General features: G+C 47.2%; 5 protein-coding genes across 16 annotated transcripts in view; 1 reads left to right on the top strand and 4 right to left on the bottom strand.

The window, feature by feature from the left end:
* The window catches only part of SNAI1 (snail family transcriptional repressor 1), a 6,058-nt gene extending 2,098 nt beyond the window's left edge, over positions 1 to 3,960 (bottom strand). The window contains exons 1-2 of the mRNA XM_028125183.2: positions 3,813 to 3,960; positions 2,658 to 3,185 (exon numbers count right to left, since the gene is read on the bottom strand). Coding sequence (XP_027980984.1) covers positions 2,658 to 3,185; positions 3,813 to 3,894 — 610 coding nt within the window. The 5' untranslated portion in view covers positions 3,895 to 3,960. The remainder of the gene's footprint in view (positions 1 to 2,657; positions 3,186 to 3,812) is intronic.
* A 15,748-nt stretch (positions 3,961 to 19,708) lies between these two features.
* RNF114 (ring finger protein 114) lies at positions 19,709 to 38,266 on the bottom strand. Its single transcript, XM_028125221.2, has 6 exons — positions 38,094 to 38,266; positions 33,839 to 33,989; positions 31,791 to 31,897; positions 31,313 to 31,427; positions 22,996 to 23,103; positions 19,709 to 21,535 (listed from the first exon to the last, which is right to left on the bottom strand). The coding sequence occupies exons 1-6, from the start codon at positions 38,231 to 38,233 to the stop codon at positions 21,470 to 21,472; spliced, it is 687 nt and encodes a 228-aa protein (XP_027981022.1). The 5' UTR covers positions 38,234 to 38,266; the 3' UTR covers positions 19,709 to 21,469.
* Positions 38,267 to 50,591: 12,325 nt separating this feature from the next.
* On the top strand, positions 50,592 to 60,964 carry SPATA2 (spermatogenesis associated 2). Of its 3 annotated transcripts, none has more exons than XM_028125230.1 (3): positions 50,592 to 50,747; positions 56,270 to 56,716; positions 57,624 to 60,964. In XM_028125230.1, exons 2-3 carry the CDS (start codon positions 56,381 to 56,383, stop codon positions 58,848 to 58,850), a joined length of 1,563 nt encoding a protein of 520 aa, XP_027981031.1. In that variant the 5' UTR covers positions 50,592 to 50,747; positions 56,270 to 56,380; the 3' UTR covers positions 58,851 to 60,964. The 3 variants fall into 3 exon arrangements, with proteins under 3 accessions (XP_027981031.1, XP_027981032.1, XP_027981033.1); XM_028125231.1 differs by having other exon boundaries at positions 56,209 to 56,716; XM_028125232.1 differs by having other exon boundaries at positions 56,206 to 56,716.
* Positions 60,965 to 63,446: 2,482 nt separating this feature from the next.
* Positions 63,447 to 64,019, bottom strand: LOC114225543 (interferon lambda-1-like). The gene has a single exon (XM_028125265.1). It carries the CDS (start codon positions 64,017 to 64,019, stop codon positions 63,447 to 63,449), a length of 573 nt encoding a protein of 190 aa, XP_027981066.1.
* Positions 64,020 to 70,257: 6,238 nt separating this feature from the next.
* On the bottom strand, positions 70,258 to 138,585 carry SLC9A8 (solute carrier family 9 member A8). Of its 10 annotated transcripts, none has more exons than XR_003612590.2 (19): positions 138,427 to 138,577; positions 137,955 to 138,002; positions 136,395 to 136,573; positions 131,335 to 131,415; positions 116,582 to 116,640; positions 111,635 to 111,718; positions 106,973 to 107,074; positions 105,846 to 105,925; positions 102,875 to 103,012; positions 100,959 to 101,102; positions 95,590 to 95,728; positions 94,023 to 94,128; positions 86,141 to 86,257; positions 83,555 to 83,637; positions 80,844 to 80,955; positions 77,623 to 77,843; positions 75,290 to 75,436; positions 73,289 to 74,458; positions 70,258 to 71,993 (listed from the first exon to the last, which is right to left on the bottom strand). XR_003612590.2 is itself a non-coding variant. In XM_028125250.2 (18 exons), exons 1-18 carry the CDS (start codon positions 138,450 to 138,452, stop codon positions 74,351 to 74,353), a joined length of 1,974 nt encoding a protein of 657 aa, XP_027981051.1. In that variant the 5' UTR covers positions 138,453 to 138,577; the 3' UTR covers positions 70,258 to 74,350. The 10 variants fall into 10 exon arrangements, 6 of the variants coding, with proteins under 6 accessions (XP_027981051.1, XP_027981052.1, XP_027981053.1 ...); XR_003612589.2 differs by having other exon boundaries at positions 70,258 to 73,402; positions 73,656 to 74,458; XR_003612591.2 differs by having other exon boundaries at positions 73,656 to 74,458.
* Positions 138,586 to 142,517: the final 3,932 nt, after the last annotated feature.

Raw genomic sequence — 142,517 nt, 5'->3', positions numbered from 1 at the left:
TGTCGTGTGTTTGTTTTTTTTCTTTCTTGGGAGTGCATCTCCTAAATAAAAAGTGTGAATAATAACTCATTAAACAAGTACTTATCAAGCTTCCATTCTGTGCCAGGCAATAATACTGAACAGAACACTACTAAAAAAGGAGAATTCTACCCTCCTACTCCCAGCATTATATGCCCCTAGGCCATGGCCTGTTTGTTAAATCCCAGGGATGGAATTCAAGAGCAGGGAATGAATGAATTCCATCCACCTTCTGGGTGCCTGGGGCACTGTGCTGGGCACTGGGAGGGAGGGGTCCAGAAGTCAGATGCCTGAGGCTGACTATGGAGCCATCCATTCAAGGGTTCAGTCTCTTGGGGCAGATATACAAGGAAACCCACCACAGAGAAGGGGGGGAACTTAGCAGGACTAGGGAAGGGATGTCTGAGTTAATTGGCCGCCATAATTGAGCACCCTCTGCATAGTAGGCCTGAAGGGCCTGAGGACTACACTACAAGGTCCAAGTGAGGTCCCTCCTTCACATGCTCCCTTGTGAACTAAGGGTTTACTGTATGCAGATATGGGTAAGGACAAGGAGTCCTATTTTCCCCAGGGTGCAGAAAGCCACTTCCCTCTCACCTCCTCAGCAGAGGTGAAGGAGCCCTGGCTCAGTCTTATGAGCTGTGACTTGGGAAAGTGATTTGCTTCTGTGCCTCAGTTTCCTGATCTGTAAGGTGGGGGTTACGACAGCACCTCCCGCCTGGTTTCTGATTTATTACATTAACCCAGGTGAGGGAAGCCACGGGCAATGCCCCTCCCATACAGCAAGTGCTCAGTGAACGTAACCTGTCATGTATGATCAGACACAAAACGTGAACAAAGGAGGAAGGAGGCCTTACAGGATGTGATGGGGTGGAGGTCTGTGTGTGCAAGCAGCAGACACAGACCTGCACCCCTTGCAGATCCCTCACCCCCGCAGACGTCTTTATGGTGTTCCTGGCGAGTGTGAAATCGGCACCAGGCCGGCGGGGACAAAGGCCGCCGAGGGGGGGCACTGTACATGCGATACTCCCCGGATTAAAGGGGTCTGACACGCTGTGGGCCAGCAGCTGCGGCCCAGAACAGGTGCTGGGCACCACTGGCCCATGCACCTGCTCCACCCCCCCAGCCCCCACCCACTGGGCCCATCATTAAGGCACACAATGGGAGTCAATGAGGATGGTGATGGTGCATTTCAACAGGCTTTTTGTGTCCCAGCCGTGCCTTTACATGAAAATATCCTGATGGGTGGGGAGAGAAGCTGGGGGGCTCAGGGGAGCACCCCCAAGGGTTCTGACTCCTCCAAATAGAGCCCTCTTCAGCTGGGCAATTGCCCAAGACAGAGGCCAGGCAGTTGGACCTTTACATCAGGTCCCTTTAAAATCAGGATTATGTGCGCACAAAGAGAAAAAGGGAGCCATAGTCTGCACGCTGGGGAGGATGCCGGGGACACTCTCTAGGAGTAATGATGATACTCATAATGCCTGCAAAACGCCAAGCCTAACAAACCGCCCCACTGACCCTCACGGCTCAGAGGTCAGCCACTGGGCCAGGAAATGCCAGAACTGAGGTCTCCAACCCAGTCAGCTTGACCCCAAAGCTGATAGCTATAACCCTTGAACCTTCTCCCAAAGTCATTCCCCAAAGAGCAGCTCCAAATATGGTGGCCTCCACCTTTCAAGTTCTGAAAAGACACAGTGGGGACCTTTTCCACATTTCCAGAAAGTTAAGAGAACAGAAGAGGCTCCATCTCACAATTTTCTACACATTTAGTATTATGTTTTTGAAACATCAAGACCTAACTATTTTCTGCTGGCAAGGGTATTCCCAGGTCTGAAGAGGACTGAGTTTATCTACTCCATGGTGGGGGTAGGGAGAGCAGATCTGAGAACCATGATTAACAAATTATTATGAAGCGATTAAGGAGCCGCTGAATCTTGACAGGCAACCTATAAAACGCTATCAGAACCACCCTATAGGATTAAGCTATCATAATCCTGAGGCTCAGACGTTACATCACTTGCCCCAAGGTCACACAGCATGGAAGCAGAGCAAATACCAAAACCATTTCTGTGCACTTATATATGAAGTGGTGGTCCAGGTGCTTTCTTTCATTTAACTGGCGCAGAAACCCCACAAGATGTCCTTATGCTCATTTTACAGATGTGGAAACTGAGGCTCAGAGAGGTGAACCATCGACTCAAGGTTTGAAGTTCTCCAAGCAGGATTCAGAGCCAGGTGGGGGGTCTCACAACATCCTGCCTGTCTGAGGTGGGGGTGGGGATGGGCTGGGGGGAGGGTGGAGTGAGGTGGGCCCCTTCACACCTGGCCCAGCAGCAAGGTGTTGGTTGCACCTCTCCCATACCCAACTCCAACCCATTTGGTGGAGAAATGGAGACTGCAGAGACATAGTTATCTACTTTCGCCCATCTGCTTGGCTGGTGAACGAGTGAATGTTTCTGCCAAACATTTCAGACAGCCAAGCCCCTGAACTAATGAGCCAGAAGTCAGGAGACTCGAGCCCCGGTTTCCACACTCCGGGGGAAAAAAAAAAAAAAAAAAAAATCACAGCAAGCCCAGTCCCCCCTCCAGAGCTGGCAGAGAAGGCAGCAGGGACCGCGGTGGCCCACGGGAACACTCACCGGTGTGGGTCCGGACGTGGCCCTGCAGCAGCCAGGGCCTGGAGAAGGCCTTCCCGCAGGTGCCACAGACGCAGGGCAGCGTGTGGCTTCGGATGTGCATCTTGAGGGCACCCAGGCTGAGGTATTCCTTGTTGCAGTACTTGCAGTTGAAGGCCTTTCGAGTCTGGGAGTCCTTGGCCACGGAGAGCCCGGCCAGCTGCGTGGGCAACTGGCCCAAGCCTGGGAAGGCAGCATAGCCCTCGGCCTCCAAGGAAGAGGCTGAGGTGGAAGAGAAGGACGAAGGAGCCGGTGAGGGGGGGCTGGGGGGCTGGGAGCCTTTCCCACTGTCCTCGTCCGACAGGGAGGTCAGCTCCACGGCCTTGGGGACCTCCTGGGGCAGAAGGGAGGCCCAGCCGATGGGCTGGGCTTGGGGTGCCAGGAGAGAGTCCCAGATGAGCGTGGGCAGAGAGGCCGTGGGGTTGAGGACCTCGGGAGGTGGGATGGCCGCCAGCAGGTGGGCCTGGTCGTAGGGCTGCTGGAAGGTAAACTCTGAGGGGAGACGGAGAAAAGGGCAGGGTCAGGCATTCGGTCGCGCAGTCAGTCAACAAACAGTAGCCTGCTGCGGGCGGGGGCCGCGGGGCCGGCACTCAGTACTTACTGGAGGAATGAACGGATCACGGCCGGGGGGCGGCCCGTCCCGCCCGCCCGGAGCCCCTCCTCACCCGGGCCGCCCGGCTCGCCAGCCTCGGCCTCCTGATCTTACGCGAAGGGCGCCGCCGTCCAGCCCCGACTCGGGGGCGCTCCCCCTGACGCCCCCCCCATCTCCCGGCCCGCGGGCCACCGCCGGCGCCTCCCCTCCTCAGGCGCGTCGCCCCCGCCCCACCTCCGGCCGCGCTCTCCCCCAGAGAAGCCCCCTCGCTTCCCCGCCGTCGGGGCTCGGCCGCCGCGCAGTCTCCTCACGCCAGACCCCCGCCCTCGGACAGCCCTCCCCCAACCGCCCGCATCCACCTGCCCCGGGCTCCTCACGCCCCTCTGCACACTGCCCCGCGCCGGGCCCTTGGGCTCGGTTCCGGGCCCTGGACTTGGCCCCCAAGTCCCCCTCCCCCAAGGTGCCCCCCCACGCGGCCTTCGCCGGTCTCCCCGAAGCCCCCGGGGTCCATCACCCCGTCCACTCACCTGGAGAAGAGTCGTGCAGCTCGCTGTAGTTGGGCCTCCGGCGGGAGCAGGCGGACTTCCTGACGAGAAAAGAGCGCGGCATGGTGGCCGAAGCAGCCGGGGTCGACGGGTCGCGCAGGGGTCGCGAAGTGCTCCACCCGCGAGGCCGAGCCGCTGTGCTGTGAGTGGAGACGGGCCGCCAACTCCTTTAAGTACGCCAGCCGCTGGGTGGGGGAGGGGCCTGTCGAGACCACGCCCCTTTGTCACCTCCGCGCCAATGGAGGCGCGCCTTCGCCAGAGGCCACGCCCCGAGCAGGTGCGCCGGGGGCTGGTGGGGCTAGCGCCGCGTGGCGCTGGGGGCCGGGCGGGGGCCGCTCGGAGGCCCGGCTGCGGGCGCTGCGCGGATTGCCCGCAGCGGACTGCGGGCGGGCGGGCGCGGGGAGCCCCAGGCGAGGCGGGACCCCCTTCGGGACCCCGCACGCCCTTCAGCTCAGCGCTGCACTGTCGTCCGCCTCTGGCGCCCCCTGGCGCCGCGTACCGCGGGTCTGGGCACCTGATGTTCCGAAACCGCCTCCGCCTCGGGCACGGGGAAGGGGGCGGAAATTTCCTCGGTCAGGCTGGCGCCTCGCAAAGAGCGTGGGATTGACGAGGGACGATACACATTTCGGAAGAGGATGCGAGGAAATGAACACCTTCACGTGGCTGCTGGCAGTGTGAAATGCCACAGCCTTTTTGCAAAGCAATCTGGCATCATCTAGCAAAAGGCATCCGTTCCTTCACTTAGCAAATGTTTACTGAGCACCCGCTACGTGCCAGTCACTATTCCCGGAGCTGGGGTAACAGTCCTGAACAAAACACTCGGGGTTTCTAATGAAGGGTAGCTCGCCGTTTGGTGGGGGAGAGAGACGAAGTAAACAGACAATAATTAAGCAAAGGGAAGTGTGCTTTGATGCGGGGGAGGCCACAGGGCACTGTGACAGTCAAGAAGCGGGTCACCTGACAGGGGGTCCGGGGCAACTTCCCAGAGGAAGTGAAGAAATACCGAGGGGAAAGGCCCGAGGTTAGAATCAGTAACTACTTTAGAGTCATTGAGAGCAGCTCCCAGGGATGGGGGTGGGGTGGGCAAGCTGGAGAGGTCAGATCTGCTGGGCCTCCAGGGCCTAGAGGAGTTTGAACTTTGCCCCAAGGACAGTGGGAGCCAAGACAGGATTTTCAGCTGAGAAGGGACCTGTTAGAGTTTGGTTGAGAAAGATCACTCTGGGCAGGTGGGAGAAAAGTAGGAAAGGGAGGGGCTGAGGTGGGTCTTCTCACCTGTCTGGGCGTCAGGAATCCTGTGTCTAAAGTACCTAACTCCAGGCTCCACAGTGCGGGGGCAGGGCACTGACCGATCAAATGTGGGGTGGGCCCAGGGGAGGGACAGCTGGAGCCTCACCCTCAGCTCTGCTGTGAGCCCACCCACTCCAGACAGGGCCGTGCCAGGCCTGGGGTGAGGGTGGGGGCACAGAAATAAATCCATAGGTCCCCTCCAGCGTGTTTCCATCTGTGAAGCAAGGACTATGAAAACCTGTAAGCCCCTACTCACCGCCTAGAATGTGGGCAGGGACAACTGTCTGTTTGCGTCACTAACTTGTGTTCTAGTTGGTGAGTCGAAGTAAGGTGGGGGGAGGTGGGCCATATGCAGTCACTATGAAGAACATCCCCCCCTCCTGTGTCTATTTAGTTTCAAAATGTGATTCTCCACTCGAAGCCAGAGGGAGGAGTAAGACTGTCTCTCTGCTCAAACCCTCCTATGTTCCTGTCTCACCCAGATTAAAAGCCAAAGTCCTCACCACAGCCCTCCACCCAGCTGATCTGACCTATGCTGACCTTGTCTTGAGCCACTCTCCCCACTCTCCAGGCACAATGATCTCCCACCACACGTCTTTGTGTTCCTCCACATCCCAGCCCTTTCCCACCACAGGACCTTGGCACCTGCCAGCCACCACTGCCCCCCATCCCTCTTCCCCCAGATCTTCACCTGGCTGGCTCCTTTTCAGTCTGTTTCATCATTTTCACCAAATGCCTCATTAGTAATGAGAGAAATGTAAATTAAACCACAGCGAGATACCATTTCACACCCATCAAAAGAAAAAAAAAAGCTAAAATTTGGTCAATATCAAGTGTTGATGAGGGTGTAAGGGCAGCAGGACTTTTGTCCCATGCTGAGGAGAGTGTCAAATGGGCACAACCACTTTGAAAAAGTTTGGCATCAGCTAGTAACAGGTGACTCTCCTCCTCCCAGCATTCTACTTCTAGGCCAATCTATTCGAAGGGGTTCTCAGCCCAGACCGCAGATTAGATTCTGCTAGGGAACACCCAAGCCTGGGCCCCACCTCCACAGACATCCTGATTTAATTAGTCTGGGTAGGGGTGGGGGCGGCCTCCGGTCTTAGCATTTTTTAAAACTCTCCAGGTGATTCTAGTGAGCCATCAAAGCTGAGAACTGCTGCCCAGACCTGAACTCAGAAGAAACAGGAGAATAATCACCGAACCCTTGTTCCTAATAGCAAAAATTTGGAAACGACCCAAATGTTTATCAACAGTATCACGGATTAACGATCCATGGTCCAATCCCATAATCTAAGAGTAAGTCCTATCTCCTGGAGATGCCGATAGGTAGAGTCCAGGGGACGATAGTGCTCAGACACCATGGCCTGGGCCTCCCGCTTTCCGTTTTCCTCGTTTGTCAGGCACCTGCGCCTGGGAGGGAGTACAGAGCAGGGGAGGACCCTTTCTCAGATCTGGGCTGTCCCCTCCTTTCCGATTGAATTGCCCCCGCCCTCGTTCCCCTGCCTCCTGGAAGCGGCGGAGACCGCGAGGTGGGGGGATGCGGGCTTCCAACGAGGCTCCGGGGCCACAAACCATTTCTCCGAGGTGCTGCCCCTACGCTGCGTAGCGGGGTGGGGGTGGAGGGGGGAAGGCGACACTTTAGATGCAGTGGTGTCAGGTCCTCCCGGAAGTGGGCGGCCTCTGCGACGGAGCCGCCGACCAGGCGACCGCTCCCCGCCCCACGCCCCGGGGCGCGGTCCTCCGGCGCCCTCTGCTGGCCGAGGTGCTCCCCGAGACCGCTTCTGGGCCGCCCGGTGCGGGGCTGGGCCCACACGCCGGTAAGGGGGTGAAAACTGGTACACCTGCCCTGGAGAACAGTTTGGGACTATGTCATGTGACTAGGAATGGCCTCTGAGAGGAAGATAAATTTGAACATAGGCCTGCATTTTCCACAGGTATCCATCCCCCAACTAAAAGTAAAAACAATAGAGGCGCCTGGGTGGGTCAGCGGGTTAAGCGTCTGCCTTTGGCTCAGGCCATGATGCGGGGTGGTCAGCGTATCGAGCCCCAAAGACGGACTCCCTGCTCAGCGAGGAGGCTGCTTCTCCCTCTCCCTTTGCCCTCCGCCCCCAGCTCGTGCTAGCTCTCTCTCGACTGCGCTCTCAAATAAATCTTAAGAAAAATAAAAATAAAAAAGTAAAAACAATAACTAAAAATGTGACTGACAACCATCCAAAGCAGAAAGTTTCCCTTCATCCCAGATACCCTCCCCGAAGGCAACTATTTTTACCAGTGTCTTTTAGGACCTTCCAGAGATGGTCTTTATAGAAACAAGGCATGTACATATTAGTATGTTATTTATATATTAATATGTATTATATAAATATGTACATGCCTTCTTTATGTACCACAAATGGGAGCCCACATGCCAGCCTACACTTTGCTTTTTCCTTCCAAGTAACAATATTCAGGTCTTGACAATTATTCCGTATCATTACACGCAGCTTCCTTAATCTTTTGCAGGACTACAGATTCTTCCACTGTATGAATTATGCCACAATCACACCATTTATCTAACAAGAGGATTCATGCTGAGCCTTTAGGTTAGATTACAGTTTTTTTGCTACTGTAAACAAGGTGGCAATTTCAATATCTTGTACATACATCTTTGCACTCTGGGTCAAAGGTATGTTATATAAAATGTTGATACATTTGTCCAAATGTCCTCCCAAAAGGTTAAAATAAATTGTACTTCCACCAGCAGGGCGGTGAGGTCCCCTTCTTAAAACCTGGCCCAGGCAGGGTTATTGTCTGACTTTTTTATCTTTGCCCATCTGATAAGGGAAAGTGAGACCTCCTCGTCACAATGTGCATTTCACATGAATGGGGTGGAGCGTTTTTTACATGCTCCAAAGCCATTTCTGTTTCTCCATATTCCAAACTATCCCTTCATGTCCTTTGGTCACAGAGTTGATGAATTTCTCAGTTGCGAAGAGCTCTTTGTATATTAAGCCAACTGGCCCCTGTTGATTAGATCATTAATCAGTGAGCAAATCAATCAAAGAGTTAATCTTGACCAGGAAGAAGACATTGTCTACAGAAAGTTCAAGGAATGAGTCAAGGCTCAACCTCCACCCTTATCCTTCCTTGATTTAAAAAACAAAACCTCTTGAGTGTCTCGCACTTGCCTGAAAGCAATGTTTCAGCCTTGGGCCTGACCCCATAGGCCCTCTGAAGGAGTCAAAAATCACCATCCCTGGATATAAATGGCTTTCAAGGGAGTTTTGGGATCCAAGTCTATTGTGTGTGGCCCAGAGTTGGGGAATCCAAGAGAAGATGCGCGAACCCTTTTCATTCCAATTTGCTGAGCACTTGCTGTGTGCCTGGTCTGTGCAGGAGCCTCACTCATATGGGCATCTTTCCAGCACCCCAAGGTGGTATTCAATGCTCCTACACTCAGGCCAAGGCCCAATCTAGAGACCAGTTAATGCATTACAGTGCAGTCATATCACACACCTGTCAAAAAGGAGAAAGCTCTACATGTGATGGATTCAAGGTACAGGTGCAGAACAGCATGCACCATTTGCCTATAAAGAGGGAGAAATATATAGGTATTTCTTAGAGACACAGAAACCACCTCTGGAGGGAGACACTAGAAACTGGTAATAGTGGTTGTCTCTGAGAAGGGGATCTGGGTGGCTGCCAGGCAGGGTTGGGAGGGAGAGGCTTTACTACATGCCCCATCCCATGTCTGAATTTTTCTATCATGTGTAAGTATTAGCCTCTTTAATTTTAATAGGGTAGCAAAAGTTGCTCATCATAGTACCTAACAGTCCAATCAATGGAATATTTTACAGCTGTCAAAATGTCAAAGCCTATCTGTGTACATAAACCCTCCTTGGCTCCCATCTCTCTTGATAGAAAAAGCCACTCTTTTCACTACACCAGGAGGCTCTGCAGAGTCTGGCCTTTGTGGCCCCTCTGAGCCAAACGAGGTATCACCCACAATACACCGGGCATGGTCCAGCTTCAGTGACTTTGCATGTGACGCTCCCTTTTCCCTGAAATGTTCTCCAAGATGGCCTCCAGGCTCACCCCCTCATCTCTTCAGGGAAGCCTTCTCTGGCACCATTTCATCCCTCACCCCTCTTTCCTCCAGTCTCAGACTCCTTATCCCCCCTCCCTGTTTGACTTTTCTCCCCTGCACTCACCACTACCTGACATAGATTTTGCTGATTGCCCTTTAGACCAGAGGTTGGCAAATACAGCCCGTGGGCCAAATCCAAGCTGAGGTTTGTCTTGGTATGGCGAGAGGGCGCACAAGGGGGGTAGGGGGCAGAAAGAGAGGGAGGAGACGTCCCGCTAAGCAGGGAGCCTGACCCAGGACTCGATTCCAGGACCCTAAGATCATGACCTGAGCCGAAGGCAGATGCTTAACCCACTGAGCCACCCAGGTGCCCCTAAATCTTACATAAAAGTTTATTTAGGTAATCTCTACCCCCAACATGGGGCTTGAACTCAGGACCCTGACAGATCAAGAGTTGCATGCTCTACCGACTGAGCCACCAGGCATCCCTAAATATTACATTTTGTCAATAAAAAAACTTGTGGAAATGTGTTTTCTCTTGTTACAGAATGTCCTCTGTACATTCTGTACAGAATGTACACCCAGGACAGAATGTCTTCACTATTGAGGCTTCCAAAACCTAAATATTAACTCTCCGCTCTACATGGCTCCACCTGGGCAGGAACTGGCTCATTCACTACTGTGACCTGCACACCTCACCAGCACCTGCTTTATAGTAGGTGCCTAATAAATATTAGCTGAATGGATGAATGAACTGCAAGACTTTAAGTGAAAAAAATTCAGGGGTACAGTATATCTAATAGGCTGCCTTTTGTGCAGAAGTAAGTAAGATAATATCCACCGTGTAGGTCCAGACTATCTGTGAAAGGTGACCCAAGAATTTGGTTGCCTCTGAGGAGGGAAATGGACAGGGGTGGATAGGAGGCGTCTTTGCCTCCTAACCTTTTCTGGAGGGTATGAATGTTTTATTTCGGATACACGTGTCACAATTTCAAATAAACTACTTTTTCATGAAAACAAAAAACAAAAAACCACCCAGCCACCAGACTGCCTCTGAGACAGTTTCTTCATCTATTCAATACGGGCAATAAGAAGGGGGAGTTCTGGAACCATCCCGGGGAACCAGGAAGAGGTGATCAGCCTGGTTAAAAGGCAGTTTTCTGAGGCCTCAAGGGTGGCAGGTATATGCGGGCTGAGTGATGCCCTGGAGCCAGACGTCGCTCCACACCTGCCGAGCTGGTGCTCCAGGCCTGTGACAGGTCATCCCTGGGATCTCTCCTAGGTGCAGAGTGTACCCTCCCCCACTAAACTCCCTGTGCATTCACCACCAGGGGCTCACACACACACACACACACACACACACACAATCTTTCAAACTACTCTCTCTCAAACTATCTTGCACACTAATTTGGCCTTGGCAGCCTCGCCCCTTGGACTGAACTGCTATCACCCTGTTATCTCCACCTTTCTGGCAGAAGGCTGAACCTGTCTCTAGGAAAAGCCCCAGGAGCCTCCTCTATGCCCCACCCACACCCACCTTTCACACCTGTAGACCCCTCGGCCTCTCTGAACCTTGCATGTGGGAGATATTGCCAAGCAGGGGAAGTGAATGCAAATGATTTTCTCAAGTCAGAGTCAGCTCTTAGCTGCAGACTCAAAATAAAATCCAAACCCTGCTCATGGCCCCCAAGCTGCTCTATCACCCCGACACTCCCCCTTGCTCATCCAGCCTTGCTGGCCCTCTTTCTGCTCCTCTTCACCCAGGTTCTTTCCCATAGCAGGGCTTTTGCCCTTACTGCTCATCTGCCCAGAACGCCCTCCCCAGCTCTTCCGAGAGCTGGCCTCAGCTCAGGCATCACCTCAGAGACACTAATGTCACCTCACTCCCCCATCTGTCACACTGGCCCATGTGGATTCCACAGCAAGCCCTGAGTGGTAGGCAAGATTATTAGCCCCGTTTTATAGATAAGGAAACTGAGGCTCAGAGGTCAGATACCCCCAAATCACAGTGAGCCACAGAAGGTAGCTGGCCAAGGAGGCTAGGCTATTGTGATAACCCAGCAGGACACAAACAAGGTCTCTGTCCCTGTGGAGCTCACAGGTGAGGGAGGAAGACAGAACAGGCAACTCACCAGCCCCAAGGGACGCAGGGTGAGTCAGCGGACTGAGATCCAAACCGACTGCAGGCTGAGGTCACAGGATGGGCAGGTGAGAGGGGAAGGGAAGTTGAGAGGACATTCAGGCCGCAGTGACCAGTGGCCACCATGATTAAGAAGCCCAGGAGCAGATGAATGTTCCAGGATGTGAGAACAGTTCAGGAAGGCAGACCCCAGGACCCTGCCAGTACTTTTTAAAACCAAAAATGTTTAAGTGGAGTTTAGGAAATCGTGATGTTTTTAATATTTGTATTTATAGTAACACTTTTTTTTAAAAGATTTTATTTATTTGAGAGAGAGAGAGAATGAGAGAGAGAAAGCACGAGAGGGAAGAGGGTCAGAGGGAGAAGCAGACTCCCCGCTGAGCAGGGAGTCCGATGCGGGACTCGATCCCGGGACTCCAGGATCATGACCTGAGCCGAAGGCAGTCGCTTAACCAACTGAGCCACCCAGGCGCCCTATATTAACACTTTAAGACATATACACAAATTACCCCAGAGCACAAAGCTGGGGCCCCACCTAGTTCTACCACCCAGAGTTGTGGGACCTAGACAAGTCCCTTCCCCTCAAATACAACCGCTACCCAGGTCAGGAGCTAAAACCTCCAGAGCTACCTCAGAAGCCCTCCGTGCACACGTGTCTACACACACACTCACCCCTCTATCCCGACTTCACCTTGCTGCTCTCACTGATCTTGGAGACAGGGTTTCCAGATAAAAATACAGATGCCCAATTAAATTAGAATTTCAGATAAAGAACAAATATACTTTTAGTCTAAGACTGTATGGGACAGACTTATTCTTTATCTGAAATTCAGAATTAACTGGGCTTCCTGTATTTTCATTTGCTAAATCTGGCAGCCCTACTTGGAGGCTGGCTCCAAGGGGCACAGCACAATCTATAACCAGCCCCATCAACATGCAATTAGGTTGCTTCTCAAGAACAATGGTCCCACAAAAATCCCTGCATCGAGGACTCTGACCTTACCTACAGCTGTATCTGTAGGGTGTGTTCCAAAAAGTGACTCAGTCACTTCTCTGCTGGGATTCCTGTGGCCAGGCCACTGGGGCCTCTACGCCTCACACAGGCTCCCTCTGTCTCCTCAGGCATGCTTCTTTCTCCCCCGACTCTGCCTGTCTCTGTCTCCCTGTTTCTGCCTCTCTCAACCCTGCTCTATTTGATCCAGAAGCTCTGCATTATAAAACAGACAAGGAGGCAAAATGTATTTGCAAGGATGCTCACTCTGGCACAGTCTAGAACAATCTAAATACCCATTGGTAAGAAGGTATGGTCCATCCTCACCAGGAGCATCACGCAGCCATTAAAATAACACGACACTGACATGGGAAGATGTGGGTGGATACATCTTGGAGTGAAAATGCATGTTATAGACAAGTAGAACATTCGCCCATTTTAAGTTTTAGCCAGAAGTATGGTGACTCAAGGACATGTAAGTATTCCACTATTGACGGGATGGGTTGTCCGGGTGTCTGTGGGGTGGGGTGAATGGTTTCGACTTTCTTCTTTATATTTTTCTGTCCTACATGTCTTTTGTTAACAATAAGCATGATTTTTGACACTGTGCATATCTGCTTTATAATTTTCAATACTGTGCCTATTTCCTGTCCTATCTACATATTTATACACAGGCACCACTTTTTTCTGAACCATTTAAGAATAAGAAACATCATGTCCTTTACTTTTAAACTCCTCTATGCATACCTTTTAAGAACAAGGATATCCCCCTTATGTAACTGTACATACAACTGTCAAAATTGGGAAATCTAACATTGATAAAATACTGTTCCTTATTCCACAGTCCACATTCCAATGTCAGCAACATCCTTTCTGGTAACCCCCACCTATCAGGGCTCCAACAGGAATCATGTAGCATGGCTACCAGCCATCACGCCTCTGTAGGCTCCTTTAATTGGACCTTGACAGGAAAAGTTCTGGCTGTTCTGCAGAATGTCCCTCAATTTGGATGATTTGCCTGATGATTCCTTAGGATTAAAAGTTTTTCTGCTGGGAACCTCAGAAGTGGTGCTGTGTCCTCAGTGCATCCCATCAAGTGACCCATGGTTTGTCCCATTATCAATATTACTACCTTTAATCACTTGGTGAAGGTGTCTGCTAGGTTTCTCCACTACAAAGTCACTAATTTCTCCTTTGTAGATAATTTGTGGGAGATCATTTGAGACCAAACACTTTAGATGACTTTTTTTTAAAGATTTTATTTATTTATTTGACAGAGAGAACACAAGCAGGGGGAGGAGCAGAGGGAGAGGGAGAAGCAGGCTCCCCGCCGAGCAGAGAGCCCGACGTGGGGCTCGATCCCAGGACCCTGAGATCATGACCTGAGTCGAAGGCAGAAGGCAGACGCTTAACCAACTGAGCCACCCAGGCGCCCCTAGATGATTTTTAGAATCAGAAAAGGTATCGCTAAAGTCTTATGACCTCTAAGGACTAAGCTTGTCCACCTGATTCTAAACATCACCTGAGTTGCTGCCCCACCCAAGCTACAAGAGGTTTGTTGTAACACTAGCCTGCCTTACATTATATAGGGATTTCCTAAATTAGCCTAAGGATGCATTTTACCTGAGGTTCTTTCTACAAGATATAGACTCCCAGGCCCCACCCACGCCTACCAATCAGAATCTCCAAGGGAAGGGCCTGAGAATCTATTTTATAGTAAGTGACTCCCAGGTAATTCATGTCTTCAGGCCTAGTTTGGGAAACACCCCACTTAATAATAGCATTTAGTCATCAAACATTTGCAGCTGCTAGCTGCTTAGGAAGTGCCAGGCATTGGGTGGTCTCAGGAAGGGATGAAAAAATGGTCGTAACATTGGTAGCTCATTTATTAAGCATTAAGCACTTACTTTGTCCCAGGCCCTGTACTGTAGCTTTACGTGATTAAACTAGGTTCCCATAACTCTATGAGGAAGACACTTATTAACCCCATTTCACCAATGATAAGGAAACCAAAGCAGAGATCAGAGCTAGCAGTGTGGGTGCTGGGAACAGGGGGCTGTGCAGCGTGCCTGAGACCATGCATCTGATCACACCTCCACGCCGCAACACTACGTCGTTGGGTCCCTGCTTGAGCAAATTACTCCTCTGCGGCCTCCACTTCCTCATCTGTGTAATGAGAATGCTTTTAGAGTCTCTCCTGAAGGGCTCGTTAGGAGGATTCAATGAGATGGACTTTTCCAGAGTAACCTGAGTGCCTGGCTTTGATCACCTTTCAGGAATTAGAGGATTAAATCAAAATTATTTGAGGGTGGGCACTGTGTCAGGAACCAGGGATGAGAAGGATTATCATCATCATTACTCCTGTATTCATAGCGCCCGCTGAGTCCCCGATGGGATGCTCAGCAGACAGGAAGGAAGGTCAAGTGATAAGGAGATGAATACAGGCAAGAAAGCATCCAGGGACCAGATCGAGGGCCTGGGCAGATAAGGCTTCCAGCAGGCAGCGGCCATCTTATCTCACCTGCCAGCCAGAGACTCGCCCCCTCTGCCCAGCAAGGCTCTACTCCTGCACTTCCACTTTGAGGGCCAGCCTTCCTGCGGACAGCGGGGCCAGTCCCAGGCTCTATGAGACACTGCCCCCTTCAGGCTCTCCCCTACCACCACACAAGCCCCTACTTCCGGGCAACAGAAAGGAAGTACCATTGTAAAAGAGCCCCCTTTTACAAAAGTTCCATTTCAATGCTAGGAATATTCATTGAAGGTACTTGGGGCCAGAAGCACACAAGATGGGCACAGTCCTTGCCTTCAAGAGCGTAACTTCTTAGTATGGGAGAACAAGTAACTGCACAAATAATAACTTAATGAGAAGGTGTGAGCTGCCTAGCACATAGCAGATGTTCAGAACATTTATTGTGCTAATACACACTGAGTAGGGTTTACAGACTTAACCAATAAAAATACACAACACCCGGGGCGCCTGGATGGCTTAGTTGGTTGAGCATCTGCCTTCGGCTCAGGTCATGATCCCAGGGTCCTGGGATCGAGCCCCACGTCCAGCTCTCCGCTCAGCAGGGAGCCTGCTTCTCATGCTCCTGCTGTGTCCTCCCTCCCTCTCTCCCCCTCTCTCTCTCCAATAAATAAAATCTTAAAAAAAAAAATTTTACACAACACCCAGTTAAATGTGAATTCCAAACAAGTAACTTTTCAACATGAGTATTCCTGGCATTCATTTCCTGACTTGAGCAAATTATACTTCTGTGAAATATCAGACACATATTTACACTAACAAGTTATTTGTCGTTTGCTTGAAATTAACATTATCTGGGAGTCCTGTATTTTACCCAAATATTGAGCAATGGGGTCACAGAGGTAAATAAGACAAGAATCCTGACCTCAGGGAACTTATGCCATAGTAGGGGTATTTATGGAAGAGTTTAATAAATACCCTGATTAGTACCAGGAACATCAGACATGAAATTCTGATCTAGACATCCAAACCGCAACTAGGAGGCAAAAACAGTGGGGGGAAGTGGCGGGGGGGGGGGGGGCGGGGAATACAGCAGCACCGAATATTCCAGAGGGATGGTGGGAGACAGGACACACCTGAGGTGCAAAAACGCTCATATGATCAGAGCACAGTGAGTGCCAGTGTCAGGAGCTGAAGCTGGAGAGGCAGGTAGGGGCAGAGCACAGGGGGCCTGGAGGGCCATGTCCAGGTGTTGGGGCTTTATCCGAGGGTATCTGGAGCCTTTGAAGGGTTTTAAAGGATATGATCCTTCTGGCTGTTTGGTGGAAGATGCACTGAATGTTGGCTAGAGAACACTGGAGGCCAGAAGGAAAGTTGTGGTGGTAATTCAGGTGAGATTATGGTGGGTTTGAGATGCTGGTGGCAGTAGGCAGTAGGCTATGAGAAAACACAAGTGCATTATATGCGAACTAAAATCAGCACAATAGTGAGAAAATACAAGTGCATTATATGGGAGCTAAAATCAGCACAATAGTGAGAAAATACAAGTGCATTATATGGGAGCTAAAATCAGCACAATTTTGTAATATGGGGTGTTAGGGGGGACAAAAGAGTTAAAGATGATACTCGGGCTAACTCCAGAGCCACTGGAGGGATGGTGTCCTCACCTCCCCTAAAGTGGTGGGAGAAGGACCTAGCATGGGGTGTGGTAGTAAGAGGGCAGATGATGAGTTAGTTTGGGCCATGCAGCACTGAAGATGCCCTTCAGTCATGCAATGGACAGCTCTATGAAGAAGCGGGCTCTGTGGGCCTGGAGCTCCAGAGAGCTGTCTGCTCTAGAACTATGGGTCTGGGCCCATCAGCACGCAGACAGTAAGGAAAGCCAAGGGAAGAGTGGAGAGTGGGGGAGGGAGTCTGCCTGGGGACAGGGTGTGGGGTGAGATGGAGTCTAAGGCAGAGTCTGAAGAACTCCAACAGCTAAGGGAAGGGAACCAGGAGGTGGCAACTGCCAAGGAAAAGGAACGTGGCAAAGAAATAGGAAGAGAAATCAGATGGTGTCCCAGCAGAAAAGCCAGCAGAAGCAACTGTTTCTAAAAAGAGGGGTGGGTCACGAGCACTAAATAGGGTGAAAATGGAAACGGAGGACTAACGTGTCTGCTGGAGTTAGTAACAGGCCTTGTCTTTGGTGAGGGGCAGGGTACAAAGCGTACGTGGGAGCAGTTCAGGGGTAAAGTTGGGAAGTAGCAGAAAGTGAAGCAGTGCGCGAGAACAACCAGTTCAGGACGTCTGGGTATGAACAAGAAGGAGAGCTATGGGCCAGTAGTGGATGGTGGAGGAAACCCAGTCATGTTCAAATGCTGTTTGGGAGAAGAGCCAGTAGGAGACACTCAACTCACAGGAGAGCAAAGTACCAGGGGGAGAAAAGGTCTAGATGATACTGTAAGCCCAGGGACTTTGGGCTTCCGGTTCCCTTATAAAGTGAGAATATTTACTATTTATTAAATGGCTACCATTTATTAATCTCTTACCATGAACACTTAATCAGTTTGTAATTATACACTGGATTAATGTGTGAATCCCCGGTGCCTAGCACAGTGCTGACACATAGCAGGTGCTCAGGAAATACCATGTATGTCTGAGTATGAGGAAATCGTCCTTCTCCGATAAGGAAATTTGAAGAAGTGTTTTTGGCCAAAATGAACGTTAGAGCTTTCACCACTGCAAATGAAACACTCAGATGTCTCATTTTTCCTTGATACATCTAAATCAGACGCAGAGATATTCTGTCTACTCACACATTTTAAGGACTCAGTTGGTCCACATTTTAAGGACTCAGTTGGCATGAAAATAACAAACGTCATCAGAGTAATCTCTTAGTTATGTAAAGCATGCCAGGCACATCCTGGAGTTGAGAGCTGGCACTTTCTCTGTGTGCAACGAGGGAACACGGAAGTCTTATCCCAAGTTCAAAGCACCCATTCCATCCCTGATTCCCCCACAACTGCCGCTCTTGGAGTTTTCCCTCCAATTCAGAAAGGCACCTCTGCCCACCAAATCGTGTAGGCCCCAAACCCTGGTGTCGTTCTCGACCCCTCGTGTTCACACTTCTCTTTTAGAAAACACCTTCAGACAACCGCCACTACTTCGCCGTTCTCCTCTGGACTCCTGCGGCCGCCGCCTTCCTGGTCTCTGCTTCCACCTTCCCCACTGTGGACCCTTCTTCCACATGCAGCCAGAAGATTCCTCTTTAAACCCAGGCCAGGTCTTGTCACTCAGTACCTCCAAAGCGCCCATCTCAGCTGCAGAAAAGCCCCAGATCTGCCCTCCACAGCCTCCGTGCTGACACGCTGCCTCTGGCACGGCCTCATGACAGCCCCGTCACTGCAGTGGCCCAGTGTCACACACACGCTCCCACCTCAGGGCCTCTGAACTGGCTCCCTCCAGGAATGCTCTTCCCCCACCTGGTCAACAGGCTTGTCCCTTATCTCATTCAGGTCTCAGATCAAACGTCACTTTCCTGACCTGTCTTGGATGACAAGGAATTTCAAAGGACAGCCACCGTGTGTAATGTCAGACCTGGAGGAAAGGGAGGCACAAATGGTGACTTCCTGATGTGCAACTAGAGTGCAGGACTTAACTGGAACTTAGCCAAAGGTGGAGGTATGAAGGCGGGGGGCGGGCAGGAGGACTCCTGGATCACCAGCTCGAGCACTCACTGGTAAAGTCCACAGTAAAAGGGAATGACACAGAAGAGGGAGAGGCATGGAGGGAGGAAACTGGAGATGCTGAGTTCAGTCTGGGCTGTAGTAAATCTCGGATTCCCATGGGATTGGGATTGCAATAGCTATGCCCAGGGTAAGTCTAGTAGCTGAGTGCCACACTGAGCGTACACAACGTGGCAGGCGCGCGCCAGGCTTGTGCTGCTTCTTGAATCCCTTATATCCTTAAAAGGCAGCTATGCCTGGAAACGTCCTAGATAAAAGCAATACTTCTACGTTTGTTTTAAATACACGTAATTAAAAATAAGTAGACATCTGAGTAGCTCATTTGCAATGATAAAAGTTCTTATGTCCAGGGGCGCCTGGGTGGCTCAGTTGGTTAAGCGACTGCCTTCGGCTCAGGTCATGGTCCTGGAGTCCCGGGATCGAGTCCCGCATCGGGCTCCCTGCTCAGCGGGGAGCCTGCTTCTCCCTCTGACCCTCCCCCCCTCATGCTCTCTCTCATTCTCTCTTTCAAATAAATAAATAAATAATCTTTAAAAAAAAAAAAGTTCTTATGTCCAATTTGGCCAAAAAATGAATGACTTCCTTATATTCAGGCATACAGGCTATTTACACTAGGCACCTTTTATGTGCCAGCACGGTGCTAGGCACACATTCACCAACTATATAATCATAAACTGACAAGTAAAGGATTAATAAATGGTAGCTATTTAATAAACACTAAACACGTCCTCCTTTATAAAGACACCAGAAGCCAGAAAATTATTCCCATTTCATTGTAGAGAATCAGGTTCAGAAAGGGAAAGTATTTGCCCAAAGTCCCACAGCCAGTGGCAGAATGCAGAGCTTACGCATGCCATGACCTTGGATCTTAATGCACAAAACTTTACTGCAACACCTCAGGGCTGCTGCTAAGTCATCAGAATGGAGCCGAAGCCACGTGTCCCTTGATTCAAGGAGCATGGTCATTTCTCACCTCACCAGAGCTCCCAGCTGTGAGAAGGGAGGGTTGTGTTCATTTTCCAGAGAGGACAAGCTTGGTTAGGCCCAGTTGGTGAAGTGTCAGAGCTAAGATCAGAGTCAGATGGGACTCGTGACAGACAAGCACTTCCCCTTAGAAAGAGCAACAATCTTCTGGAGCCGCCGCAGGCCTAGATTTCAGCAAAAGGTGGTTAATGAAAACAGGCATTACAGCTTGCCAATTGGATAAATTATGAAATTTATTTATATTTCACCATTTAAAAGCCAGAACATAACAAATTTCACTTTCCGGAAAGTCATCTTATTAGAAATACATGAAGTGCACTTAATACAAGGAAATCGGTTTCTTGGTACCACCAGTGAAATGGACACACTCTCATCCGTTCCCTCAAATGAAGGCTTTGTCAAATTTCCCTCCAAACTTAGACCTCTCAATTCAGGAGGTCAGAGTGAACTTTTTCCAGAAACTACAGTGAAGACATGGACCTTAACATTTGGGCCCTCCCAAGCAATATCACATTAGAAAAAATTATTTTGCCCCCAAAGTGCGCTGTCTTTGCTGGTTACCAGGCATCTGCAGCCCCGACTGGCAGAGGGAGAGGCCCCCAAAGCACTACACACAGGCCCAAAGCACGCTGTCACTTGCAACCTCAGCCACTGACCAGAAAAACTTTCCATGCTCAGTGTAGAGAGGTCTGACACAAAAAAGTAAACCTAAAGCCACATGCCTTTTGGTCGATCAGAGGTTCTGCTCCTACATATTAGACCGACAGCTCTTAGCCTTGTATTTATTAATATTCGTGAAACATGGTGAACTTCAAGTTTCTTGAGCTATTAACAAAGCAAGCTTCCAGTAGACAGTTTCCATCAACAAATGCTCACAGGAGACATGTCTGCCTTCTGAACAGTGTGTCTTGTCAAAAAGAGATAGCAGGCTGTGATACTAGATTTCCTATAACCTCTGCTTTAGAAGGCAGGTTTTCACACACTGATTTACATGTGGAAACCATCTGTGATAGAAAAGCAATACTCAGTTTAATCTAAGTTACCAAATAAAAGATAAATTAACTATAGTATCCACTGGGGCCTCTAAACCTCTTCCTTTTCATTTGAGGACTCCTCATGCTTCAAGGACAAGAATGTAAGCAGGCTCCAAATAGAGAGGTAAACACGACTCAGTCATTTGAAAATACGGCATTAGTTTGAAAATCAGAACCAAAAAGTTATGGTCCTCACACTGCTCTTAGCTGACCCTCCTCCCCACTTATGGATAAATGCAGTTTAACTTTCCTAACCTAGAAACACTTACCCTCACTAAAAATATATGGTTACACCTTATCCTAAAAAGGCACCATGCAGGCATTTAAGACTGAACCAGTTAATTCTAAGGGTGTGCAGGAGTAGTAGGAAAATATCATTAATCAAAACTTCCACCATCAGATCATGCTAAACCCAGAACATTCACCCCAACAGGTCTTTTGAAATATTTCCCAGGAGGTAATCCAGCTTTTGGCAGCTGCTGCTAAGGGCCAATGAACAAGAACTTCCAGAGCACAGAAGGAGCTCCATCACCAATCGGATACACACACCTCAGGGACAAGGAGAGAAGATGCTGGTCTCATTTGTGCTATTCATGACCCAGAAAAGGTCCTGGCTGGCTCAGAGGACCTCAAGAGACGAACACTAGATGGGAGGAACAAGTGTGAAACAAGGATAGGTGGAGAAGCTGGGTTCTCTTCCAGAAGAGGAAGCAGAAGCTCCAGAAAGTAGCTGAGGAGCAATCAAAGACCAGACATGTGACAGAATGAACAGTAGGGAAGACCCCAAAGGAAAGGACGGCTCTGACCTGGAGACCTCTTTCTCTGTCAGAAGGGACCCTATCCTAACACCACAGCTCACTTCCAGGTCTGTTGTACATTTAAGGTGTATGAGCCTAACACACAATGGAAGCTCTGGAACAGGAGACGGACAGCAGAGGCTGCTCACTGATCGACGATGGAGCGCTGCAACACCTGAGTCATCATGTCCTCTTCATCAACATCGTAATCCTGTGGGCGAAACACAGACACTCGGCCTCAGCACCAGTTAAAGCCACAAAGCCTCACGGTCAGCAGGAAAAGTGGGGCAGCCCAGGGATGACGGGCTCTAGAGGCGACCGCCCCAGGACCGATCCCGGCTCCAGGGTGAGACGCCAGCCACGTAACTGGGGGCAAACTGCTGGATCTCTCTGTGCCTCTGCTGCCTCATCCTGACAGTGAAAATACTGACGGCTCCCTCACACAGGCACTAGGAGGACCAGAGGGCATCTGCATGGAGAGCGGCACAGACCAAGTGCTCAAACGGGAGTACACTGGAGTCAAACTTGCCTTTTTAATTCAATGAGGCCAAATTATCTACTTGGGTAGAACTTGGGAATCATATTCCTCTTCACAGCACTAACAAAAAGGACAGTTATTTTGAAGTCTGAACCTCAGACACTCTCTTAGACTGAGAATAAATATTCTTATGACAACTTAGGAAAGAGTCATGCTTTTCTTCCCAGGTCCTGAAATACAGCCGTTAAGACTGAATACTACTGAGTGCCTGGGTGGCTTGGTTGGTTAAGCGACTGCCTTCAGCTCAGGTCATGATCCTGGAGTCCCGGGATCGGGTCGCACGTTGGGCTCCCTGCCCGGCGGGCAGTCTGCTTCTCCCTCTGACTCTCTCCCCCTCTCATGTGCTCTCTCATTCTCTCTCTCAAATAAATAAATAAAATCTTAAAAAAAAAAAAGAGAGACTGAATACTACTCTAAAATCCTCATGACGTATATCTATCAACAAACAAACGGTTTACCTGGAGCAGTTGGCCAAATTTATCTATTACTATTATGCCAAAACAACAGTGGGTCCCTTCAAAACCGCTCAGCTCTAGGGAAAGGATACCAACTGGATGAACACCTTTGGCGAGTGGATGTGCTTTCTTTGACCTGAAGTCCTTTAAAAAAATTATGAGATTATTTCCTATGACATTCTGCCTTTCCAGCTTCTTGGGGTTGGGGCAGGTGAAGAGACAGGCAATACTATCCCTGTATCTCCACACGCTAACGATCAACTGGAGCTGATGGCAGCATAACACAGGTCAGATACTGTCCAATTTGCAAATCCTCATGAGGACCACTGCCATTACTTGCCTGGTCCCCATGAGCATTTGAGCTTTGGGATCCTAAGCCAGGTTCTATAACAGGTAAAAACTACACATACCAAAAGAAAGTGGGGAAATTTTTTGGGAAAAAACCAGAAATACGCTTTCACTATGTTTCACTGCACATGACTGGCCAGTTCACCTTCTTAAATACCACACAACAAAGGCTCTGGCCACTCACTGGGTTCACCAGCATGGACCACACAGCTGCTGTTCCAGGGAGCCCATCACATCAGTGACAAAACTCAACAACAGGACCCACAGTTCTCCAGGTAAGAGAAGGGAGTTCCCCCAGGGGAAGGATCAGGGCCCGGGTTCCAGACTCACCACAAAAGTGTCGTAAGAAAACTGGTGCCGGCGCTGGATGTGCTCTATGAAGTTGGCGCTGCGGTAGTTGGGGTCTCCCCAGGGCATTGAGGCACATATCGGGCAAACCTTTCAACAAAGAAGCACGGTCTTAGGCACCTGACATTAAAGCTGACATTAGCCCTCTGTGACCTCTATCTGGCCTCCTTTCCTCCAGGGCAGCTTTCCTGACACACTGGTTTAGGGCCTGGCCACTCCTTCATACGTACATTCATAACCCAGAAAGCACTGTCAGCCTCCTCGGGTCAAATGAGAGATGAGAGTGCATAAAGGCTTCAGCCACCATACCACCCTTTTCTGAACCTTTACTGTGACCAGGATGTGTGTCAGCTCAGTAGGGGCCTAGACTCTGGCTGTCTGACCCAGCACACAAAATGATCCAAAAGCACAAAGAAAACCAAGGAAATGACAGATGAACCATATCCCGAGGAAGTAAAACACAGCCTTCTGTGCTATTTTTACAAAGTCAATGCTCAGATGAGAGGGCTGAGGCTGAAAAGCCCTCATGTAAGAAGTCGATTTGGGCCTTGAAGACTGGGAGGTATTTGGAAGGACAAAGAGAACATGAAAGGGTGCTCCAGAAGACAGGAAGTGGCACAGAGAGGCCAGGGGATAGCAGTATAGGCCTACAATGAGGCAATCAGTCTGGCTAGAATGGAAAATTCATAGATGGACAGAGAGGAGCTGGGCCAGGGGGAGCAGTAGGCCTAAGTGGTCGGCTTGGAAATGGAACCCCACCATTTACAAGGAAGATAGGGCGACAAAAGGGACTGGCAAGAGATCAGTCTGAAATGGTAGCAGACTCCTTGGTAGAAGGAGCCGGCCGGGCTGGCAGCTATAGCTGTGGGGCTGGAAGGTGGGTCGGGTCCAGAGACTGAGAGGTGGTGGCTTCCAATGGGAAGGGCTGAAACATTAACAGTTAAAGACTCTGTAGATGGAGAGGGGACAGAACAGAGCGTCAACAGCTGAAGGAAGAGAGGCTTCAACAGAGACAAAACAACCAGAGGGATTTTGGGAAGCCAAAAAAGGAAAAAAAGAGAAAATGAGGTCATAGTACCAAAACCACAGAGCACTCTAGCACTATCAGATTTATGAGCGCACTTAACCTTTAACCAAGTTAACCCAGGTCTAAGACTTTATCTTATAAACATAGATAAACACAAAGATGTGTTAAAAATTTATAGCTACATCTATGAAAAACCCACAGCGAATATCATTCTCAATGGGGAAAAACTGAGAGCTTTCCCCCTAAGGTCAGAACGCGGCAGGGATGTCCACTCTCACCACTGCTATTCAACACAGTACTAGAAGTCCTAGCCTCAGCCATCAGACAACAAAAAGAAAGAAAAGGCATCCGAATCAGCAAAGAAGTCAAACTCTCACTCTTTGCAGGTAATATGATACTTTATGTTGAAAACCCCAAAGACTCCACCCCAAAACTGCTAGAACTCATACAGGAATTCAGTCAAGTGGCAGGACATAAAACCAATCCACAGAAATCAGTGGCATTTCTATACACCAACAAGACAGAAGAAAGAGAAATTAGGGAGTCAATACCATTTACAATTGCACCCAAAACCATAAGATACCTAAGAATAAATCTAACCAAAGAGGCAAAGAATCTGTACTCAGAAAACTATAGAATACTCAGGAAAGAAATTGAGGAAGACACAAAGAAATGGAAAAACGTTCCATGCTCATGGACTGGAAGAACAAACATTGTGAAAATGTCTATGCTACCTAGCGCAATCTACACATTTAATGCAATCCCTATCAAAATACCATCAACTTTTTTCAAAGAAATGGAACAAATGATCCTAAAATTTGTATGGAAACCAGAAAAGACCCCAAATAGCCAGAGGAATGTTGAAAAAGAAAAGCAAAGCTGGTGGCATCACAATTCCGGACTTCAAGCTCTATTACAAAGCTGTAATCATCAAGACAGTATGGTACTGGCAAAAAACAGACACGTAGATCAATGGAACAGAATCGAGAGCCCAGAAATGGACCCTCAACTCTAATGGTCAACTAATCTTTGACAAAGCAGGAAAGAATGTCCAATGGAAAAAAGACAGTCTCTTCAACAAATGGTGTTGGGAAAATTGGACAGCCACATGCAGAAGAATGAAACTGTACCATTTTCTTACACCACACACAAAAATAGACTCAAAATGGATGAAAGACCTAAAGGTGAGACAGGAATCCATCAAAATCCTTGAGGAGAACACAGGCAGCAGCTTCTTCCTAGAAACATGGCCGAAGGCAAGGGAAGCAAGGGCAAAAATGAACTACTGGGACTTCATCAAGATAAAAAACTTTTGTACAGCAAAGGAAACAGTCAACAAAACCAAAAGACAACTGACAGAATGGGAGAAGATATCTGCAAATGACGTATCAGATAAAGGGCTAGTATCCAAAATCTATAAAGAACTTAGCAAATTGAACACCCAAAGAATAATCCAGTCAAGAAATGGGAAGACATGAACAGACATTTCTGCAAAGAAGACATCCAAATGTCCAAAAGACACATGAAAAAGTGTTCAACATCACTCGGCATCAGAGAAATCCAAATCCAAATCTCAGCCAAGATACCACCTCACACCAGTCAGAATGGCTAAAATTAACAAGTCAGGAAACGACAGATGTTCGCGGGGATGTGGAGAAAGGGGAACCCTCCTACACTGTTGGTGGGAGTGCAAGCTGGTGGAGCCACTCTGGAAAACAGTATGGAGCTTCCTCAAAAAGTTGAAAATAGAGCTGCCCTACGACCCAGCAATTGCACTACTGGGTATTTACCCCAAAGATACAAATGTAGTAATCCGAAGGGGCACCTGCACCCCAATGTTTAGAGCAGCAATGTCCACAATAGCCAAACTATGGAAAGCACCAAGATGTCCAACAACAGATATATGGATACAGAAGATGTGGTATGTAGCTACAATGGAATATTATGCAGCCATCAAAAAAAATCTTGCCATTTGCAATGACGTGGATGGAACTAGAGAGTATTATGCTAAGCGAAATAAGTCAATCAGAGAAAGATTTAAGTATCATATGATCTCACTGATATGAGGAATTTGAGATCAACACAGAGGATCATAGGGGAAGGGAGGAAAAACTGAAACAAGATGAAACCAGAGAGGGAGACAAACTCTTAATCTCAGGAAACAAACTGAGGGTTGCTGGAGTGGTGGGGTGTGGGAGGGATGGGGTGGCTGGGTGATGGACACTGGGGAGGGTATGTGCTATGGTGAGTGCTGTGAATTGTGCAAGACTGATGAATCACAGACCTGTACCTCTGAAACAAATAACACATTATATGTTAAAAAAAAAAAAAGAAGATAGTAGGAAGGGAAAAATGAAGGGGGGAAATCGGAGGGGGAGATGAACCATGAGAAACTATGGACTCTGAGAAACAAACCGAGGGTTTTAGAGGGGAGGGGAGTCGGGGGATGGGTAAGCCCGGTGATGGGTATTAAAGAGGGCACGTACTGCATGGAGCACTGGGTGTTATACGCAAACAATGAATCATGGAACACTACAAAAAAAAATTATGGCTGCATTTTAAAACTTAGCATGCCACATAATTTCCAACCTACAGAAAAGTAGATATTGCTTTGGTGACCCATCCCTTATCCCCAAAACCTAGATTTTAGTTTGGCACACTCATTTTGGCAAAAAAATGAGGCATTTTAAAATAAGACACAATATCTCACCCTTTACTATTTCAGTACAGTCCTCAAAATAGGTACTTCCCTTTACATATCCAATACTACTGTCCCACCTATCAATCAACAATAATTCTTTAGTAGCATTTAATATCCAGTCCTTACTCTAACTTCCTGATATGGTCTGAGACCAACCTTGATGTTCATCAATAAGGGACAGACAAGTAATGGGAAACTGTGAAGCTCATTAAAAAAGCAGATATACATGTCAGATATGGGGCAGATGCCAAGAACACTGATTCAGTGTGTAGAACGTGCTGTCATTTGCATAAAAAGGGGGACATACAAGAATCTCCTAAGGACATCTGAAAACTACAGACGTCTTTGGATTACATGATTGTGTATTTTTCCACACACAGCTGAGCTCTACTGACATGCCAGTGGGCACAACAGAGAACCATTTCTGATGTTCTGATGTTCTGAAGTGAAAACTGGTTTAGGAGCCAGGACACCAGGTTCCAGTACTCGCTCCGCCGCTAACCAGCTCTACAACATAGTCAATCCGCTTAACTTGGATGGCACACAAATTTCTTCATTTACTCCCTTCTAAAAACCGCAGGGCAAGATGGTGGTAGGAAATGAATTCCAGTCTCTACATTTTACTTAACATCCATTATCCTTCTCATAATTACCAAAATAGTTAAGCTTATCTGGCAAACTTTAAAACAGAAAATGCACAGTGGGGGCGGGTGGGTGGTGTTTGTGTGTCTCTGCACACTTGCCTTTTCAATGAATGATCACTTATTAAGAATAACACCTAAAACATCTTGAAGAAAGAGCTGAAACCTTGGCTTTGGGTGTTTTTTACAAAACATAGCTCTTATTTGCCAACTGTGGCCAAAGAATGCACACTGTGAAGCCACTCCGGAATCACAGAAAAATAGCAGGTTCAATGCCCATTTCAGGTTGACATCTGCCTACAGAAAATTTCAATAGTCATCTATATAATAAAGATATAAATGTTAGAAAGACAAATATTAAAATCAAATGGTAAGGCTGTTTATTTTTGAGAATAATCAATTCTGTGAGTGATCTCATGAGGCTGGCAAGCCACCATGGTGTGGTTTACTTTTAGATTGGGTCTATTTCTATTAAACAAAAATGGCAAATGGCAACATAATGCATTTATCATATCCAAACACAGAATAAAATGCAAGAATATAAAGAAATACTGGGAACTAATGGTATAGAAGGGAACCGGAAAACTAGGGGAAGGGGTCAGAGACACACTTTTTACAATGTGAACTGACTACATACAAAGAAAACGTATTTAAAAATTGCAAAGACGGGGGCCCCTGGGTGGCTCAGTCAGTTAAGTGTCTCCTTCGGCTCAGGTCATGATCCCAGAGTCCTGAGATCGAGCCCCGCATCAGGCTCCCTCTCCCTGCTCAGCAGAAGGCCTGCTTCTCCCTCTCCCTCTGCTGCTTCCCCTGCTTGTACATGCACTCTGTCAAATAAATAAATAAAATCTTTTTAAAAAATTGCAAAGAGGTGACAGACAGCAAGGGCTCGAGAAGTCAGCTGGGACCATGGAGAATATGACATCAGCAGGGGTGGAAGCTGAATCTGGAGAGGATAAAGAAAAGGGTTCAAAGAGACAGCAGCAGCTAAAAAATGACAAGCTCGAGGGAAAAGATCAACCGAACACTATCTAGAGAGAGCACAGATCGAATATTCCTCCCACCAACGAGCCAGGGAAGATGGGCATGTCTGAAGGAAAACAAGAGTGAGGCATGGGCAGAGAAACAAAGCTGAGGTAAGAAAAGGCAAGACACAGGACAGGGTAAGCCGCAGGAGCAGAGATAAGTCTTACTTTGGGCTGGGCCCTCTGCTCAGTCCTCTGCATGGGTCTGAGGACTCAGGCAGAGTCAGATTTGGAAAGGAGCCTTTTCCTCAACACAAAATGGAATGATAAGGACAAGAAACAAGGGCTGCAAATTCAAGTGCTCACAGGGACCAGATTAGTAAGGCACATGAGCAAAGGAGGACAGGTGTAAGCCCATCCCATCTAGAGGGGCAGCAACCACTCTAGGCCAGTTGGCTCTTTTTTTTTTTTACTTTATTTTAAAGATTTTTATTTATTTATTAACAGAGATAGAGAGCACAAGTAGGCAGAGTAGCAGGCAGAGAGAGAGGGAGAAGCAGGCTCTCCGCTGAGCAGGGAGCCCAGTGCGGGGCTCGATCTCAGGGTCCTGGGATCATGACCTGAGCTGAAGGCAGACGCTTACGAACTGAGCCACCCAGGCGCCCCATTAATTTTTATTTTTTATTTTATTTTTTAAAGACTTTATTTATTTGACAGAGAGACACAGCGAGAGAGGGAACACAAGCAGGGGCAGTGGGAGAGGGAGAAGCAGGCTTCCCGCTGAGCAGCTCGGAGCCGGATGTGGGACTTAATCCCAGGACCCTGGGACCATGACCCGAGCCGGAGGCAGACGCTTAACGACTGAGCCACCCAGGCGCCCCGTAGGCCAGCTGGCTCTTGCCAGAACTTTCAGTTTCTCAAATGTAGACTATCAAGACTGAGAAATCTTCTGGTTTTTAAAGGTTAAAAGGGAAGTTAAAATGTGTATAGGCCACACATATCCCATGGACCGCCAGTCTGCGACCTCAGAGGTAAATCAGAGGGTTCCTGAGACAGGAGGAAGAGTGAAGAAAGGAATTCACACGTGATACTCTGAACTCAGTTAAAAGCAGGACTCAGTGTTACCTGGAAAGGATGAGTAGGGGTCATGCCAGGAACTTAATGCACAGAGTCCCCAGAACAGCCACCAGGGAGTGCCGAGCAGCAACAGGGCCTGGCTGAAAATGACTTACAATGAGCCACGCGGGCCAAGTTCCCTAGTGAGGGGAGTTGGGAAAAGCGGACAAGAGGGAATTTATCTGTCAAATCTGTCACAGCACAACAGTAAGAGCTTGGGGAGCCCAGGGTAAAAAGTGGCTGTACTGACCAGAATGTGGACTTGCTAAGGAGTTCAATAAAGTCAAGAGAAGATCTAAGGTATTCTCAAACAGGCCGGCTGTATCTTAAAATTTGCAAAAAAAAAAAAAAAAAAAAAAGAATGCCACTAGGCCTAATCCTATTCACAAAAGCTCATTCAAATACTAAAGTCCATGCACCACCTTTTAAGGCAAGGGAGCTGAAGCGTGCCCATAAAACTAGGTATACAGTTCAAAAGAGCAGTCTGAGATGGGAAAACTGAAAGAGAACTACAGAGGAGGTTCTATCAAGACCTAGCCTGTCAATGACATTAAAAGGGAAGGGGGCACCTGGCTGGCTCAGTCAGTGGAGTGCGTGACTCTTTTTTTTTTTTTTTTTTTAAAGATTTTATTTAGAGAGAGAGACAGCGAGAGAGGCAATACAAGCAGGGGGATTGGGAGAGGGAGAAGCAGACTCCCCACCAAGCAGGGAGCCCGATGCAGGGCTCGATCCCAGCACCCTGGGATCATGACCTGAGCCGAAGGCAGATGCTTAACGACTGAGCCACCCAGGCTCCCCGTGGAGTGAGTGACTCCTGATCTCGGGGTTGTGAGTTCAAGCCCCACACTGGGCATACAGCTTATTTGGGGGGGGGCGCGGGAAAAAGGAAAGGGTGATACTGCTGACATGGATCATATCCAAACATTAAACAAAACTACGTGCCATTCTGTGATACTTAAATGTCAAGACTGATAAGCACTTTCCTAGTAATTTCATATACATTCTCTTTCTCCACAACTATAAACTACTCTCAAAAGGAAAATGGTAGCTCTACAGGGGACAAATCTCGTGGACATCAAGGGATCCAAGTGGACATCAAGGGATCCAAGTTAACATTACCAACGACAGCGCCAACAGACATCACATAACCTCAGATGTGTCACCCAGAGGACACACTGCTTATAAAATGAAGAAGAATCAGACAAATGCAAATTGAAGGACATCTTACAAAACAACTGGTCTGTCCTCTTTAAAAATGTCAAGGTAATGTAAGGCAAAGAAAAGCCGAACCCTAGAGCCGTGACAACTACATGTAACACAAAGATCCAGAATTTGGGGGCAGAAGGATATTGCTATGAAGGATATTGCAATTATTAAAATTTCAAGGTATTCCACTTTTTTTTTTTAAAGTAATCTCTCTGGCCAACTTGGGGCTTGAACTCACAACCCTGAGATCAGGAGTCACATGTTCTACCAACTGAGCCAGGCAGGCACCCCTACAATTGTTAAAATTTAAACATGAATTCTCTATTAGATATTAAATTGTGCCAATGTTACATTTCCTGAGTGTGACAAACACAAAAAATGTGATTTTGTAAAAAAATATTCTTCTAAGGAGATACATGCTGAAGTGAGTAGAAGCAAAAAGTCCTATCATCTGTAACTTATTACTGATTAGCAAAAAAGATGTACATATGGAGTATCATTAGGCAAATATGGTAAAATGTTATAAGACTGTGAATCTAGGTAAAGGGTACACAAGGAGCTCACTGTACTAATCCTGTTAATTTTTCTCTAAGTTTGACTTTTTTTCATAAAAAGGAAAACAACAAAACCTAGTTCCTCTTACCACAGATTTGGTATCCGTGCTATGGAATAACTTGCAGTGTTCCACTAGTCCTTCTTGATCAAAGTTCTTCTCGGGACAGTAAGGGCAAGGAAAGGTGTAACGGTTTGGGACATTCCTGGAAGATGAAAGGCAGGAAAAAAGGAAGAAAGCTCTCTGTGAGTACTTTTCCACACTTCAACCACTGTATCCTCCAAAAAAGGAGCAAAGTTCAATGTGTTATGACAGGGATTCTGACAATCACTTCAGAATCAGGTCAACTGTTGAAAATAACTTAACAGCAGAGCTATTACTTGAAGTGAGCAACAGAGTCCTCCACACTCTACCCCAAAAACAAAAACTGACATCAGGTGTAGCCAGATTAACAATTATACCTCCATTTTCCCAAACTCCTACAACTAAACCCTTGAACATGCAAAGTGTCCACTGTCTTCATAGCAAAAGATAACCTCCGCCTGAGGGAGTGTTTTGAGTCATTTACCTTGGCTGAAGGGAGGCATCCTTGGTGGTGGCCTTCACACCTTCCATGATGTAATTCTGGTACTTGGAACAGGTAGCCACGTGTGCCCGGATCTTGGATAGGAAGAACTTGGACAGGAAGAATCAGAGCCCATAAGTTAGTCAGGGCCGACATAGTCCCAAAGCAAGGTCAAGATGAAAACCAGATCTATTATCACCCTGGCAAACAATCTCACCAGACTCCTGGCTATGCTGACGGGGCTGAAAGCATGTTTGTTGCAGGGTTTTTGTTAACACCAAGGCTGATGTCTGACGTGACCAACCCAGGACATCTGCTTCCACTCAAAGTAACTCTTCTAGAGGTTTGCTTTTATTCAAGTTATGCTCTCTGCTCACATACTTCAAACCAGGGAAGGTTTAAGTTTTCTACATAGCATTTAAACTAGTCTCCTCACAGCAAGCCAAGAAGCACGTTTCATTATGTGCAGCAGTAAAAAATAATCATTTAAGTAAAAGAGATAAGACCAGTAATTCTAGTTAAAGTACAGGATGCCAGATTGTGACAAATGATCTTTAAAAAAACCAGAAATCTGAGTTCTATTTCTCCTATAAAATCTAGTCTTTGCAAGATGGAAAGAGAAAGAAAACCTAGAGGAGAGTGCTTCATCGCAGGTGTTCTAAAAGGAAAGAAAAAGTTTAAAGAATGAAGAGGAGAGGTAAAAGGAAGATAAACATTTTTGGAGGTATAGGACACCCGGAAATACAATACAATCATTAATCTTTAAAAATGAAGAAAAATCAGAAGTATAAAAAAAAAAAACCATCATGCATGCATAAAGATAAAGTAATGGGTGATTTCATTTCAATATCCTGAGTTTCGAAATTAAAGGAAACCACAATAAAAAAAAGAAAGCTTCGTTATTTGAACTCCAGCTTACCATAATGTTCTTTTCTGTCTTACCTCCAGCTAAAGAACTTGACTTCAAGTCACCAACCAAAGAGCTCCCAATTAAAAGGGATGGGAAATAGCCCTATTCAGAATGATAACCACTTTGTACCCCTAGTGCTAAATCACTCTGAAAGGAAGGAGATAAGGTATATCCATTCTATGGCCACTGATACTAATGTGTTAAAGTAATGAAACTGACATGTTAGGCTGTTTAGTAAGTCATTAAGTGAAAAAAATTTACAAAATGAGAAAAATCTCTAGAATTAAAGTATACTTCTATTTTGTAAAATTCCTATATCTGTTTATAAAAACCTTACGTCTGTGTTTGTCAAAGGGCAGAAAATGTTTTGCAGCCTTCTAAATTAAATCACTTTTAAAGAGGTAATCTCTGGAGTGGGGAACAAGCTTACATTATTTTGTGTGTTTGTACAGTCCAAAATTAACAAAGTCCTGATTTCAAAACCTATAAGGTTGGGTCTATCTCTTGGAAAGTAAGACAACAGTATTTCTTCTTTATAATTATAATAGATGGTGAAATAAATACACTTGAGTCCAACATGATTATACAAAAGAGCATGGATGCATTTCAAATGTTAGGTATCGCTCTTATAATCACATCATTTCATAATGACCTTTATGTCATGATTCTTCCCTATCAAGTACTAAAAAGTTCAAATACTCTTGATATCCATTATGATACAGATTATATAACATTTCCCCTCAAACTCATGGCAGTAGGTTAACTTTTTTGAGATGCTGATCTCATTTTATGTTAAAAAAAATTAAGAAATAGCATCCTATCATTATATTCTAATGGAAATTATGCATAGTGCTTTGGAAAAGTGGCTCTTTTATAGGGAAAAAACCAGGGTAACTGACTTCTATGGTTTTCAAAGCTACAATATATAACACACTAAACCAACTCAAAAAAAAAAAAAAGGCAAAACCAATACAGTCACTAAAATGAAATGGCACAGCCATTGCCACAGATAACTAGCATGCACACGTGCTGTTAGTCACCTAGTCATGCTCTAACTTGAGAAACAATGTGGCAACAGCTCTGCGTTTTACCCCCTCTCATCAGAGAAAGACACTGACTCTTCCATTTTACTTCCACATACATTTTTATGGCAGCCATGGCAAGAAGTCTCTGTGCTCTCAATCTGCCGCTCGAGCTCCGCGGCTCGGACGCCAGGTGCCAGAGCGCTGCGACACACCCCACAGACAGGCTTCTTCGGCTTCAGACATTCCTGCAGGCATGCAGAGCAAAAGCTAGAACAAGACATACAGAGAACCTGCGTCATGCATCGTGGAGACAAGACAACAAAAATGGATAAACTTTTAAAAAGACATCAATGAATAATGGATTATAAACATATTGTTCCCTGTTCCTGATTCAAATACTGAGTCCTCCCAGACCAGAAAGGGGGTAGGGGGAGTGTCCTGCCAAGAACACACAGGTCCACCAACAGAAACACACACAAACTGTCATGACACATGGTGAAAGGTGTTGTGGCATAATCTGCAAACATTAGCACCTGCCACTGAGGAATCTTGGTGGGGTTTCCTGAACCTCAGCTTCTCCTCTGTGAAATGGAGATGGTAGTAGCTGCCTCTGAGATTACTGGGATGGAATACGTGTAGCAGACCCTCAGCAGACCACAAACAGGAGGTGCTATCCTTAGCGGTGAATATAAAGCTCTATGAGAAGACAAAGATAAGACCACCCAGCTGTGACCCAAGAAGGACGAGGCTGGTAAGACTTCAGAGACAGCATTCACGAAAGAGCCTTAAAAGAAAGAGCTCAGCTGGCAGAGGAATCTAAGAATACTCCAGGCACTTAGACTTAAAAATTCATGAGGCACCTAAGGAAATAAAAGTTTAACACCTTTCCTCATGAACAGTAGGAACCCAGATGTTTAAAGATATCAACAAGGCCAAGTCCGAGTTTTAGAAAAATAGCTGAGGTTATCATGAACAGAGTTGTTGGTTTTCAATTTTTTTTTATTTTTTTAATGTGAGGAAGGACAGGAGCCTTGAAGTAGAAACCAAACAGATGGCTAAGGCAAGGAATTCTGAGGGCCTGAGGCCACAGAGAATTAATTCAGGAAATGATTCAGAGGAGTCAGTAGTACTTGGGAACTTACTGAATTTGGAAAAGGAAAGTCAAAGAAGGCCAAGTTTCTATCCTGAAACCTATGTAGGGAGTGATGCTGAGATATGGTACATAGTGAGAAAGAACAATAAGGCATGAAAACAGCCTGGCTTTATACCCAACCTGACAGGTTTAAGGCAAGATAACAAAACCTGCAAGGAAGAACTCAGGATATATTAATCAAGGCTGACCTGTGCATGTGACAAATTTTTACCATCTCTAAGGATTTTCTTCCTCTTTGTCATAAAGCTAGATGTTAACTGCCACACAAAATAGACCAGGCTGAGAGAAAGTGAGGGGGCCTAGTGATTCACCACTGAGAGCATAGTGGAAAGTAAACAAAATCCCTGTCTTCATGATGCTTATATTCCAAAGTGAAGAAAAACACAAATGTTAATTTCTGATAGTGATTAAGTATAAGAAGAAATAAAACAAGGCAGAGATCAGCCGAGATGGATCATACTGAGCTTCTTTAAGGAGGCAATATTTGAGCTAAGACCTAAAACTATAAGGAGACTGCCACACAGACTGAACACAAAGAGATGATATACCAAGTGCAAAGGCAGAAAGGGAGGCCTTAGGGACCATGATGGGTAGACCACTGGGAGAGGGTAAGTGATTAGGTTGGAGAGGTAGAGGGCCTGTGGGCATCATTTGTTGTAACTCTTCTCAAAGGCGGATCACAAGAGGAACCAAAGAGAGCAGAGGGTCCCAGAGAAACCAAGCCCCGCTGGTAGATAAAAGCAGCTTCAAGCCTTCAAGCACACACCAGGATACAGCTCACTGACCAAATATTCACGAGCCACCTTGTGCCCGAGTCATGCCCAACATGCAAGCCTGCTTTTAAACAGTCCCTGTATCTTGGGCTTGCTTTCAGTTTCCCTTTCCTATTTCACAGGCCTTGATCTAGTTCAGCCTTCTAAGTGCTTCCATCCTTTCTTTCTGTTACAGTGCTATGTAAAAAGTCCCTTCTCTTGGACTCCCAGCCACCTGCCTTTCTCCAGCTATATTCCGCTAAATTGGAGGGACACAGTCATTCAGGGCTTAAAATAAAATTTTATAAAAACTCAATGCCCCACCCAGCCAAAGCTACAATGATGCTGGTTTCCAAGCATAAAAGCAAAAATCTGCCACTAACTAGGCTGAGCAAAAAAGCACTTGGCTGCAGCTAAGGGGGACTTGTGCTGCCCTCACAGAGGTGCATCCATCAGTCTTCAATCAGCATTGAACTGATGAACACGTGGAATTTGTATGGTGAGTACAGAAAAGAGCCAAGGTTTGAAACCCAGTACTTGACCTCTGACCTAGGAAAGGTTCACCTGGCTCAAGGAAACCTCAACTTTTGCTGCTCTTCAGTTGGTAAATTGTGACTGGGTCAAGCCTCTTTATCAATATTAACGGTGAATGAAATCCAATGAATTAACCCCAAATCAGGTAAAGTAGTAAGGAGGGCTGATCCAAGGAAAAGACAACTCAATGAGAACACTATCTAGCCTCCACCACCAATTTCTTAGGTCATCCATCCATTACCTGATCGCTCCCAAACACACCAGTTTGATCCCTATAATACCCTCCCACTGCACACTGAATTTTCACAATAGTCTGAACACTTGTTAGCCTAATTTATCATCAATTCATTGGACTGTAAACTTTGAGGGCAGAATCACCTTGTTTCTTACTGTGGCCCAAGAATCTGGCATATGGTGGCTACAAATATTTTAGTGGGTTGAATATAAGCCTGGAAGATGGATGCTCAGACACTGTGCTGGGCACTGGGGATACAGAGAGGGGCAACACAGATATGGTCACTGCCCTCATGATCCCTAAGTCTGGCTCTCTGCAAGGAAGAAGGAAGCGCCAGAAATGAAGCAGGGAAGTAATTTAAATAGGGATGGTGATAAGGGCGGTAAGTTAATTTGGGGTACCTGTCAGGGGAGGTGCAGATGGGGCAGGAAGAGCTCCACGCTAACTGAACTGCAAGTGGGAACAGCCCAAAGCTAGAAAGAACTTAAGAGTATCCGAAGAAGCAAAGAGCAGTCAGTGTGGCTGGGGAGCCCTTGCCAGGTGCCAAATTATTCTCTGGGCTGGCAAGGAGACACCTGCAGTTCATCTGGGAAGAGTGAGACAATGGTGAGTCTGCCCTATGTGAGCCTCAGTCTCCTCACCTGCAAAATGGCTGTCAACCCTCTTCCCCTGCAGTACTGCTATAGGAGTAAGAATACCTGTGAGGCCCACACGTGCCTGTTGTGTCTACTCTCCATAAAGGTATCCTAAAACCAATGACAAGATGATGCCCAAGAGAAGCACTGAGGGAGACCCCTGAGGAAAAGCTAACCCCCAGCAGCAAGAAGTAGCCACATTTTCTACAGTTCTTTCAACTTAGGTGTCTGTGCGCCTGATGAAGCAAGGTTTAGATTCAAATCCCTCGAACCTCAACTTACACTGCATCTACCCCGGCCCAGGGTCTGTACTGGTCATTTTCACACACATCTCCTTTAGTCGTCATAACCAGTGTATTAGCAACATGCAGGCCCTGGAGGCTTAATTTCAAACAAAATGCAGCAAACCACGTACACAAGTAGGAATGCTAACAAGCGCTATCTGCAACTCCCAACCCTTTCACAGTTAATGGCAGACTGGTGAGATCTTATTATCAAGACTTCCCTTTTGTTCTTTTAGTTAGTTCAGCATTTTTCCAACTTCAGTGCACATTCGAATTACTTGGTAGAGCTGGGTACATGACGCCATACGTACCATACTTCAGGAGCAATGCAGACTATTCAAGGAAGATAGAGGCTGTCCAGGGTCCAAGGGCCGACTTTATTTTTTTAAGTAAACTCTACGCCCAACGTGGGGCTCAAACTGACGACCCCAGGATCAAGAATCACATGCTCTACCGAATGAACCAGCCAGGAGCCCCACCAAGGGCCGACTTGAGACCCTACCTAATCCGCAGCAGGGTGCGACTCCATTATCCCGGGGGAGGAGCCTGACAGGGCGCCTGGAATACAGTAGGCGCTCAACAGACGGCAGGATACTTGGAAGGGAGTAGGGCGGAGAAGAGCGCCCCGCCGGCTTCCACCGGCCTTCAGGAGCCCCGGAGGGCCCCGGGAAGAGAGCCTTTTAGCCCGGTCCTCGCGCTTCCGCCCCAGACCCTCCCCGCCCGGGCCGCACCCCTCCCAATAGGTTTGCCCCCGACCAGACCCCGGCTCGCCACTTACACGTGACCGCAGGGCACTTGAACCGGCTTCTCGTACACCTCTAAACACACGGGACACGTGAAGCGGCCCAGCGGGTCGGCCTCCGCTGCGGGCCCAGCCAGCTGCGAACCACCCTCACGGTCCTGCTGTTGCGCCGCCATCTTGCTGCCGCGCAGAGCAGCGCAACGGCGGCCGAGAAGGAGGAGCCCGGGGGGGCGGGGCCGAGGTAGCGGGCTAGCGCGCGCGCTCGGGGCGGGGCTTGAGGCCAGCCGGGGCGGGGCAAGGACGGGACCCGGGGCCGTGAGGGGCACTCAGGGCGTGGCTTGTGGAAAGGGCACGTGGATGGTGTGGGGCTTGTGGGTGGGCCACGCCTCTTGTCCCCCTCTCTTCTCTCCCTCCCACCCCGCCCCGGACGGATGGGAGGGAGGGTGAGGCCGAGGGAAATCTGGAAAATGTGGAAGTCAGATCCAGACACCTATAGAATTGGAGCAGGCTTTGTGTTTCAGCCACTGTTTCCTCAATTTAAATCATTACTATTACGTAATATTTCATCCCAAATAGAGTTGCCTTTTGTTTAAACTTAGGCAAACAAATTTCATTAAAAAAAATTTCGTTTTAGGCAAACAACTTTTAAAGGGAGATCTATCACTCCCTGAGTTACAAACAGAAAATAATCACTTATTAGGGGAAAAAAATCACTTATTTCTAAGAGCACTGTAAAAATACAATGGAAACAAGACAGCGTTATTAATTCATGCCAGATACTCTTGACACTGAAAAAGGAGATTAGCCATTACTAGAGGTGTTGAAGACCGGCTATTGGCCACAAAGAAGCCAGCCTAGTGAAAGCAGAAGTGGGAGACTGGTGTCCCTCGGTGAGTCACCATACTTAGTGCCGTGTTCACTTGCCTCCTGGCCATGGGTCCCAACTACCGCACTGTAGAGATGGGGAAGCTGAGGTTTCCCGAGGTAGTCTAAACTTCAGTCTCACAAGAAGGCCCCCTGACCTGGAGCCCAGATATTTGGAATGCCCACTTTCTCCACTTTCTACTGCACCAAATTTGGCTCTTGTGGACAGCCCATTTAACAAAAGATACATCTTGTTAAAAGGCAGGCTCTGCTAACAATTCTAACCAGGTATTCTTGACCAGGAAAATCAATGATTAAGCTTCCATCCTGAAAGGCCACAGAGGCCTCACAGTACGGAGTCTACACAGGACAAATAAATCCTGTTTGTTAACCAGGTTAATTGAATGCAGGAGGATTGTATTTAGCTCTCCATGTGGGCATCTTTTCACCATTAAATAACTTGGCATGTATATTCAGCAGCTCAAGGGGTATACATTTTATCGTTTCTTTTTCCTGTTCCTATGGCAAGCACTCATGCATCTGATCTCTTCCCAGCCAAATATGCCCTGTCTCCCCTCCAGGGATGGAGTTGCCTTGGCAGGGGCAGAGGTGTGCCACAGGTATTTATAAGACTTTGTGTTAGCCTTGTAGAGGCTGCCAGACCCTGGGGTGGGAGCAGGGGAGCCCCAGACCCGGGCTTCAGATAGACTGCCTCCAGTTTGGTCTCTTGAAATGAACTTACAGGAGCTTATACACTTAGTTACAGAGTCGAAAGGACAGGATTGAAATATTAATAGTGAACTTTTTTGTGCTTATTGGTCTAAGCATTCTACGTAAATAAATCTTCATTGCCATCTATGACTTCGGCTCTATTATCCCCATTTTACAGCTATGCAAATTGAAGCACAAAGAGATTAAATTAACTTTTTTTTTAATTTGAGATTAAATTAACTTTTAATGGTAATGGAAAATGATAGGATTTGAACACATGTAGTCTGGCTTTGGCACCTGTGCACTTAAGAGTACCTGTGTCTCAGTCACCTGGAAGGTTTCTTAAACCCAATTATAGGAGTCAACCCCCAGAGTTTCTGATGCAGCAGATCAGCGGGGGTACGGCCAAGGATTTGCATTTCTAACAGTATTCTAAGTGAGGCTGATGCTGCTGCACCAGGGGCCATACTTTGAGAAACACTAGCCTATGCCACCCTCCTCCCTCCCCGCTCCATCAATGCTGGACTAGCCTGGATATATTCTATCCCTTCCTGTTTTTGTCTAGGCATTCCCAATGAGAATGTCCCCATTGTCCCTTCACAGCTTGCAAATACATTGCCAGGCCTCATCTCCACACTCAATACTCAGCCACAATCAACCTAATGATATGAGTTAAACAAACGAAACTTTCCTTTCTCAATGTTCTTAAGGAAACTATTTCCCACAACAGTCTCTTCCTCTCCTTTAGCTTTGGTCAGCCTCTCTCAGGCTGCCCACATCATCTAAGATCTGCTGTGAGCCTGGAGTGGGGAATCGATCCTGCTCAAAGGCTTTGCGGACTTGATTTTTACTACCAATGTAGACTCATTCATCCAGGCAACAAAGAGTCCCTGAGGGCCTCCTGGGCACTCCTCACCCACAGAAACCGAGATAATCAACATGTGTTGTTTAGGCCACTAAGTTTGTTGTCATTTATCATGCAGCAACAGACAATACAATCTCCTTAGTGGGCAATTTGCCTATAATTATCTAAATTACGGGAGCATACACTCTTTGATTTATGTTTTCTGATTTCAAGACTTTATTCCTTGGGCCTGGGCCATCCAATTTGTGGTTATTTAAATGTAAATAAATTTAAAGACAAAACTAAAGAGTCAGTTCCTCTGTCTCACTAGCCATATTTCCAGAGCTCAATAGCCACATGGGTATGTACTGGACACTGCAGATACAGAACATCTCCACCACCACAGAAAGTTCTGCTGCTATAGACCTATTCACATGTGTAGCACACAAGCAATTTTGAGCTTTAAATACTTTAAAGCTATTTCAGACCTACCGCTTAGAATTGCACCAAAGTTTTGGACACCTTATAAATTCCAGATACAAATCCTTTGTCAGATATATGCATTGCAAATATTTTTCCCCGTCTGTGGCTTGCCTATTTATCTTCTTAGCTGTGTCTTTTTTTTTTTTAATGCCACATTGTAAAAATTTGTATTATGGGGGCGCCTGGGTGGCTCAGTTGGTTAAACGTCTGCCTTTGGCTCAGGTCATGATCCCAGCGTCCTGGGATCGAGCCCCACATTGCATCGGGCTCGCAGCTCAGCAGGAGCCTGCTTCTCCCTCTCCCTCTGCCTACCTGTCTGCCTACTTGTGATCTCTCTCTGTCAAATAAATTAAATCTTTAAAACATATTTATTATGGAAAATTTTAAACTTATATAAAAGTAGAGCGAATAGAACGATGCACCTATATGTAGCTACTGCCCAGCTTTATGAGTTATCAACTCATGATGTTATGCATTATTTCGAAGCAAATTTAATCATCTTTTGAGGAGCAGAAAATTCTAATTTTGATAAGGTCTAGCCTATCTTTTTCCCCCCTTTTATTGTTAGGGCTTTGTGTTCTAAAAAAATCTTTATCTACCCAAGGTTGCAAAGATATTCTCCAACATGATGCTCATTTAGAAGTTTTGTAGTTTTAGCTTTTATGTTTAGAGTATGATCTATCTTGAATTAATTTTCATGTGCAGTGTGAGGGGTGGATCCAACATTAGCTTTCCCCGGTTGGCTATCCAGTTGTTCCAACACCATCCATTGAAAAGTCCATTCTGTGACCCTAAATTTCACTAAAGAAAAAATTTAGGTAAAATTCACAAATTTTACCCAAAAGATAGGTAAACATATGTCCATAAAAAGATTTGTACAAGAATGCTCGTTGTAGCTTGTACAAGAATGTTCAAATAGACATAACCTGAAAACACTCCAAAACTAAATCAACATGTGAATGGGTAAATTGTGGCATCTTCATACAAAAGAATGCTACTCAGCAATAAAAGGGAACAAACTATTAACATATTAGTACATTATACTTATAATATGGATGAATCCCAAAAACCATATGCTCAGTGAAAGTGGCTGACCCCCAAATTTATATATGATTATACTTACATGAAGTTCCAGACAAAACTAATCATGGTGAAAGAAAGAACAGTGACTGTCTCTGGGTGTAGACTTAACTAGAAAGGACATTGAGGGAAATTTCTGGTGCTTTGGAAATATTCTATATTTAATTAATTAATTAATTAACTTATTATTTTTTAAGATTTTTAAATTTTTATTTATTTGACAGAGAGACAACGAGAGAAGGAAAACAAGCAGGGAGAGAGGGAGAGGGAGAAGCAGGCTTCCCGCCTAGCAGGGAGCCGGATGCGGGGCTTGATCCCAAGACCCTGGGATCATGACCTGAGCCGAAGGGAACCACCCAGGCGCCCCCTTATTTATTTATTTTTTTTAAGTAGGGTCCACGCTGGGCATGGAGGGGCTTGAACTCATGACCCTGAGATCAAGACCTTGAGATCAAGACCTGAGCTGAGATCAAGAGGCTGATGCTTTACCAACTGAGCCACCCAGCCACCCCAAATGTTCTGTATTTTAAAAGAGATGGTGTGTTCATTTGTCAAAACTCATTGAATTGTAACTTGTAAGATCTGTGCATTTCACTGTATGCAAATGATAAATCAAAATAAAAATTAAAAGACAAAAAACTTAATGCATATAAAGAATTTACCACAAAGGCTAGCAAATATTAAACATTTAATAAAAGTTATCTACTATTATTAAAATTTTAAAAGTATGTTCTTCTAAGTAAGGAAAAAAAAACATGTCTATTCAGATATTTACACTTGCCTATTTGTGGCTCCGGCATAATTACATTTAAGATAACACAGCAAAACATCAAACAACAACAACAAATTCCTCAAGCATCCACAACATGAAGACAAACCTCTCTGACTGGTAGATGAGATTAAAAAAAGAAAAAGTACATCCTGATTTGGTAATCCCAGGCAGAGACTCCTGCTCTCATTTGGATCTCTGTATTTTTTTTTTTAAAGATTTTATTTATTTAATTGACAGAGAGAGAGAGAGAGAGAGAGACAGCGTGAGAGGGAACACAAGCAGGGGGAGTGGGAGAGAAAGAAGCAAGCTCCCCGCTGAGCAGGGAGCCCGATGCGGGGCTCGAGCCCAGGATCCTGGGATCACAACCAGGGCCAAAGTCAGTTGCTTTCACCAACTGAGCCATCCGGGCGCCCCTCTCTGTATCTTTTTAAGGAAGCTTTCCCAGGTAGGAGTTCCATTAAAAACAGGTAACAAAATTAATATTATTGGTAAATTGGTAAATGTGAATATGAGTTGTATATTAAATAATAGTATCCTATCAGTATTAAACTTCCTATTTTGATCATTGTTAGGTAGTTATTTAAGAAAATACCTTCATTTTTTATGCAATATACACTGAGGTATTAAAGATAACCTTATTTCCTGTCTGTAACTTACTTTCAAAAAGTTCAACAGGGCAATATAGAGACTGATGAAACAAATATAGCAAAATAGTAACATCCAGGAATGTGGATGAGGGGTGTATACCAAAGTTCATTGTATTATTCTTGTGCCTTTTCTCCAAGTTAAAATTAAAAAAAGTTTAAAATCTTAAAAAAAAAGTTTAAAAAAGCAAGTATCAAAATAAACTGAAGAACATATTCTCAATTGGCCATATCACAAAAATGTGAACTAAGATTTAAAAAATAATAAAATATTTTCAATCACACTCCTCTCACAAAAATATTAATAATATCTTTGGTGAGGGGTGCCTGGGTGGCTCAGTCGTTAAGCGTCTGCCTTCAGCTCAGGTCATGATCCCTGGGCCCTGGGATCAAGCCCTGCATCGGGCTCCCTGCTCTGCGGGAAGCCTGCTTCTCCCTCTCCCACTCCCCCTGCCTGTGTTCCTGCTCTCGCTCTCTCTCTGTCAAATAAATAAATAAAATCTTAAAAAAAAAATCTTTGGTGGGGCGCCTGGCTAGCTCAGTTGTGGAGCATGCGCTCTTGATGTTGGGGTTGTCGGTTCAAGCCCTGTATTGGGTGTGAAGATTACTTAAAAACAAAATCTTTAAAATAATAATAATAATCATATCTTTGTTAGCACAATAAAGTTTTCATATTATTAAGAAATTAGAAAAAGTATTATTTTATATTTAGGTCATTCTTTTTGTAAGTTCTTATTTTGAAGTAATTTTAGACTTACAGAAAAGTTGCAAAAATAGTTTAAAGAACTCCCAGAGACCCCTTCAACCAGATTCCCCAATTTTATCACATTTGCTTTATTGTTCCATTTCTCTCTATATATACACACACACACATACCCACATATGGCTGGTTTTTACATATATTGTACATACATATGCTCTTTTTCTCCAAACATTTGAGAATAAGTTGTAGACATGATGTCCCTATACTTCTGTCAGAGTGTATTTCCTAAGAATAAAGACATTATCGGGCGCCTGGGTGGCTCAGTTGGTTAAGTGACTGCCTTCGGCTCAGGTCATGATCCTGGAGTCCCGGGATCGAGTCCCGCATCGGGCTCCCTGCTCGGCAGGGAGTCTGCTTCTCCCTCTGACCCTCTTCCCTCTCATGCTCTCTATCTCTCATTCTCTCTCTCTCAAATAAATAAATAAAAAAATCTTAAAAAAAAAAGAATAAAGACATTATCTTACAAAACCACAGTATAAATAACAAAAGGAAGGTAACATTGATATAACACTATCTAATCTGTAGACCTTCTTCATATTTAACCAATTGTCTCAATAATCTTTATTTAAATAAAAATAAGTAGTGTTGTTGTTGTTTTTAAGTGTACCCTCACCCCAGTTCAAGGTCCCATCTGGGATAGCACATTACATTTGATTGTCAAGGTTCTTTAAACTCTGTTAATCTGGAATAGTTCATCAGTCTCGCTTTATCTTTTTTTTTTTTTTAAGTAAGCGTTATACCCAACGTGGGGGTTAAACTCATGACCCTGAGATCAAGTCACATGCTCTACCGACTGAGCCAGCTAGGCACCTCAATCTCCCTTTATCTTTCAAGACCTTAATATTTTGAAGGTATAGTAGGCCATACTTTTGAATCTTTGTGTGTCCCATTTCACTGATAAGGAAACTGAGGCCCAGAGAGATTAGATAGCTTGTCCAAAGTCACACAGCTGGAAAGTGGCAGAGCTGGGATCTCAACTCAGGCCTTTTGGCTTCAGTCTACTTTGCCCTCCTGCCTTAGGATTATTGTAGCTATGGAACAAAGACGACCTATTTGTGGTTTTTCCTGGCCTGCTCAAGGAAAGGACAAAGATGGTTGATTCTAGCAAACAGTCCTCTGAGACCCAATACTTTAAGGAACTGGAATAGTAAATACCTGGAGCTCATAAACTCTGGGTTATTGCTCTCAGGAGCAATTTACAATTTATAATTTAGCAATTTACAATCATCCACATGAAGTGCTGGCTGAGTCTTCCACATCCAACCCCATGAGCTATGTCTCCTTGGATCTGGGCTGGGCCAGAAGGATCTCCCAATAAACAGCCTTAAGTCAGTTAAGTTACCTTTGGATTTGTGGGTGGCTCCTGTGGCAGATGCAAAGACTTTGAAGCGACTGGCAAGTTGGGTTTATATTTAAAGGAAAAGAGGGCAAGAAGCTTTTCTTACTGATTGTGAAGAATCCGGATATGCCAGCTTTCGTTTCTAGACATGCTTTCTTTGGGGTTACAAAATTCCCCCAGTCCTGCGTCCGCCAGTGGAGACCTGAATGAATTTTGAGCGGTTTTTTTTTTTTTAAATTTTGAGTTTTGAGAAGCAGATGGAATTCTTAGCCCCCAGCAAATTCATGTTGCACAGCAACAACCTTAATCATGGATAACATTACTTGCAGGCTTACTCCCTTCGAGGTACTGGAACTTCTCAGCGTGAAGTTCTTCCCATGCATTATCCCACTTAATAAAAAAGACTTGGTAATAGATAATGCTTAATGAGCACTCACTATGTCAAGTGCTTACATGGACTATCTCATAACCTGTCTGGAAGTAGGTACCGTTGTTATGTTTCTCATTTCAAAGATGAAGAAACTGAGGCACAGAGAAGTTAAGTCATTTTGTCCAAAGTCATACGCAGGAAGCAGCAAAGTCAAATCTAGGCCTTCTGGTTCCAGAGTCCAGCTTTGTAGAGGGGCTAAGAGAGATTGAGTGGCTTGTCCAACTCATGGGGCCATGAAATGCAGTACCAGGGACTTGAACCCAGGTGTACTGGCTGCAGAGTCATTTCTGTTCCAATGTGCCGTGTTTCTTGGGGCCTTACACGCTGATTTCTTGTGTACCACATCCTTATCTACCAAGCACCAGACACCTGGCCTAGAGAGCAAGGGTTTTAATCACCATTCATCCTGCTCACAGACCTTCACTGGTTCTTAGGTGCTTACAGAGTCAAATCCAGATTCTTCGCCTGACTTGCAAGGTCCTCAGAGACTGGGCAGATCTCCCATCACCCCTACTCAGCTCACCTTGTGCAGTCATCTCTCTAACCAGACAAACTACATGTTGCTTCTCATCCATCCTTAGTGCAGGGGTGAGACCTGGCACCTGGGGCCACATATAGTCCTTGGACACGTTCCTCTGGCAAACACAGTATTTCCTGTTGTTATGTTATGTTATGTTAAGTTTAGAAACCTGTTATGGTTTCTTCCTTTCCCACCCCAAGTATTATAATTCATTACTATCATTACTTATTACTTATTTTGATGTTCAAATTGTTCCAAATTTAGACAATAGGAACCCCTCCAATTTGGCTTTTGTGTCCTCTTGATATGTCCCAACATTCTTTTGGCATATCCTTACTTTCTGGCTCAATAAGATGGTCCAGGCTCATGTTGTAATTTCCCTGCCCCAACCCCGAGAATCAGTCATTTCTCCAAGAAGCTTTGGGGTTTTTTTAGTGGAGGATGGTAGTTAGAAAGCAAGATCTGGGTGCTAGGTGCTTATTGTCAGAGGGGTGTCATTTTTTTGTAGGCTCTCTTAGCAGACAGAACTAGGAAGTATATTTACACATGGTGTTTACAATTGAGGAATTTCACTTAAAAATTGGGACTTCCTTCCTCTTTAGAAATATGAATATCTGATCATGATCAGCAGGGAATTTGGCAAGAATCAGCTGGAACATAGTAAAGTTTTAATAACATTGGTGTCCTCACTAAAGTATATATTGAATGCCTACTGTGAGCCAGGTACTATGCTAGATAACATTACTACTAATATCTGGTACGATATATTATGAGATGGTAGTACTCTAGTACCTAGTTATGCCCACCTTACATGCTTGTAGGCAGTGGAGTTTTAATTTCTGGTCCTTGCTTTTGATTGTTTTCTTCTTTCTAGCTGCAAGGAAAGCTGGACATCCTTATATGTCCAACTCACTCAAAGTCCACCTCAAATGCCACCTCCTCGAGGCTGTTCCCAGTTTGCCCTATTGGCCGTCACTTCTTCATTCTCTAAGCTCTATACCCTTCTAACATTTACCACCTTCTATCCTGAATTATAGGTTTTTAGTTCACCTACTCTTATTAATACTCTCTTTCTGATAAGGAGACTATACACTCCTTGAGGGCAGGGGCTGTATTCATCTTGCTCATAGTATGTCCATTAAATATTAACATCAAACCTGGCATTCAGTGACAATTTCCAACAGAAACAAATACTGTTGAAACTCCTATTTTATGTGGGGTAGTGTATATATGGCAGATAGTGCTGATATAATTGTGAGCAAAACAGATACTGTTATGTCCTCCCAGAGCTTATTGATTATTGGGGGAAAAGATATTAATAAAAATCACATATGTATTGATGGGATGATTTAAAAAACAAATGATAAATGTATTTGCACTATTGTCCCCTGTTGACTTTATACATATACACATACCTTTAGAAAATATATAGTATTGGTTGATGTTTTGTTTTCCATTTCAGGGGATGTCTTTCTGTTTTCATCCCACAATATGTCTCACAGAGTTAAATAGTTTTACATCATCTTTTTAAAATGATATGTAGTAGTCATGAGTATGGATACTTCATTTCCCTATTGTTGGACATTTAGAATGTTTTTCGGTTTTTGCTTTTGCATTACAAACAAGGATGCAACAGTTCTGTCTGTGTAGTTATGCTTGTTTATCTGGTAGATTCCAAGAAATCAAATTGCTGGGTCAGAGAGTTGCTTTTTTCATTTTTTGTTCTAAACACATCTGTATCATTGGAATTCATGCATTATTTTTGTGATAAAAAAGTAAAAAAAAGAAAGGAGGTAGATTTTTTGTGTTGTTGGCTCCTAGGAAGTAGAGGTGCCTAATCATTGTCACATGACTGTTACATAATCTGCTAATCATTATGTAATGAAATCTGAAAAGGATGCTTCTATAATTCCACATCATGAAGCAGAGAAATCTCAGGTCTTCAACTCTGTCTAAAAGATGAGAAACATGGCTCTCTACAGAGACTTTGGGCCCTCTCTGGTATATAATGTCACCGCATCTCAGTGACCAGTATTTCTTACTAGTAAAGCCTCCTTAAAAATCTATTTCCCTTTTGGCTGCCGCAGAACCACAGAGCTGTAAGGGGCTTCTTAACAGTCTCACGCAGTCTTGTAACAGTTTCCAAAGGACAGTTTTGAGTCGTTGCCAAGGCAGAGAGTTCTATGGGACAGTTTTTCGCAGCTGAAATTCCTATAAACACCTTCAATTTGCAGATGATTAAGAGAGGAGCTTAAACCTGCGCTGATAAAGGATGAAGTACACAAAGTGTATGCTTTGAGTGATGCTCAAATAGCAACATATATAGTTATCACTGCAGTTTGAATAGCATGTTACTGGTTCTCCAAATGCTTCCCTGTGTATTATGTCACTGACTCCTCTGAGACAAGACCTGCAGGCTGTAACTGGGGACACTAAGGCTGAGAGAGAGAATCATGCAATCAAGGAACATCTGTTGGGCACATCCTGATCAGACATGTGCAGAGCTCAGGGGAAACACAGATGAGACAGATGAGTAAGGAGTTCCAGGTCTTGGGGGGTGTCAGGCTTAAAATGAATGAATATGTGCATGCGCGCGCACACGGAAAGGAAGAGGTGAGGGGGGGAAAAACATTTACAGTGAGGGAAGAGCATATAGAGGCACGGAGGCCAGAAGGGTAGGAGAGCATGTTGGAGGAAGAGAACATGGCATGGAGTGGGCTCTGAGTCTTTTTTTTAATTAAAGATCTTATTAGAGAGAAAGAGAGAGAGAGAGCACCCAAGAGCTGGGCAGAGGGAGAGGGAGAGAGAGAATCCCAAACAGACTCCGGGTTGAGCACAGAGCTTCCTGCAGGGCTCCATCTCACGACTCTGAGATCAGGACCTGAGGTGAAATCAAGAGTCCTGCGCTTAACTGACTGAGCCACCCAGGTGCCCCACTCTGAGTCTTCAATAAATGTCTAGGGTAAGTTAGAGAGAGAGAGAGAGAGAGAGAGAGAGAGAGAGAGAGAGAGAGAATGATGACCCAATCGCAAATATGCCAGAGAAAGTCTTGGGTATGTGTTAGGCACTTTATAATCAGTAAGAATTCAATGAGTGGTGAACCACAAAAGCTGAGCCCCAGTGAGCTCACGGTTTGGTGGGAGTATAGACAAATCCATGAAGTGAGGTGACAAGCCTCCATGACTGATGCCAGTGTAGACCATGAAGGTAACTCCAGATGTCTGGTGAAAAGTCACAAAACAAGGAGGCGATATTTTGGCTTGGTCTTCCTCAACGCTGGCTTCCATTCAGGGAAGCTGAGGGCAGAGACAGGTCGTCTCCTCTGACTTAGCCAGGTTTTAAAAACAAAACATATTTAGATCTTTACTATATGCCAATTAGTGTAATAAGCATTTTCCATATATTAACTCACTTAATTCTCACATGGATCTGAGCAGGCAGTATTACCAGTATTCCATTTTACAAGTGAAAAAGCTGAGGCTCAGAGAGGTTAGGTAACTTGCCCAAGGTCACGCAGTGACCTTGCCACACAGTAAGTGGCAAAGGCAAAGCTGGGAGCCCCGTTCTTAAAAGACAGCGAGTAACATCAACAGTCCTCACAAGGCTAGATTCCATCTCGCATGATGCTGGGGATCTCACTTGCTCTCTTTAAGCCTCGGCATTTGCGCCTGTAAAATGGAGCGAGGGCTCCAACTGTTAGCTCCTGCTCAGGCGCCGTTGGGAGCGCCGCTCGCGGATCATCTGGACAAGGGACAAGTCCGGGAGGCGGAGGCCGGGGATCACTCAGTCTGCACTCACAGTCCCAGCCTCCGCCGCCCGGCTCCAGACCGGTTGCCATGACAACCCGGCCAGCCACCATCCTGGGGCTGGCGTGCGTCACGTCCGGTCCGTTTGTTTCCGGGTCTAGCCCCAGTTGCGGCGGCGGCCCGCCATGTCCCAGAGCCGGATTCCGCGACTCCTCCGCTCATTCTTCGGCCTCCCGCTTCTTCCTCCACCGCCCACCACCATCCGCCTCTCCCCGGCCCAACGCGCAGCCGCGGCCCGGCCTCTCTTTGGACCCGCCTCCGAAGGACGTCACTTCCTAGCCAAGTGTTTCCGGGTCGCCGCTTGTCCCGGGTTACTGGCTTCGGTGCCCTGCAGCCGGCCGAAGCGACGAGAGCCCAGTCGGGCACGGCTCGGGGAGCGGCCGGGGCTCCTTCTGGATTCTCTCGGCCGGGGCGTCCTCGGAGGCAGTGCCGGGGTGAGTGCGGGGCGGCCGCGGGCGGAAACGGCGTCCGGTGCTTCCCAGGGCAGAGGGGGCGCCCGACTCAGCGGGGCTTGGCCGACCCGGGAGTGGGGTCCCCTCGCAGCCGGCGGGGGCGACGGGCGGCCACGCCTTTTCGGCATCCCGAGGGCGCAGCTCGTCCTCAGGATCCCCACTCCCCCGAGGGCTGCCTTGCAGACTCCTGGGACCGGCCAGGGGTGGCTCCGGGCAGCTCAGGAGGAACACCCCGCCTTCGGCGACTAACCAAGCAGGAGGCCACCCCGACTCCACCGTGAGGCAGTTACCGCGCAGTGGTCCCCAGCCCAGTCTCTGGCAGCAGACCTGGGTTTGTACTCACTGTGTGACCTTGGACAAGTCATTTCATCTTCTGAGCCTCATTTGCCCAATTAGTTAAATGGGAGTGAACGTGCCTGCTAGGGCCGTGGTGGGGATGAAATGAGATGATGCTTGTGAAGCGCTGTCTCTGGCATACAGCAGGCGTCCAGTAAATGATAGCTGCTGTTAATTCATTCACAAACCCGGAAAGGGCCAGAGTTTGGGACTGGGATGTTTTTCACAATTGATATGGCCCTCAGAGGCCGTAGGAATGAGCAGGTTGGGAATAGCAGCCGCCAGCTTCTGTCCCCGGCGGGGAGGGGAAACTGCTTCCTTCAGAGCCCCTCTGAGAGCAGCTGCCAGTAAGGAAACCCGTTTTCAGCACCACTGAGGTTATATTCAGAGGTTTGCAAGGCCTCTCTCTGAATTTCTCTGGAATCTGATTGGGGTCTGGGGACCCTGTGGTGTTTCACAGCCAGTGCAAGGTGCCTTGGATGTGTCTCAGGAACCTCGGATTTGGAATGAGTGCAAAGGAGTGGCGGGTGTGGAGGTGGAGGGGGTTGAACTGCTTGCTCTCCTCTTGCTGCTGTTTGGAGGCTGAGGGAACTCTGAGCTGGCTGAAGCTAGACCAGAGATCTGTAAACCTGTGGACTGGGGCAATGCTGGGACCAAAATAGCTTCTGCCTGTGCAGGGAGGGGCGCCTTCAAATGCTGCTTGGGGACTGTTTCTGCTTGAATGGGCCAGCTGAGGTAAAGCCAAGCTAATGCTTTGCTACTCCCAAATCATTTCAGTTCCTTTCAGTGGGGTTTTAAACAGATACAGCTTTCCTTTGAGATGCTTAAAAAATAATCTTTAGAAAGAGAATAATCCTTAAAAAGCCACCACCTCCCTGACTGTATATATAATATCTCTCTTCATTGACTTGTTTTTCAAAGGGAGTCCAGATTGTGGGTGCAGGAAGTGCTGACCAGGCCTGTTGGCTCTGGGCACCCGCCTGACGCTGTTAGGGATGTTCACAGTGCCATTTTTCCCCCACCAGACTGGCACGTCATGGTGTTCCAATCCTTGGGTTGCTTGGAGAAATTAACGGCTTCTGTCATTGCGCTGTCTAGTCTCCTGTAACCACGCTGTTTTTGCAGAGAGCGTGTTTTTTTGTTGTTCTTGCAGAGTGCTGGGAATAAATTGCTGGCTCTATGCTCAGAAAAGACACCAGCTATGACCAGCTACAATGCAGCCTGTATTCTCAGAAAATGTATTCAGGAGGGATGATGTCAGCTGCCTCACCACTGGCCGGTCTCTGGCCAGCCTCTTCCCTTGGCCCCTGAGCTTACATCATAAAGAGATTTGTGGCTCTTCCAGCCCCATTCTGTGTGGGAAGATGTGAATTTTGCTACTACAGGAATTTTTAGAACTCAACTCTGCTCACCCTGCCATAGGATGTTCTAACTTAGCCTAGCCCTTTCAAGTAGAGCTGTCCAGCAGATGCCGCAGGACAGCTTTGCCTAGAAGCATCGCAGTTCAGAGCTTGAGTCAAGGTTTCGGCATCGGACCTAGGTTCGGACCTCAGATCCACTCTTCCTTCCCTGTAACTCAGGACAGATGATTTGGCCTCATTGAGCCTCAGTTTCCTCTTTAACCTTGGGGCTGTCCTGTGGGTTTCATTGATTTTCATCAAGCCCTTAGCAGAGAGCCCTCATGTACAAATCCCTCGGTGAATGGGAGATTGTAGCAATAAATGAATGAGATAAACGGGGAAAAAACCCAGGCTGCAGGGCCTATCCCAGGTTCAAATTCCAGCTCTGACTGGGCAGAGGAGCTCCCGCTGGGCAGGTGGTTTCATGGCCGAACCTTGGTTTCCTTCTAGCGTTGTCGTGAGGATTAAATGGGATGATGCAGTTAAAGCGGAAGGCCCTGTGCTTAGTGCGTAGTAGGACCTCAGTGATTATTCGTTCCCTTCTCTCTTTCCTTAATTATCTCTTAGCATTCATTTCCTTTTACCTTTTTCCTCACCTACGTGTGTTGGTTCAAGAGTCATCATAGATTGGTTTCCTATCCTTGACTTTAGAACTTGGAGCACCAGTTGGGCTATTTGGATCCCCTTTCCTTGTTTATTGTGTGCCAGCAACAAACAAGGGTGTGGACTGTGGTGTGATTACAGAGCAGCAGACACTGAGCTTGAGGGTGGCTGACTTTGTTAAAAAAAAAAAAATCAGCCTCTATAGGCTCAAAGCTGACTTCCTTGGAGAAAAATCACAGCAGTATTTAGGAGGCTTGATGCCCCTCTGTTTAAATTCTTCTCAGATGTACCAAAAAATAGTCCCTGGGACCAGGGCAGGATGGAAGTTTCTCTCAGATGAATAAAAAACTGTAAATACATAAGGGTTTTTATTAGCAAGGACAATGATGTCTTCTCTCAGGTTGCAATACATACTTTGATAATAACTTCTTTCAACTAGAATTGAGGGCAGCATTGTGACTTCCCAGCTGCTGCCCCCTACCCACTCCCTACCCACCCCATATCCCCCCACTGCACCCACCCTAGGGCCTGGCATGAGATAGGTGCTGCATAAATACTTGTTGAACTTAGGAATCATGGGGTATGGGGAGGAACACAGGTGCCACAGAAAGTCAGGTTTGGAATCTTGGGTTTACTAACCCTGGCTACTTACAGCATGTCATGTCATGGAGCCTCTGTTCCTTCTCTCTCCAGCTGATCTCAGGATTCTTGGCAGAGCTCAAGGAGAAACTGAAGGAGTGGCATCATGAATGCATCATTCATTTTGCCTGTTTTATCAAACACCTACTATGTGCCAGGCTGTGTGTTAGGCACCATGGTGAACAAAACAGGTGTGGTCCTTGCCTTTGTGGAGCTTACTGGGTAATGGGGGGCACAAAGTGAGGAAATTAGTAAATGAATAAATAAAGTTAATAATTTCAAATGGTGATTATCCCAGGATAATGGGATAACAAGGGACTGGGAAGGGGGGAGTTACCATGCTCGGGTTGCCAGCGAGGCCTCTGAGGGGTGACATTTGAGCTAAGGCCTGAATCACGAGAGTGAGCCAGCTATGGGAAGGATCAGAGGAAGAACACCCAAAAGGAACAACATGGGCAAAGGTCCTGAGACAGGAATGAGCTTGGTGTGTTTGAGGAACAGACAGAAAGGTCCCTGTGGGTGGGACTTAGAGGGGAAGGGAAGACAGCCATGAGAAGGGAGTAGGAGGAGACCATGTGAAGCCTTTGACCTTGGTCAGGAGGTAGAATTTTATCCTAATGGACTTACATTTGCCTCCTGTGCTCCTTAAGTGTATTTGATCCTGAAGCATTAGGCTCCCTTGGCAGGGCGGTGGGTGGGAGAAGGTGGCCTCTCTGTCCCCACTTCTCCCGAACATCTCACCCCTCACCTCATAGCTAAGATCCTCAGGAGTCTTCCCAAAGCAGAAGCCCGGCGAGTGGCTCGAGACGTGGATGATTTTATTGACCTCATGATCGCGGCCCGGTTTATAGGCCGTCGGTGCTTCCTGAGCTGAAGTCAGATCTGCTAAAGGCCTGCACAGGGCTGTCCCGCCCCGCAGCTTCTTTCTCAGTCCCTCGCTGTCTCCATAGCCGGTGAGAGCCTCCTTCACTTAGGTGCTTGTGAAGCACATACCTGCCTCACACCCCACCTCTGGCTCTGTGCTCAGGTTACCTCAACGAGGAATTCAGTCAGGATCCCTGCGCCCTCGGAGCTTGTGGTCAGAATGGGGTGAGGCTGAAAATGCACATCGCCTCCTAGGCAGACGTAGTTGCCCACTCTGATCTTACCTTCTGGAGAATGCGTGGCGTTGTGGCAGGGGTATAGCACCTTCAGAAGGCAGCAGCAGCTGCTCGTATGTGTTAAGGGCTTATTTCGAGCCAGTTCTCTGTGAAGAGCTTTATATACTGATGGCACATAATCCTTCCACCAGTTCTGGACTGTAGGTGCTATTATCAGCCCCCATTTTCAGATGAGAAAACTGAGGTGCACAGAGGCTGAGTCATTCACCCAAGTAGCCTAGAGAAGCAGACCCAAGATTCACACCCAGGCAGTCTGGCTTTGGGATCTGTTGGTAATGCCTGTGCTGCGTCTCCTGGCCCTGACCGTACCCCCAGTGAATCCAGATTTCTTCCCGGCATTGTGGCACCAACCACATGGCTTTGCTCTGTGCATGTCCTACTAACCAGTGGCCAAGCGGACAGCAAGAGTGTATAAATTTGGTGTACCGCAGCTCAGAATGTTCTGTCCTCTCCCAGTGGGACTATAAACCTCTCTTAAGGAATAGGGGAATGCAGGCTGTCAAAGGCAGGTAAAACATTCTCCCGGGGTCAGCAGCTGGCGTGGTATGATCATGTCCCTCGTAGCTTTGAACTCTTTGGGTGCTTCACGTGCCTCCTTGAGTAAAAGGTACCGTTGGGGCACGGGACCCTGTTGTGGTGGCGCCTGCAGCTTCATCTCTGGTCACTCCCTTCCCTTTCCCTGGCTGCCTCAGCTGCTCTGGCCCTCTTTCTGTTCCAAGGCCAAGCTCCTTCCTGCCTCAGAAAAGCAGGGCGTGGTGGTTAAGGGCATGGACTTTGGAGCCAGGCTGCCTGGGCTCTCAGCTCTGCCTCTTCATGGTTCTGTAACTTTGTGCACTTTCTTAACATTTCTGTGTCTTAGTTTTTACATCTGTAAAATGGGGATCCTATCTCCTAGGGCTGTTTAAGAAGATGAAATGCGTTCACGTGCATAAGTGCCCGGAGCCTGGTGAGCACCGATAGTGTTAGCTCGGGGCCTTCCTCGGCGACACCTCTGCTGTTACATTCTCTGCCCACCTCTTTGCCTGGCAAACTCCTCATTCTTCAAGTCTAACCACCACTGCCCCGGGTGGGGGTGGGGGGACTTTTTAAAACAACTCCTCCCCACAAAACCAGGTTAGGTGCTCCTAATCATATTCTTCATTCGTGAGTTCAGCAAAGTCAGGGATCTGTTTATCTCGTTTCCACGACAACTTTGCACATAGTCCTGTTCAGTAAATGTGGTGAATGAATGAGCAGAAAGGGGCCAAGGGCTGGTGAGGCCCGGTGTAGCTCAGGCCAGTTCTGTCTCTCGTTTTGTCTCAGCAGCCACACGCTGGTATGTGGACCATTTCGAGGAATGACGTGCTTCTTGTTCTTCCCCTTCCAGAGCATGCCCCTAGTGCAGGTGGGCAACGTGTCAGTGCTTTTAGCGATGTCCCTGCCTCGGACCCAGAAACCATGGAGGAGATAAGGTAGCCCCCCCCCTTCCCTGGATCAGATGGGGAAACCCAGTTCAATGGATACAAAATATAAGGATGACTTATTTCGGAAGTACGTGCAGTTCCATGAGGGCAGAGTGGACACCACCCCCAGCAAGCAGCAGCCTGGCAACGATGAGTACCTTCGGGTGGCAGCCTCGACCCTGCTCAGCCTACACAAGGTGGATCCCTTTTATCGATTCCGGCTGATCCAGTTCTATGAGGTGGTGGAGAGCTCCCTGCGCTCCCTAAGCTCCTCCAGCCTGCGGGCTTTGCACTGCGCCTTCAGCATGCTGGAAACGGTGGGCGTCAACCTCTTCCTCTACCCGTGGAAGAAGGAATTCAGAAGCATCAAGGTAAGGTCTAGGGCAAGGCCGTCTGCACTGGTCCCCCTTCTTTCCCTCCCAGGCCGACTGGAGAGGGCTTGTGCCAATTCCATGCCTCCTCTGCCCGCAGACCCTCCTGCCTTCCACACTCCTTTGACGTAACAACTAGAAGGAACCCCCGGGGCTCCCTATCTTGCTGTCTGATCAGTGTCATCCTTTACTGGGTCCCTGCCCCTGGCAGCTCCCACCTGAAGCTGTGAGGTTGGAAAGGTAGGCAGCACCCTGGTGATGCAGGGCCTTGAAGCCCAGGGCAAAGGGCTTGAATTTACCCTAAGTAGGCTGGGAAGCTTGCAAAGCATCCTTCTGGCTGTTGTATGGGAACTAGACTAGTGGGGCAGCGAGAATAGTTAGGAGGCTGCCACGGATGTTGGGGTACCCTGAGAGCCGGTTTGGACTAAGTGGTAACAGACAGGAGGGTGGAGGATGGATTTAAGAGAGAAAGAGAACTCTGAATCATTCCGAAGGCAGTGATGGCTCGGGAGAGTTTCCACAAAGCCAGACTATTATTCTTCAGAACTTCTCAGAGATGCCAGAAAGGAATATTCTCCTTGCTCATTGGGCATTCTGCCTCTACTCTGATCCCTTCTCTCCATCCCCGTTTGCCCTGTTTCCTCCTCATATGGAGCAGAGCTGCTGATCCCCATATGGGAAGCTGGTGGCTTTGTGCCCTCCGCTCCAGGCGGGAGCGCTGCGCGGTTTCCCGCACATTCCCGCACACCGTGTGCTGAGCTAGCCTCTGCCTGCTGCAGTGAGGAGCTGCTGAGATCCTGCCTCCCCGCGCTCCCTCTCCGCCGCGGGGGCGCCGGGCTCTGAAGCTGGCTCTGTGTGTGTCTCGGAGAGCAAATCGCGCCTCTCTTTTTCTGTCTCCTTCTCCTAGACCTACACGGGCCCCTTCGTTTATTATGTCAAGTCGTCATTACTGGAAGAGGACATCCAAGCCATCCTGCATTACATGGGCTATGTGCCTGAGTTAGGGACTGCGTACAAACTCAAAGAACTCGTGGAGACCCTCCAGGTGAAGATGGTCTCCTTTGAGCTCTTTCTGGCCAAGGTGGAGTGTGAGCAGATGATGGAAATCCACTCCCAAGTCAAGGACAAGGGCTACTCCGAGCTGGACGTGGTGAACGAGCGCAAGAGCAGCACGGAGGATGTGCGGGGCTGCTCGGAGGCCCTCCGGCGGCGGGCTGAGGGCCGGGAGCACCTGACGGCCTCCATGGCCCGCGTGGCGCTCCAGAAGTCAGCCAGCGAGCGGGCGGCTAAGGACTACTACAAGCCTCGGGTGACCAAGCCCTCGAGGTCGGTGGACGCCTATGACAGCTACTGGGAGAGCCGGAAGCCACCCCTGAAGGCCTCGTTGAGCCTGCGGAAGGAGCCCGTGGCACCAGACTTGGGGGACGACCTCAAGGATGAGATCATCCGCCCGTCCCCCCTGCTCCTGACCATGTCCAGCGCCCCCCACGGAAGCCCGGATGACCTGCCACCCCCCTCCCCCAACAACGGCCTTGGCCTGCTGCGTGGCACATACTTCTCTGCTCAGGATGACGTGGATCTGTACACAGACTCGGAGCCTAGGGCTACGCACCGGAGGCAGGACGCCCTGCGGCCGGACGTGTGGCTGGTCAGAAATGATGCCCACCCCCTCTACCACAAGCGTTCACCCCCCGCCAAAGAGTCCTCCCTGTCCAAGTGCCAGAGCTGCGGGCTGTCCTGCAGCGCCTCCCTCTGCCAGCGCTGCGACAGCCTGCTCTCCTGTCCCCCAGCCCCCAAGCCAGGCGCCTTCCCTGGCAAGGCCTCTGCCCATGACAGCCTGGCCCACGGGTCCTCTCTGCGGGAGAAGTACGCGGGCCAGACTCAGGGCCTCGAGCGGCTGCCGCACCTTCACCCAAAACCCAAGCCCTCCACCACAGCCGCCTCCCGCTGCGGCTTCTGCAACCGCCCGGGTGCCACCAACACCTGCACCCAGTGTTCAAAAGTCTCCTGCGACGGCTGTGTCAGCGCCTACCATTACGACCCCTGCTGCAAAAAGAATGAGCTGCACAAGTTCATGCCCAACAACCAGCTGAACTACAAGTCCACCCAGCTCTCCCATCTCGTGTATAGATAGACTGGACCCTGCACCCCTGCTCCAAGGGCTACACCACTGACTCTCTGGTCCCCTCCGGGGAAGAAGTGTTAGTGTACTGATCTCAGAAGCCGAGACCTGCGTTTGACCATGTAGGTGTCAGGGGATCGGGGCTTGGCTGCACCATGTGGGAGTTCACTTGGTGGCCCACATATTTCAACTGACGGCTGCTTTATCGCCGGACGAGGGGGAGGGTGGCACTTCCGTTCAGATTCATTTTTGCTAATCTCTCCACTCCCCGTTCCGTTGTTCGTTTTGTTTTCGAAGAGGATTTCTATCTCTGAGACCCCTGTCACACCCACCCCTCCCACTGCAAAGCCAACTTGGACTGGGGAGGGCCCTCCAGGTCACCTCCGAATGCCCACCTGGAGCGCCGAGCTAGAGGCCTGTTGGCTTGTGAAATGAGCCCTCCTGCCACACTGGGCCTCTTCCCATGGCTCATCCTTTGGCCACCCCCTTCCCAAACGCAAGGACCCCCGCCTGGACTCCCCTACCCCGCTGACTTCTGCCTGTGTAAGTCTCAAGGGTGGGCAGAGTCCAGTCGTCCCTGAATGGCATCCTGTTACCACCGCTCGGTTCGGCCCGTGGTGTCCGTGCACTTTGCCCTGGCGCATCCAGGTGCGGGCCTTCCATGGCAGGGTGGACTGTTCCCCCTTTCTGTTGTTTGCACACGCCCCTCTTACTGTACTGTAAATAGATATTTTTGAGATTTATTTTTAAATAAATATTCAACTTGCCGTGTGTTTCAAAGTGGTTCAAACATGAATTATGTAGCTATTTATACAAACGGCCCGGGTTCTTTAGTCTTCCAAGGGAGGGTCTCATGCCCTTCCGTGTTGTATCCTACACACACCACAGCCTGAGGGTGGAGCGGAGAGTGTGGGGGCAAAGGAGGAGCAGACGATGTCCCGGAGTCGGTGGAGAGCCACTGTCTTCCCTACAATAAATCTCTATACACCTACCTCCAGCGTACGCTTAGGGGCTAGCGCGGGCCGGGAGGTCCGTGCGCCTGCGGAACCACAATAACCTAGTGACCTTCAGGAGCCTCGCTCTGCAGGTCGACAGCCTGGTCTTTGCCACTCGCTGTGTGTGAACCTCGCACTCCGAACGTCTTGAGTCTTGTTTCAGAAGGAAAATCCTATGGGATTCCCCCCGCCCCTCCATCCCAGCGCTCTTTGCCTGTTTCTGGGACTCCTCTGCAACATCAGTGATCTTTTTTGCACTAAAAGTGGGCCCGAGTCAGCCTGTGCCCATCAAACGGATGTCTCCTGAGATACTCAGCTAAGCCTCAGTGCTTCTAAACCTGAAGGCCCCTTTAACTCCGAATGACCCCTGGATTTTCCTTTTGGGGTGCAGAGCAGGAGTGGGGCAAGAATTTGAAAATAAAACCGCTTCCTTGTGAACTACTATATTTTAGCCATATGTGTTTGTGATGTACAGAATATTATAGGAATTTACATGCAGTGGGTTTTCTGGTAGTGGAAGGAGGTATTCAGCGCTTGAACAAATTTAAATCTGGCTGAATCCTGAGGCCACTGTGAATTTGCTGATGTTCTTCCAACTCAGTCGAGTGATTTTAAGGTTTTCCAAATCTTCTCTGGCTCTTTTTTACATATCTGGTAGAGCACATGTAGATATTCGATGTGTATATACAGCTGGATTTCACCACCTTTATTACCAAGACCAGCCCGTTCTGGGGTCATCATCTTTGATGTTCTTCCTTTCCACGTTTCAGAAGTACCGATGCCTGTTTTACTCCTGAGAGGGCTAGTTTGCTAGTTTTCCATTCCCAGATTGCTCCAGCCTACAGGAACTTCACCAGCCGTGATGCCAGGTCACTTGTGCCCCCAGGGGGCAGAAGCAGGAGTACCCACCTCGTCCTGGGAGAGAAAGTCCGGCACACGTGCCATCATGGAGATAACTGTGTTCACAGACTGGAAGAGAAAATGCTCTGCCCCTGTCCTTGGTGTGTACCTTATTGTATGAGGTTGCTGTGATTGAGCTGGATAAATATATGCTAATTTAAAAAGGCATATGTTTTGCATTTGATTTCTACCAAGAGTTGAAATGTTGAGAGATGATTTAAAAAATAATAAAGTGTCTTCCATTATTAAACCAAGTGTTTGGGGTTTTATGTCCCTCCCTCCCTGCTGCTTTTGAAGTTTGGGTTGCTTGGATTTTTTTGTTTTGCTCAAACCACATTCTTCAATGACAGGACTCACATTTTCTCCTCCACAAAACAGATACGTGACAACAAGCGGCATTCTGCATTTGAGAGCTCACACTGTGAGCTGGGTTATGCTGGGACTTTACGTGCATGATTCCACGTAACGGTGTCAGCCCTCCTGTAAGCTAGGTCGTGTTATCCCCATCTTAAAGATGGGGAAACTGAGATGTGCAAAGTTCAGCCATTCTTCTCAGGACTGGGAGTACAGACTCCAGGAGAAATGATTGTTGGTGGTGATTGGCAGGCATTGAATAACATTGGAGGACATAATGACAAAAATTAATTACATCTTTAATTCTTTTGATCCATTTAGATGCCTTAAGGAGGAAGTTCGTCTAATGCTAGCTTGTCTTGACCAAAGAGGAAGCAGGTGTTGGGCACGGAGCCTCAGGCAGAATCTTAGCGAGGTGTTCGGTTGCCTTCTACCTGGAGCAGGCCATACTGCTTTCCATCTACAGCAATGATAGATGACTTCAAAAATCAATTGAAGTGTTTTCTCAAAGGAAGGTTGACCTGAAAGCGGGACGCATGGCAAAAATCTTGAGCATGGTCTAAGAGCAGCTGTGGTTTAGGACATCCGGGCTCTCAGTAGCTGCAGAGTCTCTGCATGAGGGTGACCACTGCTGGGTCGGCCCCTACAAGGTACCTCAGCTATCGGGGAGAGAGGAAGCAGGTTTCTCTATTCTCATGCATTGGCGAACAAATCATCCAGGCCTCGGGCCAGACCAAGGCCCACGTAAGTGTTGGGTTTGCTGTTAGCTACAGCATAGGGAATGGCAGTGCTGGGCACGGCGGCTTCCTGGAGACACACGCACCCGGCCCGGGAGAGCCGAGGACGCCAGACCCTCACTTGGCATCCAAAGCAGAGCGCTGACTTGGGAGCAGATTGCTTCATCTGTGGATGGAAATGACAAGCACAGTTAACATCATCAGGCCCACCAGCTGTCCCTGGCTCTGCTGCCAGCCTCGAGGCCTGTCCGTGGCACCCCTCACGCCTGATTACCAGTCTCCGAGGGATGAGGGCTGTGGCAGACGCTCCCAGTTGAACCCTGATCTCTCACCCTTTCTCCCTTGGCCCTGATTCTTTAAGACACATGGCCATCCAGAATAAAGACTGCCTTTCCCTGTCTCTCTCGTAGCCAGGCGTGGTTATGTGGCTACGTCTGGTCGCTGGGACGGAGAAGTGGTTTGTGTGGCTTCCGAGACCTGTCTGTCAAAGGATCTTGTCCTTCCCACCCCGAGCCTCCTTCCTGGCTGCAATGTGCTGGCTGGAGTGGAGCAGCGATGTGAGACGGAGGCCGAAGCCAGGTGAAGGGGAGGGTGGGGCAGCAGTTGGAAGGGGCCGGGTACCTGATGCTTAGGAAGCCGCCACCGTACCCAGCCTGCCCTGCCTACCTCCAGAGTTTTTGTGTAAGGAGGAATGAACTATTACCTCGCTTAAACCACATCCCCTCCCCCATTTTCTCACTGAAGAAACCTTTTTATTTACAAATGTCATGTACACTGAACCCAGATTCAACAATTTGTAACAGTTACCAAGTTGCAGCCAACCTGGTTTCCTTTCTACCCATCCATCCACTTCCCTCATAAATTTCTTTGAAGCAAATTCCAGTTAGCTATTTCATTTGTGAAATTTCAGTATGTGTATCTAAAAGACAAGGACTTTTATTTATCTTTTATGTTTTTAAAGATTTATTTAAGCAATCTCTACATCCAGTGCGGGGCTTGAACTCACGACCGCGGTCAAGAATCACCATGCTCTTCCAGCTGAGCCAGCCGGGCGCCCCAAGACAAGGACTTTTAAAACACCATACATACCGTTATCTCGTCTAAGTTTTTAGAATTGTTTAATAGCGATACGTATGCAATCAATGTTCTGAAATCCAGTTGTCATAGAAATCCATATTTTAAAAACTCTATCGGCTCAAATAAGGTCTCCACGCTGCAATTGGTGGATACATCTTTACATCATCTTTACCCTAAAGGCTGTCCCTGTAAGAGTGTAGAGACCCCAACTTTGTCTTTTTTTCCCTTTGAAATGTTTTTGTTAAGCTGGATTTTTAGTCCTTTCAAGTTTGCCAGAGGCTGTGTTTTGCTCATTGCAGTCCGCACTGTTGTGTAACACGTTCCTCTCTTCTCTCAGTCTTCACAGTAGTGGCTTTTTTTCTTCTTCTTCTTATTCCTGTTTATTTGCTGCACGTTGTACACAAGTAAAAAAATAAACATTTCTTATGGGTACGGAGCAGGGCTGCATAAATAAGGGATGGAGAGGAAGTAACTTAAGGCAGGGGTGAGGCTTGGTGCCTACATAAGGTCTGGGTCCCAGATGGGCTGAGGGTGGGTCCAGGTTCTCAGACGCACACGTCTCCACTGGCAACACATTTCAGGTCCTGTGTGAGGAGGCGGAAGAGGTTGAACGTGATGGAGGCCTCGAGGCAGCCCTGGGACTCATTTGGGGCCTTGTGGAGCCGGTGCAGCCAGTGGTGGAGGCGGCCACGGGGTCTGGGTCCTGCTGTGGGCTGAGCCAGGACACAAGCCTGGAGCTCGGAGTGGATGTGGCGCAGCATGCGGAGGGGCTGGTCCAGGACGACCCCCAGGGACGAGTCAGCCATGTTCCCCAGGACCTTCAGCGTCAAGTCTAGCTCAGCCTCCAAGGCCACGGGGCGCTCCCAGGCCTGCAGCAGCCTCAGGTTCCTGGTCCTAGGGAAGAGGCGAGAGCTGCAGCTCCAGTTCTTGGGCAAAAGCGACTCCTCTAAGGCATCCTTGGCCTTCTTGAAGGCTCCTAGCTCCCTCGGTGACAGAGATTGGAACCTCTCCATGTGGCAGTCCCTCCTGGTTGTGGTGGGTTTGGAAGTAGGGACAGGGCCTGCTTCGGCCAAGCCCAGCACCACGGTCACCAGCACCAGGACCCACACTGTCGCCATGGCCAGATCCCCACCGCTTTCCCTGCTGCATGGCTCTGCTTTTAGCCAGGCTCACTGGGCAACCCCGGCTGATGTATGTAAAGCGAAAAGGCAAATGAAAATTGGAATCTCCACTTGACGGGACCGGCATACGTAAGTGGGGCCAGTCCCGAACCAGGTGAGCACGTGGATCTGGGTGAGGCTGCCTGAGCCGCAGAGACAGGGTATCCCACAAGTCCCTTCTCTGGACCTGTGCCGAGAAGGAAAGAGAAACTGAAATTCACTCACAGGAGAACACCTTGTTTCTGAGAAGTCCCGGTGCCTGGACGATCTTCAGTTTACAGGAGAACACCTTGTTTCTGAGAAGTCCCGGTGCCTGGACGATCTTCAGTTTACAGGCAGCCTTCAGCTAGTTGGCTTTGGGGGAACCCCTTACTGAGGCTGAGGCAGGTGGAGGGATGGGAAAGTGGCTCGAGTGGGGTGGGGGCTGGGAGGTGTGGGTGAGGCTGCCTTAGCGGCAGAGGGGGCTTCCTTTTGAGGCACGGTTGGTTGTCGTGGTCCCATTTGTCTACTTTTGCTTTTGTTACCTGTGCTTTTGGCATCATGTCTAAGAAATCCTTGCCAAATCCTGTCCTGAAACTTTTCCCTATGTTTTCTTCTAGGAGTTTTATAGTTTTAGGTCTTACATTTAGGCCTTTAGTCCATTTTGAGTTATGTTTTATATGTGGCATAAGGTAAGGGTCTAACTTCTAACTGCGTTTGGATATCCAGTTTCCCCACCACCATTTGTTGAGACTGTCCATACCCTGTTGTGTGTTCTCGACACCCCTGTTGAAGCTCATTTGACCATATACGTGAGGGTTTATTACTGGGCTCTATTCTGTTCCACTGGTCTATAAGTCTATCTTTATGCCAGTCCTATAGTATTTTGATACCGTAGCTTTGTATGTAATATGTTTTGAAATCAGAAAGTGTAAGGAGTCAAACATTGTCCTTTTAAAGATTGTTTCAACTACTCAGGGGCCCTTGAGAGCCAATATAAATGTTAGGACTGTTTTTTTCTATTTCTGCAAAAATGCCATTGGGCCTTTGATAGGGATTGCATTGAACTGGTAGATTGCTTTGGGTCGTATGGACGTTGTTACAATATTAAGTCTTCCAACCCATGAACACAAGATGTCTTTGCATTTATTTGTGTCTTCTTTAATTTCTTACAGTAATGTTTTATAGTTTTCAGTGTACAAGTCTTTTGCTTCCTTGGTTAAGTTTATTTCCAAGTATTTTATTCTTTTTGATGCTATTGTGAATGGAATTGTTTTCATAATTTCCTTTTCAGATTGCTCATTGTGTATGGATAGAAGGCAACTGATTTTTTTATGTGTTAATTTTATATTCTGTAACTTGGTTGAATTCATTTGTTAGTTCTAACAGGGTTTTGTGTGTGTGTGTGTGTGTGTGTGAAATCTTTAAGGTTTTCTACATATAAGATAATGTTATCTGAGAACAGATCCAGTTTTACTTCTTTCTTTCCAATTTGGATGCCTTTTATTTCTTTTTCTTGCCTAATTTCTCTGGCTAAGACTTCCAGTACTGTGTTGAATTCAAGTGGCAAGAGTGGGCATCCTTGCTTTGTTCCTGATCTTACAGGAACAGCTTTCAGTCTTTCACCATTGAGTATGATGTGCGCTGTGGCACATATATTTTCATATGTGACCTTTATTATGTTGAGGTAATTTCTATTCCTAGTTTGTTGAGTGTTTTTATCATGAAAGTGTGTTGAATTTTGTTAAACACTTTTTTTTCCTGCATCAGTTGGGGCAACCATGTGGTTTTTGTCCTTCATTCTATTAATGTACATCACTTGGTAGTTGACTTTTGAGGCTTGCTCAGATTTGGGTTTGATTTTTTGGGGAATAAGAATACTTCATAGATGTTGTGTTCCTTCATCAGGAGGCACGTGATGTTGAATTCTCTCCCTTTGGGATAGTAACAGCCATTAGGACTATTGTTTGGTGCTTAGATCAGCCATTTCATTGGACGCTGCAAAATGTAGAGATTCCAATTCTAGTATTCCTTTGGCAACTGGAACACTTCTATAAAAGGAAACTTCTTTGTGGTGGTGTGACTCTACACATGTGATAAAATTGTATAAACTAAACACACACGCGCGCGCGCTCTCACACATGTAAAATGGATACAATTTGAACAAGGTCTGTGGCTTGTACTAATGTTAGTTTCCCGGTTGTGATATTGTTCTGTATTTGTGCAAGACATTATTACTGGGTGCAGGGTACATGGGACCTTTTTGTATTATTTTTTGCAACTTCCTGTAAGTTTATAATTATTTTTTTAAAAGAAAAAAGAAACTTCTTTTAGCTACTATTTGACTACCAGGAGTAGTTTAAATGAGATAAATCCTTAATTATTTGCCTTTATTTTATTACTACTTTTTTTAGTAAGCTCTAGGCCGTGTGGGGCTTGAACTCACAACCCTGAGATCAGGAGTCACATGCTTTACCAACTGAGCCAGCCGGGTGCCCCTCTCTGCCTTAATTTTTACTTAATGAGTTGATGCCTCAGAGTACCCCAACAGTGACTAATTTTTTTAAAGTATTAACTCATTGATTTCAGCAGAGTACGTTCCATATCTATATTTTAATTTCAGTATATTTTAAGTATTTTAGTTCTTTACATTATCGTTACTGTCTTTTCAATGAACAGAGCTTACATTGTTCAAAAAACAAAATACATATAAGTTCATACTTATACCTTATTTTCTATTATTTTTTTAAAAGATTTTATTTATTTGAGAGAGAGAGAGCATGGGCAGGTCAGGGGCAGAGGGAGAAGCAGGCTCTCCGCTGAGCAGGGAGCCCAATGTGGGACTGGATCCCAGGACTCCAGGATCATGACCTGAGCCGAAGGCACATATTTAACCGACTGAGCCACCCAGGGGCCCCCATACTTATACTTTAAGTGAACATTCAGGACCATAGGATTTTTTTTTTAAAGATTTTATTTGTTTAATTGACAGAGAGAGAGCATGAGAGGGAACACAAGCAGGGGGAGTGAGAGAGGGAGAAGCAGGCTTCCAGCTGAGCAGGGAGCCCGATGCGGGGCTTGATCCCAGGACCCCGGGATCATGACCTGAGCCGAAGGCAGTTGCTTAACCAACTGAGCCACCCAGGGGCCTGCCCCAGGACCATAGGATTTTTACTTAACCTCATCTATCTTTTTCTGTTAAGTCCTGGTTCTCAAGGACTCTAGGAAAGCCATTACTGATTTTAATTTTGCCACCTATGACCAGACCCAATCTTGACTGAGAGGAGGGAGTCATGGCCCCTTGGAGAGAGGCTCAGTTACCCCCCACAGAGCAGGGCCGAGCTGAGGCTCTTGTTTGCAAGTTTCCAGGTGGGATTAACTAACTCCGTTAGTAAATGAGGCATCCGAGCTACATGGGAAGCCGGGGCGGGGGTAATGCAGTTCCAGTGCAGTTCTTCACCCTCCCTGCCCTGGACGAGCCCCTGCTCCCGGTGCTGACCTTTCCAGCCTTTTTTCATTCTTTCACCGCACTTGTCCGCATCCTAAAGCATCGTCCTCTCCTGTGGTTTTGCGTGGTTTTATAGGTGCTCATCATTCTGTACTTGCCTGCAGCTTGCTCTCCGCGCCTCTCAATGTTCTGAGATTTAACCGTGTTGATAATTCATTGTAGCTTCGTACATTCATCCACCCGCTCACTGCTGCACAGAGTACGTTCCATGACTGTGCCACAGCTTACCTGCTCTCCTGGTGAGGAACATTTAGCTTGTTTCCAATCAGGTGCTACTGCAAATATTCTCACGGGTGTCTCCTGGTGCAAGAACGTGTAAGAATTTTTCTAGGGCAGGGGTGGGCAGGCTTCTGTAAGTGGCTAGGTAGTGAATATTTTCGGCTTCGGGAGCCAAGAGGAAAAAGAAAAGTTATGTAGGTACTTACATAACGAGAGAAAAAAATTTCCATACGTTTTTTAAAAAAGATTTTTATTTGAGAGAGAGATAGGAAGAGAGAGCATGAGCGGGGAGGAGAGGGAGAAGCAGGCTCCGTGCTGAGCAGGGAGCCCCATGTGGGGACTCGATCCCAAGACCCTGGGATCATGACCTGAGCCAAAGGCAGACGCTTAACCAACTGAGCCACCCAGGCGCCCCCTTCCATAAATTTTTAATTAAAAAATTTAAAGCTTTATTTATGGACATTGAAATTTGAATTTCATGTAGTTTTCAGGTCATGAAATATTCTTTTGAAATTTTTTTCAACCATTTGGGGAAGTTAAAAGCCATTCTTGGGGCGCTTGGGTGGCTCAGTCGTTAAGCATCTGCCTTCGGCTCAGGTCATGATCCCAGGGTCCTGGGATCGAGCCCTGCCATCGGGCTCCCTGCTCGGCGGGAAGCCTGCTTCTCCCTCTCCCACTCCCCCTGCTTGTGTTCCCTCTCTCGCTGTGTCTCTCTCTGTCAAATAAGTAAATAAATAAAATCTTAAAAAAAAGCCATTCTTCACTCTCTGGTAGTACAGAGAGCAGGTAGGAGGCAGGGTTTGGTCCGCAGGCAGTGTCTGCTCCTGCTTGCTCTCCTAGGAGCGGAATTCCTGGGTTGAAGGGTGACAGGTGTCTTTAACTCTACTAGGCATTGCCAGACGCTCTTCAAAGTGGACTCCGACCAGACGACAGACTAGTGCTCTATCCCATCAAAGCTCTCTGCTTACTGCCCAGCTCCAGCTGTGGTTTCATGTGTAATCACATTATGAAACATGAAGGTACCAGGCAGTGTGTTCCTGAGCACTGAATAACCGTGCTTTATGAAGGACAGAAAATATATACAAACAACAGCATGTTTTAAGTTACCCATTATCCTTCCATTCAGAGAGAACCAAAGTTAAAACTTGGCACCTGTCATTCCAGATTTTTTCCTATTTATACACACACCATTAACCGTTAGAGGCTAACGTTATATATTATTGTTTTGGAATCTGTTTGTCTCACTTCACGAATTTGTATCGTACCAGTTATTTCTGTTGCACGTGATGTAGCCCTCACCTTTGTGTGTGGCTGTCTCCCAGAGCTTTCTGGCCTTTAAGGAAAAACTTCCCTGGCTCGCTCCCCTCCACCCTGAGTGCTTCTTCTAGGAGTGGAGAAGAGGGTTGAAATGTGAACGAAAAATACCAGTTCCCTCTGGCAGGTGCCACTTGGGATCCATTCTCCTTTTACTATCAGGACAGTCTGCTTGGCACGACTCCATTGCCCAGCGTCCCTTGCAGCCAGTGGCAGCCTGAGAAGATTCTGCCAGGGTCCCCATCGTTCCACTGCCACCTGTCATCACACTCACAAAGTTTTATTATGTAGAGAAATCTTTCTCTGAACCCAGGTCTCTTCAAAGGTGGAAAAGGGAGCCGATGAAGGCAGGCCACGTGTCCCTCACACCCAGCCTTGGCTCCCCACCTGGCTCCCTGCCTGACCCCGGCACGGTCTGGGCACCTGGTTTCGCAGCGCAGGTACAGGTAGGGTCCCAGGTGGGATATATTCTCCCCACTTCCTTCTTTGGCTGGGGGAACGGGAATGGGATGAGTTGCAGGGTTGGAAGGAACTAAGGGCCAGCACTGGCTTCCCTGCCATCAGGCCCAGGCCTGGGATCAGGACAGGCTGCCCTACCTGCTTTCGCTTTCTATTCCATGTATTTCTTTTTTTGTCTGTGCCTGTTACCATAAGCAGCTTTGGATGCCTTTTGGAAGAATGAGGGGGTAAAACTAAACGGAGGCTGCAGGCTTCCCACGGAGAATGCCACCACCACCTTCCACCAGAGACTCCTGCGGCTGTGTGGCTTCAGAACCTGGGGATGGACCCGTGTGTTCCTGCTTCCACAGCTTGGCAGGGGCGCATGGGGGCTCATCTGCAACCCTAGGCAGCAGGAGACCAGCAGCCCAGGGAGTCCTGGGGAGGATGGATTCCTGGCACCTGCAGGTGGCTGCAGCTGTGGGCTGGCTGGAAGCTGGGCCTGTGCTAGACCCTTCCACTTGGCCTCCCGTGCTCCTCACTAAGGGGCAAGGGTAGGAATAGGCCCAGGCCTGCCTGATCCGAAGCCCACTGCACGGCTCAGGCAACACGTCTGCTGCTGGCGGCCCCACCCCGCCCCCTCCCCCCGAGTCCGGTAGGTGGTGACACAGAGCTGAGTCCAGGAGTGTGTGACCCATGCTATTTGCCACCTGAACCAACAAACACAGAAACTGCCTCTGATCCAGCAGCATTCACTTTTATTTCTAAATAAGTATCCAGTGACATTACAGTTTTCCAGTCATTTCTGCATTCTTGGCAGAGTCCAGTGAAATGAAGCGGGGGCTCCAGCACGGCAGCTGCGGGTACCCTGTCCCGGACCCAGCCCCTCTGAAGCCCCATCCCGAAGAGCAGCAAATCATTTCTCAGGAACCAGGACCTAACCAACACCTCAAAACTTACATGGGGGAGGACAGAGAATAAGCCTGACCTTCCTAAAGGTCCTTAAAACAAATAAAAAAGCAGTACTTAAAAAACAACCCTTCATTTTTACAAAGAAAATCACTTGGAAGAATACAAAGAGCAGATCAAGCTTGGCCGGGGCCGCATCGGAGACCTTGTCCCAGCCTTGGGGGGAGCCACGAACCTCGGAGCCCGGCCGCGAGGGAGAGCGGCAGAGCAGGCCTGGGGCTTCCAGAAGGGACTCTTCCGCAGGGCCTACGTCGGTGACAGGTGCGCTTGCTCTTGCCCGGCGGCTCACACACGGACCAGTCAGCTCACCGGTGAGAGGGCGGGGAGGGCCAAGAAATGGGGTGGCCCCGGGGGGACTGTCAAGCCGGCCTTCTTTGGTCTCGTGGCCAAGGGCAGTGGAAGCTCCGGCACGTCCAGCTCCGCTTGCGTGAGACAGCAGGCACCGGGGTGGAATCCTCTCACTGGGGCCGTTTTCGTTTAAGACAGTCCTGGCTGGGGCTTTGGAGACCGAGGCGCTGGGAGCACAGCGCTTCAGGGCGCGGGCTGCTTGGGAGCATGGGTCGGGGTGGGTTTCCTACACCACCGGCCGGCGGGAGACACGTGGCAATGGCGGGGGGGGGGGTGGGGGGCGGTGGGTGCCCTTTCTCTGCGTTTGAAGCCCGAATAATGGCAGATCATTGCTGCCGATTCTTCCTTGCTCTTGAAGCACGGCCCAGCTCTGAGGCTTGTACCTGTGACATCCATGACTTAGCTGGGAAGCCGGCCACCACCGTGCGCCACCCTCACTCGCTCCACCAAAGCGGAAGCGGCTGTGGCCAGCCGCCGAGGACCCTGCCAAATGCCCCGGCCCCTGTGCGCAGGTGGACCTGAGACCTCACAGGGCCAAGTCTTGCCGACGGCACCTCTGACATAGGTTTCAGGGACAGGAGGATCCCCGCTCACCCATCTTTCCACACTTCACTGTGCACCAAGGAATCTGCAGGCAAACCAGGGCCTCCCTAGGCCGACGGGGGGTACTCCGGGGCGGCCACCATTCTGGGCCAGGCCCTGCCCCTTGGCCTTCTGTCAGCCAAGGCCTGGCCAGCATTTCCACTGTGAAGCAAGGTAGCTGGCCTGGGTGCGGGAGGTTTTCTTGTTCTCCCCTCGGGCTGAGTGTCTGAGCACCCGACCATGGAACTGAGCCACCTTCTTTCTGCCTGGCCCTGGCTCAGCCCAGCCTAAACCCTGATCTCTGGGGACCTAGGACAAGCCAGCTCCTTTCCCTGTCACGCCCCACACCGCAAGCCTCGGGGTATGGTTGTTCCCAGGAGTCCTACAACGACAGGGCGGCAGGGGGAGCCTTGGGTGTGCGGCTTGTCACCACATGGCTCCCCAAGACCAGCACGTCTTCTGAGTTCACTGGCTAGCCGTCCAGCTTCCCCACAGGCGCTCACACACTTCAGAGCCTTCACTGCCCTCCGAAGTATGACCTGGTCTATGTGCTACAGCTCTCCCATGGCCTAGACCTAGAAGGAAATAAATCTGTGGGAAATCGTAGTTATGCTGAGTATTTTTTTTTTATCTAGTAGGCATTTATTGCCCCAAATAGTAGAATTATTAGGTATGTTAAGGTAGACAGCAGCAAATTTCTGATTCTCAGGCAAAGACACCTGAAAAAAATCCACCAGAAAAATATATCGCCATGGGCTCTGCCTGTGGCAAAGGTGAAGAGACAGACCTGAGGAACACGGGTTGCCCCTGTCCCCGTGGGAATGCGCTCCAGCCCACCAAAGCTTCCCTTCAGCAGGGGGCAGAAGAGGCTCACGGGAGACCCAAGCTGGTGCTGGGACCTGCGAGGAAAGGTGCCCCCTGCCCACTAAGCCAGGCCTTGGGGACCTTCCACCTTGGGGACTCGACTACAGGGTCATTTTCAGGTCTCAGCTAAAAGTAGGAGGCCAGGTGGGACCTGGTGACAAGGGGCAGTCTGAATTGAAAAGATCCTGTTTTCACTGCTTTATCTGTGAATTCATAGCCCCCGCCCCACCAAATTTTCTGGTAAACTATTGAGTTTGCCATGCAAGTTACACTTCTGAGCTCAGATCCTGAACTTCAAAGGAGAAGGTAAATGACTTATGGATTGGGGAACGCTCTAGTCAAGACCTCACCAGGTGTGGACAAAGGTTCCCTCCCTCTTTGACCTCTTCTCTTACTTTTCCACTAAAATTAAGTAGGAAATGATGGAGACCAGAATTATGGATGGTATTACTCCTCCAAGTGAAGGTCTTAGGTGGAGTAAAATACTCCTATTTGGCTTAAATTATGGGGTTAAAGTGGGAGGTTACAAAAAGACAACTGACCATATTTTAACCCTATCAAGTACAGATTTACTTTTCATGCATAAAAAGGAAACCACGTGCTTCCTGCCTGACCGGCCTCATACTTCGGGGAAATGGGTCTGGCCTGGTGGGCTCTGAAATCAGTCCTTCCTGAGAGACAGAGCCACGCTGCCTGAGGCAGAACAGATGGAGACGTATGTGCTGTCAGCCCGGGGCCTGTGCTGGCCCGCCGCGTCCCTCCAGAGAACCACGGACATGCACATGACGAATTAAGCCACCCCAGGCAGCGACCCCGAGCCACCTAGGGGAGTTGCCACTGGCCCTGTGGCTTGCAGGGACGAGGTTTATTAAGGGCAGGGGAGGAGCGGAGGCGAAAGTCAGTAACTCCACTCCGCCTGGACATGACCGGCAGCTCCTCACCCTAGGTAGCCGGGGCCAGGCCCACAGGGACGGGGCGGGGCGTGTGAGACGGAAAGAGCACGTACAGACGCTCTGCGAGCGGGTCCTGGGCGGGGGCGGCTGGGGAGGAGCACACTCTGGCCCCGGCCCCAGGGCTCTGGCGAGCTGGGACCGGAGCCGGGACCCGAGCCGGGAGAGACCTGGGGCAGGGAAAGAGGAAATGCTGATTAGCAGTGAAGGTGGCAGCAGGCGAACAGTGGGCATTAGGAAATGGGGCCTCTGGACCAAGGAGGTCCACTGAGCGGGGGAGGTGACTGCTAGGCTCTCACTGCTTTGTCAGAGGGCATGAATTAAAACGGAATTCAGACAGCGGATGCAGGCCTCCGCAAGCCCTGTAACTCCTAGCTTCTCCCTCCAGAGGGCGCGCTCACCCCACAGAATAGGCTCGCTCACCCCGAGAAACCCAAGGATGCAGGCTTCCAAGGGGCCTGTGTGCCCCTGCTCCGAACCAGCGTAAACATTCACACTACTCCCAGAGGAGAGCAGTGGCCGCTTGTCACTCAGGGGGATGGCCTGCAAGGTCCCAGGCGGAGGTAAAGGAAAAGGTCACTCGGTTTTTCCTTCTCAAGCAACATCACAAAGGGGAGCGTGAGGTTTCCCAGATTCCCGAGCCCGCTCCTTGGGTCAGAACTGCTGCTGCTGAGACCAGAGGCACCTCGATGACCAAAGGGAAATGGCGGCTGGCTCCTCGCGCTGCTAGAACAGGCACTCCCGTGATGAAGGCCGTGGGTGGGAATGGCAGAAGCTGCAAGCTCCCCCAGCTCCCCAGCAGCCCCGCTCACGGCAGGCTCCACAGCGGGGCATGGCCTCTCTTCTCAGGCCCCTCAGTCCAGCAGAGGACTCTGCACTCTGGCCGCAGAAGCGGAAGGAAGGTGTACCTGGACAGCTGTTCCCTCCGATCTGCGGGCTGAGAAGGGGTCTGGCTCCGTTCAGCCCGGGGACATGACCTACTTCAGAAGTAGACAGCCGGCTCCGAGAGCCAGGGACGGCCTTCACTTCCCGCTGCTTCCATCTCCCCTGAGGAGGCTGCCACATGCGAGCGTCCGTCGCGGGAGCCGCGAGGAGGCCGGACGGGGCGCCCTGCTCCGTCACAGCAGCTCCTGCTCGTCGTCTTCGGAGCCGGAGGGGCCCTGGCGCACCTCCTCGTACCACTTGTTGGTGAGGGTTTTCATCTGGATGCGCCCGTGGTGGAGGTCCTGGAGCAGGAGACACAACCAGGGCCTCGTCAGTGGGTCTGGGTCAGGGCCGAGGGACAGGGGAGCTGCTGTGTACCTCGCGGGGGTGTAGGGGAGACGGGCCAAGGGGCACGTGGCCACAGGCAATTTCCAAGTGCTAACCAACCAGCTCAAGCTGGGATTTTTCTCCACGGGGGTGAAGAGAACAGGAGGCGTCACTCAGAGACAGCAGCAGGAGGCTGGCTGGTGTGATGTTAAAAAACAGGGCTCTGCTCCCACCTCTGCCGTGTCTTGGCTGTTTGACCTTGGGGGGTTACTGCACCTCTCTGGGTCTCGGTCTCCCCAGCTGTCTGGTGAGAGAGAAGCTGCAGCTACGACACAGGTTGTTGGGAGGATGAAGCGAAGCAAGAGAAATTCCCACGCTGACAGCAACCGTGACTGCCGGGGCGGGAACATGGGCTCGGAAATGAAGTGACGAGACTGGGTCATCCACTGTCGCCCAGAGGCCAGCAGTCCCCGGAGGGATGGAACACGAGCCCTGAGCCGTGGGCCACTGCCTGAGGCCCCGGCATGTTTGAAATTTTCAGCTCAGATTCAGTAGCCGATCAATGTCCTGCGTCTATCATCCAGGAAAACCCAACTGTGTTCACAAGTCTATTATTAAACCGGCACTAAAAACGGCAGTGAAGGAAAAACAGCAGATGCCGAGTTCCACAGCATATCCAGCTGCCAGCCTGGGAAGAAGGCCGAGCCTGGCTGGCCCCACCCCCACGCACCCCCTGTCAGCCCCTGCAGATCCTGGGGGAGGGAGACCGGGGACCCCTAGCCATGTGGTGCGCGCCGGTGTCCCACCTCCTGAGTTAGCCGCCGCGTGAAGAAGGGGTTCAGGTACTTGGCGTCCAGCCACACAAAGCCTTTGAGGTCCTGCCGCCTGATGTAGTGGGCTTCATACTCCTCCTCCGTGAGCTCCGACAAGTGCTCTGACTCGATGGTGTTGCCCTGTATGGGGAGGGAAGGTCGTCCGAGGGTCATCAGCCGGCCTCTTCCAGGGCACACACACTGCCCCCCCCCCGCCTACCCAGCAGCCACCTGTGTCCCCAACCCTAACTGTGCTTTCGAATCAGTGCAGGGCATCTGTGGGCAGCAAAGCAGCTCCTGGGAGCCCACAGGGAGGTGGGAAGGTTTATAAAAACGTGATGGATACCCAGGAATAAATCAGAATTATGAATAAATCAATTTATTTGTGGGCTGGGGTTTGGTTTGTAAGCTTTCCAGGTGATTCTAATGGGCAGGCAGGACTGGGAACTGCCATTCTGGGTGATCTCATTCGCAGCAAACTGAACAAGGGGGGTTCCTTCTGTCATTTTTGCTGGCAGTTGCACTAGCTGGGGTTCTGCTCCAGGCTGGCGCTGGCCAGCCTGTCAGTGTGTGTGTGTGTTGGGGGGGGCCATCTTGGGGGGAACTGGAGAGGAATGAGAGCAGCTACCCCGTGGCAGGGCAGGTCTGCAGGGGGAGGAGGTCTCCGGTTTACAGGGTCAACGCCAGCACATCTCCAGGCCCCAGGCCCAGAAAAGCCCCACGCCCTGCAGGGACGACCCAAGGCCACCAAGGTGTAAATGTAGCATCTGCCTGGCGGCTGGAGGAGCGGCTCTGAAGCCACAGCTAAGTGGTCTCCACTGGGGGCCTGGGGGTGGAGCGGGTGCAGGGTGTGGGAGGGGGCGGGGAGAATCACCTGGAGGGCTTATGAACCCACAAAATGCTGGCCCCCCCCAGGCCCACCTGCAGAGTTCTGATTCAGCAGGTCTGGGATGGGGCCCACTAATTTGCATTTCCGACAAGTTCCCAGGGATGCTGCCGATCCAGGGACCTCTACCTTGAGAGTGCTGATGGAGAGCGTGGTGGTGAAGAGCACAGACTATGGAGTCCGTGACCCCTCTGTGCCTCAGCACTCTCGTCTGCAAAATGGGGATGAGCAGAGAGCACCTGCTTCCTGTGGGTTATCAGGGCAACCTGAGACTGGTGCGAGGAGAGCACAACCACAGTGCCCATGCCGCAGAAAACATTCCCTAAATAGCAGCTGCTCTTCCGCTGGGCAAGCATCCTGGTTCCGTGGGAGCCAGGCTTCAGCAAGCATGGCTGCGGGACCCGCAGGGCAGCGGCACCTGGCAACCTGCTCAAAATGCAAATTCTCTCCGGCCGCAGCCCAGACCTGGGAAGACCGGAGCCCTCCACTGATTCTGCCACCCTCTGAAAGGTCTGAGAACCTGTACTGGGGCTGTTGTTAAGAACAAAACAGAAAGTTGGGGGATGGGGGTGGCTGGAGACGGGCCTCTGAGAGTGAGAAGGTCCCACTGAGCCAACCCCACCCGTGATCACCCGCCTGTGACCACCCGAGGGCTTCCTCCCAGCAGGGCCTTGGCTGAGACACGGGCCAGGGCCACACACAGGCCCGAGACCAAGATCCGGCCAGACCCGAGCTCCCCAGTGGGAAAGTGGGCTGTGTCCCCGTCACTGTCTTCCGGTTGAGGATTTCTCTGCTTTTCTTGACAATAAAGTTACTGATGGCCTCAAATAAGGGAACTAGAAAAAGAGGCATTTCTAGAACTGGGGGTGGGAGGGCGGGGGCGGTGCCGGAAGGTGGGCTGAGAGGCCAAGGCCAGCCTCTGCTCCTGTCAGGGAGCCTGGCTCAGCACAGGGGGCCTAAGTAAGGGTCAACACAGGGCAAGGAGGCCACCACCGCCGCTGACGCCCGGGACAGACAGCCCAGCAGGGGCAGCCACAGGGGCAGGAGGGTGGCTGGGAGGAGGCAGGGATCTGGGAGCCTCCGGCTCACTGCAGCTGGGCCCTGGACACCTCGCTTGTCTGTCCTTGGGGGAAGGCACCGCAAGCACCTTCCCCTCCTCAGGCCCCCAGCAGGAGGCCCTCAGTAAATGTTGTCGGGGAGGGGGATGACGTGACTTTAAAACCTTCCACAGGGTGATGCCAGGACAGCCTGACGTGGGTCCGCGCTCCCACTCCACGGCCTCTGTGGACAGACAACCCACAAAGGGCCGCAGAACTCCACTTCAACTTCCTCCTGAGTGTGTGTAGGTGCCGAGATCCTCAAATCGTGTCTCATTTCCCCACTTCCCAGCTGCGGTGGAGACCAAGCCCCTGCCCCCGCCCCGGGCCCCCGCGGCACCAACCATCTTCTCGGTCTTGCTGAGGTTGACGTCCTTCTTGCTCCTGCGGCGCGCCTTGGCGTCCTCGATGTCCACGAGGCGGATGAGGGGCATGGTGCTGCCGCCCAGCAGCAGGATGGTGAAAAGCACGATGATGATGGTGGTGGTGCCGATGAGCTGCCGCTTCTCCATGGGCTCCAGGTCCAGGTGCAGGCTCAGGGCGTAGGGGATGGCCCCCCGCAGGCCTGGGGGCAAGGAGGGGGGTGAGAGGAGCTGCGTCACTGACTGGGAGCCCTGGGGACCTGGGCCCAGCCCTGCCTCACACCAGTCGAATGTTCTAACACATCCTACTGTGGAGGGTGAGCGCCTCCCGTGGGGCTCTGGGGTGTGAGAAAAGCAGGCTGCAGAGAAGTGGGGTCTGACCACATCCACTTCCACTTCACGGGGTGGCCGAGTAGGTCAAATGAGGTGACCCGTCCAGGCCATGAAGCACCAGGTGTGTGTGCGTGCGTGCGTGCCTGGGGACTTGTCCAGCCCAACGCTCACATTTTAGAAATCCGACAGCTGGTGCAGACTGAGCCATCCCTGTGCGTGTGGCCAGGCCCGGTGCTAAGGGCTCTGTGTGCACAATCTCACTGGAACTTCACAGGGCGGCTGGTAAAGCAGGGCCTACCATTCTCCACCACATGCAGATGAGGAAGCGAGACTGAGGAAAGGATGCATCTCCCGGGGCCACACAGCGTTCCAGGCAACAGCAAAGAAGGCGATTTATCCAATGGCCCCTTGTTTCTGAAGATGCTGCTCTTAAGCAGCTCCTGGCCGCACCGACAGGCTCGGCGCTGCTCTGCTGCGGGCCAGAGGCTGCTGAGAGCTGCATCATGGCGTCTTCCTTGCTTCTGGTTGTGCTGCCCTGCATGGCGGCTGGCTGGGCTGAGGGGCTGCACTGAGCTGGGAAACAGCACTTTCTGGGGAACGTCCCGGCTTGCCTGGTGCCCCACAGAAGGGAACAGGTGGGAGACCCCAGACAAGGGCTTGTGCCATGGTGAGCGCCCGAAGAAGGGGAGAATGGGGCAGGGCACACGAAGGGTCTGACGAGACATGGAGGCTGGAGCCTCACGGAAGGATGGGGGTCTGACTGCAGCGGCAGTGCACACCCAAGACGGGGACACAGAAAGGGGACAGAATTGAGAGAGACACGGAGAGTGGAAGCAACAGGCCACAGGGGTGAGTGGGAGGTGGGGTGGCCGGGGAAGGGAAGGGCACGGACGACGGCAGGGTGTCCCAAGAGGCTGTGCTGCACGGTGGTCTGGGCGTGAGGTCTGGAGTCTGGCTCCTGGGGTCACCCCCCGGCTCCCTGCTTTCCCCCAGGCCTCTCGGGCCGAAGTGACAGATTCAACTCCACCTCTCCACCTGTCACACGGGACCAGAAACAGGGCCTGCCAGGTCGGTGGCCGGAGGACAAAACGCTCGGCGCAGGACAGCTGTACACACAGCAAGCGCTGAGTTAGCCGCGCCTCTGCTGTAACCCACATTCTGTTTCCCGTGGAAGGGGACGTGGGCAAAGAAGAGGTTGGGAAGGAAGGTAAATTCAGTCCTAGACAATGAGATCTTCACAGTGTCGAAGGAGGATTTAGACACGAATCGAGATCTAAGAGCAAACAGCTTTGGGAGTGTGGGAACTTGATGGACGTTGGTGCCACAGGGATGGGTGAGCTTGTGAGAACAAAAGAGCAGAAGCAGGTCTGGGGCTGAGTCCTGAGGATGCCAGTGTTTGAGGGGTTGGTAAAGGAGGAGGGGAACCTGAGAAGACCCAAAGGGAAGGAGGGCAACCAGGAGCATGGCCTGGAGGCCCAGGGAAGAGGGTCTCCAGGCAGAAAGCAGGTCGGTGGGAAGAAGGAGCTCAAAGCCGTGGAGGTGGACCGGACAAGGGCTGCCCCATGCAGGTCTTGGCTGCAAAAGGTTGCTAGGTGACCCGGGTAAGGCCAAGTCCAGGCCCATGAACAGGAGGTGAGGAAGAAGAGAAAACAGGGGAGGACAGCCCACTTAAGGAGGTCTGGCTGCAATGGGAGATGGGAAGCAGCTGGAGGGGGTGTGCGGAAGGGATTATGGTTGAAGTTGCTGGTTTTTTGCCGGGAAAGAGAAGAATCTTCAGGAGTTTCAATGATGATGTCTCAGTAGAGACAGAGGTTGAGGATCCAGGAAAGAGGGTGAACATGTGTGGAGAGAGAGCTTGGGATGGCCTGGAACATCAACAGCTGGGACCAACAGCTCTTCACTTCAAAACAGCACCCCCATTCCCCACAGAGGTCTCTTATCATGCCTGCCCCTCCCAAACTGCTCACAACCATGTAAAGGATCTGATATATCCCTTAGATTGTGAGATTTTTAAGATCTTGGATCAACTACTTTACAAAAAATTTTTTTTCTCGTTGGCAAAAAAGATTGAGAAAGAAGTTTCTCTTGCTAAACATTACATACATACCTCACACACACATACATATGTATATATTTTAAACAAGGCCTTTTGAAAGAGGAGAGAAATCTGCGAGAAATGTACAGATACGCTGTTGGATAGAAAACAGCTTATAAAGCATGTTGCTATACCCCGACCCACACAGAATATTTTAATTATAATATTTAAATAAGAAAGTACAAAGAACTGGATGTATTGCTCAAAAATAAATTTAAAGATGCCTAAGGATCCAGTTCGTCAGGAGCCAAAGATGAAATCATTCCTATCCTTTAAAGAGTACAGGAATTTGCACAGAAACTGAAAATGTTCCCAATCAACTCTCAGAACTCTGAATGAAAAGCATATCCGAACCTGGTCTGTAGCACGAAAGAGTTTAAACTTGAACCTTTTTCTGAGCCCCTCACTACGTACAGGCAGGTGCGGGCTGCCCCCTGCGCGTCCTGCCCCGGACTGCCCGTCCGTCGAGAGGAGCGCGAACAGGACAGGAAACCTTGGCTCCACCTGTCATCACAGGAACCCAAGCAAGTCCTTTGCCCTTGAACCTGGGCTTCCTCATGTGTAGAAGAGACGCGCACTACCCATTTGTCTTGCAGCACGGAGCCTGTGAGGGGCACTGTCTGTGAGGGACTTGCCCAAGGCTGGTATGGTTTTTGCCTTATGAGGGGTGCCTGGTTTCAACGCGCTCCAGCAGAGACCACACACGCTCTCTACGCTGTGTGTGCCCTTAATAAGAGCTATTTTCCTTCCAGTGTTCATTCAACAGTGGACTTACCGCTAAACCACATGATGAACATCATCTTCGGTGTGATTTTATGATCACGGAAGAAATTCAGGAGGTAGGACAGAGGGAAAATGTTCACTGCTCTGCCAAACAGTACCAGCACCTGTGAACAGCGACAAACTTTTGGACAGAAACCTCCGGGCCTTCAAGCTGAAGCTTGTTGAAGCTAACCCAGACCTTGTGACACGCCCGTAACAAGTGCAGCCTTACCCTTGGCCATGAAAGACACGAATGACAGTGCGAGGCAGAGGCCCAGCTGGGGCGAGCTGCTGGAGATGCTAGTTTCTGAGTCTGGGAGAGGATCACACCTTGTACATTATGTTTCCGTAGCCAGGAAGAGAGGACCAACAAGGTATCAAAGCCAGCTTTAAGCTGTGACAGAACAAAACCAAATGCCAAGAGGCCATGCCGAGGTGTCCAGGGATTAACTTAAGGGCAATCTCACTCCTCCAAAGGTGCTCCACTGTGGGACGGGCCTGCGCTAATCATTCCCAATGGGCTAGCTCTGGAGAGACAGACAAGGTGTTCCTGCCTCTCCCGTAGCAACCCCCCCGCCCCCCCGCCCCGGAAAGGAGGGATGATTGAGAAGGGCCTACACACAATGCTGCTTGTAAATGCTGCTCCCCAAGCAAAAGGAATGTGTAGGTAGGTTCTGGAAGGAGGTCACATGCGCCCTGCCTGGCCGATTGCTTGCCAAGGCTTTTGGTTCCTAACCATCCCCAAATTTGGCCTAACAAAATATAGCTTTAGGTAAGGTTTAAATCTTATCTAATTGGATACCTAGAACTACTTATTAATTTACTCTTTTTTCATCTCAGTTCTCACCATAACTAACGTAGTAATATGTACACAACATACACATGTACATTCGGCAGGCTCTAAGTTTATTCTTTTAAGAAGCACAAATTGAATGTGCTTTGGACTGTTTGCCTTGGATGGTCAAATTAACAATGGCTCCCAATCATCTAACATTTATGTATCGGACAATGTGCCACGCATTTTATATGCATTATATCTTGTTAAATTTAGATCCCTGCAATGCTCTTATTACTGGTATTACTGTCTCCATTTTAGGGAAAGTAAATGGAGACAGAGAGAGGTTAAGGGACTGGTCCAAGCTGACCCAGGCAGGAAGTGGGGAGCCATGCCCCAAACCCGATTCAGCCCCCAAAGCCTGTGCCCTCGACCACTGAGCGAGTCTGAGGTAACCCATCTGAACAGCAGGGGCCATCTCCGGGAGAGGCAGGGCTGGCCTGCCTGTGTGCTTGGGGGAGACAGAGCCCCCACTCCAGAGCATCCTCTCATTTTCCTTTGGCTCCTAGCCCACGGCACAGGGAGCCACCTCCTTGCTTCACCCACTGAAATCCTATCTTTGATTCCCTCACTTGTGTTTCAGGTTTGACCAAATGTGGCCCCTTTGACCCAGTGAGCACACTAAAGACTATTATACTTTCTGTAAACAACTTTTGCTATTCTCTTTGTCCTGAAACCTGAGTCTGGAGGACAGGTAACAGTAGCAAAAGCAACGAGCTCCTGCTGACTGAGAGGTGGAAGCACCCATACTACAAGGAGAAACATCGTTTCCCTTAGGGCTCTTTTTTAGCTCCTCTGTGCCTCAGTTTCCCCACAGGCCAAACAGGTAGGCGTCGCTGGTTTGCACATGGTAGGTGACAGTGCTAAAAAAAAAAAAGGTCTGCCTCTCAATAGCTGGCTTCTGTTAAGTGGCACTGGTTAATAAAAGTTAATTGAAGATGAATTATGATAATTGAGCAACAGTAAGGCGTGCTTCTCATGTGTCTTAAATTAATGGTGGATTTTAAAAGGACAAAAAAAGATCAAATTAGGGATTGCAGTATGAATCAGCAAGTCAAGTGTAAGTCAAGCTTACACTGAGGGATGAGAGACCTGGGAGCACCAGCCTAAATGCCCACATGTTAGAAGCCATTCATGTCACTTCCATCTGATGCCTGAAGAAACTGCCCCTTTGCTTTAAACACTAAACATTTATTCCCCTCCATTCCCCTCCCCCAAAAGATTTGGTTCTACTGTTTTAAATTAATTAATTAATTTTTTAATTTGTCTCCTCTTACTGCCCGGAGTCCAATGGTAAGTTTCCCAAACCTTCACCTGGGATGACTGTTCTGGGTGAACCTCTGGAGAGGTAAGTAAGGGTCTGGTAATCTTTACTTTAACAACCGTCCAAGGTCATACTCAAAAATGGACACATTTGAAGAAAACCACAGTGAGAAGTATGTGCATTATAAATTGTTCAGAAAAAGTAGAAAACGAAAAGAAGTCATCCCCAATTCTACAATCGCTGTGAACATTGTGCTATATTTTTTACATTTTTTTTTTTTTTTTACGCATGATGCTTTTACATGTTATGATCAATTATGCGTTCAATTCTGAAAGCTGCTTTTACCATCTAACATAGAAACACAGAAACTTGTACTTTTTGGAGAAGACCATAACCTTTAAGGCCATTTACAATTTAAAAAGAAGCAAAACATTCTTTTCCAAGGATATTCATTCACTTACCCTTTATCGTATGTTTGTGATTCTTTAACAAAAGAAACTTTAAACAGAAGAGTGTCTATGTAGCTGTTGACCTTGAGCAGTTAACAGTTACATAAATGAATCCAGAACATGTGGTTATTGATCTACCAATAAGTAATTAAATAAAAAACAAGGAAAATACTTACTATGCACCAGATGACAAAGGAAATTTCAAACTTGTGAGGGAAACTAAAAATGGACAGGCCAAGAAATGCAAACACACATGTTTCTGAAACAAACCAAAGAATGGATTATTCAGCCCCAACTATTTTCTTCTGACATGGTACTCGATCACTAAAGCAAGCCAACATTTCACAGTGAGTCAGAATCCACTATAACACGTTGCTTATTTTCTGAAAAATCCTGCTGCACCCAATGCCTTGGTGGAGACTGTGCTTCGATTTGCTCGTTTTCTTCTATCACATAAGCCACACGTGCTTGCTTTTTCAGAATCTCCTCATTTAACGATCCAGCTGTCAAATACCCATGCAAGTAAATACTCTCCCACCGGGGAAGATGATAAATATATGAATCTGCCCATTTCTCGAACAGTCATTAGCAAGGATCCCAACTGCAGCAAAGTGGCAAAAATTCAGAGCAAATGACTGCAGGTACCACATAACTAGTGTGAAAAGGGCCCTCGGTTAACTTCCTTGCCAGGGCGACCAAAGCTAAATGAGTGACTTCACGCATCTGATGCTGCCACAGATTTGGAAGACGGGCTTGTCCCCACAGGATCTGCAGGAAGAGGGGTATTTCCAACCCTTGGCTTCACTCCACAAGTCAGAAAGAGTCCGACACCTACTCTCTGGGCAAGCAGGTGCTTGTGTAAAAGCACCGTATGAATTGCTAGCACTAGGCTCCCTGTTAACACTGTGACGTCCCTCAGAATAGGCTAATAATCAGGGAGACAAGGACTGTATTTTAAAATAGTTGAACATGATAAAACAGAGAGGCTGTTTTAAAACACTTCAGGGGCGCCTGGGTGGCTCAGTGGGTTAAACCGCTGCCTTCAGCTCAGGTCATGATCCCAGAGTCCTGGGATCGAGCCCCACATCGGGCTCCCTGCTCATGCAGGAAGCCTGCTTCTCCCCTCTGCCTGCCACTCCCCCTGCTTGTGCTCTCTCTCTCTCTCTCTCGCTATCTCTCTCTGTGTGTCAAATAAATAAAATCTTAAAAAAAAAAAACCTATCTATTAAAAAATAAATAAATAAATAAAACACTTCAGCCATGTTCTTCTCTAAACATGTATCTTTTTAAAACAAGTCTGCAAGCTGGATAGTACACACACCCTTCTCCTTGAATTTTTTTCTTATCTAATAAACATTTTTGTGATTTTTCCAAATCAGCTCGTTTAGAACATACTCAGATCTATGTTATGCTTTTCCCGGGTGGCATAAAATCCATCATATCAGTATGTCATGGCTAATTTAACAAATCCCGTGTCAATGGACACTAAGGCTGTTTCTACTGCTGATATTACCAGTTACAGCAAATATCCAGGCTCCGTTCCCGAGGGTAGCTCTACTGGGTCAAAGAGCACACGGCTTTGAAACCCAGCCTGATGCTGCAATGACTCGCCACAAAAGATGGCATCGGAGCCTGCGCCTGTCAACGGGGCCTGCTTCCCATATGCTTGTGCTGGAAGTGGGTATTAGCAAAACTGAGACATGCCAGTCTGATGGGTACAAAATAGTTGGGTGTTTTGCTTTATATCCCTTTAATTGTGACAGTCGGGCTCAGAGACCTTAGCTAGGACTTTGTGAGTGGGGAGCTGTGGAAAAAAGACCCCCTGGACCAGGAAGACACAGACCTGGAATCCAAACTCACTTCTTAGCCATGAGCCTGTGGGCAAGTCATCTGACCTCTGGGTACCTGAGCCCCCTTGGCTGCGGAAGGAAGCCTCTGCGCGGCCCACCCGGGTCGCCTAGCGCATGACAATGCAGAACCAGTGCTGGAAAATGAGATGAACCCCACCGCAGCACCAGGGAGATGCTGCTGAGGACAGCTAGGGCACGGCCACCAGGAGGCCGACGGAAGGGGACCGTGGGAGAGCGCATCCTTCGCTGCCAGGTATAAACCAGGGAGGAGGCGGGGGGTACAGCAGCGTGTGGGGGAGCAAAAGCTCACACTGAAACTGCTTAACAGAAAGAGTCTCCATGGTGGAGCCCGTCCAGCAATGACAGGGCTAGCACACAGGCACGCGAGTTACGCCCCTCGAGCCACTCTCGGGGAAAGGGGCCTGTGGACAAGTTGGGAAAAAGCTGTAACGCTGTCCCCTTCTCAGCAACTCACAATGTGCGTCAGCTCACGGTGCTCTTGCAGCCCCCAAACTGGAAGTGTGTATCCCCCAGGATTTTCCAGACTCTTGTTTGACTGTGGAGTCTTGTCTCACCTAACCCTCACTGATGCCAGTGCCAGGGGACACATTTTTGGAAATGTTTACCTTTTCAAACTTTACAATGTTTAAAATGTATCGGTCTCCAATGTTCATGTTTAGTAGTTCTCATTATTTTTGGTCTTAAAATTATAGGAGTCCAATGTTCCAGAAAGTTATCAGGAGTTAGGTTTATGTTATCGAATTTGAAAGCCAGAGTAATAAACAAAGGATAAGGGAGAGAAGCATCTGGCTCTAAGGAATTCTGCTGCCTCTCCTGCCAGGGAAAACAGGGTGTGGCTGAACGACGGGCCGTGGGTAGGCCCGCGCGGGACCACACAGAGGCAGAACTCACCGCACAGGAAGGCCACGGTCCGAAGGGTCTGCTGCATGAGGATCTGGGTGACCGGGGACAGGTTATGGTGCGTGTAGTGTGACATCACGATGCCCGAGAACAGGATGGCCATGATGCCTGGAGAAGGACAAAGAGGCAAAGCACACAGACATGAACAGAGCAGAAAAGCACCTGCTATGTGATACACAAATAATATCGCACATTTTCTACAAGTCACTGGGCCCTACAGTGGTACATGTTTTCAGAAAAAGGAAAAGAAAGGGGAAGAAAGTACTACCTGAGGTCTCCCAGAGGCCGCAGAGAAATGCTATGGGGCCCCTGTCTCTGGCAGCTTCCTTACCGGCTGGGTGATCTTGGGCCAAGCTTCATTCCCTCTCCAAGCCTCAGCTTTCTCATCTGGGCAGTGGGACTAACAGCACCCTCTCTGGACCCGTCAGGAGGGTAATAGGGATAAGCCATGTACATTGCCCACCACAGGCCCCGGGCTGAGCAGATGCGAGCTGTCACTGTCACCCACGGATGGAAGGGGTGCAGGTGAACCACTCTTGGGGCAGAAAGGGAGCGTAAGAATCTGGATGTGGAGAACGGGTGGATTTTTATTTACTTTTTTTTTTTTAATTTTCCCTTAATCACCACGAGTTCCTCTTATAAAGAGAGGAGTGACTAAAAAAGGATCTGTGTCTTTTCCTGAAAGCTCTCCACGTGAGTCTACACTTCCTGCTGCTCACTCAGGATTGATCTCTGCATGGCCCACCGCCCCTAATCACTCCCAAAGTGCTTTGCACAGATGGGTTAGTTACCTCTCAATGCTGCCCTGCCTTGGCAGCAGGAAAGGGGCCTCATTTTCACGTAAGGAAGATGAGATTTTTACAAACTCATTAAATAAGCTGTAAAAATGTATGGATTACAAGCGAAAATTCGTAAGCAAAATTGTAGCTCACTCCTGCCACTTCGTAGAGACAGGGATGCCTGGCTGACTCTCCATTTGGAAAGGGTGAAAACCACCCACCTGCATCGGAGCCATTTCAAGGGCTCAGCTTGAGGTCTCAACGATATGCCCCACCCCACCAAGGGCAGGCCCGCCCCCTTGTGTGAATGGCAAATTCCTGTGTTCTTTCATTCTTCCCTGCTGAGGAGGCTGGCCAGGAACATTCCAGCAATGCTTCCCAGGGGCACACCTGACAAGATGGGATAGGGAAAGGAGAGGGCAGGCTTTCTGTGATCCTTGAGGGCACCGGGAAGACTATAGCTCATGAAACGTTGTGAACTGTTGCTCTGCTAGATAAGAATGCACACACCAGGACCTCCGGCTGTTCTCCCAGTATGATCCTGCAGGCACTGGGGGGGACTCCCCCCCCCCCGCAGCCCCGGACTGCTGACCCTTCCTGACACTGACACAGAATACAGGGAAGGCAGAGCAATGTGAGACAGAAGGGAAGAGACCAGAACCTGAGACTGGAACCCCATCGAATGGCAGTGGGGCAGCTCACACCGGCTCAGCCCAGGCCCGTGATGGGCACTGCACGTGGCTTAGCCTCACGACCCCGACGGTTCCATGAGGGGGTGCTGTTAGTCCCGGTGTCCAGATGAGCAAGCTGAGGCTCAAAAGCAGCATGGACACACTTCAGTTTTTATGGACTTGATCCTTAGCATCACCGTCCAGGGCGAAAAGTTCCTAGCTTCTGCACTTCCAAAGGGTTTTCTCTCACTTGTTCGCTTTGAGAAGGGTGATCAAGTCACTGGCAAAGCTGAGACCTTAGAGTTCTTACCTTGATGTAAAAGTCAACCCCAGAGGTGCCTGAGCCACGTTTAGGCTGTGACACGAGTGGCCTTCCATCAACACTGTTGTCCCGCCCACAGGAGTCCCAACACGAAATGACCTCTCTGGAAAGCTCTGGGAAGTCAGAGGTGACAGTGAAAGTTGCCTCGGGACTCAACACCAGCACCCACTGCCGGAGTGCCAGGGAGCTTTCCTGCCCACCCTCCGGTGCATCCTGCCTCAGCGCTCTGCAGCAGGGGGCAGGCTCAGTGCAGGAGGGGTCTGGCTGGCTGGGTCAGTCTGGTGCGCTAGGCCAGGGCTGGAAACCCAGAAGCTTCAGGAGCCGGACAATAAAGAAAAAAGAAGGGTGACCAACATGTGGGCGAAGAAGGCAAAAGCCCATCTATAAAGTTCTGCCCGCAGCCCTGTGGATGGGAGACCTAAATGCTGACCAGTCTTCCTTCCGGCTTTTGGAGAGATGCCAGAAATGTTTCTTATGGGAAATCTCCCAGCTTTTAATGACGGCAAATAACTCAAATGTTAACAAATTTTCTGTACAGATAACAACCGCCCTCTGGAGGCTGAGTTTGGACCCTACGAACAGCCAGCCACCACCTTTACCCCAGGCTAGTCTGAGGTCAGGGCATCTCTTGAGTTCTGGGGGCTAAAGCAAAGAGTCAGCAGCATCAGCAGTGGATGCAAAAGCCTGAGGGACAGCTCAAGTGTCTGCCCTACGAGCCCTCCCTCAGCAAAGGTAGCTTCTCCAAGCTTCACCACCACCCAGACCACCCTCATCCACTATAGCTGCCACCACACAGGCTGTGAAAACACCGATGGGTAAATGGTGTGAACAGGCTCACTTGTAGAGCTAAAAGGCATGGGTATTTTATTTTATTTTTAATTTATTTTATTTTTTAATTTTATTTCTTTATTTGACAGAGAGACACACAGTGAGAGGGAACACAAGCAGGGGGAGTGGGAGAGGGAGAAGCAGGCTTCCCGCCTAGCAGGGAGCCCGATGTGGAGCTTGATCCCAGGACCCTGGGATCATGACCTGAGCCGAAGGCAGACGCCCAACAACTGAGCCACCCAGGCGCCCCTCTTTTATTTTAAACATTATTTATTTATGAGAGAGAGAGAGAGATAGAGCACAAGTGGGGGGCAGAGGTAGAAGGAGAGGGAGAAGCAGACTCCCTGCTGAGCAGGGTTTGATCAGGACCTGAGCCAAAGGTAGACGCTTAACCGACTGAGCCACCCAGGCGCTCCAAGGCATGGGTATTTTTAAAAATGCCCTATAAGGAAGAATCCCTGACACATGTATTTCTTCTAGAAGGCAAAATCATTTGAGGAAGTAGATAACAGTGCACCAAAATGGTCATCATCAAGGAAGGAAGGAAGGAAAGAAGGGAGGAAGGGAGGAAATCCATTTCTAGTTTCAGTTAAATCCACTATTTTAAATGTTACAAACAATGATGATGAACAGAGACTCAAGTCCAAAGGCAGGTGAAGGGTGTCTATTGTGGTATAACTTCCACTGTATTGCACCTTACTGTGGGTAAAATATGATGAACTTCCCGAAGGCTGGATCAAAGCACAGTTAGTTTTGTTAATTACCTTAAAATAAAACTATTTTGCTATAAAACACCCAGACTCAGAGGTATAGAGTCAGAGACTCTCCATTCACACTGCCTTGCCCCAAGGGAACTACTTACTATTAACAGTTCCCCATATAGGCCGCCAGTTCTTTGCCCATGCTATAACAAAGCTCATCTGCCTTTAAAAAGCACAAAATAGGAGGATCACATTATGTATGCAGCATGGATTACCAGTAGAGGGATTTTTAAAGGGCCTCAAACACTTAACCTACCTTTGCACATGTAACAGAAACCCAATTCCTTCCTGGGCCTATAGAACCCTGCCGACCGGGGCCCCTGCCCCTCTGTCCTAGCCACACTGGCCTTCTTGCTCTTCCTGGAGTGTGCCAAGCTCCCTCACGGCGATCTGGACACTGAGCACTGCTCAGCACTGCTGCCTCAGGTCCTCCCTTGGCTGGCTCCTTCTCACCACACAGGTCTTAGCTCAGGCACCACCTGTTTGGGGAGACCTTCTTGACCCCCTACTGCATGATGCATCTGCCCCCATGCCACTGTCACATTGCTCTGATTTCTCTCCTTCCTGTCACTTCTTCACTACCTGAAATTACCGTGTGTGTTTGCTTACTTGCTTGCCATCTTTCTTTGGCAGGTGGGAACCTCATCTGGTCTTGTTTACTAAGGACAGCCCCAGTACCAAGGACAGTTCTTGGCACAGGGTAGACATTTAATAAGTATTTGCTGAATGGATGAATAAATGGTTTTCCAGTTTTTTTTTTTCCTTAAAATTTGGCAATATATCTTAAGAGTTCTTTCCATGGCAGCACAAATAGGTCAAATTCATTTATTCGGTGGCTGCACAGAATTCCATACTGAGAACCGACCCAAATGTACTTCATCTTTCCTAGCATTAGTGGCTTGCAGGTTTTCTCCCACAGTCAGGGCTGCAAAGGAACCCCTGGCTGTGCCCCTGAGCTCGGGAGAGCTGCAGACCAAGCTCTACCTTTGGCCCGCATCTCCCCCACCTGACACAGAGGTTACGTCCCATCCTCTGTGACTCAACATGACAGTGTGTCGCTCTGCCCCAATCGCCCTCCCTCAGCCCACTGTTGGCTGAATTGGCAAAGGTGGGGTCTAGTCAACCCTGAATCTTCAGAGCCAGAGGGCAAAGTGGCCCTTGAAACTGGCCTCAGTGAAAAGACCAGTTAACACGGACAGAATTCGAACAAAGATTCTGAGAATAGCTAACACTTACTAACTCATAATTAGGGGGACTATTTAATTTGCTGTTGAAACCAGGATGTCTGTGAGTGAAAGGGGGTGTTGTTAATACATGTTGGGTGTGTTAGGGCCAGCAGGACGTGTCACCCCAGCATGCCTCTGTCAGGACTCTTACTCGCATCGTTCCCTTTAACCCTCAACCACCGGCCCTGGGGTGGCCCTTTTAAACGTCTATTTCATAAGAAGGAAGTGGATGCTCAGAGTGGTTAAGTCGACTGTGTGAGGTCACACAGCTAATGAGAGGCGGGGCAGGGATTCAAACCCTGGTCTGTCCGGCGTCCTTAACCGCTGTGTCCTAAACACGTGATTCAGAGGACAGCACCCTGCCCCATGTTCTTGGTAACTGCTCACTCAGTCCTTTGCGACAGGAAAAGTACAGCAGGAAAAGGAAGGGGGGTAGCAAACACCACCTTTCCCGCTGTACTCTCACAGCGGGACTCGAAGGTCCTCCAACACCCCAGCACTATCCTACCCTTGTCTGAAAACCCTGTGTGACAAATATCCCAAAGACAAACATGGGCAGAGCCCAGCCAACTGCCCAGAGGTGGCCGAGCATGCTCTTGGCTCGCATGTGCTGTCTTTGGCCTCACTGTCCACTGGCATGTTTAGCAAAGGCCCTCAAAGAAGTGAAACCCTACAAACAGAAAACACTGCTGCTCTGAAGACAAGAAAAACACTCCCTGGTTTTAATCACAAATTCCAAATGGATGCATGAAATGTATCTTTGCCACCAGGTACTCAGTGTTCATCTCAAAGGGGTGGGGAACAATTTAGAAAAACAGAGGTAAAAATAGCCAGGCTAGAGCCAAATGACTCAAAGGTAATGTTTATGTAAGTGCCAAAATTCAGGAAAGATAAGAGAAGGAACTCGATGGCAGATACTGGGATGAAATTATCCAAGAGAACTGGCTTGGGAACAAATCAAATTAAGAACAAACAAAACCATGACGTTTACAGAGAGTTCTCCAGTGAACATGGCCAGAGTCCTCTCTGCTTCCTCCTTGGCAGGATCTGCTCACCGAGTACCCGCGTGTAATTCTAGAGAACCATCTGCGGGGAAGGAGAATTCTGCTCAACAGAGTCATTGCAAACCACTGGGGACTTCCACTTTGCTCTGCAAACTGCTATCCTGCCATAAACAACTAGAAAACCTGATCGAAGATATGAAACGAAACTTCCCTCTGACGCTGGGTACTGCAGGGTAGGGCTGTCAGAAGGGAAACATTCCTGACAGAAAGGAAACAAAGCGGCCACTCCTGCTCCAGGCCCCGGCCTAGCTTACTGCTCAGACAGAGCTTCCGGGCTGAGGCTTAGGGAGGGGAACTCCAAACCCCAGCCCAGCAGAGTCAAGTCTAGCTGAGAAGAGGAGACAGATGACAGCCGAGGGACCTGAAGCAGCCAGAATGCCAGAGAAGGGGGGCTGCACAGAAAGAGAGCTCTGGAGAGCTACCATAGTGTCCCCTTGAATCTTGCATTGTGCTGATCTGTACACGTGTGGGGTGAGATCCTAAGAGGCTAGGGAGATGATTACTAATAAGGAACAGGCCAACAATTCCCGAAGCAGACACAGGGCTGGGAAGTTTGTGTTCCCACAGGCCAGAGTGGGGTGACCTTGTAATACAGCAGCAGACAGGAGGTAGAGTCCTTGGAAGGGCACTGCATTACTTCCTAGGTCTACTCCAGACCTGCTGACAAAGTCTGAGAGTAAACCTCAAAAGGATTAAACTGATGTCAAGAAACTTGGATACACGACAGAAGAAAATCCAAAATTCTATGAAGAATATAATAAAAGCCAGTACTCAACAACATAATGAAGTTTACAATGACTGGCATTCAATGAAAAATTAATAGGCGAGCAAAGGGCAGGAAAATAGGACCTATGAACAAAAGAAAAGTGAACTGACAGAAAAAGACCTAGAACTGACGGAGATGATGGAATTAGCAAATAAGGATGTTAGAGCTGCTGTTATAAACATGTTCCAGATGCTCAAGAATGTAGAGACAACCATGAACACGGTAAGGAGAGAAATGGATGATATAAAAACGGCCTAAAGGGAACTCCCATGGACGAATAATACACATTTGAAGTGGAAAATAAGCTGGATGGGACTAACAGGCGAGTGGGCATGGCAGAAGAAAAGATCCGTGAACATAAAGTCAGAGCAAGAGAAATGAGCCAAAGTAAAGCAGAGACAGAAAAAAAAAAAGATGGAAAAAATTTAAAAAGGCAAAGTGTATTACGGGATGATAGAATGCTGTCAATCATAATTTCAGTAACTGGAGTCCCAACAGAAGAAGAGATGGGAGAACAGAAAAAAGTGTTTAAAGAAATGGGTAAAAATTTCCCCAATTTGGTGAAAAGCTATAACCTCATAAATTATAAACCCAAGAAGCTCAATGAACCCCAAGTGGACTATAAAGAGAACTGTACCAAAGTACATCAAAATCAAATTGCCACACACCTAGGAGAATGGCTAAACCTTTAAAAATTAAAATAAGTGTTGATGAGGACAGGAAGCAGCTAGAACTGTCTCATGCATTCTGGTGGGGATGCAAAATGGCCCAGTCATTTTGGAAAACACTTGGCAGTTTCTAATAAATATATACTTACCATATGACCCAGCAACCTCACTCTTAGGTATTTACCCAAGATAAATGAAAATATGCACACATATTCATAGCTAAAATGTGGAAAAACCCAAATGTCCTTCAAATGAACGAATAAAATGTGGTGCAGTAAGAATGTATAAAGTACTGACACGTGCAAAAACATGGATGTCTCTCTACAACATTATGGTAACTAAAAGAAAGGAGACACAAAAGTCTATGTACTATGTGATTTCATTTGTAGGCAAAACTATCGTGACAGAATGCAGATCAATGGGGGTCACGGCCCAGGGCCAGGCCAGGGGACTGACCCCCCTTGGCGGTCTGACCCCATCCTCTGAGTGAAGGAGGCCCTTTTAGGCCTTGTTCTGGGAAAGAGACAACACTGGAAGTGATATTTTGATCTCTGCTACAGGGGGGTGGGCGAAGAGAAAATGTAACCATGACAATACTTGAGCCCCTGAATCCAGCCAGGTCTAAATTCAGAGGTATCCCTAAAGGGCCAGTAAATCCCCTTTGTTGCTTAAGCTCTTCTGAGTTGTGACGGTCTCTTGTGATTGAAAGTGACCCCAATGACATAACCTCTTTCAAAAGGCAAGACAACGTGCCATCAACCCCAGAAGTTAATGTTTCTGTCACTTACCCGAGAGTGAGATTCCTTCTGCAAGCCCATAAGGAAGATAAGCAAAAATGATCATCATGCCAAACTCCAAGGAAGGCGTTTTCCTCAAGTCAATATGCTTTAGCACGTAAATAACAGTTGTCAAGGAAAAAGAACCAAGGGACAGTTGATGGGAGATGCAGAAAAGTCACAAAACTGCTGCCTTCCAAATACATACGGTAGGCAATGGATCCGAAAGGCTTTGGAACATCCCAGGGTAACATGTGAAGATCCATTGTTGTTTTCTTTTTCTTTGCAGGGAGACTGCTGTTTTAAGAAAGGGAATCTGACAAAACACTAACAACTGTAAATTCCTGAGACAAATAGTGGGCGAAAAATTAAAATCCACCCAAGTCAACTCACTTAAAAACGCTGACTGGGAAGGCTGGTAACGTGCCGGGGCTGCGGGGGCAAAGCTGGGGCCACAGCCAGCCGGAGGACAGCCCATGCTGCCGGGTCCCTTCCAAGGCCGTGTCACTCTTTCCGCCCCTGCTTCCTCCAACATCAGATGAGACAGCTAACGGGGTGTGCAGAACTCTGGGGTAAAGTGCCCCACTGAAGGACCTCCTTTCATATTCCTGGAGATCTCCAAACTCATGCTCCTATGAAAGGAGAATCTTCTCTCTATTCAAATACAGCCCACACGCCCATGCTGGGGCTCGCAGTGCCCAGCGACTTGGCTTCCTTACAGCCAATGTTTCTCCATCCCCTCTCCCCCAAGAGAAAGATAAATATGGAGGTAAATACTGAACTCGAAAAAGTTTTCTTTCCCACTCTGTTTATTGCTACAATATGAGAAGCTGTCAGCCAACAACAGAGCCTCTAGACTTCTGGACAAAGGAGGTGAAGGGAAAATTCAACAGGACGGCAGACGAGCGCGCCCGTCACAGGCAAGGGTGGCTCTTCCGGCCATCTGTGGAACAAACTGCTCGTGGAGGAGGGCCAGGTGGCCAACTCCCTGAGACACAGGCTTGGGCTCCCACAGAAAACGGTCTGGTGCCTGTTCCTATTTTAAACATGACAAATTTTCTACAGCAATGAAGGTGTCATTGGCCCTCACAAGCCTCGTTCCTCCTTGACGAGAAAAGCGTATGGGCCGTTGAGCAGTGCAATCAGCGTGGATACCTTGGATGGACTCATTTTGAAAGTCTCTTTACTGGTCCCCCAGATAAACACTTTCAGTGGGGTAAAGACTTTCTCAATTTGGTCATTAAGAGGAAATTAATTTCCAGTTTTCTGACTGTGAAAAGTGAGACAGGGGAACCTGAAAATCTTCTCAAGTGAGAAGCTCCCCCAACGGTGGGATCTGAGAGCCAATGGTGTGCGTGACCATGACGCTCTGAAAAATGACATCCTAAATTGCACATGTCACATCTAAAAGTCCTTGGGTTTCAGTGAAAGTGCTCCTCAAACCAAAACTACATAAAGGTCCTTCTTCAAACGCAGCCTTAGACTAAAACTGGCCCCTTAAGGAAGAGGGGAAAATGGTTGGAGAATATAATTAAGAAAATCTTCTCAGCCATGTGTCTTCAACATATTAAAAGGATATTAATGCAGAGATTAAGCCAGTGAGGGTGCCGAGTGCCGCTGAGCCAAAGAACATTTTGAGGAAGTAGCCAAGGGCTTGTAAAAATGTTTGCCACCCACTGACATCTGACATATTTTTCCTCGTTAAGCCTTCAGCTGTGCTAGGAAATAAAAGAAAAACAGAAAGAAGTTAAAATGTTATAGACAAAGTTATCAGAAATCAACTAAAACTCAAAACTGATTTTTTTTTTTTTTTTTTTTTGCTTATGTGGTCCTTTATTCCTTCCATCGTTGGGTTAGGTCACTTACTTGTTCACCTACTTTGTGAACTGACACCTACTGTGTTAGCTTTTGGAGGGGGGTGGATTCAGAGAGGAGAGCAGAGTCCCTGCCCTGCAAGGGCTCCTTCTGTCTGGGAAGGAAGACAAACAAGGTGAGAGCAAATGACCACCTCGGGGTAAGGCAAAGGGCTGCAGAAACACAGGGTGGGCATCTAACTCAGCCCGGTGGTGGTCAAGGAAGGTTCCTCCTGACATGTGGGCTGGGTTCAGATTTAGAAAAAGAAGAGTTAACAGGTGAAGAAATGAGGGGAAGTGTCCCAGGCAGAGGGAACAGCACAGGCAGAGGGAACAGCACATGCAGAGGCAGGGAGCCCAAGAATGCCGAGCACATTCTGGGAGCATTCAATTACGTAGCTTAGCATGGCTAGAACCCAGGAATGGGATGGGGTGGAGGCTCTGGTGCGGAGAACAGTGGCAAGAGGAAAGGCAAGACCAGCCGCCATGGTGGACCTGTGAAAGGCAATGAACCAAGCTAAGGAGTTGGTATTTCACCCCGAAGGCCCCAGGGAACCACGGGGAGTGCTTCCAGTCGGGAGTAGGGGGCAGGGGGGAGGATCCTGTGATAAAACCTGGAATTGAAGCGATGGCAGAAAATCTGAGAATGGAGCAACCCTAAAGAAGAAATGTCACTGGGTAAGGGCTGAGAGTAGATTTAGGAGGCATTAGGAAGAAGAACTGAAAGAACTTTCCTTCCAGGATAACAACACAAAGTAAAATGTCAGAAGCCATTAAATTCAATTAATGGTTTCATCCCCCAAGGGAAAACCATTACACGATGACAATGGAGTGATTCTCATTAAAGATCCTCCTGCTAACGGATTCTACCTTCAGACTACCTCTCAAATCCATCTACTTCTCTCCCTCTCTCTCCTTACCATCCTCTGTCCCGGATCTTATGCCTCATCGCTCTTTCCAAACATCCTTGTCTTCCTTCCACTCACTGGCCTGGATGATCCCTTTAAAATGCACAATCTGGGGCGCCTGGGTGGCTCAGTTGGTTAAGCGACTGCCTTCGGCTCAGGTCATGATCTCAGGGTCCTGGGATCAAGCCCCGCATCGGGCTCCCTGCTCCTCCCTCTCCCACTCCCACTGCTTGTGTTCCCTCTCTCTCTGTCTCTCTCTCTCTGTTACATAAATAAAATCTTTAAAATAAAATAAAATAAAATGCACAATCTGATCGGGTTACTGGCCTGTCCAAACCTATCAACAGTTTCTTACTGCTTTTCAGGGGGAAGCCCAGCCAAAGCAACACCTGACCCCTCTGTCCGCCATACCTTGTGACCCTCTCTCCTCCTCATTCAGGAAGGGCTCCACTGTCATGGGCACCCCTCTGTAGGTCATCTTTCACTGCTCCCTGGCCCCAGCTAACTCCCCAGTTTGTTCCTCAGAACCCAGGGTCAGTGTCACTTCCTCAGGGACACCTGCCCTGACCCCTTCACATAGTCTACTCTCTCCTGGTACCTGACTTCTTCACAGCATGTGCCAACTCATGAGTCATTCATGAGGACCATGCCTGTGTCCACCTTGTTCACTGCTACACGTCCAGGGCCTAAGGCAGAGCCTAGTATACAAAGATACTCGGTAAATTTTTGCTGAATCAGTAAACAAAACAAAGAATTGTCAATAGAAATATTTAGCTTCATTAATCAGCGTTTCATGAATTGGTATCATTTTAAAGCAGGACAATCTCTGACAAAAGGGTTGCTTGGTCAAATAACCTCAGGAAGTTTTCAGGGGCAATTCACAGCACAGTGTAACATAATAAACGTTCTGAAAAGTCCTGCAAAAAAAAGAAATCTATCTTTTTTCACATAGAAGTTTTCCAAACTCACCTGAATGCACAACCTCCTACATCCCCTACTTTTCCAGCAGACCACAGGTTAACACCCCACCTTGGGGAGTGCGGTGAGCCAATAAGGGTTCGCATTGGGCAAGTGTTTTTGAAGGCTAAGCTTACCCACAGTTCCCAAATGGATCTGCAGGCTGCCTGCACACAGTGCCCAGCCCCCACCCCTTAAAGCCACCACGGCTGGTCCACCGGTTGGGGCCACTGCTTTCTTTTCACGCAGAGGGGCCATGGAAGTGACTGACTGGTGAGGTCGCATCAAGGGCTGACAGCAGACCCAGGACAGAGGCCAACAGTTTCTGAACTCAAGATAACTGAAAGTAGAATCTGGACTCTTTCTGGCCTGGTCAATTTCAACATTTTTTTGTTTCTCACACTTAAAAGAACATGAGGAAATGCTGCTTCAGGATCCATTTCATAAGCTTACACTGCAGCTCAAGAGGACAAAAAAGGTTTCCTCTATAGCAGTTATTATAAGAATAAATTGTCATACTAACAAAGCAAAGCTAAAACTAATTTAATTAAAGTTAATGAAGAAACAGAAGATAGCTTTCTGGCACTTACGAAAATGAAAACATCAAAAAAGGGGTATAATTCATTCACACATTCAGCTGCAAAGATAAATGTGTCGGGTCACTTTGGGAGCGATCATTTATGAAGTAGACTCTCAAACAAGATGTGAGTCTACCTAATAACCAAGGAAGGCTGACAACAGCCCCCTCCTATACTGCTCCCCCGCCCCCCAAAAGAGGCAGGCCTACCATGCCCCCTCTGTCTCTCCAACCTGCAAACGCCTACCGTCTCACAAGACAGCTTGGCTGAGAAGCCTCACTCCAATCCCTCAGAGCGGCTGTCTCCCTCCTGTACTCCAGGCACTGCGCTCAGCCCTCTGGGGGCACCCTTCTCCCACCTTGGACTGACCTTGGCAAGTCCAGCTGGTCTCTGAGTGATGTCTGGCACGTGGAGGGCCCTCGCCAGATGCTGAAGGTGGACAGCCAGTCTTGATCATGCCCCACCCCAGCCTGTAGACCAGCAGTGGTGGAGGTGGGGGTTGGACACTACATATGCATGCGGCCCACAGATCCAGTTTTGGGAACTGTCATCACAGGCGATCTTGGCCTTCAAAAGCAGCACTTTTCCAGGAAGAAACTTTGGCTGTTTACAGTGACTATCTTTTCTCATTTTCAAAAGAAAATAGCTCCTCATCTTTAACCTTCTTGTGGCAAAGAGTCCTGGAGAAGCTCAGAAAAGGTCCTACTGCTGACAGATTTTTAAAAACAAAATAAATTAGAGACAAAGCAGTTGAGTTGAGCTCCTGATGGATAAAAATAACTCATGATGTCACCACCAATTTGGACAAAATTCTTTATCACAAATGTTCAATACGGGCAGCACCAGGACAAGAGACAAAAGTCAAAACCCGAAAGCAAAAAGTCTTTCAGGGTAGATCTTAAGTAAGAAAAAATATTGCCATCAGATTTTTAAAAAGGTCTTACAGCATGATGTATGATAATTGCCTAATAAAGCTATAGAAATTTTTGCCAAGAGAAACGTGAAAAAGCCAATAGTGAGGAACTTGCTAAACAGATCACAGTAAGCTCACAGAAAGGAATACTCTGTAACCAGTAAAATGAGGTTATGGAAGATTATTTTTCAACTCTGCTCAATGGAAGAGTTATAATACAGTATATGGGGTATAAGCCCAGCTAAATAAAACATATGTATACTTCCAAATTGTTAACTGTAATTATCTCCGGGTAGTAATAATGCATGTACTCTCTCTCTGTGTTTTCTAAATTTTATATGAAGAATATATGTACTACTTTTAGAATAACAAAAGTATTTTAAAGTATTTTTGTTTTAAGGTCTGCTAATCACCTCTTGCAATTAAGCAACATTAAAGTTCTCTCTGCAAAAGTAGGACAAAACTAGAACAAACACAGGAAACAGTAACTGGGGGACAGGCGTAGAAGAAGAAAGGAACTAACATTAACTAATGTCCGATGCTTCTCATACATTATCGTAGTTATTCAATCCTCAAATCCAATCCTAGGCTGAGGCATTATCACCCTCACTTTACTGCTGAGAAACATGTGGCTCAGAGAGGTAAAGGAGCGAACCCAGGATCGCACAGCTGTACGTGGCATCACTGGGACTTGAACCCAGGTCAGCCTGATTTCCAAAATCTGGGTTCCCTCCACTATAAAACATTGTTTTACTCCAACATGAAGATTCTGAATGTAGTCTATAATAAAGCTTTTAAGAAAATGCCAACCACTACAGAGTGGCTATGCTTAGCCAGGAATCCCCCAACAAAGGAAACAAGTCAGTATTCAGATGATGGAAAGTCTATTCTTCAGCAGAACACAGGTCGGCTCCGAAGATTCTCTTAGCTCATTTGTGAAACACTGTCCAGAGCTCTTTCCTCCCACTGCTTTGACTGTCTGTGCCTTCTCTGGTTTTGCTAAAACTGTTTGGATCTCCTGCCTATACATGCTAATGAGCACCACAAAAGACAGAGTTCAAGGAAACAGCCCGCGTTAGACAGATGCATTTGAGATGACCTTAGATTCATTTCTTTTTCTCGAGGCTTCTTGACATTTTAGGATTCATCTATCATTTCTCAGATCCTATCAACAAGGGCAGTGATACCGATGAGCATCTGAAAGAGATTTACAGGGTCCAAAGCAGCTTTCACACAATATCATATCCAGCTGGGACCCGTTAGTATCGCTGGCTTATTCTACAGCTGTGGAAAGGAAGGTGCTGGGCGACAGCCCCTCCGTGGGAGAGCAGGGCCTCTGTCTACTGCTTTCGTATGCACCAAAGCTGTCCACACACCCATCCCTCAACCAGCTGCTCCCTCCTCATTTGAGGAGCTAATGAAGAACCTCATGAATCAGAAGCTGAGAGGGTGGGGCCTGGGACTGCTCTGGTTAATAAGCATCCCCAGTGACGTGGACAAGAAGCTGGACTTGAAACCACTGCTGAAAGGTAGGTCCTAAAGGGCGGGCTTGCCTCTAATCAGCCCAGGCCTTGACAGCATCGCTGGGGTGCAGCGTCAGGGCTTGTCAGGACAGAAGACGGAGAAGCGCATGACCCGGCCGCCCAGAGGACAAGCAGCCGTCCCTGCAGCCACCCGGGAACATCTGTCCCTCTGATACCAGGACCTTTAAGTGCTGGCCTTGAAGAAAGGACACTCACTTGGTCAGGACAATGGAGACTGCGTCGTTGAGAATACTCTCTCCAAAAACCAGCATGTTGAGCACCGGGTCCACGTGAAGCGCGTTGAAAATAGCAATAGTGGCCACCGGGTCGACGGCAGAAATCAGGGAGCCGAACGCAAAGCTGTAAGGAAGAGAGAAAAGGAAGGGGTCACTCTGCGATGCTTATCGCCTGGCCCACACAGTAAAACAGCAGAGCCAGAGACTGCGTGTGGTCTGACACGTTCGTACACGCTGGAACTGTGTGTACGTATGGGCAGGAGACCGTGTCTCTTCTCTTGCTTACAGTACGTGCTGGTGGACCGTGGTGAGGGAGGGCAAGGCCCGCTCCACAGGCGGGTTGATGGAAATGGCCTGGTTTTCCACCGTGAGTCCCAACACTTTATTTGACCAATGAGGGAGGGGAGACTTTTGCTTAAAATACATTAGACATGCCAGCCTTCTTTGTCAGAGCAGCTGGAACTGTGATGGCTCAAGGGGGAGCTTCTCCCCTTGCCACCAGAGTGCCACCTGCAACTTGCCGTAGCCTCCATTTAGATTTGCGACGTCTCAGAAAGTGCCAACAGTCAGCAGCAACTCTGGTGTGCTTTAAGGACGTGGGTGGCGTGGGTGCTAGACAACCCCCCACAGGCCAGCAGCTTCCCCTACCAGTGCCCAGGAAGGCGTCATTCCCTCCAAGAAAGAGGTATTAATTGCCCAAAATGTTTCAGGCACTGAGGCCAATAATGAGAGCCAACATTTATATGGCACTTACCACGTCCCAGGCACGGTTCTGAGCACTTTACGTGTAGTAGCTCATTACTCCACACAGCACCCACGTGGGGTGCTACTGTTACCACCCCGATCACATTAAGAAAACTGAGGGACAGTGAGGTTAAGTAACTTGTTGAAGGTCAGACAGCTAAGAAGTGGCAGAGCCAGGATCCAAACACAGGCCGTCTCGCTCAGAGTCAGTGCTCCTGCCCGGGCGGGGGTGGGCTCTGTCCACGGGACCATCCCCAGCAGCCCTGCACAATCGTGTGAGTCTGGGCTCAGGGAGAGCAGAGCTAGTAGGAGGAGATGCCTGGTTGCCTTGCCCGCTACAGTTCACCCTCTAAGTCAATAATCTGGCATTCTGGTCTCCAGGGCAGCTCCCTGTGTTTGATTAATGTGAACTCATGCAAGATAGCCTGCTCACCTCAAGGACAGCCTCTGGATCGCAAGCTGAGGAGCAGACCCCAAAAGACAGTCTCAGTTCAGAGCTCAGTTCTACACCCGCCCTGTCCTTACAAGTGGTCGCAGGTCACCTGCCTCTCGCCCTCACTGTGAGTGCCCAGGGAGCGGGCACTACGTTTTAGTCATGCGTATATTCCCAGGATCCGTCCTGAGCTTGGCCCAGAGGCATTTGTGGAAGGCTGGCAGGAGGGTGGGGGGAGGAGGAAGGCGAGGGAGAGAAGGAACGGTAACACTACCGAGGGACTGCCAACCTGGGGGGCCCTGTTTTGCTGGCAGCGGGCCTCGAGGCCCTCCTGCTGCACCCTGGACACAGAGCTTGTCTTTTCTCCTTGTCTTTAATTCCCACTCTCCTCAGCCCGGGGCAAAACACCAGGGGCCTCAAGGAAAAACAATGTCTAAAAAGCATTTTCTGAATGTCCAAAAAGAGAGAGGCGAGGGAGGAGGAACCGGGGAGCCCTTAGTGGCTTGTGTGTGGGGTGCTGACCTTGTGCGGCTCCATTCCCGAGGACAGGGTGGCAGAGCAGACAGCCACAGTTCTCTCTGCTCCGCATCCACACCCCTCGTTTTGGGAACAGCACCCCAATTTTCCTTTGGGAAGCCACACCTCCCCTCCCCCCCCAGAGTTGCATGGGGCTCTAGAAGTGGGCAGGAGACCCAACTTTGGTCAAAGAGGGCCCTCACCAGGCATTTCGCCAGGTCCTCGGGAATTCAATTGGCCCTTCTGGCATAGATAGCTGACGTGCGGGTGCCGTGAGCCCAGAGCCGGCGGTGCTGCCAGTGTGGGGCAAGCGTGCCCGAGGATGAAGCCAGTCGGGAAGACTGCACAGAGAGATGCAACAAGAGGAGAGATTCTTGGGCAGCGTGGGCCCCGGGGGCTGTCATGCTGGGAGCTGTCATTCCGGAACGCTTCACTTCTGAGCCAACAACCTCCCCTCCCCACCCCCCCACCCCACAACCAAAACTACTTGTGTTGGGTTTCATTTGTGCCAGAATGGGCCTGACTGATGTCCTTTGTCATGGTCCCTGTAGCAACCTGAACTGAAACCAGAGCAGGAACTAGAAGACAGACTGATGAATGGACAGAGGGATGGATGAATGGAAAGATCTGGGTTAAAGCAAAAACTACAGGATAATGATGTACTGTATGTTGGCTAATTGAATTTCAATTAAAAAAAAAAAAGCCAATACAGTGAAACAGTAATCGCAGAACCCAGGTGGTGGTCATTTGGGTAGCCGCTGTATAAGCTTTGCCTTTTCTGTATGTTTGAAGTTTTCATAATAAAAAGTTGGGGGGAAATGATTTGCACAAATCACAGCACACATTTAGCTTGGGTCAGGGATCTCTATTAGGGCAGAGCCTTCCTGGCAGCGAGCATGAAAGGTCTGACGGATGAACGACCCGACTCATCAAGAGCTCGGAGTCTCAGGGGTCACGTCCTCGCGCTGTCAGTGCTCCCCTTCCCACTTGCGTGGCTGGGTCTTTAAAAGGCCAGAGGCTAGAAGTTCACCTTAAAAACGTGTTTTCCTGATTTATTCTACCATCTCCAAAGATTGCAACATCAACAAGTGAAAAGGAAGCAGACCAGCGTGGGGAAATAACTCAGGTGAACCCACCAGTGACATCTCTCTCCAACAGAACCATGGCCGCGATAAAATCTTCTGTGCAACAAAGTTATTTTTATGTTTTCTATTGTGCAGCGGTCTGTGGGTCTTAGGTTTGACCTACATGGCGAAAAACGGACTAACTTGTCAACATTTAAAAACTAGAAAATTCAAGGGCGCCTGGGTGGCTCAGTCGGTTAAGCGTCTGCCTTCAGGGTCCTGGGATCGAGCCCCATGTCGGGCTCCCTGTTCAGTGGGCAGTCTGCTTCTCCCTCTCCCTCTGCCCCCGCCCTGCTCATGCTCTCTCTCTGTCATGCTCTCTCTCTCTCAAATAAATAAAATCTTAAAAAAAAAATAGAAAAATTCACCATTAAAATCTAGAAACCTGGCCTCTTGCGGAAAAAAAAAATTTTTTAAAGATTTTATTTATTCATTTGAGAGAGAGAGAGAGCACGGACAGGGGGAGAGGAGGGGCAGAGGGAGAAGCAGACTCCCCGCTGAGCAGGGAGCCTGATGCGGGGCTTGATCCCAGGACCCAGAGGATCCTGACCTGAGCCAAAAGCAGATGTTTAACCAACTGAACCACCCAGGTGCCCCCCAATGTTCTTTTAATATTTAGTAATTCGGGGCCCATATTCCCACATAGTGATTATTAGGTGGAGCTGAGAAGTCCCCTTCAGACAGGGTGCACTCTTCCGGTCACCACTGTGGTCACCCCGAGACGCAAAGGGCAGTGCCCTCTGGTAAGTGCTCGGCCAGGCTCTGTGGCTGTGTGTGTTTGTGACTGCTGGCTCATTTCCCCAGAGCACTCCCTGTGAGGGGGTGGTCCCTTTCTAACAGGAAAGGAAGTGTCTGCACACAGAGCGAGAGGCCCTACCTGGCTCCTATCCTGCTTGTCTAAGGGACAATTCTTTTACTCCTCTCTCCCTAAACATCCCAATAAACACTGGTTCGATTCAAGTCCACAAGAATTTATCCAGCATTTTCTGTATCTCTAACCAGTTGGCCCAAAACAGGTTGAAGGACTGAATGCTGTGACATCTTCCTTTACGTGACTGGGTATGGGACGTTTCTTTACACTTGCAAATACCTGCAAAACGCGGGGCCTCGGTTCTGCTTTATCTCCAGCTCCTTATGGAATAGGAATGTGACTTTCGCTACTTGTTTATATATCAGGACTACCTTACAGCAAAAACTCCAAAATTTATGTTCCTGGTGGAAAGATGGGATTGGACTGGCTGGTAGCAGAGGCACATTTCCCATGAAAAGGGCTTCAAGATTCTAGCCCCCAAGTTGCTGAAGGCCGAAAGCTCTGGCCGGCCTGACGGGAGAGACCCGGGGCCCAGAGCTCGCCTTGCTTTCTAGCCCCTGGCCAGGCCACAGAAGCAAGCGCCGATGGTGCAGGAACACGGATCAAGGCTGCACACGTTCTGGACTTCTCAGAGAGGGGAAACCAGGCTGCACTCTGCTTGTGCACTTGTTTAGCATTAGATCTGGTACTATCCAGGAGACTGCGGCCTAGGTTGCTGGCCTGGGTTCTGAGATAGCAGCTCGGAGTGCTCACTCGAGTAGCTTCAGACTGAGCAAGATATCCACAGTAGAGCCCTTGGCCCTGCCTGCTTCCCCCACCCTACCCCATGCCTGCTTCAGGGGAAGCCCAGAGTGAAGATTCTGTACACCTCACTTCCCACTCCATCCCTAATCTATCAAGAGGACAACTTTTCATTGTGGCCACTGAAAAGACTCAGAAATTAGCTGAAGATGATTCTGGATAATAAAAGATGCAGTGTGTGGTTAACTGACCAGAGTCATTCTCTCCAAAGTTTAAACTAAATCAGGTCTTTCAATCAGCAATGCTCTGACTAGAGATCTTCGAAATCCCACAATATAGTTTTGATTCATTTCAGAGCCACAAGTTAATTCAGCAGAAATCATCAGCAAAGCAAAAAGAGAGACAGAATAGAGAAACACCACACCCAGGAATCAATGTGGAGAAAACTATCCCCAGTCTGAAAAGTAGTCACATGGTGTGACAGTATTAAAGATTTACCTGTCTGTCATGTTGAGTTTAGAGATTACATCAGCCTGTAAAATAAAACACACAAACACACAGACACAAAAAAAAAACCCCTGGAGAACAGCCAAGAAGATTAAAATGTCCATTAGTGTTTTATTAGTAACTAATAAGGACATTAATCTTCAGTCCCCAAACCACTTGAAAAATAAAGAAAACTCCTAAGTTTTAGTTTAAGCATGCATTCAATCATTATACAACAAAAGTATGGAACAGAATGCTACATTTTTCAAGCCAAATTAGGTATGGTTTTCTTAAGTTCATTCCCATTTGATGCTAGAAGCTGTGCAGTGAAGAAGGGTGCACGACAGACAGATTTATCCTGGTGCCACCGAGGCGGCAGTCCAAGTGACAATCAAATGCAGTGGGCTTTGGCCGACAGCTGCCCATAGAAGCAAACACGTCTGACACACACACGAGAAGCCTGCCAGTCACCCAGAGGCCTGAATCTCAAACTTATTAGTTTACAGAACCGGGGCAAGTGCCCATAAAGGAAAAGAACTATGGCATGCATAGACATGCAGAATGCAAAACTATAGATATTACCTTTCTGGGTAGATTTGGTTTAAATTAATTCAAATTAATTTGAACTCAAAGTACAGAACACTGGGAACTGGTTTAGCAATGGTGGAAAATCCAAAGTATATAATTCTATGGATGGACAGCTTAGAATTGAGTGAACATATTCAGAATCAAGTTTGATTTTTAAAATGCAAATTTTTGCTAAGAAACAGTGGTTAATCCTGACTCAGTCTGCTTGATAACACAACTGATACTGTTTTAATCTGAAGACCTTGGGGGTATATATCCTGCTTTATTTTTAGTATTCTGTCTTAAGAAATTATTGGTTTGCAAATAAGATCAAAAACTTTCGGGGATTATGAAGAAGATTCACTCAATTCCAGACACCAACGCTCTTCGAGGACACTTAGAAACAACTTCAGCATGCCTTTACGGTTCCTCGTAGGAGTTTGGATTTCCTTCCAGGACAGCATTTACCTTGAATGTGAAACCCAGGCCCCACGAAGTGTCCCTACCCCACCTCCCTGCACTAGCTCTAAGAATGTAAGATTTTCAGAATTTTTCGAAGATGTTTTTCTTACCTGACCCAGAAAATAAATTCCTCCACCTACTACAAAAGCGGAAATTGCCGTACCAAAGACAGCAAACAGGGTGATGGAACCAATATTTTGAAAGAAGTTACCCTGTTGGAAAAAGCAGAATAAGAGAACTGCTTAGGGAAGCTGGTCCAATCAGTGAAGGCACGCACCCCCCACCTGGCCCTCTGCACACACTTGATTCTCTGCAAAAGACTACCCACCTGGTTTGTGCTGTCTTCACTATGACCCCCCACTTCCACTGGGAACGCAGATAAAACCCAACCAAACACTGGATGGTTGGACCCCTGTGAAGGCCTCTAACCTCCCCTTTGTTTTCTGGGTTCTAGTCAAACTGGTAGCTTTTGGTTCTTCGAACATTTCATGCTCCCTGGGCTTGGACCATTCTTTCTTCCTCCTTGCTTGGTGAACTTGAATCGTCCTAAGATCTTAGGTGGTTTGGCTCTTCCTGAGGGAAGCCTGCTCTCATCCCTTAGCCAGGTCAGACCCTATTCTATGCTCTCAATGCACAATAACCCTCTCCTGGTAGCACATGACAGGGCTGAAAGCTTACATTCATTTATATAACTATTTGATGTCTGTCCTTCCCACTAAGCTATGTGCTCAATGGTGGTGGTGGGGGGGGGCACAAGGTCAGGGACACACACACACACACAAGGACCTCGTCTGCTTTTATATAACACAGTTACTGGTGTAATGCCCATCAGATGGAAGATGCCCAATGAATAGGTACTGAAGGAATTAATCGTGTTTCATGTCTGATCAAAGTCCAACGCTTACACAACTGTAATTTTTTATTTAATTAAAAAAAGGTACATAATTTCTTTTAAAGACTTTATGCAATCTCTATACCCAACGTGGGGCTTGAACTCACAACCCTGAGATCGAGAGTCACATGCCGCACTGACTGAGCCAGCCAGGAGCCCCAGAAAAGGTGCATTATTATAAAGAAGGTCAAGATAATAGGTTAGATAATCAGAAAATCCTGTTTGCTGTGCAGGACTTTCAAATACTTTTATTTTACTCTAGGGGCACCTGGGTGGCTCAGTCGGTTAAGCATCTGCTTTCGGCTCGTCATGATCTCAGGGTCCTGGGATTGAGTCCCATGTTGGGCTCCCGGCTCAGCGAGGAGCTTGCTTCTTCCTCCTCCCCATCCCTCTTCCTGCTCATTCTCTCTCTCTCTCTCTCAAATAAATAAAATCTTTAAAAAATAATTTTATTTTACTCTGTTAGTATCTTCATCAAGTATGACAGATAAAATATATTTCCATCTATACTTCACAGCATTTAAGAGAAAATACTTGAGTCCTAGTACTATGGCAACATCTTTCATATTTCCATAAAATTTTTAAAAAGCTATTTATTAGAATCCTGTGGGCTCCACTTAGGAACAACACCAAGGACCCTTGACACTTAATTGTGAGCATAGACAAGGAAATCCATCTTTTCTCTTAACTAACAAGCTATAGACAACAGGAACTGCTATTTTATGCTATATATATTTTTTAAGTTTATTTATTTTTAGTAATCTCTAAACCCAACATGGCGCTCAAACTCACAAACCTGAGATCAAGAGTAGCATGCTCTATTGACTGAACCAGCCGGATACCCCAGGAACTGATATTTTATTTTTTGAAGATTTATTTATTTATTTGAGAGAGAGAGAGAAAGAGGGCATGCACGCACAAGCGGCGGGAGGGGCAGAGGGAGAGGGAGAGAGAATCTCAAGCAGAATCTGCACTGAGAGTGGAGCCAGACCCGGGGTTCGAACTCAAGACCCCAAGATCACGACCCAAGCTGAAACCAAGAGTCAGATACTCTTTCCACTGAGCTGGCCAGGTGCCCCGGAAAGTGCTATTTTAAAGCTCACTTCAAAAGCGTGTCCTCAGCTCAACACTGGCGGCCCCACCAAGCCCATCTCCTTCAGGGGGCTGCTTTGCTTCATTCATTGCAATCTGATTTGGCTGCCCATAACGTGACATTCAATTACTTTGGTATATCAATCTTCCACACACAAAGAACTTTAAAATAACTCAGGGCAAACACAATGATTTGGTTTTTTTCTAAACTAAAGGCTTTCATCTATGAGCTTTTCTTTGCAAAGAGCTGATTTATTTTGTTGTTAAAATAGATTAAATTAGGGGCGCCTGGGTGGCTCTGTCGTTAAGCACCTGCCTTCGGCTCAGGTCATGATCCCAGGGTGCTGGGATCGAGCCCCGCATCGGGCTCCCTGCTCGGTGGGAAGCCTGCTTCTTCCTCTCCCACTCCCCCTGCTTGTGTTCCCTCTCTTGCTGTGTCTCTGTCAAATGAATAAATAAAATCTTAAAAAAAAAAATTAAATTAAGTCTTGATCTGTTTGTAAGAATCTAATGCTGATATAATTTATGGAGTTGGTTAATATTAATCTGGATGTTGAAAATTTACCCAAATTCAAGTTACCACATTCAAGAACTTCCCTTTGTTACATAAAGCAAATTTCTCTCTCTTTGACATAACTAATGGCCTATTCTTTATATTACATTAATAATTTTAAAGAACCAATAGTTGCCTATTTAATGCATATTAATGGATGGTAATCTTACTGAAATTTGTATTCCAAGTCCAAATTTACATCAACAAATACAGCAATATTAAAGACACCCAGAGTTGACTTCCTGTCTTCTTTGGGGAGGGTAAGAAGTGGACAGAAGTCTTTGCATTCACATTTCTAACTCACATTAGTCCCTTTCACATAAACTGTCACGTTTTCTGCTGGAAAGCCATCTTCAAACATATGTTTTTCTAAGAAATTATTATTTTCCTCAAATTTTGGAACAAGTTTCTCTCTCCTCCCTCCAAAAAATTAGAAAATAAAAATTCTATATGCTCTAATACAATAATCAAAGTGTCATATTTTTAAATAAAAACTGAATCAATCTCAGCACTGTTTTGAAATATTTTCACAATCTACTTATAGTTTAGTATCTGTTTATAAAATGAAGGAGTGAAAGACATTGACTTTTAATTCCTTCCTGCCTGTTTCTTTTTAAATTATCTGAGGTCAGTAATAATTTATAAGACTTGGGAATTTTTTTTTACATTAAACTTCCTTTTCACTTTTTCTTTGAATAGATGCACAATAAAATAACAGCTTAAACAAAATCTGGACTGAACATTTTAGAATATTTATGCTTTAGTATCAAGGTGGAAAATTAAAGATTTAATTAGTATGTTCTGACCAAAACTCTCATGACAAATTTAACTCTCAAGCTCAATAAGCTATTAAAAACAACACTGGTCATATTAATAATAGATAATAACAAGAAGGACCACCAATTATTTAGTGTGGTGGGTGATGCTTTGCAAACATTCTTTCATCTAGTGCAAACCTTCAAACAACCTGAGAGGTAGGATTTTCAGGGTTTTTTGTTTTGTTTTTAATTTTTTACTTTACCCAAAAGACACCTGTAGGGGGCAGCGCATGATTAGACCTACATCTCTCTGAAAGTCCAGGCTCTTTCCTCTCTCTGAGGCTAGACCACACCTTCTAACCTTCACAATTTTTAATCACATTCACAAAATAACTGCTGTATTACAAATATTTTAAGTTGAATCACCTTTTTGTTTTATTTTTCTTAAGATTTATTTATTTGAGAGAGAATGTCAGACAGAGAGAGCACAAGACAGGGGGAGAGGCAGAGGGAGAAGGAGACTCCCAGCTGAGCAGGGAGCCCAAGGTGGGGCTTGATCCCAGGACCTGGAGATCATGACCCAAGCCGAAGGCAGACACTCAACCATCTGAGCCACCCAGGCGCCCCACCTTTTTATTTTAAAACTTAAATACACTTAAAGAAAACTCATGGACAAGAAAAAGACATCCCCAACCCTCCTCGCCCCAAAACACACACACATACATACAAACTGGCTTAAAAGTGAGAAGCTCCTGCCCAGGCAGAAAGGGTCTCACTGGAAGCTGGAGGAAAGAGACCAGAAATGCTGGGGCAGAGCAGGGAAGTGAGCAGGGGCCAGTGAGGCCACTCTCCAAGCTGAGGAGCCAGGAATAGGCAGAGTAACTGTGGGACTAGGTGATGGGCCAGAAGGAGCTGGGGGACTGGGAACAAGCATGAGGCTCCAGTCTGGTAAGGAGAAGCTGGGCCAGGGAAAGGGCAGGAAGAAAGGGAGACTGGGGGTGAGGGGCTATCAGCTGGGAGCTGAGGCCCAGGACAAAACACTGAGAGGGGACCCACTGAAGGAGGCAGAGGCCTAAGGGAGGAGAAAGGCCTGACATGGTGAGCTGAGAGAATCAAAAGGCCTGAGGCACATGTCCCTGCTGTCCCAGGACAGTCTGTGCTCCTACATGTGTCAGTCTGTGTCCAACAAGAGGAATCAATGAATCGTCTGTACACCACTTAAAATCACTCTGGCCATCACTTCCTAGGCAGAACAACCCTCTACGGAAAACACTAGTTAATAAGCCACACTGCCTGAAACCAGGTATGTCTGCTCCTCTCCCTAAGTCTGGCAGTGCAGTCCAGCTTCTACGTGCACCCCCGGGGTGTCGGCGCAGAGCCTCCACTGCTAGGTCAACACCCAAGTTTTTCGGAAGCCTGCCTTACCAACATGGGCAGCCACCTAGACCAAAAGCACCAATGCATGCCTGAGTCTTACCTTGTGTAATGAATATCCTGACTCAAATATAATAGGAGGAAGCAAGAGGAGGAAAAACATATTTGGACGAAACATTTCTTCTTCCTGTAAATATAAAATGGGTATTTTCAGAAGCATGGAAATTTGTGTAGTTAAGAAATAAATCCATCAGTGAAGAGCCAAAAGTAATTAATTGTTCTCTTAGGCCCAGTGGAAACATGCAATGTTTAAAAGAGTACCTGATGATAAAACCAAGCAGCAGAAGAAACCAAAAAACGTAATAAAACCTGCATTAAAAAATGTAGGACAAGTGATTTTAAAAGGTGACCAGCATAAGAAACAGGATGAACTGCTTCCAAACACACAGTATATGCTCTTCATTATTTTTTTTTTTAATTTTTATAGAAAGGGAGGGGGGAGGGGTAGAGAGAGAGGGAGAAAGAGAATCTTAAGCAGGCTCCACACCCAGCACGGAGCCCGACGTAGGGCTTAATCTCACGACCTGAGCCGAAATCAAGAGTCGGATGCTTAACTGACTGAGCCACCCAGGTGCCCCTGCTTTTCATTCTTTACTAAGGAAAGAAAGTTAATTTTAATACAGAAAACATTTCAATTAAAATAGGACACTTTCAACAATAAGCCCACAAATTGAAATTCTCTGGGAAAAAGTAACAGTAAGCCCTAAAACAATCCACTTGGAGGAAGAGTAAACCCTATACATGTTTAAAACAGCCCTGCCTTTTCTCTGCCTGTCACAGACAACTGTGCCATTTTCCTAAATCTGGGACTATGATGGAATAGTCTCCATCTGATGCCCTTGTGACTTGGGACATGGCTATCAAGCAAGCCCCTTGCCATGCCAGAATATGGCCATCTTTAGAGGGATGACATAATAATTTCATTTTGTATATTAATACCTCTAATTGTTGAGGTACGGGGGGGAAATTCATATTGGTCCTCAAATCCAAAATGGCCACATGTAATACAAAGCCTACTTAGTAACTGCAGTATTAATTAGGCCCTTTTTCATATGAAAGTTTTCATGCCACAGTCTTGACAGTCAGATTTCTTGTCAAAATCCCTATTCAAAAGAATGGCTAAGTGTATTCTTACAAATGTACAGCTGTTACCATAAAGACTAAAATAACATTCAAAGGCTCAAAATAGAAAGCAAATGATGACTTCTGAAAATGCCTTATTAAATCTTAAAATAACTGCCCATGCAACAAGCTCATGACTCAGACTGGGACCATGTGAAAAGAAATGGGCCGATCTCTATTTTGTGGGGCAACCTATTCTCAGGATCTGTGCAGTGGGACTGCTGTATAGATTCTTTTGGGGTTTCAGAAACCCCCCACCCCACCCTGAGAAAAAAGAGAACCCACCTGTAGCGGGTTGCATGGTGTTCTCCAGGCTTAATTCATGTCCACCTGGAACCCCAGATGTGACCTACTGTGAAAACAGGGTCTTCACAGATGTAATTAAGGTGTAATGTAAGAATCCAGATGAGAACATACTAGAACAGGGTGGGCCCTAAACCCAATGACAGTGTCCTTACAAGAGACAGGAAAGGACACACACGGCGAAGGAGGACATGTGAAGACAGAGATGAGAAAGGGGTTACACTGCCATTGCCAACCAACACCTGGGACCATCAAAACCAGCAAAAGCCAATGATGGATTCTCCCCTAGAGCCTGGATTTGCTCCCCAGAGGGAACATGGCCCTGCCAACACCTTCATTTCAGATTTCTGGCCTCTAGAACTATGGAAGAATAATCTCTGTGGTCTTAAGCCCCCCAATTTTGGTAATTTGCTGCGGCAGCCACAGGAAATGAAATGTCCCACCTTAGAGTGAGTGAGTAGGGTTACAGAAAGATCCTAGGTTCCTTCTGGCAACATCGTCCCCAAAATGGTATGAGGTGATTTTAGATGGTACATGAGCAGTATGTCATTTACCACTGATGCCCCAGATTGAGAAAGTCAGCCCCCGTTGATTCTTTTCCAGTCCCAATTAAGTCAAAGACACTGCAGGCTGGCGTGAGGGCGTATAAAGCCTCTCTTCAATGTGCTGATCTCCCTTTTCAACAGAACAAGCTTGACCTCAGAGGCTTCAGGAGGCCTCTGCACTACTTTGTTTTATCATATTTATTTATAAAAACAGTATTGGTTTCCCACAGTATTATAACCTGGTATTATAATGTCTCCTTTAAAATAAACATCTATAGTATATATACCAGTGTTCACAGCAGCATTATCCACAATAGCCAAAAGGTAGAAATGGTCCATCAACAGATGAATGGATAAACAAAGTGTGGTATATACCTACAAAAGAGTATTATTCAGCCACAAAAGGAAGGAAATTCTGACACATGCTACAGTATGAATGAACCTTAAAAACATCACGCTGAGTAAAATAAACCAGACACAAAAGGACAAATGTTTCCACTTACATCAGGTACCTAAAATAGGTAAATTCATAAAGATACAAAGTAGAATAGGGGGCTACTGAAAAACAGACAATACTAAAAAAAAAAAGGCAGAATAGACTGTGGGGAGGGGGGACTGGGGAGTAGTTTACTAGGCAGAGCTTCTGTCTGGGATGATAAAACAGTTCTGGAAATAGATAATGTGATGATTATACACCATTGTGAATGTAGTTAGATGTAGTTAGCCACTGAAATATAGACCTAAAAATAGCTAAAATGATACATTTTATGTTTTACCACAACCAAAGCCTTTAAAAAAAAAACTGCTACAAAAAATATATATACATAAAAAAGCAACTTGCTTCAAGAAATAAATACATAAGTATATGACAATACAGGTGGAAGGCAGGCCCAGGGGGACAGTCTGGCAGCAGAACTGCACGGAAAGAACACCAGGCTCCTTGTTTTTTCTGATCTCCTCTTGCTTCCCGCAGCACCCAGTTTCCAAACAGGTGTCCTGCTTTCGGCTTCAGCTTTCCACAAACACCTGTTCCTCCAGGAAGCCTGGCCCAAGTATCCTGGCCTAGAAACCGCCCCCTTCTTCTGAGGTCAAGCCCAGATCGCCTGGACGGCTCTTTGGGCGCTTAATTACATTCACCACCCAACTCTGCTTCACTTGCCTGTACCATTAAATATACTACTACTATTTAACTTGGAAAGGAACGTCCACTGAAAAATAAATTCAACAAAATTGAAGCATACAAAACTTGGAGGACAACCTCCCCGCCCCACCCCTAGGCTCCCACTGCTCAGAACAAGGGTCACCAACTCACAGGCTCCCCGGGCCACACAGCATTCCCCCAAGGAGCAGCTGCTGAATCTCTGTGGGGCGGCATGTGGGCCTGATGTTAACAGAGTTTCTGTTTCTTCAAGGGAAGCTAGAAGTTCAGGTTTTTATGTGAAATTTCCAGCATTTTATATAGATTTACAATATTTTAAAATAAAACAATTTTTAATTGTTAAAAATCAGGTCCAATTTTGAGTGACTGATTTTAAATTGGATCAGTTAAATTTTGATTTAAATCAAAATGTGTTAGCAGGCTTTATCTACACATCAGGCTGTATGCAGGAATAGAGAAAGGGTTACAGTCTGTGTCCCCTGCCCTACAACCTAGCCACTGTGAGGGTGATGAAATTTAACCAGTTGTAGTAGGCCAGAGAGATCATTCACAATGTGCTCCAGTGGGGCCTGCCCCGTCCCTTCCCCAGCTAAGGGGAGGTCTATCATAGGAGGAGCTCAAAGTGTATTTTGAGAATTCATTTAATATGTACAATATTTCCTGAATATTAAGTATAACAGTTCAAATTGTGTTTTAGGTCAGACCATGTGGCTTGTTTTGCCAATTTTACACTCTACAGTTTCCTAGGTAAATTAATCCTAGCACCCAGGAGCTGAATCAAGATAAGAGGGGTTTGAATGTGCTAAATTATAGCTACAAAATATTCTTTAATATTTTGAAATGAACCTTACTGCCCTCTACACAATCAATTTTGTTACACACTTTTAAAATCTCTGTACTCAATATGGATGCATAAGTTTTTTTGTGTGTGTGTTTTTTTTTTAATTTATTTATTTGACAGAGAGAGAGAGAGAGAGAGAGACAGCGAGAGAGGAAACACAAGCGGGGGAGCGGGAGAGGGAGAAGCAGGCTTCCCGCCGAGCAGGGAGCCCGATGCGGGGCTCGATCCCAGGACCTTGGGATCATGACCTGAGCCGAAGGCAGACGCTCAACGACTGAGCCACCCAGGCGCCCCAAGGATGCACAAGTTTAAGTTGAAATTTGAGTTTCGGTTAGTCCTTGCACCACAAGATGATGCCCACATGAGGACTACTATATGAACACAAGGGTAAGAACACCCACACACTGAGGACAGCATGGTGTATGGTGGAGAGAATACAGAATACACAGGGCCAGCCCATCTGGCCCTAAGGCTCAACTCAGCCACTTCCTAGCTCTGTGATGTTGGACATGTCTCAACCTCTCTGTGGTCACTTTCTTCATCTGTAAAAACACAGTGATGATAATATGTGGTCAATCTACCTCATGTGGTTTTCATGACGACAACATGAGCTACAGTGTAGAAAGCATTCTGTAAGTTCTACGGTGCTGGACAAATCCGTTTTATCTTCAGCTGTCAGCAATAACCACTGATTGACGTTTAATGCTAATTAGAGACTTCCCCCCAGACAGCAGCAGGTTATTCTAAGATTATACAAATTAAAATAAATAACAAAACATGACACTGAGTGCTCCCGGGTTAACTTGAAGCAGTGTGAGACTTACGTTTTTTTCAAAAAAGTCAGATGTAAAGATATCAACCCTAATCCAGTAGAATGTTAAAAAATTAATGGGACAATATAAACTTCACTGAGAGTCAAGTAATGATAAGCCACCATAACTAACCATCAGTGTTATAAAATTAAGGACAACCAATAAAAATTTTAAGTATGTTCAAAAATCAACAGGTGGGAAAACCTACCTTCCAATTTGCCAATTTTTTGAACTCTATAATTTTTATAACTGCTCCCATGAGAATACCTAGAAGAGAAAATATAAAATTGAACATAATTTAAGATATGAGAAAGATTACTCAGGTTTATTATTCCAGAGAAACTATGTCTTTAAATGGCTTTTATGGATTTCTGCAAGTTTTATGTCTGAACACCTAATAATGGAAACCAATGTGAAGTTTTGAGTTGCATCTCAGGCAAGCATACTATAATAAAGTCAACAACAATGGGGTGGGGTGCGGCTAGGAAACAAAAAGCTTGACAAAACAAGACCCAAGGATAGTCTGCTGGGCACAGAAGATTTAACACCTGTCAGTTTTGCTACATCTGCCCATCTTCAATGTGAAATGACAGAAAGCCCACGAGCTAAGTTTGCCCTATACTGCATAATCTTACCATTTTCAAAAAAGAATCCAAGATCGCTTTCTTAGATTCAGATGGCAGCTCTATGCAGAGTATTCAGTTGGAGATAAAACCTCAATGCTAAAAATAACCTAAAGTAAAAATTCTGTGAAATTCCTGGAACAAAACAGACCATCTGAGTTCAGGCATGTTTCCTTAAGGCTGACAGGCTCATTACTCTCTCATAAAGAACCTACCAAAAATAATTCTCAAAGAAGCATCACGAGGACAGTTTATGATGGCTCTGTTACTCACTAGATAAATGATTTTTAACCCTGTTGACTCATCAGAATCACCATGGGAGCTTTTCATAAAAATAAAGACACCCCAGCAGCACTCCAGACCTACTAAATCACAATCTCTGTAGGGGGTTATACAAAGCAAGCCTGAGGACCACGGTCATAGACTCTTAAAGACAAAGCCTTCCCTCCCCACCACAGAGGAAGGAGCTTCTCCCCATCGACAACAGAAAGCCAGAAAGGCAGAAAGCCGAAGAAACACACTTTGTTGGGTGGGGCGAGGAGACGATACTAGAAGAGAAGTTTATCGGGAAAAGGAAGTGCACGGAAGACTCACTTCTGTGGGGAAGGGCGTTTCAGGTGAGGAGATAAGTTTAACTTTATAAACCTTTATAAACTTTATAAACAGTTCAAAGTACTATTTGAACTGTTACATATTATTAAAACAATAATAAGATTACTTTGAAAAAGAGACCAAGACAAAATAGAGTTGGGCTGTAAAGAGTCAATGAACCTATTTTCGGAAAAGAAGTTGTCCATTCACTTGCCAGGTGGCATGAAAGCACCGATTCTAACCTCTCCAGATAGGGTTCCCCAGTTGCTTCTCTCTTCTTATCTTTTCAAATGGTGTATACATTTTGAGGACTTTTTAATACAATTTTTTATTAATCAAATAGCTCGTGAGTACTTTGTAAAATGTTATAAATACGACAAAAGTCCCTTTTGATGAGATCCCACCCCCCACTCCCACCTTAGTTCTTTCTCTTCCTGCCCCCGGGGTTACCAACCATCTTTGTAAGTTTGGGAAATATTCTACCAGATCATTCTCTATCCTCTTACATGTTTATGTTTAGCCACACCGTCCTGAGTGTGTGTTTATATAAAATTTACAGTACGGTAATGCATCATTCTACTACTTGCTATTTTGCTCAGTGTTAAATCTTGGGAGACGCACTCAGCGATTATTACATATAGATCTGGGCGCCTGGGTGGCTCAGATGGTTAAGCGTCTGCCTTCGGCTCAGGTCATGATCCCAGGGTCCTGGGATCGAGTCCCGCATCGGGCTCCCTGCTCCTTGGGAGCCTGCTTCTCCCTCTGCTTCTCTCTCTCTCTCTCTCTCTCTCCCCACCTCTGTCGCTCATGAATAAATAAATAAAATCATTAAAAAAAAAAAAAGATTACATATAGATCTGCCTCATTCCTTTGAACAGCTCTGCAGCATAGCATAAAAATGCCACACATTGAATAGATATTTCCCCAAAGAAGATATACCAATGGCCAACAAGCACATGAAAAGATGCTTAACATCATTAGGGGAATGCAAATCAAAACCACAATGAGATAGCTCTTCACACTCCCTAGGACGGCTAGCATAAAAAGACAGGAAAGCAAGTGGGGCAAGGGTATGGAGAAACAGGAGCCCTTATTTATACATTGCTGGTGGGAATGCATGCAGTCACTGTGAGAAAACTGTTTAGCAGTTCCTGAAAAAGTAAAAGAGAGTTACCATATGACCCAGCACAGAAAACAAACGCTCATAACAGAAATTTGTATATGGGTGTTCATTAGCAGCATTATTCACAGTAGTCCAAAGGTGGGAGCAACGCAAATGTTCATCAACTGATGAATGGAGAAACAAAGTGTACATTCACACAATGGAATACCTGGCAATTAAAAAAAACGGGGCACTGATCTATGCCTCAACGTGGATGACTCTTGAAAACGTGTTGAGTGAAAGGAGCCAGGCACAAAAGACACCTATTTTGTGACCCATTTGTACAAAACATGCAGGAGAGGCAAATCTATAGAGACAGAAATGGTTGCCTTGGACTGGAGAGGAGGGGTTTGGGGGGGTGACAGCTCAAGGGAATGGGGTTCCTTTTTGGGGTGATGAAAATTTTCTAATAAAATCGACTGTTGTGATAGTTGTACAACTCTGAATATACTAAAACCCACTGAATAGTACATTTAAAATGGATAACTTGTATCATATATGAATTATATCTTTTTTTTTTAAGATGTATTTATTTATTTGAGAGAGAGAGAATGAGATAGAGAGAGTACATGAGAGGGGGGAGGGTCAGAGGGAGAAGCAGGCTCCCTTACTGAGCAGGGAGCCCGATGTGGGACTCGATCCCGGGACTCCGGGATCATGACCTGAGCCGAAGGCAGTCGCTTAACCAACTGAGCCACCCAGGCGCCCATATATGAATTATATCTTAATAAATCTGTTATAAAAAAAGGCCGCAGATTGTACAATTCCATTTATACAAAATGTATGTAATAGGCAAGTCTACGGAGACAGGAAGTAGGTTGGTGGTTGCCAAGGGAGGGGGGAAGGAGGGAATGGGGAGTGACTGCTAATAGGTAGAGGTTTCTTTTTGCAGTGATGAAAATGTTCTGTAATTAGATAGTGGTGATGGTTGCACAGTCCTGTGAATATACTGAAAAGCACTGAATTGTACACCTTAAAACTGTGAAGTTTATGGTATGTGAATTATACTTTAATTTTTTTAAAAAGTCACAGTTTTGGGCGCCTGGGTGGCTCAGTTGGTTAAGCGACTGCCTTCGGCTCAGGTCATGATCCTGGAGTCCAGGGATCGAGCCCTGCATCGGGCTCCCCGCTCAGCGGGGGGTCTGCTTCTCCCTCTGACCCTACCCCCTCTTGGGCTCTCTCTCTCTCACTCTCTCTCAAATAAATAAATAAAAACTTTTAAAAAAATAAAAATAAAAAAAAATAAAAAGTCACAGTTTTTTTAACCGTTCCGCAAATGATAGCTGTCTCCAACCGTTTGCTGTTAACAGCGGTCCTGCAATGAACATGCTGGTTCTCGTCTCTTTGTGTAAGAGTGTTTCCTGAGGGCATATCCAGAGACAGTGAACAGCATGAACATTTTTCTCTCTTGAGAATGCTGCCAAACTGTTCTCCAAAGTGGTTGCACCGAGTTATACTGCTGCCCCAGAGCACTCCCACATCCTCACCAACCCTGGATAATCATCAGAATAACATTTCTGCCCCATATGATGGGCAAGAAGTTGTACTTTGCTTCACTTTGCATTTGCAGCTAATCTGCATTCAGTAATCATTCCTGATTACTAGGGACGCGGAACCTCTTTTCATGGTTTCAGATTTCATTTTTAAAGCTAGTGTTTTCCTGCTCTACTAAAACCTCAACTTTCTCTTTCCCTTGTAAATGTATAATACCACGGTTAATGCTTTTGTGATTACATGTGAAGCAGCTGCATTTGAAAATCATTATTTATAATTATCTATTATTATACCTATTGATTATAATCATAATTATTCTATTGCCTAAGCTTGTTTCTATATTATTATTTATGAGGCACTAGAAAGCTTTGTAGAATACGATGTGATGTTACTATTATTACTTGAGCAATCCTTTCTAGATATCCTAGGACTAAATATCATGCAGTGTGAGACTGGCAAGCTACTGCTTTTCCTTTTGAGACTAAGGTTCCAAGTTAGGTCAAATCAATCTACTCTACAGGAGGAATTCATACCACACAACTAACCACCAGATGGAAATAAAGCCCTATTAGATACAATTTTGTACATTCTTACCAGTAAAAAGAATATAAGCATGTACTTTCGAGTTACAAATTTTTATCTTATTAAAAGACAGCACTACTGTATTAATATATTTAAAATGTACACACAAAATAGAGACTGTAAAAGAGGGAGATTAAAAATAAATAGAAACTTGGGCGCCTGGGTGGCTCAGATGGTTAAGCATCTGCCTTCGGCTCAGGTCATGATCCCAGGGTCCTGGGATCGAGTCCGGCATCAGGCTCCCTGCTCGGAAGGGGGCCTGCTTCTTCCTCTCCCTCTGCTGCTCCCCCTGCTTGTGCTCTTTCGCTCTCTCTGTCAAATAAATAAATAAAATCTTTAAAAAAAAAAATAAACAGAAACTCAAGTTCTGACATTTCCTTCTGCCCCCAATGGATCTTGGTGCACACACCTCACCATGGACACCACTGGATTAATTCAAAATATTGGGAACAATTAATATTTATTTGTTGAGCCCCTTCTCCCAGGATTTGTCACTTTAAATTATTTCTAATCCTCAAGAGAATACTTCAGGTAGGAAGGCTCAGAGCTGACGTGGCCTGTCTGATGGCTCAGGGCCACCAAGTGACACTGGACATCCTACCACTTCGTGATGCTAAGACAGGCAGACTGCACTGCCCCAGCCTGTCTGCACAGCTGTTACAGCCTGAGGACCCTCATCTCTCCCAGGGTGCATTGCTGCTCTACCACCATCACTGTGCAATGTTCCTGATAATTAATGTTACAGAAAAAATGCTTAAGATGTCTTACGGATGATAATCAGGTTGCCAAACAGTATGTAGAACATGATCTTAATTCCCTTAAAAAACAGATACATATGTACATATATATTTATTTGCCCCGTGTTAAAAATACACACACCCCTTATGTCCAGGCACTGTGCTGATGTATAAAATATACACATTTTTGTTCATTCTCACAACTACCCTGCAAGGCAATAAACCATAATAATATAGATGATAGGGGCGCCTGGGTGGCTCAGTTGGTTAAGCGACTGCCTTTGGCTCAGGTCATGATCCTGGAGTCCCGGGATCGAGTCCCACATCCGGCTCCCTGCTGAGCAGGGAGTCTGCTTCTCCCTCTGAATCTCTTCCCTCTCATGCTCTGTCTCTCATTCTCTCTCTCTCAAATAAATAAATAAAATCTTAAAAAAAATAATATAGATGATAATATTAATAGCCCCAGCTAACAGTTAATGATTACTTAGCAGGTAGACATTATACTAAACGAATTCTATGTATTACCCTGCTCGATATCTGCAACTCTAGGAAGTGAAGGTCCTGTTGACTACACTTTATAAATAAGGAAACCGAGGCTAAGGCCCAGCATCACTTACCTAGTGAATAATAGCAGATCCAGAATTGTTTAAGAATGATTTTATCTTTATTTGATTATATAACAGATGCACATGGTTCAAAACTTAAAAGGTAGAAGAATACTCTGAAAATTTGAGTCTCTGGGCTTTTTTCTAGGCTTTTGCTATCACTGCCATTCCCATCTAAATAAATACGATTCCCCATGGGTGGGGGCATCCAGAGCAAAAACCCTTGAAAGAGGGATTGTTGGGTCAAGGTTACAGGCATTTTTCATTCTCACGCCGTGACGCGTGCCCAGCTCCCTTCACTGGGCCCATCTGTGTGAGCTGCTGAGAACGCTGGCTGCTAAGTGCTCACAGCTGTCCCTTACTCCAGAGAAGTGCCCTCAGCTGCCCAAAGGCACTTATCAGGAAGTTGTGCCCGCTCTGCACCAGTTCACAGCCCATGACTCACTGAGCCGGCATTAGGAGTCCAACCCCCGGCTTTAAAAAGGGACAACCACAGCATGGGTTCTTGCTCCATTGTCTTCCTAGTGAGGCCCTGGCTGGGCTGAAACTGAGATCCAGCCCGGTGTTTGGCTCTTTCTCCTCCCCTAGTCTGGCTTCCTCCCTTCCTCACAGATTTATTCATAAAGAGCACCCCTCCATAAATTATCTGTTCCCCAACCATCTCAGACTCTGCTTTTAGGCAGCCAGCTTAAGACCACTGGTTCCAGGAGTGGAGTGGTTCCAGGAAGCAAATTCGAAAGGTGCTGTGCTTCTGGGGTTGGATTACGCAGCAGCCAGTGAGCAACGAGGACCCCAGCGTGGTGGTAAAGTCCTGGCAGTCACTCACCTGGGACTGCCCTGGACTGCTAGAACTCCCTTGTGTCCAGCCAGGTGGGCACATGGGTGGGAGGCAGTGGCTCAGGCAGTATCTGCAGGGTTGGAGAGGGGTGGGGGAAACAAGAACAGTGGAATTGTGTGGTGCTTGCTGGGGGCCACTGATGTTTGGAAAGAGAAAATGACCAGGCTCAGGCAATCACCAACCTAAAAGCAAAGGGTGAGAGTCATAGGGCTTCCTTGGCAACATGTAAGTAGACCCCCATCACCTGCAGCTGGAGGGCTTCTAGAGCTGAAGAGCAGGCATGGGACTTAACCGCCAGAGGGGCAGATCTTCCGAGAAAGTTGAACTCAAGAAGGTCCATCTATACCTCCTCCTGCCAGGCCTGCTAAGGAAGAAGTGGGACTCTGAGACGTGGGGGAGTTATCTTGGGGAGATGTACACGAACACCTTGAACCTCCAGATTCCTGTGGACCCTCTGGGCTGGGAGAAGTGCCCCCACCTCCTTGCTGGAATACAGAGCTCCCCGGGCTATTTAGAGATTACAAAGAAGCTCTAAATAAGTCAAACGCCTTCTGTTAATTCCTGCTTTCTGTCATAACCTAGTCCCAAAGGACCCAGGCCATATGGACATTCCCCGGGACAACACATTGGTCCACTAGACTGTGGATATCATGTTAATCTGATATGACAAGAAGTGGCGAGTCAATGTCTTGGTGAGACACAGAGGCTTCAGAGGATAGAAAGTTTCAGGGACCTGCCCACCAGGGAAGCTGTTAGGGGTCAAGTGGTCTGCAGCATGACAGAACATGCCTTCAAGCAAAGCACGTTCCGCCTCCCACCACTGAGAAAGAAGCGCAAGGCCTGGTAGGCCTCCTCCAGGTTTGAAGAAAACTACTTCAATCCATTTGCTGGTTTAGGAGGCTGAAAGTTTTGAGCGGGGCCCAGAAGAAAGGGCCCTGCAGCAGGTCGGGCTGCAGTTCAAGCAGCTTTGCTGCTTCTGCCGTACCAAGTGGAAGACCGCACAGTAGTAGAAGTATCTATGGTAGAAAGGGATGGTGTGTGATGTCTCAGGCAAGCTGCAATAGGAGGGCTGCTCAGCATAGATCTCTGGGGTTCTGGAGCAAGGTCTTGCCATTTGCAGCAGAGAAACTATACACCATTTGAAAAACACCTGAGGATAAAAACCCAAAGAGCTCCTGGCATGCTCTGGGGCCCTGGTAGAGACAGAGTATCTGAGCATAGGACATCAAGTGCTCATGTGCTCAGAACTGTCCTTTCTAAGAGAGGTTGCCATATCTACCCAGCTCTAAGGCCAGGTGGGCCCAGCAGCAATGCATTGTAAGATGAAAGTGTTACATTGCAGATCAGGCTTGTGTGGGCCTAGAGGACACAGGCGTGAACAGGCGCCCCAGGCCTCTGTGCCCGCTATGGCTGTTATGTCAACACCTCTCTCGGTTCCTACATATGGCCTTACATACCGCCTCGTTGGGAGTTCTTCATGACCAGCTGACAAGAGGAAAAACCCAAGCTTGGTTCATGGAGGATTCAGCCCGCCTCTCGGCTCAGCCACGTCAGTGTTTGTGCAATGGGCTCATGAACACAGAAGATATGGTGGCAGAGACGGGAGCTGGGCAGGGGCTCGACAGCATGAAGCCCTCACACCATGGCTGTGCAAGCTACTGCCATTGCCGAGTGGAGCACTGGACAGCCACAGAGACCAACACCTATCACCTGATGTGGTTCCATCCCTTGTGAAGACCAGCTAGCTACAGGATGGCAACTCCATTACATCAATGGAAAGGGCGGTAGTTCATCCTGACTGAGACTGACGCGTGTGCTGGCTGTATGTCTTTTGGCTAGTGCCACTGTCCAGGGCCCACAAGTGCCTGATCCACTTTCAAACTAAGAGACTCCCTTTATGGCAAAGAAGGGGCAGCAGTGGGCATGTGACCACGGACTCCACATGGTCCTATACCACATACCACCCCATGCAGAAGCTGCTGGCCAGCCAGAGTGGTAAGGGGGTCTCAGAGAAGCTGAGGCACCAACTTGGAGAGGACATGCTATGAAGAATGGAGCTCCCCCCAAGGATGCAATTTACTCCTTAAACCAATAGCCAGAGGCACCTGGGTGGCCCAGTTGGTTAAGCGTCTGCCTTTGGCTCAGGTTGTGATCCCAGGGTCCTGGGATGGAGCCCGCATGGGGCTCCCTGCTCAGCAGGGAGTCTGCTTCTCCCTCTCCATCTGCCTCTCCCTCACTCCCCCCTTTATGCGCACGTGATCTCTCTCTCTAATAAAAATCTTAAACAAAACAAAACACCAATGGCCATTATAGGGCGGTACATCCGCAGGGGTAAGCATGGGTACAGACAACACACAATGGGTAAAAGTAGGAGTGGCCCCACTCAACATCATTCTCAGGGACTCATCTGGGACCAGCGATCCCTACTTGGGGAACTTCTGCTTCCTTAGGCTGCAACTTCAGGCTCAGGGGGTCGAAAGGTCCTGGCTCCCAGAAGGTGACATTACCCCAGGGTTCACATAGTAAGAGTTACAGTGGCTGCTGCCTGGTCCCTTTGGGCTCCTTGAGCCAAAAGACCAGCAGGCCTAGAAACAGGTTACCATACTGGCAGGGATAATTGACCCTGTTCATCATGAGGAGATAGACCTGCTACTATATAATGAAGCAAAAAGGAATATAATTATGTAATACTCTTTTACCCACAAATGATTGTTTTGAAAATATTTTTAGCACATTTTGGCAGCTGTAATTATAGAATCAAGTTATATTATCATAAGGTAATTTTGAAAATCCAATCCTTGATTCTGCCACCTATTTGAAAGCAGATACCTCAAAGATACTCTAATTAAAAGATGGGAATCCATACCTCAGCGCTGTTTGTTTTCTGGGGAAAGCCTGTTTTATATGTTTTGTTTTAAAGTAGCTCACATTAGGGCGCCTGGGTGGCTCAGTTGGTTAAGTGACTGCCTTCGGCTCAGGTCATGATCCTGGAGTCCCGGGATCGAGTCCCGCATCAGGCTCCCTGCTCAGCGGGGAGTCTGCTTCTCCCTTTGACCCTCCCCCCTCTCATGCGCTCTCGCTCCCTCAAATAAACAAAGAAAATCTTTAAAAAAAAAAAAGTAGCTCACATTATTCCTTTTTCCACCACAGAGGAGAACATTTAAGTGGTGAGAGAGGAAATTCAAGAAATCAACCCAAAACGCAGATGTCAGAATACAATTATTTAATAACATTTCATGTTTTAAAATTTAGCCTATCTCCCTACTCTGGCATAACTAGGAGATTTAAATATGAAATCCAACCTACGGATGATAAAATGCTCAACTAAGAGAAGATGATCATAAAACTAGGGAAATCCAAGCAAGACTCCAGGAAAAAGGAGGAAGTTATTCCACACCGAGCACACATTGAGTTCACGGCAGTAAAAGAGCAACAGGTGTTCCAAGGAGACCTCATCACCTCTGACCTGTGTCCAGGAACTAAGAGTCTGCGCTAGCACCCTTCCTTGGAATGCGACGGCCTCGAAAATCCTGAGTCTAATGTGATCATTTTGTCAATTTGACAACCAATTTTGGCCTCTGCCTCTAAGACAGCTACTCTTAACACCAACAAACGAATGCCTATTTCTTCTCTAAGAAAAATCAAAGCAGGGGCGCCTGGGTGGCTCAGTTGGTTGAGCGACTGCCTTCAGCTCAGGTCATGATCCTGGAGTCTTGGGATCGAGTACCGCATCGGGCTCCCTGCTCAGTCTGCTTCTCCCTCTGACTCTCCCTCTCTCATGTGCTCGCTCTCTCTCTCATTCTCTCTCTCAAATAACAAAATCTTAAAAAAAAGAAAAAGAAAAATCAAAGCACCTCAGATTCAGAGAGAGTTCCTCGTGAGACACTGTAAGCTGTGTCAGCATTAGACTTTAATAGTCTAAAAAGGAACAGAAGCTGTTATAGTTACAGCTAGGATTCTCACTTTGTCTAAAAAAAAAAAAGAAAAATTTTTTTTAGAACTTAAGTACAATTAGAGTATCATTACTACATCTGTTTTTTCCTGAATTACTTTTCGTCAATAACTCAGGAACCAAGTGATTTTTTTCATCACTTTCCACTTAAAACCCCCAATGACACAAAGAGCACTAAATTAAAAAAATTAAAATCCTTTAGTCAAAACAAGAATGAGTTTATAAAACTAAAGGCACAGATTAAGAAGGTTATGACAAGGGAGCACTCCTGTGTGCACCCTAGTCAGTGATGCAATCAAATCTGGGTTGTCTAATTGGTAGTACTGGCATCGGATAGGGCAAATTTCCAGTACTTACTTAACCCCTTCTGACTTTTCTCTCTAAAATAAAGTATGACTGAGGGGAGGGGAGGAGAGAAATCTCCTGTTTTGCTACATACAACAGTGGGTAGTAGGCAGTACAATTATTTCATTTTTAAACCTTATAAATTTCAGCCCAAAATATATAGTGAATCAGCACCAACAAAAGTAAATATATGAACTTAATATACGGAAGGAGTAGTAAAAACGAAAGAACACAAAAAATGATATAAACTCAAACCAAGTAAAGTCATCTAATCTCCATGTATATGCCTACATGTGGTCTGGAAGAGAAGGAAGCATAATAAAAATAGCTGAAATTGTCAATGAAAAGGATTTTTCTGTTTCTGTATAGCTCTCTGTGCAAAAAAGAGAAAAAAAATTTTTTTCAAAGGCCTAAGCTACAGAATTCCAGAAAGTATCCAAAAGCTTTGAAGGGTCAAGAAAATATCTTTTAAAATTTCATGTTGATACTTTTTTATAAAAGAATGAGAAAAGTCTGGAGATTCATCTGAAAACACAATAAAATAGAAGGGGGAAAATGTGCTTTTAAAGGGCAGATAGTCCTTTTCTATACCAATAATTTCTTAGGAACTCTGAATGTTTAACATCAAAGGCCAATCGTGTCTCTAAATGACGGCAAACTGAAAAGCAACTCTGGGCTAGAAGAGGTAGGCCAGGAGAGTTTATCCCTGAAAGAAGGAAAACCCCATTTTCTCTGGCAGCTTCATCTAGATTCTTTGTTGGCACAAAACTTGGAAACTCTTGAAATGGTGATATATCAGTATTTTGTTACACTTTGCTCCAGTAAGAGAAAAAAAGTTCTCCTTCAATTTACATAGCTTTATGAAATACAGGACTATTTTGATAGCTTTGTCAGCATTTCCAAATTCTAACCAAATGTCCTCTAACATAATAAAAAATACTTTCTGGACTCTGCCACTCTCCCTGGAACTGCTCTTAGCATTCCAATCACCTGAGTTAGCTAACGGAAGTTTTGAAAGCAAGACTTACTCTCCATCAACCCTCCCATGACCTGGCTGTACAGGCTAGTTATTTCTGCTACATCAGTGAAGAAATTAACCCTGTAGATGGAGAGCCTTGGCCAATCCCCACCATTCCACTGCCTGTCCAGGCTGGGGAGGCCATGAGGTCAGAGTTCATCCTACAACTTCTGGTGGAAACAGGGAGAAGAGGAGGTCACTCTTCCCTCTGTGATTGCTACTGTAAGGATAGTACACCTGAAGCTGGAAAGGTTCAGGAGAGAGCCTGCCTGAGAGTGAAGCCAAAACAAAGGGAAGCACTGTTGAGAAATGAAGAAAAACGGAGTCTAGGAGACTTGATCCAGCTAAGTCTGAAGTTAGAGCCCCCCGTAGCTTTCTCGGTTCCATGGGCCAATGGGTGTACAACTCCACCCCCACCAATGTGTTTGCTTTGAATCAATTTTAACTGATTTTCTTGCTTAAGTGAAAAGAGTCCTGTATCAGTTAAGATGCTTTTAGCTGCAAGTAAAAGAACACCTGCCCAAAAATGGCTTCAACCACAGATGTTTGTTATTTCATATAACAGGCAGCTTTAGAACTATCAATTCAACAAAACCAACAACGCAGTCAAGAATCCGGGTTTCCCATCTGTCCCCTTGGCGATCCTTAGCATTCTGGCTTTTGTGTCTGAGCCACAGTGATCACAAGACGTCCACAAGTTCTCCAGGCATCACATCCTCACAGGACAGCATCAAAGGTAGGGGAGATTTTTTTTTTTTATCAGAGAGGATAGAGTGCCGTGCACCTCAGCCCTTCTCCGTGGTCTCACAGGCCAGAACGGGGTTTCATACTGCCTTGCTGCCTTCACCCCGTTCAACCAATCAATGGCAGAGTGGAATTATCATGATGGCATAAAGACCAGTCTTGACGTGGAGGAGCCCGACTTCTTTGAGTGCAACTGTGGCAAGATACCTTTTGATATGTTATTTCAAATTTAAAATCAAAATTAGCAGGGCACCTGGGTAACTCAGTCATTAAGCATCCGCCTTTGGCTCAGGTCATGATCCAAGGGTCCTGGGATCGAGCCCCACATCAGGCTCCCTGCTTGGCTGGAAGCCTGCTTCTCCCTCTCCCACTCCCCCTGCTTGTGTTCCTGCTCTCGCTATCAATTTCTGTCAAATAAGTAAATAAAATCTTTAAAAAATAAATAAATAAAATCAAAATTAGGGTTCTATTTTCAAGGAAGAAGGGGGAAAGCCCCATGGGCAGGCAACAAACAATGTCTGCTGTAACTCCTAACACAAGCAGTTACCCAAACATTCAGAGCGAAGAACATGACATTCCAAACCAAATTATAAGAACTATCGTTTCCATGTGCACATGGAATACCTAAATACACACCAACTACCGTTCTTATTCTAAGAAACTATGAAAACTGACCGCAAAACTGTACATTCCTTGGAGTCATGTTTTAAGTCTTTACTGAATGTCCCAGAATAGGTATTAGTTGTGTAGGTTATTTTTAGTATGCCTGATAGCAGGAAAGGGATGTTAATAAATGATCATCCCATGCTTAGAGCTCAAAGACTATCTCGTTAGCTAAGGTTGTTCGAATCTACCAGGATGTGCCACTCTAGAGCCTGCTAAATAAAGAACGGGAACTCTGAGAAAAATTGTTTTCCAACTCTTCACTGAAGATCAGTACTATCCAGTGGTGTAGCTCCTTAAGATGTGGCATCACTGGTGGGTTATGAGGTTTACATGAGGTGGCAATGCAAAAGCTCACAGGCGAGAACCTGACACTTAGTAGTAACGTGAGGCCCAGGGAAAACACAGGAGGGGCTGAACCAGGGTAGTAGGAATGCCGATGGTACAGGAGGAGGTGAATCAAAGTCTGAATGTTCATCTCCAAAGCTAACCTAAACCATCGTTATACTGCAAAAGTACTACTACATATGCTAAACAAGACCTATAAGGCAAAGAAAATTAACTTACAGACCATCAATGATAAGGAAAAATTAAATATCATTAGTAGACAAGTGGAATCTAATAAAAGTAACTACAATTTCATAAACTCATGAACGCCTTAGCTGATCTTAGTGAAAGCTTATATACTATGCCTTAAGCACCCCCCCGTTTTATTTTATTTTTTTAAAGATTTCATTTATTTATTTGACAGAGAGAGAGATAGCGAGAGAGGGACACAAGCAGGGGGAGTGGGAGAGGGAGAAGCAGGCTTCCTGTCGAGCAGGGAACCCAATGTGGGACTCGATCCCAGCACCCTGGGATCATGACCTGAGCCGAAGGCAGATGCTTAACGACTGAGCCACCCAGGCGCCCTTCCCACCCACATTTTAGTCTTGATTTTAATACTTACTGAAAAATAAGGTCCCTATACCTTCCTTCATTAACCATTTCAATTAACTGTCATGTGAGCTCGCATCTGTTATTACACCGATTCATTCCCTCTAAACAGAGGCTAATTATCTTTTCTTTTATTATTTATTATTGAATTATAGTTGACATACAGAGGCTAACTATCTTAACGATTAACTGCCGCAGGAAACAAGAGAGAAATTAAGTGAGGTAGAATGGAATGCTCCTGAAGACTTTAGATCTGACTGACATGGAAGTGAGCCATTCCTACTCCTAGACCTGAAGTGAGAGTCCCTTCTGGCTATAAAATTCAGTGACCCTATGAATTAAGTGTCAATTACTCGCCTTAGTTGAGTTGGGTGTCTGCACAGCCTGGTAACAGAGGTCAATGTGCCCCAAGGGTAGTTCTAGAAGCAGAAAGGCCTTCAAGTTATACAGAGGGGCATCTATGTGATCTCTAGGAGGTCATCGCCCGTCTCTGAAGCCACAGTGTCCTCATCTGTAAAATGGGATCATAATACCCTCATGGCAAGTGGCAGTGAGGCTTAAATGAAATCAGGAACGTACCACATCTCATGTGGTTCCTGGCACTAAGAAGACACTAAAAAAAAAAAGTTATTGTTACTGCTTTTCTTATAGGATCACTGATAAGCACTTACCTAAAGAAACAACAGCAACACTCTCTGGCAAGAAATGTAATCTGTATCGGATCAGTAAATGCACCAATATGATGCAGATAGCTGTGGGGAAAAAATAAGACATTATTAAAATGGCACAATTTCAAATAATAAACACCAAGTTCAAAGCCATGGTTACTTCTGGGGGTGCTGCCAGGAAAATGTACAAGGGACAATGACATAATAAACTGCAGTTATATTTTCAAGCTCTTATTTCTTAACCCGGAAACAGACTCACAGTGTTTATAACATTGTCTCCATATTTCTTTATATGCCTGGACTAGTTTGTGTTCCAGGGTTTACTGAAGGAGCAACAGACATCTAATGTTTTTCTAACCTGTTAAGCCTCATACAATCATTTTTTGAATCAATCTGATTCTGAGAAGTCTTCAACTTTTTTTGAAATAATCAACTGGGAAACCTGAAATGGTGAGAAGGAAGTCAACGAAATCACTTTTATGCAAATATAACTGCAACAGAAGATGCTGACACAATGTATTTTGCCTCCATGTGATAGGTTCTCTTGGAATAGAGAAGGAAGTGAGAGTCTTATACAAAGGGGACAAAGTAAATATTTTGGTCTGGTGATGAGAACATCAGAGACCAAAAGATGGGGTGCCTGCCCCTCAGCTAGGTACTAGGGCTCCCACTGGGAGAGGGCTCCCCATGAGCCAGGTGGTGCACTGAGCACTTCCCAAACACTGTCTCATTTGACCCCCAACACCCCTCTTAACTAATTATTATCATAATCTCACATCACTGGTGGGTGCTGCAGGGTTGAGCCCAATTCCAACCCTGGGCCCTTAATCACAGGCACCCACCACCTCCCTCCCAACTGCCTTTGTTCCTCAGTCGCCAAAATAAGAATAACGTCTGACTTTTCTCACAAATGTCGACAGCAGCACTATTCACAATAGCCAAAACGTAGAAACAAGCCAAATGTCCATCAACTGATGAGTGGATACACATGATGTGCTGTATCTACAGTGGATTATTATTCACCCATAATAATTAACGCAGTTCTAACACACGCTACAACACGGATGAACCTTGAAGATACAATGCTAACTGAAAAAAGCCAGATATAAAAGGTCACATATTGTATGATGCTATTTGCCTGAAATGGAGTAGGCAAATTCCTAGGAATAGAAAGCAAAATAGTGTTTACTAGAGACTGTGGGTAGGGGAGGATGGGGAGTGACAGCTTTTAAAGGGTACTGGGTCTCCCTTTGGGGTGATGAGAACATTCTGGAACTAGATAATGGTGGTGGTTGCACAACATCGTGAGTGTACTAAATGCCACTGAATCATACACTGTAAAATGGTTAAAATGGGATATATTTTGTTTCTTTTAACAAATATACATTCTTTAAAAGAAAAAAAGATGGGGCGCCTGGGTGGCTCAGTTGGTTAAGCGACTGCCTTCGGCTCAGGTCATGATCCTGGAGTCCCGGGAACGAGTCCCACATCGGGCTTCCTGCTCAGCAGGGAGTCTGCTTCTCCCTCTGACCCTCTTCCCTCTCGTGCTTTCTATCTCTCATTCTCTCTCTGAAATAAATAAAATCTTAAAAAAAAAAAGAAAAAAGATGAAGTAGATACAAAAAAGAGTAATAACAGAAAAAGACCTCCAAGACATTCTGTGAGATGAAAAAGCAAGTTATAGGATCCTATTTATATTAAAACAAAATCCAAGCTAGATGTGCTTATACGTGTGAATGTGCTTATGAACGTATATGCGCCTATACACCAACAAGTACATGTTTTCAAGTATACTTGGAAAAAAAGAAGGGCAAAAACTTCTGTGTGGTAAGGAGGATAGGTATACTCCAAGTGAATATACTTCTAAATGTTCATGGCCGAAGTAATAATTATGGAAACTATATTAAAACATAGGCATATCAATTTTAATAACTCCAGAAATTTAATGGCCCATAAAATGTGTCAAATGATGCTAACTGTTAACTCTAATGTAAGTCAAAAAAAATGACTCACCATTGTTTCTGCAGAGTCAAAGATCATCAACGGTTAAGTGTAAATCAACTGATTTCAAGCTTCTGAAGTCAAAAGTAACAAGAGTTTTGGCATCCCTCCTCAAAAAAGGGGAATACACTGAAATCTTTTCACAAGCTTATAGGACATAAAAGTTACACTTTCATTTGACTTGACTAAAATAGTAAACAAAAGCAGTAACTGAGGGGCTCAGTTAAGTGTCTGACTTCGGCCCAGGTCATGATCTCATGGGTCCCGGGATTGAGCCCCGCATTGAGCTCCCTGCTTAGTGGGGAGTCTGCTTGTCCCTCTCCCTCTGCCCCTCCCCTCTCTGTGCTCTCTCTGAAATAATAGAGACAGAGAAAACAAGCAGGGGGAGTAGCAGGCAGAGGGAGAGGGAGAAGCAGGCTCCCCGCTGAGCAGGGAACCTGACATTGGGCTCGATTCCAGGACCCTAAGATCATGACCTGAGCCAAAGGCAGACGCCCAACCGGCTGAGCCACCCAGGCGCCCCAATAAAAAAATCTTAAAAAAAATAAAATAGTAGGGGCGCCTGGGTGGCTCAGTCGTTAAGTGTCTGCCTTCGGCTCAGGTCATGATCCCAGGGTCCTGGGATGGAGCCCCGCATCAGGTTCCCTGCTCTGTGGTAAGCCTGCTTCTCCCTCTGCCCACTCCCCCTGCTTGTGTTCCCTCTCTGGCTGTCTTTCTCCCTGTCAAATAAATAAAAATCTTAAAAAAAAAAAAAAATGAAACAGTAAACAAAAGTGATTAAATGTGTCCCAGGTTAGGAGTTCCTGAAGTCTAGAATAAACTATGGACTAGTATTTCCCTCAATTCACTGCAGTTCATGTATTTAGTGAGTTAGCAAGATACTTATTAACTGTAATTTTTTTTAACCTTATCAGATGTATATTGTTTGGACATCTAAGATATAAAATATACTGTTGATAACATACAAGAAAGGAGCAAAAATGTCTTCAAATTTATTGAAAAAGAAAGCATTCCATTCTGCTACTGCATGCTGACCTACACATATAAAGCGGAGATACCGATTTGTAGACTGCCAACAGTCTGATGAGGCGAAAACAAAACCCACCTGACGCTAGTGTGACTCTAGGTTTATGAACTGTTTGAAAAGACGATCCAAGTGAAATATATAGCACTAATAAATACAGCTCAGACCTTTCTGGCCCCAAAGATCTGTTACCACTGCGCAGGGTCTTGCCAGGATTAAAAAGCGCTATAACAACCTGTTTTGTGGTTTCTGGCACAAACTAACCTACAATGCCCCACACCCTGAAAATTACTTTGGAAAGTCTGACTTAGCCTTATTATCTTCCCATGAAACAAAGTGACTACAAAACAAAAGTTTTCTTCCAGGCCTGTCTTGTATGCTGTCTACCTTATCAAGCTGACAACAATGTAAAAAGGCTAATAATACTGGTCCTTCAGGATTAAGGAGTCAGGTACTAAAGACTTCTTAATCAAGAAAAGAACTGCTTTGTTTATATTCAACTACTATCACAGAGGAAAAAGGAAAAACAAAAGAGTCTTTGTCGGAATAATCCCCTAGGAGCAGAATTCAACTACATTCACAAGGTACACAATTACTTGAGCATATCAGGTCCATATAGGACACTGCACGCTTGTGGTTTGTGTACTTTTGCAGTATTCGATTTAAAAGTTGTATGGGTTTTTTTGTTCTGTTTTGTTTTTTAAGCAGGCTACTCGACTAGCACGGAACCCGGCACAGGGCTCAAATTCACAGCCATGAGCTCAAGACCTGAGACCAAGGGTCGGATGTTCAACCAACTGAGCCACCTAGGTGCCCCCAATTTAAAAGTTTTTTAGGATCTGAGAGAGATAAGGCTGAGTCCTGGGATTTTAAATCAAATGATTAGGTTATTAAAATTATTTGACCATTAACAGAATCTGAATATAAATGTGAAAGAAGTTCCAGTTTTCAAAAAAGTCCTCAATGACATCAGCGAAATGCTTCGTGCCTTTCAATCAGGTTGTAGTTCCCATTCCTCTGAAAAGACCTAATCTAATTAGAAATACGGCTCAGTATCATGAAAAGAAAACTGGAAAATGTAACTATGCCAACTTTACTCATCCAGTAAGAGTTTGGATTTGGGTCAAATTTGAAGTTATTTCTTCCTCTGTCAGCTGGTCCAAAGTGGTTGTGCAGTTTCGACTTTTTGTTTTGTTTTGTTTTTTGGTCTAAAACAGTTGTCTACAGTCTCTAGGAGGCATCTAAGTTATTGCATTTTACCTAAACTTCTCGACTGATGTCTGGCAACCCAAATATTAATCTCTGGTCTTCCAGAAACCAGGCATGTCAATTGCTTGATCTCTCTAGGCCTAAATTTTCTCACCCATGACTGGAGGAGGTTGAACAAAACGAGACTTTTGAGAGTGAATCTGTTCAAAGAAAAACATTACATAAGTAAACAACAACATAGGTGGTATACAGACATGGTAAAAGTCATAACCACGGTTAATGGGAGACAGAGGGTAAGGAAAGGGGTGTCTGATCTTTTACTCAGCAACAAAACCTTTAATTAAATAAAATTTACACAGAAGCCTAACAGGAGACAAAATGCTGCTCTGGTCAGAAAGTCAGATGCCCTCCCATTTGACTCAGCCCACCTCCTGCTCCCACCACCACCTACACACACACACACACACACACGCACACACACACACACGCACACACACACACACGCACACACACACACACACTCATGAGTAGTGTTTGAAATCCATTAAACTAGAAGACGTTCAAGGTTCTTTCTAGGTCAAAAATCCCTTCTTTCTTTCAAATGACATCTAAGATATTATATAAAGAGCACTTCAAAATTGCTAGGCTCGATGATTTTATAGAAAAAGGAGTGCCTCTTATGAACTGATCATTGTCCCTCAGTGTTTTGACATCAAACCAAATGAAAGGAAGACTTGACATCAAGTAAATGGTGGCTTAGACAGGGTTGGCCTTATAGACAGCACACACAGACACTCAAGATGGCAAATGAGGGTGTCTCCACATTCACCTAAGACGAGGAGGCTGAAGAAGATGGTCATGCCGCTTGACTGTTCCTCCTGCTGAGCCTGCTCCCCCGTTTGCACAGGGAGAATGGGCTTGGCAGGGGTCGGGAGCACCAGTTTCGTGGTGACAACCAGGGTAGTGTGAAGGGTGACATTGAAACCTTCGTGAGTTGTGTTAGGGAACCTGTTGGACATAAAAAGCAGCAGGATTAGATAAAGGGAAAAGGGCCTGAGTATCAACACACATACACAAACAGAAGGAGCACCTGGCACAGAGGATGATGGGATTCACAAGTCTTACAACCACTGGCAGGCCTCAGAGAGAAACTGATTCAGAAAATTCCTGCCTGCCACAGCAGGAGAGTACCAGTGGTTTCAGGTGCTCTGAACACAGCCACTCAGAGGACAGGAACAAGGGGGTATCAGGGCCAGTGCAGAAACAAAATGCTGCCTGCTCTTTGGCATTTAATGGGGGATTTAAATGGAGACAAACTGAAGTCTCATCACGTTCCAAGATCCACTGTTATTTACTTGGCGCCTTTATTTCTCCTGTTTACATTCTTTTCCTTGAATTATAGCAGCAAGTTGAAGAAGCCACCTGAATTTACCCAATTGTTGATCTGGTTGGAACAGCCCACCCTGCTTTATAAAATCCTCAGATTTCTAAAGGCTCAAATGTAACCTCCTCTGTAATACTGCACCCACCCCACCTCTTATGTCCTTCACCAGCGCTCTCTCCTCACTTTGGGGTCAGACTGTAAACTGGTGCTATCATTGCAATTGTGATTGTAACAGCTCATGTTTATTGAGTAAATGCTTCACTCCAGGGATTATATAACATACAACCTCTCATTTAATAGGCATACCAGGCCTGAGGTGGGGACTATTCCTTTCCCTTTTTTACCCATGAATAACTGAAGCTCAGAGAGGTTGCATAACCTGGCCAATATCTCAGCTAATCAAGTTTGAGACCAAACTTGAAATCACTGGGCCATACCACCTCTTTTGCTTTGTGTTGCTGAGGCCCAGTCTGGTGTCTGCAATAGAGCATATGCTGAATAAATAAGCAGACGAAACGAAATGACCACCCAGCCAGCCAAGAGACATATCTGAAAAGATGTCAGGCGAGGGGGTCAGATTTCAACCACGGGGATTCCTTTTTAATTTTTACAAACCGGTTCACATAGATACGGCATCTACAACATGCAATAGGTTGTGCCCGGCAGATATGGAGACGGACTAAAGAGTGGTCCTTCCGGCTAAGTACCTGGGGGACACAGGACGCCCACCCCCGCCCCTCATCTCATCTTGTACAGCTAGCCCCTTCGCTCTTTACATTCCAGCCATCCTGCCTTTCCTTCTGTCCCTCAAAGACACTAAGCTCCTTCTTGCTTCCAGCCTTTTGCATTTGCTTGTTCTCTCTCCTATCCCTCCTTCTCATTAGTTTCGGCGGGCACGTCACTTCTTCCTAGACGGACTCTCCCATCCTAACACTTCCGTTTTCTTTTAGCACTCTGAAATCATCTTGCCTACTTAGGGTCTTTCCCCACTAGAATGGAAACTACCTGAGGGCGGCTCCTGGTCGGCCTCCTTCACTACTATGTGCCCAGGGCCTGGAATAGAGTAAATGGCCAACAGTTAACGAATGAATGAAACTCCGTGGAGGAAACAGATGCGAAAAACGACCGTTACAGTGGGGGGGGGGGGACTTCCTGGAGGAGGCGGCGGAGCTCTCCCTGATCATAAGACCGAAAAATGGGAAAGTGGAATTGGGGTTTCGGTTTCCGCCGGACGGCTTTCGAGGCCTGCCCCGGCCTGCCGGTTCCCTAGACGAGAATCTGACCTTAGGAGGCTGCAGGGCCGGGCTGCGCCCAGGCCCGTCCCTCCCGCCCTCCTCGCTGGCGCCGGCATGGTCAGTCCTGGCCAAGAGCCACAAGGAGCTCCGCCTTTCAGGGCCAGAGGGAGGCCTGAGGCTCTCGCTGTCACCCGCCGGGGCCCAGCCCTGCCGCCTCCGCCGCCCGGGAAAAGCCCACTCACTCCTCTTCCGCCATCTTCTCCCACATCTTGCGGAGCCTCCAAGACCACCGAGTTCGGAGCCGGGGGCTAGCAGGGACTGCTTTTGCTTCCGGCTTCCGCTGGAGGAGCGGGCCGGCCGACAAGCGGGGGGCGGGGCCTCAGCCGTGAGCAAGCGGCCCTTCTGTCTCTTCGTCTCTGTGGGCTGAACGGGGGAGGACCCGGCCAGGGCACTTTTAGGACACCTGACCGGCTTGGGCTTGGTGACCTCCTGGCCCTATGGAGTTTTGGCTTTTCTCCAGCCCGGGGCGGGGAAGGTTTGAGGGGAACTCCCGTGAGGTCACTGTGACTCACCCTGAGAGCAGACGCTCTCCGCCCAGTGTCCAGGACTTGACACGGAAAGTTGGGAAGGAAGCTTCTAGCCTAGGCTGTGTAGAGGGACCCCAGGGGACACGTCCCCAGTCTCAGCCCCAGTTTTCCTCCCTGTGAAGAGGACTAGACACCTGGCCTTGCAGAATTGTGCAGTATTCTATTTGTAAGCATTTACTGACTTCTGACTATATGCCTATCATTAAAATAGGTGATGATGAGGGGCACCTGGGTGGCTCAGTCAGCTAAGCCTTAGACTCTTGATTTCCGCTCAGGTCATGATCTCAGGGTCATGGGATCCAGCCCCCCCCCCCCCCCCCGCGCCCTCCTCTGCATTTAGCTGGGAATCTGCTTCTCTCCTTATGCCCTTCCCCCTGCTCATGCTCTCTTTCTCTAAAATAAATCTTTAAAAGATAATAAAATAGGTGGTGATGATGACCTAGGCCTGGATCATTCATTCATTCGTCTGTGTAGTCAACCAATACTCGTCAGACACCTGTATGTGCCTAGTCGTGGTCTGTGGGGTTTGGGATCCAGGAAGGAACAAGGCTTGTAGGGGTAAGGGAGACCCCATAAGGAGGGCTCCTAACCTTGTGTAAGGCGTGTGGGTTTGACATCACCTCTGCTGTTGCTACCTCCTTCCTGGTCCAAGCCATCATACCTCAAACAGCTATTGTAGCTGCCTACACCATAAACTGTCTCACAGGCTCTGCTGATGTTTCCTGTGATCTTTCACACAGGGGAGCCCAGTGATCCTTAAAAAAAAATTTAAAAAAACTTAAAAAAAAGTTTTTTATCTATTTAAGTAATCTCTACACCCAACATGGGGCTTGAACTCAAGACCCTGAGATCAGGAGTCGCATGCTCTTCAGACAGCCAGCCAGGTGCCCAGCACAGTGATCCTTTAAAACTCTAGTCATTCCCCTACTTAAATTAAAACCTCCACTGGGGGGGTGGGGGGCACCTGGGTGGCTCAGTGGTTAAACGGGTTAAGCGTCTGCCTTCAGCTCAGGTCATGATCCCAGGGTCCTGGAATCGAGCCCTGCATAGTCCTGGGGCTCCTGGCTCAGCAGGGAGTCGGCTTCTCCTTCTGCCCCTCCCATCCTTTCCCCTCATGATCTCTGAAATAAATGAAATCTTTAAAACTAATAATAACGGGTGCCTGGGTGGCTCAGATGGTTAAGCGTCTGCCTTCAGCTCAGGTCATGATCCCAGGGTCCTGGGATCGAGTCCCGCATCAGGCTCCCTGCTCAGAGGGGATCCTGCTTCTCCCTCTGCCTCTCTCTCTCTCTCTGTCTCTCATGAATAAATAAATAAAATCTTAAAAAAAAACTAATAATAACAATAAAAAAATAAAACCTCCACTGGCTTCTAATCTCAAAGAAAAAAAAAAGAAAAAAAAAGACTTGGAGAACCCACAAGACTCAACAACCCGGCCCCCTTGACCCCTCTGAGGTCAATCCACTCTCCCGCTCCTGCGCATTTTTCACTGTGGTCACAGTGGCTTCCCCTGTGTGCGTGAAACACACCAGGAACACTTCCACCTCTGTACTGCTCAGGCCTTTGTCTAGAATACTCCACTTGTGAGTTGCCCCTTGGATCTCACCTTCTCCCACTTTGGGACTTTTTATTTAACTCTTACCTTGTTCATTACGCCTTCACTGACCACCCTGTTTAAAATCTAAAACCTCGGGCGCCTAGGTGGTTCAGTTGGTTAAGTGTCTGCCTTTGGCTCAGGTCATGATCCCAGGGTCTTGGGATCAAGCCTCATGGCAGGCTCCCTGCCCAGTGCGGGGGTCTGCCCCTCTCCCAGTGCTCTCTCTCTCTCTCTCAAATAAATAAATACAAATCTTTAAATAAAAAATAAAAATAAAATCCAAAACCTTCCCTGAGTTATTTTTCTCCATAACACCTAACATATTATCTGTTTTACTTCTACATTTGCTTACTGTCCTCCCTTCAGAAGGATGTAAACTTTCTGACTGCAGAGGTTTTTGTCTGTTTTGTTCTGTTTTATCTCCAGTGTCTAGAGCAGCACGTAGCACATAGTAGATACTCAATAATAAATGATCATTGAATAAATAAAGGAGTGAGTTAAAGCTAGACATGTTAGGAAACACAGGGTTTTGAGAAGAGGAGTCCTCCGACCTGACTTTTTATCAAGACCCCTTTGCTTGCTTGGGGAGAGTTGGGCGGTTGGCAGCCCCCTGACCAGCTAGGAGGCTTTTGCAGTAATCTGGGTGAGAACTGATGGCAGTTTGGATTAAGGTGATATCATGAAGATGACAGGAATGATTGGCTTCTGGGCATATATTGAAGGCAGGGTTTTCTGAGGGACTGTGGTGTGTAAAGGAAAGAGAAGGGTCAAGGATGAGTTCAAGGTTTTGGCCCTGAAGAACTGGGTGGAGAACAGATCTGTCTGGCTCATACCCAGAATCCTCTGCCACTCTAGAATCTCTTAGGGCTGTTGTCAAAGCTAACAGAGAATGTGTTTAGGGTCAGCCAATGTTTATTGAGTTCTTCCTGTAGGTGTGGTGCTGAACTTTTGTTTCCTTAATTCCTTACTTTTTTTTTTGGCAGATACTATCATATCTATAAACTGAAGCACAGAGAAGTTAAGCCATTTGCCTGAAATCACACACTGGAAAATGTTGAGGCCAGGATTCAGGCGTGGAGTTTGTGTTTTTACCAAGTACCCCCTGTTGTTCTCAACATGGCCTCAATTTATCTGGCTCTAAAGTGGGGCCAACAGCCTACTTCTCTCCTTTATCACAGAGCCTGGCAGAGATGAACTGGCTCGTAGAAGCTTGGGAGTGGGGTTCTGTCTGAGTCAGTCTCCTTCCAGCCTCAGAAGATCCTGGCTGGAATCGAGCCGCTGGGAGCTGGGGGTAGGACTTTTTCTATCAAGCTGCCAGTTGTGGGCTCCTCAGGATGAAAGCCACTTCCTGGCTTCTCTGAGGGTCGCCCCATTCTACCTGGCATTTCACCCACTGCCCTTGCCATAGATCCTGTTATCAGGGCCTGTTTCATGATAGTCATAGGCCTGCTGCCAAGCAGGAGTCCACAGAACACCTGCCCTTAGGCCTGAGGGCAAATCCCAGGCCCTTCTCACCTATTCCTGGGAACAAATCTAAAATCCCCGGTCATTACCCCCAGGAAGGCAAATAAAACCATTCAACGTGCAGTTCCTAGGCTCCTGTGCCGTGCCAGGCCGAAAAGAGGCTGGAACAGGGCATGCAGGCCTGGTTCCCTATCCCAACTCAGGATCCATGGCTCTGTGACCCTGGGGCACCACTGCACCTTCAGAACCTCAGAGTCCCATCATCGCTTTTGACAGAGCCCCTCTTTGGAAGGCTGTTATAGGATTAGAGAGAAGCTTTTACCTTAGTTTTCTGTTCTTTCTGCCCTCCTACCCCCAACCTTCCTCTTTCTTGCCATTCCGGTCTCAGCTTAAATGTTACCTCCTCAGGAAGGACCTCCCTGACCACTCACTCACTCAGTCTAAAGCAAGGGCCAGCATGCTTTTTCTGTAAAGAGCCAAACTGTAAATATTTTAGGTTTTGTGGGCATTCCGATCTCTGTTGCAACAATTCAACTCTGCTGTTGCAGTGGGAAAACTCAGATGATTTAAATAAGAGTGACTTTGTTCCCGTAAAACTTTATGGATATTGAGATTTGAGTTTCTTGTCATTTTTGTAATACTTGTTTTCAACCATTTGAAAACATAGAAACTATTCCTAGCTCAC

This window comes from Eumetopias jubatus, unplaced genomic scaffold (assembly GCF_037043125.1).
Source record: "Eumetopias jubatus isolate StellerSeaLion01/CBP00866 unplaced genomic scaffold, mEumJub1_p1.0 scaffold_9, whole genome shotgun sequence".
Taxonomy (NCBI): Eukaryota; Metazoa; Chordata; class Mammalia; order Carnivora; family Otariidae; genus Eumetopias; species Eumetopias jubatus.
Note: the sequence above shows the minus strand (reverse complement) of the source record. Positions and strands in the feature narration are given on the sequence as shown.

Coding starts and splice junctions, on each gene's coding strand:
- LOC114225543 (XM_028125265.1), bottom strand. CDS start 64,019: ATGGCGACAGTGTGGGTCCTGGTGCTGGTGACCGTGGTGCTGGGCTTG.
- SLC9A8 (XM_028125250.2), bottom strand. CDS start 138,452: ATGTGGGAGAAGATGGCGGAAGAGGA. Junction 105,926..106,972: donor GAATTTATTTTCTGGGTCAG/GTAAGAAAAACA, acceptor GCTGTTCTCCAG/GGGTTTTTTTTTTGTGTCTG. Junction 80,956..83,554: donor CCTTTGTCATCTGGTGCATA/GTAAGTATTTTC, acceptor CGCTGTTCACAG/GTGCTGGTACTGTTTGGCAG.
- RNF114 (XM_028125221.2), bottom strand. CDS start 38,233: ATGGCGGCGCAACAGCAGGACCGTGAGGGTGGTTCGCAGCTGGCTGGG. Junction 31,898..33,838: donor GCCATGGCTGCCATAAAAAT/GTATGTGGAAGT, acceptor TTCCTGTCCAAG/TTCTTCCTATCCAAGATCCG. Junction 31,428..31,790: donor GATGCCTCCCTTCAGCCAAG/GTAAATGACTCA, acceptor TTCATCTTCCAG/GAATGTCCCAAACCGTTACA.
- SPATA2 (XM_028125230.1), top strand. CDS start 56,381: ATGGGGAAACCCAGTTCAATGGATACAAAATATAAGGATGACTTATTT. Junction 56,717..57,623: donor AGGAATTCAGAAGCATCAAG/GTAAGGTCTAGG, acceptor TCCTTCTCCTAG/ACCTACACGGGCCCCTTCGT.